The sequence below is a fragment of the Podarcis cretensis genome, assembly GCF_951804945.1.
Source record: "Podarcis cretensis genome assembly, chromosome: 5".
Taxonomy (NCBI): Eukaryota; Metazoa; Chordata; class Lepidosauria; order Squamata; family Lacertidae; genus Podarcis; species Podarcis cretensis.
Window position 1 is genome coordinate 76,560,185 of NC_137174.1, and position 144,179 is coordinate 76,704,363.

Here is a 144,179-nt window from a genome sequence, read left to right on the forward strand (position 1 = left end):
TCTTGTTTGCCACAACAACCCTGCTAGTTGGGTCAGTTTTGTTTTTCTCATAGGCCAACACACACACACATACACAGGATTCCTGCAGTCCAATCATAGAAAGTTTGGCCCTATGTATACATGCTTTGAATGGGAAGTAGGTCCCATTCAATTCAATGCGGCTAAATTCTAAGTAAGTGGCAGTAGGACTACACCTATCGTTTACTTCCAGGTGTGACTCGGATCGGGGCCTAAGATGCCACCCTTCTTCCCACAATATATCAAATAAATAAATGAAAACCACGAGCCCACCGGTCCCCCATGACATATTGAATATCATCTCATTCAAACATATTAAAATCCCACTCCCTAGGAACCCACTGAAGTAGGAGACTGGGGTATAAAGCATCTTGATTTAGTTTGAAAATAATCCCGAAGTGAAGAGAATAGGGAAAAAATAAAATAAACAACAGCAAATCAAATCTAAACAGGATCCAAGACATACACAAATCATATCTCTATATGAAATGAGTTGGGAGAACATAAGCAATCCATCAACTATGTATCTAGTATGTACATCAAGCATTTAAAAGGGGGGGGGGGAATACACTTGAAAATACACCGAGGTAAAACAAAATGAAAGATGAAACTTACCCCATGTGTCCATCAAAAACAAACACCACCAACCCCCACCCCGATTTCCTCCTTCCTCTTGCAGACACTTCCTGCTTCCTGGCCCTAGAGTCAATAAGAATTACTACAAGGAGGAGGACGGGGGGGGGGATATAAATAAAAATGCAGAGAGATATAGAGAGAGTGTGTGACTTGCTGCAAGTTTGGAAAAATAGTCATCAGAGCAGCTGGGGTCTCCAGGCAGGCTGCGTCTGTTTCTCTGAGATGGCCCAGGCCCCGGCCTCGCCCCGCCACCTGGGTCGTCTCATAAGCTGCAAAAAAAAAAAAAAAAAAAAGTTTGGGGAGCGAAGCGAGCCAGTGCAAAGTTGTTTCCAGTCGGGACACAATCAGTGTTTTGCTTGCTCCTTGGTGGCGCTGGGGGATTTTATTTTTTTTTAACACGCACCTCTCATTTCAGTTAACTTTTTAAAGATTAGAAAAAGGAGCTTTAGTTGGAGGGGGAGCTGTATGGGGTTTCTCTCTCTGTGTCTCTCTCTCTCTCCTCCCTTCCGGGAGACTTTCCTTGTTATTCATCTGTTTAGTCTCCTCCGCCGCACAAAAGACTATCAGCTGCGTTATGAAAAATGGTCTAAGCCTAGAGAATGTCACAGTGGTCGACTTATTATTTTAGCCTCCTTTAAAAAAAAAAAAAACTCGGGGAAAGTTTGCTTTTGATGAATTCAATAAGAGCGGGGCTTCAGCGGAAGAGATTTTAAGAGAAAATCATACAGCATGGGGCCACAGCTTAGAACAGCCAGATGGCCCGATAGGTAGACTCGGCTGACTCTGTTGCCACAGCCAAGAGATAGAATTACCAGACTTCAGCTTCTTAGCTCTCTCAGCCCCCCACCCTTCCAGCTCCTAATCTACCTTCACTGCCACTATGACTTGTTTGGGGGGGGGGGGCTTATATTCACATTACTATATAACATTTTCATATTTTATATATGGAAAAACCGTTATTGTTGTTGTTGCTGTTATTTCTTCCACGACTTTTGGGGGGCAGGACTTTAGGTTTATTTTCATGGGAGCGGTGGTGGTTTAAGGAAACAGGTTCAAAAGAGTCAATGGGTTATTGGAGAAAGGATAAATCCGATCCTTATTTTAATCTCGGGTTCCTTCTGACTTGTAAGGGAGCGGAGGGAAAATTGATGTAAGTTGGTCGAATTTTCTTTGTCAGTTATTTGTCCTCCCCAAACCTTTCCCTAGTTTTTGTATGGCTGTCTGGGGTAGGGTGGGGGGTGATTCAGACAGACAGGCAGGAATGGTTGGTGTTTTATTTAAGCCTCAAATCCCATGCCCACTTGTTTGGAAGCAAGTCCCGCTGCATTAGTAGCTAGGATTGTTTCAAAGTAAATAGGTGCAGGGCTGAACTACACGCCCCTATCCATATTTACCTGGAAGTCAAAGCGACTTGCCCCTCCCCCCCACAAGTAAATGAGCCTCGGATTGCAGCCTTAAACAAATCCAGACTAAGAAATCTAATTTATCCTAGGGAGCTGCAGATTCATGTAATGAAGTGAACTGTGGTCCCCGGAAGCTTATGCCTCGAGAAATCGGTCTGTCTTCAAGGTGCCACAAGATTCTTTGTCATTCACTCATTCAATGCATCCATTCTTTAGAAAGACATAGAAACACTCTTGTTTACTTTCACTGCTTTCCTCGCTTTTTTGTTTTTGTTTGGGCTGTTTAACTTCTGATCTCCCTTTTGTGCCCACTGAAGCGAAGGTCAGGAGAGACCCTTGCCCCCCGGGAGGACTTGTATCCACGGAGAGAAGTGGCCATCCCAGGGAATAAAGATCACCAGCCTCTCGCCCTCTCGAGGTGAGCTCGCTCCTTCTCCCAGTGACCGCCTTCTTGCTCGCTCCCGAAGTCACACTCCAGGCCAGTCTCCTCCGAGTCTCTTCGGAAACAAATGCCCTTCACCTTTGCCCTTGTCCCCTGGGAGGGGTGGGGAAGAATCCCAGGCTTCCCCGGGGGCTCGGCTAAAGGGCTGTCCCTCGTTTGGCTCCATCAACATTCAGCCATGGGGGAGGCAAGTAGCTCGACTGCACCCACCCACACGCGACCTCGAGGTCAAGGGCTAAAGTCTGCCTTGGTCAATTCAACTGCCTGGCAAGTTGGCCACCAAATGCATGCCATCAAGCGAGGAGGACCTTGAAGACAGCTCCTTGTGCCTCTGTAAAAACTAAATAAATAAAATAAATAAGTAGTGGCTAGACGCTGATCCTGATGCCTCGCGTCGCAAAAGGAGTAGCAAAGGTGTGGCACCGCTGAAAGGGACCTGAAGTTTAAATAGGATTCGCTGTTTCTCTTTCTCCCATCCTTTCTTCCCAGTCCCGTGTCCCTTGCATTGCGAACGATAAGGAATCTCATTCGTGTATGTGATTTATGCCATTCATTTATATTCTGTACACCCTGCTTTTAAAGGTAGTCCCTCTCAAAAAAAAAACTTGGGGGTACGATGGGCTACAGGTATAGATGTTTCCCGCCCCCCAAAGACTTTTGGGTAAAATGGGCTGCGCGCGCTGGTTGTCTTTGAGCAGCTAGCTTGCTTCTCAGCCTCAGTTTCCCAGCAGTAAAACGGACATTGTATTTACCTGTTTTTTACAGGGCTGTGGCTATGTAAACCAAATGATGTGAAATAACTTTAAGGCTGCAATCCTCCAGACACGTCCCTAGGAGGAAGTTCCAGTGAACTCAGTGGGGCTTACTTCTAACTAGGTAGCTATAGGACAGCACTGCAAAAGCATTTTATTGCATTGAAAATGATGCACTGAAATGGTTACTTCTTTTACAGCGGCAGGCTGTTAGTGCCAATCCCCCATTTATAGTTTTGCATTTGGCAAAAGTGCAGAGTTAAAACTCGGGGAGATCTTTCTTGCAGTATTCTCCCCTCCCCAAGTAGAATTATCACTATACTATACCATCAAGTCAGGTTTCTACCTCTCAGTCTCTCCTTTCCGTCCGTGAAATGGGAATAATACTGACAGTACCTCAAGGCACAAACTAATTGTCTCCTGTTTTGTATTTCAAGAGCGAAGAAGTAATAAGGAGCTGTTTTGAAATCCAAATTTTATTATACGCCATAGAGAGACAGATGATGGATAGATAGATATAGATATAGATGATAGATAATAAAATGTATCAGAAGCTTCAGGCAAAAACTGAGTAAATGAAAAATTCCCTCTTTACTGCTTACAGTGCTCTCATAAAGAATAAAATGTTGATAAACTTTACATAATCAAGTCTGCCTTCTCTTCCCTGTTTACTTAATCCAATGTTCTTCAGGAGTTGATATCCCCAGGATCAGAAACATAAGTTTGTCACAAACGCAGCACTTTTATCTCTGTGGGAGCACTGGTGGAGCTAAAAAGTCAATCTACAGTTCTTATGAGAGAGGGAGATGCTGATGATGTTTCTATATTGCTCGTGCAATTTGACAAATAGAGAAACTGAGACTGGGAAATAAGATGACAAATCCCTTCAGATTTTTGGAAGGTTTGCTACTGACACTAATAGGGAGGGATTTGCCCTTGGCTACCGTTCCTCTTTAAGAACTGGACCGATTGTAACACACTGGTCAACTCCAAGTTCTCATTGTTTGGAATAAGAGGTACTGGGGTCAGGCCTAGTTGGGAGTCGTGTGCTGTGTCCAGTAATTCTCTCCTGGACCCTCTCCTTCTTCTCCCATTGTTTAGAGTGGACGTGAAGGGGGGGGGGACTGAACATGCTCAAATGCTCCCTGGTTTTTGTTATTTCTTGGACGTGCCAGAATGACTACGAGAGTTGAGAAACGGGCTGATCTAGAGGGACCCCCAACACAAATTTTACCTTGATGAGTTCCTGCATCAGTTCTCCAGAACCCATGAATTATTGGCCTCTAATGAAGATGAGAGTAATAAGGCTCAGTAAAACAAACTTCCTATGACGACTGAGGATGTTTTTCACCTGCAAGTCGTCGCTTGAAGTCGCGGTTACAGGTGGTGACTCAAATGAGTTCACACTAATTTTGACACGCCACATGTGGATGTCCAGTTCACAAAAAATTGTTGCTACCCCTGATAGCTATGTTGCACGACTGAAATCCTGTCATTTCCCTCATGTATACATTATGTGGAAATGGATATGTTGAATATTATTCATTGGTTTGCATTCTGCTATACTGGGAAAAACATTTGAAAAAAGAGACAGTGTAAGCTATTGGTTAGAGTGTTGGACCTGGGAGGCCATGATTCAAACCCCCACTCAGCCATGAAACTCACTGGGTGACCTTGAGCTAGTCACAGCTCTCTCTATCAAACAACCTACCTCACAGGCTTGTTGTGACGAAAAACTGCGGAGGAACCATGTATGCCACCATAAGTTCCTTGACAGAAAGTTGGGATATGAATAGTAACAAATAAGTGATGCACGGTCTATATAAACATTGCATACCCACTATCTACTAATGTGCATAATTGATATACAACAAGAACTTTCCAAGTCCCACTTACTTCAACTGGAATACTTAAGTGTGGGCTTAAGGCTGCAACCCTCTACTCATTTACTTGGGTGTAAGTCGCACTGAACTCAGTGCAGCTTGGTAGATACTTATAGGATTGCCCCATGGATCTCGATCATTGAAATCAATAAGGCTTATGAGCTTAGCTTTGGTTGGATCGTGTTTAAGCTGCAATCTTGTGTCTACTTAGCTGGGAGTACACCCCATTCAGTGCTACTTACTTCTCAATTGAGATACACAGGAGTCTATACTGTTGAGGTACATAAAGTAAAAGTCTCTATATGCGTTCAGGTAAGTTACGGTATACAGGACGGTGCATGCTGGGGATATGTGCCATTTAATTGTTTATCCGTTTCCCCACCCACAAAATACGCTTCCTTTTGATTTCACACCAGCTTTCGATTTGATTTGTTTCTTTTCTCTTAGGCATTCAGGTGTAGCCACTGCCCAGAGTCTCAAAAGTCACGGAGTCGAAGTAGATCCGGGTCTCCTTGAAGTCACAACGGGACTTCGTTGGAGATATTCCACTATTTAAACAGGACTCTGAGTTGAGCTGCACGTCATCTAAAAGAACTTCACAAGCCATTTGCAATCTGGATCAATCAGGTATTTTGTGGCACCCAAAAATAAAATAAACTAAAATACACGGCACCGCGTGGACTCTGGCGTTTCTGTGCCCTGAAATTAGCCCTTTCGCAGAGTTTGTTTTAGTGTTAGGAAGAAGAAGAAGAACGAAACGAAAAAAAAGGAAAAGAACAAAATAACGAGCAAGTAATTCCCTCCCCCAATCCGTTGACGTACCAACGATTGAGAAAGGGTCTTATCCAGAGATAGTAGGGCAACACTTCTCCTACTTGCCGAGCTGCTGCCCTCAAAGCGTATGTCTCATTTCATTCCACATAAATAAATTACAGTACGTTGACTTTTCATCATAAGCGCCAGAGCAAGTTCTACACCTGCCCTCAATTGACGCGGACCATCGCGGGTCGGGCTGAAAACTGGCGAGTATTTGGGGCGGCAGGTTGATATACTAAACAGCAGTACATTATTCAAAGTCTTTAAAAGATGCCAATAAAAAGCAGGAAATATACCCCAGTATCCTCTTACGTGTATGTAAAACAGGTACTACTCCTGTTTCCCCCTGGATAATGGGAAGGTGGAATCTTAAATCAGAATCTAATCTGCAAGTTTGCCCTGTTTCTTGCTTTTTTCTATGTTAGAGACTTAATGCACTTTCCATCTTCCAGCGGCGTTTCTCTAGAATCTTTCCCCTGTCATTTTCCTTTAAAAAGAAAGAAAGAAAAACGAGGGATTTTATGGGTCGGGAATGAAGTAAGTGCTAACTTGTTTTACAACCTGTTGAGCATCTTTGTTCAGCAATCGCGGGGGTGCGGGTCCGAAAGATCCAAGAGGATAAATTTCATTTTCTATTCCACTAACTCCTTCTTGACTTGAATAATTTAAGTAAACGATCTGGGGTCAACAGTTAGCAGCAAACTTCAGCCCGGATAATTTAAAGCTGCCCAGCAGCTCAAGAACTCAAACCATTAAAATGTGGCAATAATATTTAGCTGCCACTGATTTCAGGGGCAAATCTATGTGCGGTTTTTGAACTGCGTTTGGATTATTAACCTAACTTTCACGGACTGAACTCCACAGAGTTTAAAAACCTAACGAGAATTCTGATAAATTGAACTGTTTGGGTTTAAAGCGATTTAATTCACATAAATCAGCAGGACTAACCTGGCTGTAATCCTAAACACATTTACTAGGGAGTGATCCCCATTGACCACTGTAGGATTTCCTTTAGAATGGCTCTGTGAGGATGCAGCCGTTTGCACAATTACTTGGGAGTAAATCACATTGAATTCAGAGCGGCTTACTTCTGGGTAAATATGCACTGGGGCTAGGGCTACGAATCGGTTAGGGCTAAGTAATTCCGTCTAACTTTTCTTGTGGAAGGAGCAGTCATCCACAAATCAAGACGTCTGAAATACAATAATTTATTCGAGGGACGGTTTGTTTGCAATTGTTCTTCTTTAATCACCAGCGTCATCATCATCTGCCCTTCCTTTCCTTTCACAGATCACACGACACAGGTTATGTTGTAAACCGCCCGGCGATCTTCCGATGAAAGGCGGTATAAATTATTATTATTATTATTATTATTATTATTATTATTATTATTATTATTATTATTAAATTAATAACGCGCCGTGCTAAAGGGGGTGGGGGGAGGGATCATGTGGGAGCTACAATCCAGTTAAATCGATGCCCTGCGACTAACTGGGACAGAAGTCCTAAATAAGTCTTGGGGGCGTTACGTTAGAGTCTGGAGAATATTTTTTGAGGGGTGTAAATAGATACAACTTAAACTAGTGGATCTTCCAGTTTGCTTAATATGAGATGTTATATCCTTTGAAATAATTGGACTTGCTGTCTGATCTTGGACAGGAGAACCCTAAAATTCGTTCTATTTATTCGTTCTATGTACTGTGTTTTAAGTCCTAAGCTCTTGCCTATTTTCACACCTCTGGTTTTATTGAATACGAACGCAGAATACATATACCTAAGCTGTCTAAACCTTCCAGCAATAAATAAGTCGTCGCCTTGGGAAGAACTCAAGTGGGTTATAAATCCAATCCATCAATCAATCAATCAATCATTAATTAATTAATTAATTAATTAATTAATACAAAACCCCTGGCTTGAACTTCTGTTTCTAAGGGAGAGGTATTTGGCGACGCACCCAACGGGTTAAAATAAATTTGCAGAGCAACGGTATGGATATTGTTCAGTATGGATACTGAAACTACAGCGCACACATTTACCCACTCCATACTTTCTTAAAGGCCATCGGGTTTTGTTTTATTTTACACCTGAAAGAAGTCCCCTTGTCCTGACCTGTGCGCCCAAGTGAAGGGTGCGAAGGGGGATTTCAAAGCGAGTTTATTGCAGGGCTTCCGCTGGGCACCTTGGCCTTCATAAGACCATGTGTTGCCTTTTAAGGACTTGAGAGACCAGCATCGCAGTTCAGCCGGGACCCTTGGGGAAGGCGTTGCGAGCCAACGTGTGGGATGTGGTCATGTCAACAGTCGATCTCAGATTTCTTGCGAAGGACTGCCCGGGGAATGAAAAATGCAAAGTTGGTAAAGCAATAGCTTTTATTGGGCTCAGCCTCTGTTGGTGTGAAAACGTCCAAAGCTTTCGAGCTTCAGAAAACGATTAAGCATAAGAGGAAAATGAGAAGACTTGCAAAGGGGAACGAGGAAAATGAAGGCTTGCAAATGAAACATTTCTCTCCCACCAACCAGTAGTTTCGATTCCGCCAATCTTCTCTCATTATGATTATTAACCTGTTGCCATATTATTTTACTGCTGTTATTTGGCATTCATACAGGGCTATCAGAGTGCATGGTGCGTTACAGGGTAGCCTGAAAAGTAGATCCCTGTCCCCGAGGCGCTTACAGTCTACAGGCTTCTTCGATTTTAATATACACCCGATACCTTTTAGCCGCTCGAAGCCCCCATTTAGTTGGAACACTTTAGCTTCAGTAGTGAATTGGAAGTAGGAAGGTGACCATCCTAAACACATTTAAGCAGAAGTGCCTGTTAGCAGAAATCAGTAGGAATGGGAACCAGAATGCAGTGGCGTAGCGTGGGGGGTGCAGGGGGGGCCGGCCGTACCGGGCGCAACATCTGGGGGTTAGGGTTAGGGGGCGCACATCCACGGGTTAGGGGGCGCAAATTACTTGCCTTGCCCCGGGTGCTGACAACCCACGCTACGCCGCTGCCAGAATGTGCACCAGATTTTGAATCGCAAGTTAAAATCCAGGCATACTCGGAGTGATGTTAACTGGAAGATGGTTGGAATGGCCAAGTGTGTTCAATGGGCTTAATTCCCAATGACTTCGCTGCAAGTGTGAAGTGGATTACCAACCAGCTTTTCAAGTCAAACGTCGTTGGCGGGTGATCAGCATTTACTAGAGTAGCTCGGAGCCCGATTCTTCACCTGAATTAGCATTACCCTGTGAAGTCCCTGGGACAGGAAGCGGAAGTGGTCGCCCAAGGCCTGCTGCTGAAGCCTTTGGATGGTTTGAGTTGGACGTTGGCAGTTCTGCCTTGTAGATTTGATCTTTTTTTCTTTCTTCTCCTTCCCTCCCTCCCTTTCTAGCAAATGTCAGTAGCTTGCAACTTTAGTGCTCTGCAGTTCATATTTCTTGCCCGAGGTCTATCACTAGCATTAATTGTCCCAATAAATTGAGATATAGTGTGCATAATGCAATGTAACAATATGGTTATATTCCACGTGTAGACTTAATTAAGCTATTTGCAGCCTGATGCTGCAAGCCAACGGGTGTGCAAGTGGATTAACAATGTACTGTTCTCCTATCCTCAGGATGGTGCATAATTACTTTACTGGCGGTACATATCAATTTTTGATGATTGCAGAACACATGCTCACTTTACCAACAAGCGCTTTAATAACTCTCCATTGTGTTTTTAAAAACCGTTGTTTGGAAATATTTGGAAGTCTCTGCAAACAATTTTATAGCTTCTTAGCGTGTACTTTAATGGCTCCAGCTTCATTCCCGATGTATATTTTATAAAGTGCAAAGGCTAACGCGTCGTCCGCCTCCCAGGCTGGGGATTTGGAGTTCCCTCCTGCCACTAACCCCTCCACCTCTGTCCCTTGGCCTGCCCTGCAGAGCCATCAGTTCAACTGGTGCAAGCTGGGCTGCTCCAGCTCTCCGATATGACACAAACGATGGCCAGGCAAGAAATGATATTCGGCTCTTCCCACCCCCACCCCGTCTCTTTTTCTCCCTCCCTCCCTTCCCCCCGCCCTTTCCATACCTTGAACTGGAATTAATAATTCAATGAGAAGAAGACAAAGAGCCTGCATCCACTCAGAGACTCTGCTGTCTCAGGTCACCTCGTTTTCCAAAGCCAAAAAATGCAATATATAGATATATTAAAAAATCGGCACGGATCTCCATAGTGTGCCCCAGAGCGCAAGGGATTGTGGGTGCCCTAGCTCGGCAGGGTTCCCGTGTCCCAGACCTCGCTTATGAAATTTACCAACAATTCAATTACTAAATTAACAAAACTCGATTACGCCACTGGGAGGAGGAAATATCCGACACCCCCAGAGTAGAGGACGGGCAGCCGAAGAATCTGCCTTGCCTACTGCTGTTTATCTGAGCACCGTACAATATGTGGCTGCATCTCAAAATCGCTGCATTCAGCGCTCTTGACATGGGCTGCAACGAGCTGGGGCAGTCAAACGTCCTGAATTGAGGCCTGCGGTACCCTCTCCTAGTATCTGTTCATATCTCAACATGAAAGGGCCCTGGTTCAGTGGTTTTAGAATCTGATTTGCATGCAGAAGGTACCAGGTTCAATATCCCGCATCTGCAGATAGGGCTTGGGGGAAAACACAATCAGTGTATTGACTGGGTTAGATAGAATAGATGAGTCAATGGTCAGACTCAGTAGAAGTCAACGTCATGTGTTCCTACAGAAAGTGAGAGAGAAGCTGCAGGTCAGAGACTACGCTAATATTGGGACCAACGATCTGATTCATTTCAACCTCCTTCCTTGGAGGCTTCTAAGCAGAGGTTGAATGACCATCTGTCATGGAATGGATGCTTCAGCTGAGTGTGGGATGTATTATTTATTATTAGAGCAGTCAAGTACAACATTTTCCTGTTGCCTAGAATGGACACACAGGGGAATGTGGGTCCAGACAGGGAGGACTTCCTGTCATACCTGCTCTGGAGCTTCCTCACCCTGTGTGTGACCAGGTAGATGGGCATGACTCTAGCTGACCAGATGAAATGGTTGGCTACACAACCATCTCTCTCTTGAACTCTTACTCTTGGACTCTCGGTCTCCTGACTCTTAACCAGCTCATGGCTTAACCTTCACAAGCAAAAAGTCTGAAACGTAGCTCAGACTTCTTTTCACTGTAACCACAAGATAAAGCCTTTAGTGCTGTGAACTAAATGTGAGCAAAACTTTATAATTACTTTTAAAGAAGACTGTGTTGTTGTGTTGATATTAGTAAGAGGGAAATAAAGGGGAAACTTACCAGGAACGATCCAGACTGGACAATCCAGACTGGATTAATTAATTAAAGGATTCTAAGGAACCATCAGCCTGCCAACCTAGCAGTTCGAAAGCACCTCCGGGTGCAAGTAGATAAATAGGGACCGCTTACCAGCGGGAAGGTAAACGGCGTTTCCGTGTGCGGCTCTGGCTCGCCAGATGCAGCTTTGTCACGCTGGCCACGTGACCCGGAAGTGTCTCCGGACAGCGCTGGCCCCTGGCCTCTTAAGTGAGATGGGCGCACAACCCCAGAGTCTGTCAAGACTGGCCCGTATGGGCAGGGGTACCTTTACCTTTACCTTTTAAGGAACCATCAACTTGCCTCCAATAAGCTGCAGTGGGAATCTGCTCTGCTGTTTACTCACTAGCGTGAGTGAGGAGGGATAATATCAAAACAATATATCCTCTCCTGACTTCCTTAACATTCGCACACTAAGAATCCTGCATTTCAGGAGTTTGGACTTGATGACCCTTGGGTCGCTTCCAACTCTATGGTTCCTCCCAAGTCATCTTCCTATGTTTCCGCAGAACAGTTGCAGTAATGCCAAAGCCGTCTTGAGAACCTGCTGGTGAGCTACAACGGTGCACACAGCTAGGTTGCCTGGACCCCACAGAACTTCTTAGAATGTAAGCTCCTAGGAGCAGGTTTACAACCTATGCCTTTGAAGCGTGGTTGGCTAAGGGCTTGGCCCGAAATCCTTCCTATCCTAGACGTTCAAGTGTACATGTTATGTGTTAATGAAGGTCCAACTCACAAGGGCGGAAGGGCCATTCCACCACTTTGGCTAAGCCGGATCATTAACATAAGGACAAGAGCTTGCTGGATCAGGCCAGTGGCCCATCTAGTCCAACATCCTTTGCTCACAGCGGCCAACCAGATGCCCATAGGAAACCCGCAAGCAGGATTCGACCACAAGTGTATTGTCTCCTCCTGCGGTTACCGGCTACTGATACTCACTAGATTCATTGTCTTGGTGACTTTTGGGTAATGTTGGGCATGCAGGAGGGCGGAGGCTAATAGTAGACAAGCTCATTGGTCAAGGCCCGGGTGAATCAGAAACTTGGGTCCATGATAACAGGGCTGCAGTGGTGAGGGTAATTTTAGACACTGGGTTTAGCTGTTTTACGGGCGCCCCCACTTTAGGTGACAAAGTGCATGACTTCACTTACTTCAAATATGCTATGTTTCTAAGCACCCACATCAGGAGGAGATTCAGTCAGACCAGGCGCCGTGCGGGTAAAATGGGCGTCGGCCTCCTATTGGCCCACGTGAAATGAATCAAGAGCTGCCTGCTCCATTTACCTTTACAACAAGGAGGTTCTTGAGATAAAATAAAATATTTCGGGTTATTGCTCCCCCCCCAAAAAATAAGGTTTCACTTTCCCCCCACCTCAGAATTTTATTTTATTTTTAAAAGAAAGCAGTAAAAAGAGTGCATTTGTTCTTGTACCTGAAGCAGGTGATGTTTATGTAGAGACATCTGAAATGACAGCAGGAGAGGAGGCCAAATCTAATCAAGCCTAATAAACCGTGCGAGTCGAAATGTCATTAAACCTGATCAAGATGAGTCTCCGAATCGCCGAAAAAGGTAAATGCCTTCATTAGGGTGATCTCTGAAGACTGTCGAACATTTCATTAATTTATAATTTATGATTGTTTGACAAATATTGAAAAGTATGTAAATATGAGCGGGGTAATGTCTTTTCTGCGGGAGATGAGGAAATGACCCAAACGGTGGATGTCTGCAAGATTACACACGAGGTCCCATCTATCTGCTCTCAAACTGTGCCTTCGCCTTTCCCCGCGACATATTGTGCGACTGACAAGTGAAATAGTGCAGATAAACCAATGGTTTAAAACGTAATAAAGACAACAGCTATTTGCATTTTTTACATTTTATTACAAAGGTAATTTACTATGACACATTTTCGGGATGTCATCTCTAGAAAACATTGCCAAGCAATTAGAGAAATGTATACAACACGGAGGAGCCCGGGGTGGGGGGGGGGAGAAGTCAGATAAAGGAGAATATTATGGATCATCAGAGGTTTTCTTTTCGTATCGTAACACTTGGATTGGGGGCGGGGGTTCGAGGAAGGGGACCAGTTCAGCGAGAACAGAGGCAAGACCTTAACACAGAGAGGGCATAATAAAGCAACTTGATTCCATGCGGAAGGAAGGTGGAATAACTTTCTGGGTGGTTTAAGAAGCCTGTCTAGATGTCTCCAGGGAACTCTGGTCAGAGGTGATGGCCAGGTCTATGGGTCGGGGTGAGCAACCTCCCGCCCAAGGACTCGCTCTGGCGCTGAGCCTATTCTCATGCAGGTGGCAAGGAAGAGAGTGGGGAGGGGAGAGAGAAAGGGGTGACAGAATGAGAGAGGGGAAAGAGGGCGCCTTGTCCACTCCTGGCTTTGGCCCTGCCCACTGCCCACTGCCCACTGCCCTGAAGAGACAGAAAAGGGTCGTGGGCCGGCTGGCAGTATGACTCAGGGACTCCATCACACGAGGAGAGGACCACGAGAGGGTGAGAGCGCAGCTGGAGTAAAAATTTAGAAAGCAGCCGATCTCAACAGCAACTTTTCTGCAAATGGGGCTGCGTCTTCGCAGCTCCAAGCTCTTCGAGTGTATCTGTGGCGTTGGCTTCTGGAATTGCTGTTTGTTTTACAGGAACGGTTGCTACCCCCAGGATATGGTGTCTTTACTTCTGTGAAGCCCGAGACTGCGAATGATTACTCGGAAACAAATCCCATTGTATCCAATGAAGCTTCCTCCCAAGGAAGGGTCTATAGGATTACCCTGGAGTTGCTAGCATGTGCCACTCCAATAAGTGTCAAAGGATGAAGTCTAGGGGTTCAGTTAAAGCGACCAGCGTTCAGCAACTAAATCTTAATATCCTTCATTTCTACCTCCGCCCACTTCGCATTTCCATTCTTTGCTTAGAATATATAGTAAAATCTCAGCCAGCCTATAAAAAGAGGTTTTATTACAGAATCTGTCCAGGTCTTTTAATCGTGCATGATTTAGACAGGGGGGAAATCTTGGAGGCCGCCAGCAGATCTTGTTCCCTACTGAGAGATAGAGTGTCAGAACCCCCTTTCTCCACATCTATTAAATCCCTCTCTCCCACTCTCCCTCTCCAAAATTTGTCACAAGTGGAATCCGATTTATTGGGGAGAGGGTGCGGTGTGGGCTGCCTTGAACCTCAAATCTGGTCTCAAGAGTTTAAAGTATCAACTACCCTTTCCACCGAGGCTAAAGGAACTCCTTTGACATGCCTCCAAGTTTATAAGGGCTTACTTCCAGGGAGGCGTGTGCTCATGTTAACACAACTGACGCCGTCTAAATTTAAGCTTTCGGAGAAAGATTACGGAAAATCCCGAGGAAATTGATATTTCAAATATTTTGTTCAGCAAGAGTTTGGTTTCCTTGCGGCGAATTCAGAAGGAGTTGACCCCTCCGTGCTCCCTCGTTCTAAGGTTTTGTGGCTTTCAGCTAACACGCGAATCCAAACTATATATCCGGAGTAAAATCCCACTGATTTCAGCGGGTCCTGCTTCCCAGTGGAACCTGCTTAGGGTGGCAGGCCTCAGGCTGACCTTAACCCAGTGCCTTCGCCGCTTTCGGCTGCTACGTGTTTAGATACCTGAGATGTTAAAACACATAACGTATGGAAAGGACATGCATGGGTTTACAAGCAGCTGTGTCACACAGGTACGCACTACAGGGAGAAATGTTTGACTGAAGCTCTTTTTTTAAAAAAAAAAAAAGTCTATTTGTCGACAAACTCGGGTATCCTTTTGCGTAACGTGTGAAGCGGCTCTTAGGATGGAGATTGATTTTTCTCTCCGGTCTGGTCCTCAGGGAAGATTGCCTTATACATCTTATGTGCAGAGGTCAAGACCCAAGAGCTTTTGACCAGCAAGGAATAAAGGGCATCTTGGGAAATGTGTCTCTCCTTGAAATATCCCTATTCCGCACCACCGCTCCAATTGTTAGTTTGCACTTATGGATGAGATTAGGGAGGCTGTGAGGTCCTTACTCCTCTTTCTGCAGCATCTCCTCAGCGAGTCTCCCTTTCCCCGCCTCGGTCCGCTTGCAGCGCGGGTCCACCACGTGCCGCCTAAGGTCAAGGGAAGGGCGTTTCCTGGCTGGTCGAGTCTGATGCACCGGCTGCAGGACTTGGAGACTGGACAACTGGGCGGTAATAAAGAAGAAACACTGTGACTCTGGGAGGGGGGAATCTGGACTGTGAACTGGCCAAAGAACTTGGGTAAATCCCAGAAAGAAATCCCCCACTCCTCTTGAACACCGCCCATCCATCCATCCATTTATTCACTCACTCACTCACTCATTCATTCCTGGCCACCGAGCTTGCGCAAGAGAATTTCCCACTGGGCGGCCGGTACCTTCCTCGGCCAGCAGAGTCCAAGTTCGCCCCTTCGAAGTGGCCGGCGCCTTTGGAGGTTTACCGGACGTGTCAGCCCCGCCGGGCCGGCCAATCGCTGGGTAACAAATGGCCACGGTGAAAAGACCACATTGTCCTCTGGGCGCAGCAATCCATAAGTGGCCCCGCTTCTGGCTGAATGGCCGGTGTTTTGATGACTTATAGTATATGCAAAAACAAACTTTCCCGCGGTGGCCTTTTTAAAAGGGGGTGGGGAGAATCCGTCATGCTTTCCTTTCCCAAACAGCCCCGATTATTTTAAAAAGAAAAGGAGGGGGGCGAAAGAACACCCCGAAATGATAAATCGCGTGGCAAAGCTAATGGCTGGAGGGCGCGTTTACCAATTCATAATCATTTATTCTTGGTGATGTATGACCCTTACTCTTAAATCTCAAAAGCTTCTATTTGAAGGTGTAAATAGCTTTTTTTTTCCCCCTTGCAGTAAACCTTCCTGCATTAGCAGTGATTGATCTCCTGTACAATTCGTCCCAGAGTGCTATTTTAGAGGGGGAACACTGGCTTTTGGAGATTAACTGGGGAGTCTGTTACATATTAATGAAGTTCGCAGATATACTAACGTTTTGGTAATTTAGTTATTTGTGTCTATCGCTTTCGCCGTTATTTTCTCTTAGACCCCCGCGGTTGTTATACATCGAATTAAAAAGTGGTCTTTTAGCATCATTTTTTTTTCTTCCAGTGGCAACTAAACGCCATTTAATGGGAAAAACAAATGTTGACATGCCTCTTTGAAGGAAGTGTATTTCCTGGCAAGACATCAAAGTGTTTTAAACTGTATTGGCGGGCGGGGGCGGGAAGCGGGCTGGGCGAGATCTTAGCTTTCTATTAGTCCAAGCCTACGGTAATGTCAGAAAGAAACCGCTTGGTGTTCCTAGAGGGGAGGGGAGGGAAGACGAAAGAGAAAGGTGGAGAGAGGGGAAGCTGGCTGGAGGTTTTTGCTGGATCCACGTATACCTGGGGATTTGAGTCATGTTAGGTCACCAACAGGCAGCGATGGCTGCTAGAATTCTGAAACCGCGAGTGCATGCCCCGAATTAGTGCATAGCAAAGGAAAGTAGTGCATGCAACGCGAGAAAGTTTGCCAATGCAACTGGCACATGTCAGAAACCGGAAGGAGGGATTCCTGGGATGAGAGGGTCAAGGCCGCCCATTTCATTACCAACAGCATTTTGAATCCCCGTTGATTTCAATGGTCATGAAATCTGGTGCCGCGGCTCTGGCTCTGTAATCGGTGAGAGCTAGAAGACGCTGAAGCTGAACCGCCAAGACACCTAGAAGAGGACCGCCGAGACAGGAGGTCTGCAGGAAGGGGAAGGAGAGTTCATGCTAACTCCCAGCAGCTTCTGTTGGATATGTTAAGGATTTGGGCGGAGTGGCTGAGTTTGAAGACCATTTGTTGCGTTCCGGGAATGATGGTCCAATAATAGCCAAGGTATATAGTCCTCAGTCCACCTGAGATCTATAATACATTTGGGTGAGTGGGAGTTAACCCTTCTCACTGCCTATGGTACAGAACATACCTCATTCCTGAGCTTTTGCAGGAAAGTCAATTGAAATGACCGACTTAGGCCTGTTCACACGTGCAAAGTGTGAAGGCATTCATTTTGCTGGGAAATATTTGTCTCACGCGACGACATTTGTATAGTTGAGGTCAGGGAGGCTCCCTCCCAGCCGAACTTCGGGGTGCCTATTGGAATCTTTAATAAAGAAAATCCAGCAGGCATTTTAATTGAAGTCTGATTTTATAGTTTTAACCGAGTTTTACATTTTCTGAATTGTAATTCATGCACACTGCTCACAGATGAACGTAGTTAAGCGGTATATAAATCATCTAATGAAACAAAATAAAGAGTCAAAGTGGCAGGACTGATTGCAGCTACGAGTTGAGCATCTCTACCGGTGAATCACCTGTGTTTGTTGCTGCCTAATGTGCGGGATGGCTCTTACCTGACGGGGGCGGTGTCATCTTGCAACAATCATAACCTGAGTTTATCTCAGCTGGAATGTCCAAGCCCTCTCATTTGAGAATGAGGACACGGTCGCAAGGAAGGCTCTGCTTCTGGAAGCTTATCCGTAGAGAATGTTGAGGAGGGGGCTGTAATAAGGACACCATGACTCCCTCTCCCACAGGAAGCTCAACCTCAGAGCACCCTTTTAAGATGGATCACTTAAAAGCGGAGAATGTCCCGTTTGTCTACCGAGAAATAAGAGAAGCATCTTTATATTAAGATTTTTCGGAATACAGACTTTTTTTGGGGGGGGGGGAAGCAACCAGTCTTCACTCCAAAAAACACATAATTGTTCCTCAGAGATGTTCAGAGAAAAATGTCCAGAGGTGCTGCTTCTTTTTAGATTCTATACATCCAGCCTGTTGTTGCTGTTATGGGATATGCCAACGACCTGTTTTGGCTTAGTCCCATTAACTTCCACCTCAAAGAGCAATCTTACACATGGCTCCTCGAAGGTAAACCCTGCTGTCTTCAATGGCGTTTACTCACGAGTGAGCGTGCTTAGAATGACAGCCTTAAGCAGGTCTTTTCTTATTCGCCTTTGACTATAGCTAATGTCCTCTCCTGATTTCCCACCCCACCCGCCTTGTCCCTCTGCTGTTTTATTGTTGGATTACGATTCTATTTGTATGGACAAATTTTAATTGTGCCCCGCTTCGGGAATCGATATGATTGAAAGGCGAGCTAAAAATAGACCTAAACAAACAAACAAACAAGACAAACATGGCTACGTTAAAGAATCAGAGCAACAGCCACTGCCTTGTTGCTGTCTGCTCAGATACCCAAACATAAACAAACAAACCTCGCCACTCCGATAGCGCTCACCCTGTTCAACCTAAGCTTCTGTATGTTTGTTTACTCCTTTCCGCTTGGTTCAAAGGGACTTACTTCCGGGTTAGTGTCCTTTGGGTTAGAGACTCGGAGTACAGTCCTGTCCATGTTTATTCAGAAGAACTAAGGCGCCTTGAGTTCCATGGGATTTGCTTTCACGTAAGTGCGATTAGGATTGCAAACCCAGTGACAAGGGTTGCGCCTGATTTGTGCTTTAAAAACAACAACGAGGTTTCCTGTTACACAGGATTCTTCAGCTACAGTTGATTGGGTGATTAAAATAAAAAAGCAAATAAAGTAAATAAAATATATTCTCATTGTTGATCCCCCAGTTGCTTTTTAGAAAGTCAGGCACTTCTTCTTCTTCTTCTTCTTCTTCTTCTTCTTCTTCTTCTTCTTCTTCTTCTTCTTATTGCTGTTGTTGTTATTAGTAGTAGTGATAATAGTAGTAGTAATAATAACAATAGCAGTAGTATTCTTACCCACCCTTCATCATAAGATTCCACCGAGGGTGGCAGCAGTGTAAAAGCCCACTATTGCTTGTGGCTGTGTATTCTGCGTATGTGTGCATGTGTGTACATGTACGCCTACATACACACCATATGTATACCCATTCCTCTGAGTCCTCGCCCGTCTCTAAGCAGTTGACTTTAATGCTCCGGGTTTTCTTCCTCCTGAAAAATGTGCGGGTCTTTTATTGTTTCTGTAGAACTATAGAAAAGGAACTGAGAGGAAATCCCCCCTCTCCTCAAAAACAAAACAAAACACTAAACAAAAACTCAACTTGACCAAGGGGAAATAGCTGGGGATTATTTGCTTGGGACTTCCAAACAGCCGGTGGAGGTGAATGACCTCCCATCACAACGTAACATATTTGCGTTTACTTTTTGTTTTTTGGTTTTTTCCCGCGGGCAGGGCAATGTATTCCCCCTTGAAGGAAAATGTGGTTTGGACACTTTTTCTTCTTTTATTTAAGAAGAGAGAGAGAGAGAGAGAGAATGAGACCTCAAAACGATGTTACAATGAAGAAGAAGAAAAAAAAACCGGACAAATTAGGAGCCATTTTCCCTGATCAAAGGCAAGCAAGCGAAAACGAGTCTGGGCATTCAGCGAGCTTGACTTATTCAGACAACTTCTTTGGAGAGCAGGGCCAACAAGCGTGTCTTCCATTGAAAAGGAGCCTCTATTCAGGATGCAGGTGCGAAGTGGTGCGGCGCATCGGGCACATTATGCGGAGGTTGTTGGAGATTAGTGCACAGCCTTAATAACTAAAGCGCTTGATTTACATTGGGAGGCGGGGGGGGGAGGAGAGAGAGAGAACTAAGACTCCTCATCCGTGAAAGCAAAATCATTGAACTCCGGATCATTTCGAGTGCTCCTGATATCCTAATACTTGGCATTGTTCTGTGGAAGAAGAAGAAGAAGAAGAAGAAGAAGAAGAAGAAGAAGAAGAAGAAGAAGAAGAAGAGGAAGAAGAGGAAGAAGAAGAAGAAGAAGAAGAAACTCTCAGAGCATTCCGGATTGATTCATTTACAGCCAATGAACTCTGCTCCGAACTGGGGCGGGAGGTGATGCGGGAGGTGGTTCTGGGACAGGAAATGAAAGGGAGAGAGAGGGAGGTTTTCCATTTGAATAAAGAAAGCCAACTCCAAAAGATCCCTTCCCTAAAAAAAAAAAAAGGACTCTCCCCGCCCCCCCACTATATTTGCATACAGTGCACCAAAGTCCAGTCGGTCTCTCCCCCACCCAGCCCCTGCCCCGCCTCTTTCTCCTCCTATTAATATTCCTTCCAAGAACCAAAGAACAAACTTTGCCTTTCTTCTTGCAAATACAATTAGTTGCAAAGACAAACTAGGGGGAGGAGGAAAAGAGAAATTGACCTCTGCCTACGCTAGATCGAGAAGCACGTGGGCTCGATTCAGTCACTCGCTCACGCGCACACACATTATGGAGTGAATCTGGATCTGACCGAGGGAATTCCAAAATCCTTCGTGGAGCGATCCAACTGTCACCGATGAAGTCAGCGTCAAGAGCCCCGCTGCCCTAGGCAGAGGGAGACACAAATCAGTTTGGGATGTGGGGCTTGCACCTTTTAGGTGGTGGGAGAGCAAATGAAATGGAACGACCCAAATCCTCTTGTTGGCAGCCCAAGTCTCGAATTGAAGGGCTTGGGATTTCAGCCTTTGACAGTTCATTTCTATAGCGGTCCCACCGATTTCAGCGGAATTTCTTACCTGCGAGGAACGAGTCCTAAGAATACCTACACATACTGGGTAGGTTTAGGTGAATTACTTCCAAATAAACATGTTAAGAATCGGGTTTAAGTTAAGCTGCACTTGGGTTTCTCCCACACTGAACTAAAAAGGGTTGACACCCACCTTGCACTAACATCCCACCTTTCTTCCAAGGAGCACGCGGTGGCGTAGATAGTTCTCCCTGCCCTCATTTGATCCTCGCAACAACCCTGTGAGGTAGGCTAGGCTGAGGGACAACGACTGGCCAGGGTCACCTAGGGAACTTCATGGCATGTGAGTGCCTTCCTCCTCTCCTCCAGACTCTTCGTAACCAGACTCGTCAGGAGTTAGAGGGCGGGGCTTCGGGTCAGGGGGCGTGACCAGGTGCGACACGTGATGCAGCTCCTTTGATGAAGAGATATAGCAGTGCCTAGAATGGAGACGCCCTGGGAATGCTCTTTAGTCCGCCTTCAACCCAGGCGAGGTAATGCCAGTCGAGTATCTGAAAGCCTTACAGTGCTTTCCAGCATATACCACCAGAACAACCCTCAGTTTCTTGCATTGGAGAAATAATGACCACTGCTTGAGGTCAGATTTGTTGATATTTTGGTGCGGCCCAAGCCTGCGCACGTCTATTTAAGAGCAAGTAGAGATGGGTTGAATTGGCTTCATTTCATTCCATGTTTATGCCACCCTTCCTTCAAGGATCTAGAGGAGAGAGGGGCGCACATATTTCTCCACTTGCCTCTTACTGTTTAACAACAACCCTGTGAGTTAGGCTAAGCAGAGAGGAGGTAACCAGTCCAAGATGGTGCAGGGAGCTTCACAACTGGGTATGGGTGGAGAATCTGAACCTGGGTTTTCTTGAGTTGTAGTCCAACAAGCAAACAAACTACACTATACTGACGGGAAGAGTGAAGTGGACATAGGATTGCAGCAGCGTCAGTGTGATGCAATAGTTTACTAGTTTACTCCCAAGTAAACGTCGTTGGACACAGCGGGATTTACGTTTCACTAAAAGTAGTTAGGATCACACTCTTAGAGGAGAGTGTTTAACTACAACTGGGCTTAACAATGAAAGCATCTGATAACTCTCCTTTTTTAGGACTGCAGTCCTAAATTAATAGGTTTAAATCCTATTTATTTAGCTTGTGGGCAACCTTCAGAGCAGACTTCAGGGGCGATCCTAGCCCCATTTACCTGGGAGCAAGTCCATTAACAACTTATGAGTGGACGTGGCTACGTTTGTGCTGTTAATCTGCTAAGGGCCTGTTTCAGAAACTTTATGTTTGAAAGTTGGAACATATAACTAAACACCAGCGATGCTTATTCCACAGCACCTCTTCCATCCTGGAACTGCCTTATGCCAGGATTCCATCCAAAGGAAACATTTTTCTCTCTTTTTTTTTTTTAAAAAAAAAGACAAATAATTAATGTTAGTGGCCATCGCTGATATCCACGTTGGCCACCCAATGTTAAGAGAATGTTAAGAGAGGAAGTAATTTCTTATAAACTACCTATCTATTATAATGGAAATATCTACGGCTTCCCTGCCTCCCACCCCTCAATTTAAGTAAGAATCTTATTGGCATTTCCATAAGTTCTCCACGAGTATAAAAGCCATATAATGGGAACAAGGTGAGAAAGCTGTTCAGCCTTGTTTCACCAAGAAAAGGTCGTAAGTCAGGCAATTGGTGTCTGACCTGTCAGGAGAAGGTATAAAGGCTTCTTTCATTCAGTCGCTCACAATTTTCTCAGCTCTCACAAAAGTGTTTTTATTATTCTGTTTTCTTACCTCGTCCCTTAATTAAAAAGCTGAATGATTAGAATAGCACCTGCATAATGTCTGGACCACGGCTGCATACTAATTCGAGAGGCTTTACATCTCGTAATTATAACATAAAATCAGAGATTGAATAAAACAGAAGGATTGTGCCCCTAAAGCCCTGCTAATCCCCTTTAAAAGAGTCTGCTGAAATAATTCAGAACACTTTCCGGAAGTTGGATTACCGACTCCCTTTTTAACTTTGCATAATGAAATGATATTTCACACTTAAAGGAGTGTCTGAATTTTTACAACTGTTTTCCCCCCTCTTAAATTGGACCGTTTCCTGGACGATTAAAAAAATAATCTGAGGTACTCCCTATCCCCAATCAAACGTTGTTGTTTTTCTTTTGTGTGCTTGTGTAACACCCACCCACACCCACACACCACCACCAACATTTTCAAGTTTAGGAAAATACAAGCAGTTGTAGTAGAGACCAGATTTATCAGGATGTTTAGCAGCAAAGCTAAAGCTATTGCTAAGGGAGAGAATAAAATTGTCACGGGCTACCTGGAGATATATTGTTCTAGCCATATCAATAAATAAATATGCTAAAGAGTGCTGTAATATCTTCAAACTCGACACTTGTGAATAGATACGGAGTCAATAAAACAATAGCACTATGTTGCATGGCTACATTTCCCCCCTCTTAAGTAGCTCAGTTGAGATTAATGTGATTGATTCAGAGAAGGTGGGTTGTGGGGTTGTTTTCGACGTTTCAGTGAAGAACAACTTCACCTAAGCCTTGAGGTAGTCAGTTTTAAAGAGGAATAATATAAAAGGTTGGCTTATTATGTGAAAGCATCTGAGAACTCTGCCACCATTCAGTCAGACGAGAGTAAGTGTATTTAAACCGACTGAGCCACACCGAAGGCCAATGAAACAGGTAATAAATGAAGCCCCTCGCTTAACTGGGCTGTGGATCGAGGTCCCCAACACTGCAAAACATACAGAGAGAAAAGGGACAAAAATATTGGGAGAGAATGTAGAAAGTCCTCACGGTTAAATAGAAATCTTTTTAAAAAATGTATATACGTAACTAAAAAGTGATCAGGTTTCTTTCAAGAAGGGAAGGAGACGTTGGATCATTCAACAATTTTCCAAATTTATGCATTGATCAAGAGGTTTCTTCCACTCCCATGTTTAGGAAACGTCACATGAAATATTTTGAATCCATTCCCCCCCCCCCAAGAACTTGCTAGAAATTTTGCACGTTCTGCAATCTTCATCGATTTATTTGCTCTTAAGAGGAAGAAAGATGTGCAGAAACAGTTTTAAAAAGTAAGCCTACCTTCTTCAAACTGCATTTTGAATGCTACTGACGTAGCAGTGGCGAAGGGATTCAGCCAAGGTTCAAAGGTTAATTTGCAAAAGAAGGAACTGCTCTTTCAATATATCATTCAGGATCTATCCGTGAAAATAAAACATTTATAATGATGCTGATAATTTTTACATTGTTTTCACACACTCTCTCTGTGTGTTTTTTAAAAAGAACTAATTACCACATACTATAGCTGCACAATTCTCGAACTTTCTTTAGTTCCTGAACATGCATAGAAAGAAAGGAAACATTTTGCCCCTTTGCAAAGGTTGCAGCAGTTCTTTTGAATAAACAAGTAAGAAGAAGGGAATAAAAAAATTCCGATGATGTATCATTTCTGCATCCTATCTCTATGGAATAGGGATTATATTATATCAAAATTCTTTTCTATCAAAAGAAGACTTACTCTTTGGTTAAGAGGTTGCATGAGGCTCAAAGGAAGAACGTGCTTTAAATAGGTGTGTGCCTGCCTCCAAGCATTTTCGCCTTCATTTGGAAATCACCATTCTCAGAAGGTAACCTAAAATAATGTGAGTGTAAGCAAATGAACATAGACCCAGATAACATGCTGGGATTTAAGTGAAACTGGGGATATTTCTGGTGCGCATGAGAAAAGTGGGGAGTGAAAGCAGGAGAGGACACTCGATCACCTTTAATTCCCTAATTTTACTCTGGTTTCTATTACTTCTTCCTTTGGTTATGACGCCAACAGCAGGACTGATGTACGTGGGAACGCCACGATGCTAAGTTCACGCGACTGTGTGCACCGGTTGTAGCGTGTATCTATCTGACCTGTAATACCCAGTCATCTCATTGGACCCACCCTTTGAGCACATTACATGAAATCCAGCCTAGGCTTGCCTCCCAAATTCTTATGTGTGTGTGCTTAGCGGTCAGTACCACTTAGAAAGTTAAGCGTTAAGGTTTCAAATCTCTCTGTTCTCATCGACATAATGGAATACTCTGGCTCTCAGAGTGCCTAGTCAGCATAGACGACATTGCCCCTCGTTTCCATTTGGTGTAGCTCGCTACTGGATGTGAATATACCGGGCTTGAAAATGCGTAAAACACAATCCACCGGAGGTGCCTCTTGTGCAAGCCCCATTGAATTGTATGGGAAGCAGGCAAGACGACGAGAGGGTACTCCTTCACTCCGTAGTGACACGACTATGGCCTGTGACCCATCAACCCCTGGTAGATTTCAAGAGTTGTTTCGAACAAAGATTTCAGGAGAGCAATTCATGGAAGTTATGTTGTATGCCTGCAAACGAACATGGCATTAATTTCTCTGGATCTCCACGTAACACACTATACATACATCGTTTCTTCGAACAGCGCAGGGAACATTTAGCACAAAGTCAACTTAAATCGTGGCTCTCAACCTCTAACCCCAAAGTGTCCATTGTGTTCCTCCTGGCAAAACTTTCATTTCTGAAATATTCCTGGTCCTTTACTCGGAAAGCGGAAATGTCTTTCCAGGAACTGGATCAAGACCCGAGGGCCAGCTTCCGCCTGATATTCCCTGACACTACCTTCGAATCTAACCGTCTCTACGCGAGAAGCCGGGCGGCGAGGGCGGATCATCACCACCCCCCGGGTCATATACTTCTAGAGAGAAGCGCGGGCCATTCGTTTTTATGGGCATTCAATTAAAGGAGGTTGCAAAGACCCCGAAGGTCCTTTCTTCTTCTGCCTGCCCCCCCCCCCAGACCCTCTCCCTTGTATAGTGTGCCTGGGCGGAAACGGGGCTCGGCCGTCCTGATTCATATTTCTAATCTTCATTTCCTAAAGATACAAATGGCCTTTTGTGAAATGAATGGTCTTTAATTAATGCGTCCGCACAATGCAGGGGCTTGCATGGGGATCGATGCTAGAAAGCAACAGGGGAGGAAGCCATCAGAAATGGATTGTCAGCATTAAAGGAAGAAAAAGGCAGCAGCGTCTATAGAAAGAGCAGGGAAGCCTGCCCACACGTCTCTCCCCATGTTGTCCGAGGGAACCTTCCATGTCTTGCTGACTACAGCCGAGTGTAATGATGATTACAGGGCTTCTGTCTGCGATTAGGGGCCATATAACTCTTGGCTTTAATAGTCACCGACTCTCCAGCGTTGGGTTGGGGTTAGGGGGCGTTGTTTTGTTTTGTTTTTGTCGTCGTGCTTCCTACTCGCCAACCTTGCCGTCTGTAGAACAACCCACATTCCCCTCACTTCCTTGAACTCCTTTCCCACGTTCCACTAACCTGGTCTTCCTCTACCCCACCTTGGTCATATAGTTCGGCTTCTCTGTAGATGCATAGTAACGGGCCGGTTGTGAAGAATGCAAGCAAGGAGTGTGAGGAACACAACTAAGGTGGGATAGAAGCTAGAGAGTAGAACAGGGGGACTTGCTTCCGAACACGCATAGGACTGGGCAGTCAACCAATCGCCCTGTCCCAGCTTTACTCAGATCTAAGCACCGTTTGTATAAGCACACCTTCTTTCCCAGCATAAAGGAAGTGCTACAGACGCTAGCCATCACACACATTGACTTGGGTGTGAGTCTCGCTGATTTTAGTGACCTGTCCTTCTTTAGTGAATGACAGTCCGATCCTATATATAGCTTGCTTGCTCCAACTGATTTCGACGGGACTTACTGTCGAGTGAGCGCGCATAGGATTCCGGTCTTGCACTGATAATATTTCCAAGCAGGAGAAAGGCAAATCAGCGACTTGCACAATGCGCATGTGCAGCAAAACGCAGTAGTAGGCATAGACAGCTAGCAGCGTTCGATAGATAGATATATACAGTTGTGGGAAGGCGGAGAAATTTGAGGGGACTCATTATGGACTATTCACATTGAAAAAGGGATTGATTACTATCTGCCAGTGAACTAACTTCTTAAAAACAAGACAATCCCACCCCCGCAGTTCTGGAAATATTTATAAAAACAAAACACTAGTGTAGTAGAAAGCAGATATTATTTTCCTGCGCCAAACCATTTCTTGGGCACCATAGCTTTCCAACCCTAACTTGAGAGAATCGTTTATCATTTTCAAGGGGCATTGTTGAAACCACAACGGATACTTGATTTTCAAAGAATCAGATGGAAGGGGGAGGAGAGAAGAGAGAAAAGTAAAGACGAATTTAATCACAAAGAAGCAAGTTTTATTTTTCTCATGGAGGGCTTTATTTTAAAAGTACAAATTATTTCTCCATAAGATTGAGTTTTCAGATAGCAATGATGTTTTCATCCAATATTCGTTTTTTTTATTTATTTAAAAATCCATAACATGTCCATAATATTCCAACAACAATAATTGCCATTACATCGCATTAGAAACCGACCCAAATTATACATGGTTGCTGCGTAGAATTGATTTTTCCTTTTGCTGTTTAGTGTACAAGTGATAGGAGGGGATTGTTAAAAAAAACCTTTCAGAAATAGCACGGTAGGGCGAAAAATAAAACATTTTAATTCATCTTTATAAAAAGAAGCACCGAAGCTTCGTAAATATTTAAAGATACAATAACACTACGCAGAATTTGTACAAATATCCTTTTCAAATAAAGAAACATTAAAACCCTGGGGGAAAACTGCATCTATTGGTAGATTGGAAACTGAATTTGGATTATAATCTTCCTTGTAAACGACACATGATTTTGAAATCAGTTTTTAAAAAAATGAGATACCCTTATCTACTGAAGTTCCTGTATTGAATCGTGAGGAATCATCCATTGTGTGTTTCCTTACCCATTCATCCTAGAAGATGTAACCTGAAATTTGGAAAGTACCTAGGAGAACGTCTCCCCCCCGGTTTTTTTAACCTATGCAGAAGTAAGTGATTTACATTTACTCCCGGGTAAATGTGTATCTGATTGCAGCCTTACAGCTCAATCCTCGTTTATCCGCAAGTCCCACTGTTTTCAATGGGGCTTACTCCCATGAAAGCGTCATTAGGAGTCATCCTTACTCCGCTATCTTTTCCCACACCCCCTTTTAAGAATGATACCAACGCCACGATTTTTCTCTCCCCATCCACACTCCGTTTTGCTGAAGTCTCAACTTTTGGAGATCTCAAAAACTTTCTCACTATTTTGTGACATTTTTGTTGGCCTAATAAAAGTATTGCCCTAATACTATGGTGTGGGTAGGTGGGAGTTGCGTTGCGTTTCTTCTTTTGTCTATATTTTTCATTCTGATTAAGGCAAGTGCTATTTAAACCTCAATCCTGAATAAATGCCTAAATTTAAGATGAATCTCACTTATTTCAAAGAAGCTTATTACTTCAGAAATTGTTTAGGACCACAGACTAGAGTTCCGCTGGAAACATTTCAAAACTAACCACGATACATAGAAGTCATTATTATTTATTTCACTAGGACTTATTTCACATATGGATTGGAACTGATGATGTACAATTGGTTTAAACGACAAATCCTTCTGCTAACTGAGGTATGGACTGGGTGTCTGCGAATTACACTTCCTAAGACGGCCTCCATAATGCAAGGCCCAGTATCTTCCAATAAACAGGCACCAGCTCTTCTTTCCTCAACCTCTGAGCCAACAAAAACTTACTGGGATCACTGCCAATAGTTTACACTCAGCACTTGGCTGCGACAAAAGAGGGCCCAACAACGATGCTACCATTTCATGGGGACCCAAAACTACCAGTGTGGCAGAAATGCTAAAGTGGTGAGCAGTGTATTCTCCAAGCCACTATCTCATTCCCAAAGACATCTATGGACTCTTGAGTTTGGTGTTGTTTTCTCCTCCCAATTGAGAGTACCAAGTTGCGGAGTGGGATGCTGTTACTTTTCTTTCCACTCGCTGACAATAAAACATTGAGACATATGGAAGCCATCGCTTTGAAGGCGTAACCATTTTAGTGCACTGCAGTAGAGAAACGTGCTTTTTAATAGGTAGTCTCAGCATTAACAGGAGCCGAGCCTGCAATAAAGGCATGTACGAGCTGTTGCATTCTTTATACTGGGATAATGGGAGGGTAGCGAGGTTCAGCAGCTACAGACTTCGTGTTCATGGATGGCGTTCGTAGGAAGTTGGGTTTTGTGCAAAGAACAAAGGCTTGGGCAGAATTCAAGCAAATGAGTTCGGAATAGAAGATCCAGTCGGGCAGTTCCTCTGGGGCTGAGAAGTTCGGAAAGCAGAAGGGATCCTCTCTCGCTCTCGTTCTCCACCCCCCTCTCGTTTCCCCCTCCCACCCTCCCCACCCTAGAGCTACACGCCCCCCTCGACCTACAGAGAGACAGACATAGGCAGACAGACGTAGGTAGATGTATGTATCTGATTGTATACTGGGACATTTTCTGTCTCCATCCCAACGTTATCTTTTAAGAAGTTTGGTTCCATCTCTTTAGAAACGGTCCCAGCTAACGGGGCAGAGGGAGTTTGACAGAGGGGAGAACAAATCGCTGACAAAGAACCTTTTTACGTTTCATCAGCGTTGTTAGGGCGACGAGGAGGAATTTCTCAGATAATAACTCCCACTTCAAAGATTTTTCAGCTCAATAGAAATTGGACCATCCTTTTTTATTCAGCCACAAGGGCTAGCACTAAAGACGACTCGACTGTTTGAATTTTTTTTTTTGTTCGGCGTGTTTATTTTTCCCCTATTCACTGGGGTACTTGGATAAAATAAACAAGAAGACAATTACTGGAACATGGACTTCTAACTTTCCCGGGACCATGGCCCATCGCCCGTGGCCTCAGACTTGGGAGTGTCAACTTCTGTAGCCCTGGAAGGCATTAAACCCTAATTTCTTGGGACATGGTTTTTGCCACACACCTAGGATCTAGTCCTTGTTTGTTTCCGTGAAAGAGTCAAGAAATTCAGAAGATTCCTCAGTCTTTGTTCTGGAAATGGCATCCCTTTCTATTTCAGTCTCTATCTTCAGCAGTGTGTGTGTGTGGATGTGACTGTGTGTGTTTACAAAGAAGGAAATAGTGTCAAAAAGCAACTTAAAGCCGCAGCATTCAGCAAGGAGCTAGACCCTAAGGAGGATGGAGTCAGACATAGAAATATCGAAATGTTATTTGCAAAGCAAAGATCAGCAAATGTATACATTTATGAATAAGAATATTGACACCAACCACTGTTTGGACCGTACTTGTAGGATGTCTTAGTTAAGGCTTGGGGCGTGGAGACAAGAGTTTTGTGAGCTCACTAGTAAACAAAACTGGTCCACTACTGACTTGCTCCTGAGCAGTCCTATTCTAGCCAGGTGGGCTGCTTTGAACAAAAGTGGGTCCTCTACTATTGAGTCCCAGCCCCAGATTTCCATGGTGCAAAATTTCACTCGGCACTGGTAGCTCTTATAAAACCGCCTCGCCCCCCCCCCGCCCGCCCCTACTTCTGTTTCTTAATCGCAGAGATCCAAGATGCTGCAACAAAAGTCCTCCTTAGAGAGTAAGCCAGCAAAGCAAGCCAAAGGGGACGAGATGGAGGAAGTCCATCTCTGAGGAAGAGCAGATTGAATGTATTAAGCTAGCATGAAACCAAAGGTCAGTGCAAATGTATCTTAATAGACTGTCTCGAATGGAGTGTGCCTCCTTTTCAAGGGCGCTTGCTATTGCTCTGCTCATTACCATAGCGATCCTAACGTGGCATGTTGATGCACCATAAAGCTCACACTTTCAACCCCCACCCTCCAACCAAAAAAAATAAAATAAAAATCAGAGCCTTTGAACAAGGCCGGGCTTGATTAGACCTTTCTCCTTTTCTTTTCCCTCCTTCAAACCCATTTCCTCGCCTTTAGAAAAGTCGCCATCAAATCCCAAAGGCCGTCTCTGATCATGGCCCAGAAGGAGAGAAACAAAAGTGAACTGGCGGACGGCGATTCAGGCGGCCCCCTTTTTCTTCCTGACATTATTATCCATTCTGATTATGGGCTGGAACAAGGACCCCCATTCGCGTGGGGGTTTTCTTGCCCCGGAAATTCGGAGGGAAAATATGCATACTCCACGTCCATCACGAACACAACATACAAGTGTGTGTGTGTGTGTGTGTGTGTGTGTGTGTGTGTGTGTGTGATGTGGTTTTGGCACTGTTGGGGTGTTTTCTGTTTTTATATATATATATACATCGGTGAGGATGGGAGAAAGAAACTGAGCCGCGAGGGGATGGGGAGAAAGAGAGAGAATCTGTTAGACCTAAATATTATGTCCTTCATGAAAAGACTGGACGGGCCCCAGACTTCGCTTTTCACTCTTTTTAAGTATGACTTGCCTATTGCTATAGAAATCTTAACTCACCATGAAGATTCACCGTTGCGAAGAAATACTTTCATTGTGAGAGACTGCTTTGATGTCTAAGGCATAAGATGCGGGGCTTTTCAGCTGCCTCTGTCTAGATTACCTTGAGAGCAACGGGATAGACATCTGTAACAAGCAAATGAAAAATTAAAGGTGATTAGCCTACACATCCAAAAACCGCTTCTGCAAAGAAAGAAATCAAGAAGAAAAGGGAGAGGGAGGAGGAGGGCCGAGGGACGGAGCCGGGAGGGGGCAACCCAACTCCAGACAAGGTGGAAGCATCTTTCGCAGATGGCCTCCATCCATCCATCTCTACCTTCTCATTTCCACGACGGCTCCACTAGATCAGAGGGAGTAAACGAGCAGCAGCAGTAGTGGCAACGAATATCTTGTTTTAATTTTTATCCCGAGAATCGGGACGGGATGGTTATTTCTTTGTTTGCTATGTTTCGTCCATTTAACTCGGCGATCTATTAAGGATCTCTCGCTGAGGCAGTGAGAAGGAATGGGGAACCAAGTCATGCACATTGTTCAAAAGGTAGATAGGTGATAGATGGATTGATACCCAGATAGGTAGACTTTCTTCTATTTATTTTATTTTTTAAATTTAATGTGAATGCCTGAATGACATCAACCGCTCCATCTTCAGACGTAAGTACCACGGTGTTCACACTTCACTGGGATGTCCCAATGAACTCAGTGGAACTTACTTCCGAGTAAATAAGCATATGGTCCTGCTGCACAAGGAAGATAGAGAGAAAGAAAGAGTTCAGAAATGTGGGAATGTTAAGGAAGGTAGGAGAGGATATATTGTTTTGATATTATCCCTCCTCACTCACGCTCAGAGCACATTCCCTTTGGAGCCACATTCCCCTGTGTGTCCATTCTAGGCAACAGGAAAATGTTGTACTTAACTGCTCTAGTAATAATACCTCCCACAAGAAACAATAAATTTCTGTTGGTGGTGGTGTGTGCATGGCTAACCCAAAGACTGGGCTGGACGTTTTGCTTCACTCTCCTTCACTGAACTGAAGGAAATGGCTTTGTAGAAGTGTTTTGGCTAAGATCTTAGAGCGCCTACAGACAAATGGGCCTTTCCATAGTTTAAAAATCGATTAGAATGAACCACGCCCCCTCCCTCATTCCTAAATATACTGCCTATAAATAAGTTTCATTGAAGTATATGGGTCTTACTACAAAGTGATGCGTTTAGGAGCTACAATCAGTAAATGAAATCCATATAATAATATTTCCACAAGCATCCCCCCCCGTCTGGGGAATTCGCTAGTGACAAGGACTCACATAGGGCTGATAAGAATCATATAGCTTTAAAGACCCCGACATATGTTCAAGATTTTAAAACCATTTTATTTTTACCTTTACAAAAAATAATAATTAATATTTCGAATTGTTATTTTACATAACTACTGTTGTGCGTTTGAAAACCAGACCACCACTGGGTTTACACCACGGGTTCAGAAAAAATCGACACGTCGTGGATCCTTTTGGACAATCCAAGCAACTCAACACAATTACGTCACTCATAACAACTCCCCCCCCCCTTCTCTCCAATTAACATGGATCTCACCTTCCATCCACTAAGGAATCACAAGAACTCACAATTCAACAGAAATAATGCGAGGGAGGGGGAAGAGAAAAGGAGAATATGTTTATGCATTTAAATCCATTACTAGTGTAAATTAAAATGTACCATAAATCATTAAGCCACCCTTGGGTCTGTTTTATTAGTGACAAGTGGGAAGAATATACTGGTGAAAAGGGGGCAGTAAAGAGATTCCCCCACCCCCCGAAAAAAAACGTCAACTGAACTGGTAAATTAATCAAAGTATTTAATTGATCGATTTGTTGTACAGTTCGGTAACAAATAATATATTTATAGATACTGATGTTCCTTTTTGGGAGAAAAAAAGCACACGCACACAGCCCCCCACCCCCGCCAAGAAACCCAATTAAAATCCAGACACTGGGCTAATAAAACTGTCCAAGAAAAAACACCATCACAAGATACCAGCACCGACGATCGCAGCTGTACAGCTAGAAATCCGTATTAAAACACTTTGGTTCATTGATACAAAAGGATGTTTCCATTCAAATCGAGGCCATTGTAAACGTATGGGAAGGAGTTGGTCCGCGGAGTCTGCCCTGGGAGGGTGTAAAATAAAAAGAAGAGCTCATGGAAAGAGGTGCGGGGAGGGGGAGGTGGCGGGAGGGGGGGTTGCTGTCCTCTGTGCCATAATAAATACAAAACGGGGGTGGGGGAGAGAGGGAGGAGGTTTGTCCACCCCCCCCCAGTGTATCTTCTCTCCGATAGCCTGTGCAGCATTTCTGATCGAAGGTGACTGACTGGGGGAAGAGGGAAGAGGCTGGGGAGGGGGAGGCCTGGGATCGATTTCCGCCCCTCCCCCAAGAACCGGGCCTTGCCGACCCGCCGTTCGTCCAGTGTGAGCCAAGGATCCACAGCACCCCGAAAAGAACAATGCAGTCTCGCCGCCGCCGGCGGGCCATCCTACCGTATTGACTTTAATAAGTGGGCCGGGGCTCGCAGTTCGTGTAAGCGGCCTCTCCCGGGTGAGGTGACGGAGAGTTACTGGGTGGAGTCGGGATGCCGCTGGCCCCTGAGCTCTGACACACGTACCATTCGCTCAGGTTGGCTGCCGCCTGGGTGGAGGAAGCCGCTGCGGGAGGCGGTGGCGGCGGCGGCGGCGGCTGAGGGGGCTCCCGGCCGCAGTCCGACGACGGCGACACCAGCGACGGGGTGGACGACTCGTAGCCCGAGCTGGGAGGTGGGGACTTGCAGTGGACTTTCATGTGCTTCCGCAAGGAGCTGGGGTGCGTGTAGGACTTGTCACAGCCTCTCACTTTGCAGTTGTAGGGCTTGTCGCTCGTGTGCACGTGGGAATGCTTCTTCCTGTCGCTGCTGTTGGCGAAGCGGCGCTCGCAGCCCTCGAACTCGCATTTGAAGGGCTTCTCGCCTGCAAGGAAAAGAGGGAATCCAGGGAGACTTTGCGTAAAGGACCAGGGTGGGGAAAGGTGCGGGTGTGCGTGTTTTATTGGGGTGGCGTGTCTGCAGGTCACAGGTTATTGAGCGATGAGCTCTGTGTCGCCCTCGCCCCACCTCGCTTTCCCAGCAGTGGCCGTGGAGCCAAACCCAGCAGAAGCGCCTAGCAGCACTGTATGTGAAGAGGATTACAAGGGTGTGAGGAGAGATCTCTAAAGCTGTGGGGTCTTCTGAAATGACAAAGGGGGGAAGCTTCGTGTGTGAGTTTGTGTGTTCATTTCTATCAATGCTTGCCTTCCAGTGGAAGGGTGGAAATGTTCCAGGCCTTGGATGAAGGGCCTGAGGCGAGGAGATGGGACAAGGCTTTCTCTTCCCTAGGCTCCTCTTTTCCTTACCGTGTCCGTATGGACACATATTTCCCATCTCACAAATGCCCCTCCAAGCTCTCTCACCTGACAACCCCTTTACTTCAGAGATGGCTACATAACCTAGGTTAGGATCTGAAACCCCAGAACCTACGGATTCGTGGCCTTGTGGTGCATAGCTTCTTACTAGTCTCGGGCACTCCCACATAAACAACTCCACATGCTGCAAGGCGCCTTCTTCTTGCGCGCGCACACAGAGTCGCACAAGAGCTCACATTTGACCTTGCCAATAGGCTTTGGAGGAAAGTGGGATTGCAAAGTAGGCTTTGGAGGAACCGATGAGCAAATATCAGCAGCCTGCTCATTAAAACCATCGTTTAGATACCACGGTTGAACCAGTGTTGCACAGGTTTAGAAATATATCTCTCTCTCTATCGTCTATCTATATCATCTATCTATCTATCTATCTATCTTCTATCTATCTATCTATCTATCTATCTATCTATCTTTCTATCTATCTTTCTATCTATCTTTCTATCTATCATCTCTATCTATCTATCTCTATCTATCTATCTATCTATCTATCTATCTATCTATCTATCATCTAATCTATCTATCTATCATCATTCTATATCTATCTATCTATCTATCTATCTATCTATCTATCTATCTATCTATCTATATCTATCTATCATCTATCATCTATCTATCTATCTCTATCATCTCTTTCACCTCTCTCAAATTCATATGGAAATAACTAAAATAATACATAAGTTAACCTAAAGGCAGTTCTGGTAGTTTCTGGAGAATAATCTACGATAGAGTATCTTTCCACTACATATCCTTGGTATAGATTAATAGAAGGATCTCAGTAGCATTCTGCTCGGAAAGCCAACGCCTTACTGAGTAGGCCAAGATTTCATTTCGCTATCAAGGAAAATCTGCAGAAACTAACAGACAGGGACATATTTAGCAGCGGAGAGAAAGAAAAACAACGACGCAGTCCATAGTGCATTGTCCATGGGAGAACTCATTGATCTGGCTAGATGATATGCATTGGAAACATATTAAACACCATATGCAGGATGAGATATTGGAAAGGTGAGGAGGGGTGAGAGACGGAAGGAAGCCAGATTCCCCAGGAAATCTACTGGAGATAGTCTGTACACCAAATGCTGCATGGGCGATTTTTCACCGATAAAGGAAAACACGTTGAAGCCACGTGCTTTGATGTCTCTACGGGGCACGGATGCCTTATTCTGAAAAACCAACAGACAGAGACGCTTGCGTACGAAAGTCGGGCAAAAATGATATAACGCATATTTGACAGGGATGGGAAATGAAGGTCAGGATACTATGTGTTTCTTAGAGGCAAATGTTGCCAAAATAGCAGGGTAAGTGCATATGTGTGTTAGTGTGTGTTTGTTTGTGTAGCATTTTTAAAACATGAGTTCCTTAATGAGGCCATGTTGTATATTCAGACTTCAGCACAAAACATTTTTTTTTAATTAAAAAAAGCTGTGTCTACTGAATATGCTAAGGCTAAAGCGTTCTTTAAGAAATGTTGGTGGGGAGCTAAGCAACTGCTACTCCTCCCCTACAAAAGCATTCTCTGTCGGTGTAATGATTCAGGGAAATCCGCCGTGCTGAACGGCTAGTTATTGCAAGGAGTAAAATATGGTTCCACATTTTAAAGAATATCGGTAGCAAATACCAATATTGGTTTCAGGCCTGCGAGAAAACGACGTTTTTAGCAGGCCAGGCATGACAAGTGAGGCTCCGTGTGTACCTGCATCGGAAGGTATTTACTCATTTTGCTTTGTTTTGGTATTTACTCGTAAGGTATTTACTCATTTTGCTTTGTTTTGGCGGGGAGAGAAAAGAAAAGGAAGGTCATCTGTATATTTTGACGGCTCTTTGAGTATTTTAATTATAGTTCCTTGTAAAGAAACAGTTTGACCTTCCGCTACTCAGCTGAAATAACAAATCACGAGGATTGGTGTAGCACAGGCAAGCAGTAAGTTAGGAGGCCCTGGGGAGAGGCCCCGTCATAAACCCAGCGATCGGGCGGAGTGAGTTACATCGTGGTATAAGACCGGTCTTGTTTCTCGCGAGCAGCAACAAAATAAATAAATAAATAAAAATGGCCAGCTTCTTTTACGCCCCCACCTTCCACACCTCGGCATCTTGGCAGAGGTAAATAAAAGCCCCGGCCACAAGAAATGATTGCATAAGGGGGCTCTTCCTTGTCGGCTGCAGCGCATTATCTGTGAATGGTTTCAGGCCTAGGGTTAATGTTAGAGTTCCGCGTTAAAAGGATAGGATTCCGTGCGCGTAAATATGCATCGGTCAAAAGGAAAGTGTGTTTGGGGGTGGAGAGAGGAGAGGAAGAGAGGAAGCGAGGACTGAGGATGGATGGGGGCAAGGGCGCGCACACACACACACACACACACACACACTGCAGCGAGTCGACACCGCCATTTTCTACCCACACTTGTAGCTCTCACAGGACTCGCTGTGGAGAGCAATACGTACAGCTTGGAGATTTTAGCATAATCCTCCCAACTCTGGGACTGGATTAAAGTATTTGCAAAATTCTCGAGGGGGAGGGGAGGAGGGATATTGAGCTTGCCAGCGCCAGCACTATAAATTACAAGTTAAAACATACCTCTCTTACTGCGGCCTAAACACCACCTTGGTCACAATTGTCCCTTGGCCACTTCTGATGGTAAGGAAGTGATTTTTGCTTTCCTTCTTTTGATACCTGTGTTACGTTATTGTGAATTAAGTTCGTCCTCCCTCCCTCTCTCTCATCTCCAGAAACCCATTCCTGTCTGCCCAGGCTCAGGGAAACGCAACGTCATTAATATTTGAGAAGGCAATTATTTTCTCGTTTAAATCTAGAACTGTCTTCATGAATAATTTGCAGGAAGTTCTATTGCCATTTCAGAAACATTTGGGTTTGAGAATTTAGGGCGGGGTGGGTCAATCGAAAACGCTGCATTGTAATAAGGCCTAAAGATTCCACCTCCACCTCTCCCTCTCTCCACCCCAAGCCTAGCCCACCACCACTGCAAAAATAAATTAATTAAGCAGGGAAGTTCAAGCGAAACGACTACATAATGTAGTACATTTTGAATGCTGAACTCCAAGCCCGCACCCTTCCCAGGCACTCAACTGGTTGCACTGATGTAGGTCAAATTTACCAAGAATCCGACCATTTTCTGCTTCATAGACTTCAAAGGAGAAGGCGGCTAAAGGGCAGTAAAAGTTTGTTTACTTAAGAAAAACACTGTAATTAAGGGATGAACTGTGCTCTTCAGTGCTTTCCTACCTAACACGAAGATGCCTTGGTGTCATTCGCATTATTAATATTTTAAATAAAATAAGTAACAAAATATTCTCCACCAAAAGCACAGCTTTATTTTAAACGTAGTTTTTGGAGGGGGGGAGGGGACTAACCTAACCGTACTACAGTTAAGGCTACGACATTTTAGAACTGCAGAAAGAGAGAGAGAGAGAGAGTCGTTGGGTTGTAAGGATATCTTACAATAGGATTATGTCGTTTTCCTGGGAGTTTATAAGGCTGTGGAGTGTGTATGCAAAAAAAACTGCACAGTGGAACGGATTTAATTTTCCAAAAGGGCTTATTTATTATCTTCTGGTGTGTGTGTGTGTGTGTGTGTGAGAGAGAGAGAGAGAGAGAGAGAGAGAGAGAGAGAAAGTCAGATAGGAAGGAGTGGAGTGAAGAAGGCAATAAAAAGCTAAGAAGACCGGCTGCTAAACTAACTCTACAACTTCACAGGCTGAATTTGGAAGTCTGAAAACTTTATACCGCTAGTTTCATTCATTCACCACAGATGCTTCTGTGAATTCCGAGGTCAAAGAGGGTGTTGGCAAGGTCTTCCCCTTCAAATAACTTTCCTTCCTGTGTTAACTAGAAATTGTTCCTATTTCTGACAAAATATTCCTTCATAATTCTGGCCAATGACCGTTCAAATGGAACAGGCTAGGTAGACAAAATTAACTCCAAACACACACCACTACTCCCCTCTTTCCTTCCCAGGTTCCAAAAGAGCACCTTCCCATATTTCAATCTCCGTAGCAGTTTAAGAAGGAAAAGGCTCTTACGAAGACTTGGGATGAAACATCGCAGGGTTCCTCGTACAAAACAAAAAGAGGGGACCTTGCAGCTGTGCTTTTCTCACAAGGAAGGCGGCAGAAGCAGCATCCCAGCAGCATCACTCAAAACTGCCTAGACAAGTTGCAACTTCCATTGTTCGCTCCTAATTTGCGAGCTTGCATCAAGATTGGATGCTTTTCCGTCTCTATAGGGCTTTTTAACTCTCCCCTCTCCAGGAAATCCCGATCTAAATCATGGAAGACCCTTCTTGCATAAGCACATACACATACACGTCAGCATTATGCATCCACACAAGCCTCAATTCTTCAAACGAAAGACAACAATCAAAACAAACTATTGATCCGGTCTTCATTGGCTAGTATTAATTCTATGTAAAATTATAGCGGGCGGGGGTGGGGTGGGGAGATCGCACATGCAGCAGATAGTTGAACAAAACACGAATGAAGAAAGACCTTTCCATACTGACCTGTGTGCGTCCTTTTGTGGATTTTGAGATTTTCCGAGCGAGCGAAGACTTTCCCGCATCCCGGGAAAGGACAAGGGAAAGGTTTCTCCCCCGTGTGGACTCGGATGTGGTTGACCAGTTTGTATTTGGCCTTGAAAGGCTTCCCTTCCCTGGGACACTCTTCCCAGAAGCAAATGTGGTTGGACTGCTCCGGCCCTCCAACGTGCTCCACGGTGACGTGAGTCACCAGCTCGTGCATGGTGCTGAAAGTTTTCGAGCATAATTTTTTGGGAGTCTGGTCCAGTTCGATCCACTTGCAGATGAGCTCCTGCTTGATGGGCTGCCTCATGTAGCGGAAGAAAGCCCCAGGGCCGTGGTGTGGAGCTAAATTCACGTTCAGGTTCATGCCACCGTAGCCGTGGAAGGAGGAAGCAGCAAAAGGATCTGTCCTGGAGACTGGTACTGGCGTGAAAGGTTCAGACCTGGCATACATTTCTCCAGGTAGCCCCAGCCTTATCTGTCCGTTTAGATGGCCACCTGGAGCTGCATGGGGATGTTGCTCATGGTGGAGTCCAGTAAAAAGCGAGGGAGTTCCGGCTTCTGAGTGGTGGTGGTGGTGGTGGAGGTGGTGGTGGTGGTGAGCATGGTGTCCGGGGTAGCTACCTGTTGTTGAGACAAACATTCCATGGTGAGAACCTGTAGCAGCAGAGTGTTGATAAGGGAGCCCTGGCATGACTGGGGCTGTCAGATCTCTGCGCAGGAAGAATTCCCTACCTGATGAAAGAGCATGACTTGGGTGAGGGACTGCGTAAGGGACTGTTGTTGACTGCGCTGGGCCAAATGCTCCTGCTGGACTGGGTACCACCTCGGCTTGGCCTGTCACAGGATGGTGGGGATGAGGCTGAGGGGCAGGGCTGAGCTTAAGGGCCGCTGAGTGATGAGGAGGATGAGAGTGGTGGCGGTGGTGATGATGATGATGATGGAGAGGATGGTGGTGGTGCCCCATGTGTTCTGACCGGAATGGACTCAGCCCGAGGCGGCTTTCTGCAGCGTACTCCCCAGGGTGCGTGGGAACCATGGAGTGGGGATGCCCGGCGAAGCCTGTCATGCTCTGAGGGGAGTGGTGATGGTGGCGGTGATGACGATGACGAGGAGCCCCTGCCAAGCCTAGTAACTTCAGCGCCGTGTTCCGTTTGGAGAGTGAAGCAGAGTCCATTACTGGGCTCCCCCAAAGCCTCCAAGCTCTCCTGGTTCTACTACAATTCTAAAAAGTCACCTGACGCCGAGGAGGGGGGAGCGAGGGAGAAAGAGGAAGAGGGAAAGAGCGGTGGAAAAACTTTTTTGAAAGTCCCCCGCCCCACCCGCAAAGAAAAAAAGGTTTTCCCCTCCCTCTCTCTTGGTCTGGACTATTTGGCTTTGTTTTGTTTTTGCTCCCTGCTCCCCCCCCTTCCCCTTTCTTTTCTCCCCCTCCTCTTCCATTATTTTGTGTGTGTGTGTTTTTCCTCCTTCCTTTTTTTTTTAATGCCTACGTGGAATCCCATACGCTTTGAGAAGCAGCAGCAGGACGCTGGGAGGCTACTGAATAGCGCTTCACAGACTAGGCTCCAACCCAGAGAGCTAAACAATCAGGGCGGTCGCTGATTGGCCGAAGCTGCCTGACCGAAGTCAGCGCTGACAGGTCCCCGCTGAAGTCTGAAAAGATTTAGGAAGGGGTAAAGGGGCGGGGAGGGAGGAAGAGGACTCGGGAAGCAGTGCGCCTGCGCTGCGTTTGTGGCTAATCTCCCCCCCCTCCAAAAGCTCCTTCCCTTTCTCCCCCTCCTCTTCCCCCTTTGCCCCCCTCCCTCTCTAGCCCTAACCAGTGCGCCGAGCTTGTCCGGTGTTTGCATTTACTCCCCGCATTTTGTTTTTATCTGCGTTTAACTGATTAAGGGCCGCTGGAACCGTCTTCCCCAGACGAAACGAGGGGTCCTCCGAGTCGTTTACGCGCTAATGAGCAGTGGTTGCCAAAGGAGGAACAAGGCCTTGAGCAAGCGGCGGCAGCAGCTCCTGGGAGCGCCTGGGAGGCGAGGCTGGCCGGCGGGTGGCTGTTGCTTTCTCCCCACCCCTTCCAAAGACGCTTTGGTTGTCCCCGATCATCTGCTTAGAAGAGCCAGGCGCTTGGAGGTATCCTGGGTGATCTCCTGACTCCTGCATGGCTTGGATCGTGGCTCAAGCCCCTTCTGCTTTCTGTTCTCCTGCTAACCATTTACTTTTACACACACACGTTCTTCTTCCACACCCAGCCCTGTCTCTCTTTCTCACTTAGCCTCATAATGAGCAGACGATTTAATGGAAAGCTCAGATCGGTGTCTGCTTCGGGGCGGACTGCCTGATTGGCCACCGAGCAGCTCATTGTGGACTAACCAAAGTGCAATTCTCAACACCCTTCCAGTTTCCTTCCTGCAAGAGCAACAACAAAGATGGAGAAGGGGCGGGAGGGAAGGAAGGTAGCACACATCACACAGGGACTTTCACAAAACTTCCGCTCTCGAGGGACAGGGGAGCGGCGGGGGGGGGGGGGGCAAACACGGCTAGGCCAAGCCACCGCAGAAATCAGCAGGGAAGGAGGTAGGGAGGAGAGAGACTGCCCGGAGAAGGTCTGCCGAGACGTAGCAAGCTCTCCTCCGTCCCCTTTCCCTGCCCTCACAATCGCCCAGATTATGAATGAATCCGAAAGACAGGACACGCGCGGGGCTTTCTGAGACCGCCTCATAAATTCCTTTGCCTACGACCCACCATTGTAGGAAGTAGAGAAGCGCGCAGGTTTGTTACCAAGCCTGTTTTGGGCCAGGAGCAAAAGTCTAGATTTTTTTTTTTAAGCAATACAGCGATGGTGGTGGACCCCAAACCCCGGACCAGGCAAGATGCTTTCGAGGGATCCAATCCTACACACACACAACCTCCACCCTCGCTTCCTAACCGCCAGCCCAACCGCGCCATCAATTTGACTGCTGATTATTTATAGCACAGACAAATCTCCGGGACTCCCGTCCCCAACAGAAATGGGCACAATGTGGAAGAGACAGGCTTTGCATACAGAAGTCGTCCTGGGAAGCGGAGCTGGGCAGCTAGGTATTTAGATTTCTGACACTTGTTGGCGGCCCAGAGAACCAGGCCTTTAAAACAACAACAACAAAGGCTAAAGCTCTGCCACATCTTTCATTTCCCACGATTACACGATATTTATGTAACCCTCCCTTTAAAAGTAATACAAAAAAGTAATACCTAATACCTGCAATTAACTGGCGCATATAACCCAATCCAAATGTTGCAAATCATTTCATCGTGTTGAATCCCTTTGCCTCTCCCTGTCAAACGCAATCGCCCACATTCATTTATAAGGAGCAATTAAAAGATCAAGTCAATTTAAAAAGCAACCTGTAGATTAGTAGATAAATCTATCGGACGTTATGAGGCTCACATTTGCTCATTGTCAAAAGGAAAATAAACCGATTGCAAGTGTACTGTATCCGTGATGAAAATACAAGTATAGGGTTTATTATTTTTACCCCCACCAAAAAAAAAAAGTCATTGAGAGCCCTTCCAATGAATGCTGGAACCCGATATTACTGAATTCAGGTAATTCTGTTCTCCTCCATTTAGTGGGATAATATCAAAATTCGGCCTTGAACTCTGGACCTAAACTCCTAAACGTAAAAGTTACTTTAAGTACACCCACTTTCTGCAGAAGGGCAGCTTTCAATTTTACTTAAAATCCAGTAAGAAACACGGCAATTTTGAGAATGTTTCCCCCCATTGAACAAGCAGCATTTTTTTACTTTTAAATGACATCCGGCGAAAAGAGCCCTTTATTTTTATTTCATTTTTAAAAACTGAACCATTTGGGCAAAAGTAAAATGCAAAATCAACACGTACTTTTAAAAATAATACTGTATTCTTTTCCGCTTTGTGTCCCGTGTTAATAGCAGCACAAGTGATGTCCTGAAACCGAAAGCCGCTCTTAAGTTACTTGTGGTAATGCCCTGAGTATTAGTGAGGTCAGTGTTATTAAAGATGCAATCACAACACTCACTTGAGAGTAATCCCAACTGAATTCAGTGGAAGTTCCGAGGAAACATGCATAGGATGGGCTTTAACTCATTTCAGATGCAAGACTATGTGATGAATTAAAAGTGCCCCCCCCCCCAAGGAAGTCACATATTAAAGGAGAATAACATCATTTCTCGGGATACAGAACTTCAGTTTCAAGAGTAAATATTTCTTTCTCTCATCATCCCAAAATTTACATCCTGTCATACAGTAAATAAACTATCTGAAGCCGCACTGAACACTTACAGCTTTTCCACCACTATCCCCTTCCCCCCAAAAATATTTGAACTTTTTGTTTTTATTTTTTAAAAGCAACGTTTAGCTATACTGTGAAAACAGTTGCCAGTCACTGCATTTTAGAAAAATCACCCCGGAGACAGACCTTAGCAAACATCAAAACAATTTCTTGGGATATTCTAAAGTTGCTAGCTAAATGTTGTTTTTGTATGCTTGGGAACAACAATTCCCGACTCAAGCAATTGCCAGTCAAATTTACGTAAAGCAGAAAATAGGAGCCTGCCTCCTATAAAATATTTTTGAATTGCTAAATCGTGGAATATTGCGTTCAAGATGTACGACATGCATAAATAATTATCTAAGAAGCATCTCATTACATTTTATACCATAGCGGGAGTTATATTCTTGTTTTTGACCATTTTTGTACAGATCACAATACTGAGGATAAAATAAAAGGCAGCTAAATCGGTATTTATTATTGTATGAATGTAACGCGCGCGCACACATTGATGCCCCGAGGACCTGAAAAGTTACACACGCTGTAATTAACTAGCTCTCCTTACGTAACATGTTTATGTAGACAACTTAACCCCCCCAGCAGTTCAAGACGACCTTCCCTTGCCAGTTTCTTTGCCCTAAGCCAAAAACATTTCGTATTTTCCCTTCCTCCTCCCTGACCATCTCCGAAGGAGATCACAGAAAGAAAGAAACGTTATCGGAAGCAGGACTCTGGAAGGCTGTTACTTACAAAGGTACTGAGAGTGTGACTTCCAAATAAAGCTGTTTTCCTCATCCCTCCTTACAACCACTTCACCTCTACACTCTTGACATCCTTCAGTCCTGACAGTCCTCAGTCAAGGGAGAAAACATCTGGAACAGTTTATCAATATATATATGTTACTATCGGTTGGCTTAGGCCATTCTAAAATATTGGCATGGCTTCTTGTCAAACGCTAATGGCTTTATCCGCTCTTACTTAAAACCCTGAGGTTCCTCACAGGGGTTTCCCCCCCTTGTTCCCCCCTCTGCTTGCATGAGTCCAATGGAAAAGAAATGGCCCATGGTGTCTCTCTCATTATATTAGGTGAAGTTAGTGCTCTCACTCCTAGCATTTGTTGTGTACCTTGGGAGACATATCTCTGTGCGTGTGTGTGTGTGTGTGTGTGTGCGCGCGCGCGCGCATAAAGGAGACAGAGCAGACAAGTGAGGGAGGGTGGTGATGCAGATGGAGCTGTACACATGACCAGAAGGCGGGGGAAACAGAACTAGGAGGGCCTGAACAAAGTTGCAGAGTTATCCAGGAGACTTGCGTCTGCGATGCAGCTCTTACCTGTCTAATGTGCACTTTTCTTTGTGGTTCCCTCAGTGTGTGCGCGCGCGCGCACGGTTCATTTAGTAGTTCATTTTGCCAGCAAAACATGTTCTATATATTGAGTAGATAAAGCGACCAGAAGAGCAGAAGAGCTCACCCTTCCACAAATAAACAAATCGGGATGGCAGGGACTCCCCGCCTTATATTTTAAAACTGTCATGGCCCTCATGGACACATTCCAATTCTAATATAAATACTGGAGCTGAGGAACTTGATGACAAGGAGAGCTGCGCTTTGCAAGAATAACGCCCAGCCCAGTTGTTAGCACGGCCACTAGCCAAAAGCAGAATCTAAACTCTCCAAAGGCAATAAGACTGTTTGGTTACTAGCTCCATTGGACTGCTGCTGCTGCTGCTGCTAATACTACTACTACTACTGCTGCTGCTGCTATTAGCTTCCCACCGGAGGACCGCAGCCGCATAAGGCGTGGAAGAGACAATTAGAAGTCCTTGCACGTTTGTCCACACAAAATGTTTTGCGGATCGCAGTTTCTCCCCCTACTGACTGCCCTGGACAATGCGGCCCAATTGTAAAGTATTGGCAAGATGCCCTTTACTCACAGAGCCCAGTTAAGTCACCTATTGAAACGACTGGGACTATGTAAGCGGGTTTCAATGAGATTGCTGCGGCTTAAGTGTCTTGTGAACTGGTTTGAGGATCCTAACAACTTGAACACCGTGGCCCAGTGGTTGTTTTTTTTTTTGGGGGGGGGGGAATCACAGACTTGCCCTGCCAGACAGTGGGTCGGAGAGAGATGAGTTTTGTTGAAGAAAAACCCTCTTATTACGCACACACAACCACATTGACAGCACCTACTAATAACCATTGAAAAGCTGAACAAATGACAATTGACTTCTTCCGTTTCAGGTTTTGCTTATCATAGCCTAGGAAATAAATGCATACCAGAAAGTAGGCAGCAAAGCAGCCATTCTGCCCTCTGTCTCCCACTGACACCAGCGACAATTATGTCTGCTTAAGTGTCGGCAGGATTGCCGCCCAATGGCGTGTTCTGTTGCTTCCAGTGACCTCAGCCACCAACTGGAAAAGATGTGGTTAAGATTTCTGCATAAGAGAAACCACAGTATTATTTCTGTAGGCTGGAGATTCAGCAGAAATCTGTTGTGGGAAGGAGATTTACACTTTCCCCCCAAAATACCTTCTCGATCAGTTCCAAGGATCAAAAGCCTAAGAGTCTGAGGTGCTTTTTTCACTCTAAACCCAGATATAATCACATTTGTAGTTTATATTATCTTTTATACGCTGGGAGTATTTTCTTTACCCCATCTCTTTAACATAGTTTATTAGGCTGTATCTGTTAGCAGAATCTGACCTTTAGCTTTTAGTTAAAACAGCCAGATTCTCTGGGCGACTGAGACCCCCAGAAACTTTTTTCGCGTTTTCTATGTCTGTCTCGCTGAAGGGTCATTGAATCAGTGTAGGGAAGTGGTGACCTTTCCGAAGAAGGTCTTCACTGCTTATGAAGAAGGAAAGTCTTGCGAATAAGGGATTTCTATGCAACTCTACCCCTTCCCACTTCAAAAATCGCCTGTAAACGCAAATCTTCAGGGTGCACTACGGACATTGTCGCCTTATTTCGAATAGCAGCGTAGGAATTCATAGGAAAAGGAACCGGCCCGATAAGAGGCTTCCTTAAGCTGAAATATACGGGTGCAAGACTTGTGTCGTGCACATGATTTCGAGGGAAACAATCCATTTAAAACCCAAGTTATCTGGGGGATTAACTGAGTTGTTGATGGGATGTAAGAGCATAATACAGGGGGAAGCCCGTGTTTCCTGATCACCTATTCAGCATTTAGGCAGCCGGGAGACTTAAGAAAAGGGAAGGAATTCACCAAAATCAAGAAGAGCCACGTGGAAGGATTGGCGAAGAATCGCCGCAAGATAATGATGAGAATTAAACGTGAACCCTCCCTTTTATTCAGGAATGTATTGGCTCAGAAAATATGACGGAAAATAAAGGAGAAATTCTGTATCTTTCCCCCCTTTTTATTATGCCCTGCTTTTTATTGCTGAAAACTAATGTCTATTTGGGCTAAGCTGCAGGAAAGGATGACAAAGCAGGTAATAGGTAGAAGGTAACGACCAGTTGTGAAGATGGGATGGCTTCAAATCCTCTTCCTTCCACCAGTTCAGAACTTGAATTACTGAAGATCAACCCAATCAAATGTTTATTTCAAATGGAATACTTAATCTAGTGCCTCAGATTAAGGTATTCCTGTCAGATAAGATGTCAATCAATGCCCTACTTAACTCCTCGCATGGTGGAAGTTGGGTAGCCACCACATTGTGGAAAGCTGGTATACCGGGTAACGATGATACATATCATGTAAACCCCATCGCCAAGATCAAAGCTTTCTTCTTTAATAGGATCCAATACATGTCAAACCTCATTCCAATCAAATTGCCCGTAAATTAATGCAAGATGAATATGTCATAGAATAATGTGACAATGCAATCACAGAGGGTCAGGGGTTGTTGTTTCAATGAGAGAGTTGTCAAATATTAATTCTAGAACCTCCAAATGAATAGGCAGAGAGCAGGATTAAGCACTTGCTGGTGGGACCTTGTGTGGCTGATTTGTGTTCATGCAAGCAAGTTAAACACTAGAGGGGAGGAATCATATATTGTCTTTGGGCTTTTTTTTTTAAAAAAGAAAGTCATATTTTAACTTACTTGACTGTCCCAGAAGGTTTCTGTAAAGTCGTTTTCTTTTCCTCATTACAAGGCGACCCTTGTGCCTTATTTTCTAACTTGGTTCCTGTTCAGGAGAGAAAAGTGGCAATATTTTTTAAAGTGTCTAGTTTATATGCAAGTGATAAATAATTGAAGAATGGCGTGAAATCTTTTTCTTTTCTTTTTAATACCCCCATCCCGAATAAAAACCTCAAATTGTTTTGGAACTCAAGTCTTTGTGTCGCCAAAATATGGCAGAAGTAAAGAAGGAGGGGAGGGGGAGAGATGGAAGAGGTGGAATATATTTACAATAAAACATTTCAAAACTTCGTGCATATATTACAGAACAACCCTAGGGCTGATTTAGAGGAAGAGATAGGACAGGAGATTTCCAGAATTCTGCTTTGATCTGACACATACCTCCTGGCTGAGCACTGAGAAGTGTTACCACCGACGACGCTGCATTGTTTATGGACTTTTCAGAGCGAATATTAAACTTTTCAGCGCTAATATCGTCGTGTTTGTTTGCAAGACTCTTCCAACCAAAGATGGGATGCTTTAAAGCTGCCGCTTTTGCACCGTCCAACTCTTACTTTCAAAGGAGAACCAATGGCCTGGCTGTGCCAAGAGAGGTGCTCTCAGTGCAGATACTAAGACTTAAGATGAGACTTCAAAAAGCAATAGATTCAGCCCTTGACTTAGTGCTAGTGGTCAATGTGAACAGTAAAGTAGGAATAATAGGAAGGAGTGACGATAACCCTTGTGCCAGTTGCAGAGGAAGTAAATGACCAAGTCTAAATATTGTTGCAGGAGCTCTTTCTGGATACAGTATATATTCCTGAAAGGGAGATAGGAAGGAGAGGAATATATACTTTATATAATTCCATAAGAACCAAATAATGCAAATATGTGAGCTCAAAGAGGGATTTCTTATAGCTTGTAGTTGTTGTTTTTATTTTTAAAAAACTATATTAGAAAGATTTCCAATGGGAGTGAAATAAATAAATAAATAAATACTCTTAAAATGCTCAATGAAGTTATTGAATCAAGGAGGGGCTTTATATGGGATATCCAAACTTGACACTTTTGAATCATTGTAAATTATTATGATGCTATTAATTATTTTTTATTCTGGAATACGTTTTAATTTTTAAAAATAAACAGATGTGGGGGGGGAGGCAGAGGCCAGATTTCCTCAAATACTATCAAGGTGGAGTGCAACGTCTCTGCACATCATATAAAATTTGGGGTTATTATTAACACCGAAGTAGTGTTCTGACCTGAAGAGGGGGAAAGATAGGATTTCCTGTTACTTTTTGGCTCGAAAAAAGGAGAGGAAATAGGTGCAAGGTCCATGAATGGGGAAAAAACCCTGGCATTATATACCTTAACCTCACTTATTAATACTTATTTTTTCCTAGTTCAAAGTTTGACACGCACTTCTCCCGAAATTTCAAAAGGGTTTAAGTTAGGGGGCACTGTAAACAGCGTCTGTTTACAGCCCGAACTCTGTCTTATGTATTCCATTCCAGAAGTGCATGAGATTATTTTATTGTGTGAGATGCACTTCTGAGATGAGATGGAACAAGCATGTGTATGTGTGCGTAGGGGTTGGTGCGCGTGTGTGTGTAGTATTTACATCCAGAAAGGCTGGACTTCTGCTGCAGGTCGGCTAGTCAACAGCCTCTATTTCCATACTAAAAACAATTTGGCAGCACTCAAATCATGGCCGGTAACCCGACTCTCCATGCAGCCAGCCATTCTAATAAACTTCCAGCAAATCTTTTACATATCCAGCTGACTCTTTGGAATATCATGCGGAATTTGGGGGTTCTTCTTATGAACTATTTCCATCCTCAAACGGCCTAGTTAAGGCAAGGGAAGCTGCAATGAATCCACCTCCCCAACGTATATTGTTTTAAAAGCATAACATATATTTTTCAACGCTCTGAGACTGAGCATACAAGGCTCAAGGTAATCCTAAATGTCTATTACTCTTATAGAGCAACTAAGAAGACACTTGGACAGATCTTGCCTTTCAAGAGCTAGACAAACTGTTTGCGGAGAGCATTAGAGCAACTCTATTCTTGGACGGAGGTTAGGAAATCAGGTTGAGCTAGTCGTTCGAAACGGAAGGGCGAACCAATGTGCACAGAGGCGGGCGCGCGCGGGCGCGCGGGCCCGCGGCTACACACTCGAGTCATTGTCCCGGATACGGTGGGCCCGGCACATGTTCCCGGTCGCAGGTCAGAGGTCAAGCTCCAGGGGTGTTTCCAAAGCCGGCCACTTCAAGAACTCAAGCCTTCAACACTTATCCAAACTGATTAACTACATGATCAACAGTAGCCAAGGAAATGCAACGGGCTTCACAGGTCTCGCCACTGCGAGAAATAGCCAGACCAGGATAGTGTGTGTGTGTGTGTGTGTGTGTGTCAGAGAGAGAGAGAGAGAGAGAGAGAGAGAGAATGGCGGGGGAGATGTGAGTTTCGTGGAAATCCTTCTCGATTCCCTTTAAGACTTGGATAGCCTAAAGCTCTGTCGCCCTCCTCCTTCTGATCCAGATTTTACAGATATTCTCTTTAAAGAATAAAATAAAAATGCAGCAAAATAAATCAGCGAAAGGGTTTGTGGTGGTTGCTATTTTTTTAAAAAAAACCATGCAGGTTGGTAGACATTTTTGCACGAATAAAAAAAAGAAACAACGAGTTAAATGATGCTGGAGTGGGGTGTTTGTGTGTAAGGGAGGTGGGAGTGTCACCCGATTACGGAAAGCTCCTGATCGAGATGGGAATGGAAGGTCCATTGTGAAAAGCTTACGAAGTCTTGGCTACTAGACCTTTAGCCACAGACATGGTTAACTCCTTCCTAACTGCGCAGGAGAGAGTGCCTGAAACAGAGAAACTGGTGCCGAGTTCTCAAGGGGGAGCAAGACCTGGGCTGACCAAGTCCCCGCCTCTCGGTTTCTCCCTGCACCTCGAGCCCAAAGCAGCGACTCAACTTCCACGGTTGGGAGGCTGGAGCAGAGGTGGACCGAGATAACCGCACTTCTCTAACGCTCGGCACCCTAGGGCATTGTCTGCTTAGGATACACACTCTGATGTTCCCCGCCCCCTGTTCCCTCTCTTCCGAGGCAACCGCATCTCTTTCGTTGCCCTATCTTTTCCCCGTCTGCCCTCCTGTAGTGGGCGTTCAGATATAGGGCGCTTGTCCCAGCGGCACCATGGGAAGCACCTTGATCACAAACGCCCCGATCCACTTGGCGGTGTGCACCTTCGGGTCGGGGAAGGGAAAGCCCTGCCCGCCTTTGGCGGTGGGGCCAGGTGCAGCTTTACCTCCCAGCAGTCTCCCGTGGAGGAAAGTCTCTGCCCACGTGCCTGAAAAGGTGCCAAACCACATCCGCAGAGTGTGTGCGAAGAGAGGGGGGCTCCTAAGGTTCATTCATGCACATAACAAGCCTCCTGAAGGTGAAAGGTTGCTCCAGCGCTTGGCCTGACTGTGGCAGAAGGGAAGCCGCATTTCCTAGCCCGCCCCGCGTCTCCCACCCTTGATCACCACTTCAGTCACTTACCCCACTCCACCTGTTGAAGCAGAGATCCCCTCATTTCTGCCTAGCATGTCAGAACTGACCAAAAAAAGAGAAGAAAGTCGAAAGACAGAGGGAGACGAGAGGAGAGGCTGGGGGGTGGGTGGGATAGAGGGGGTAGGGTGGGCAGCGGTTGGATCAAACAAAATCAAAACACCTCTTGGGCGACTTCATCGAGGCGGTCATCCTTCATTTCTTCTTTTCTTGCTTTCTGGGAGCAGCTGGGGATTGTATGGAGAGGCAGAAATGAACCTTCAGGATGATATTTTAATGGCTTATATGTCACGTTGGTGCATGTGGCTTTGAACTGGAGCAGCTTTCGTTTCCTGCAGAGAGCATGCCGCAAATCCCACTTGATAACTTCTGCAGCCCACAACACTTGCACACAGAGCGCGCGCAGACACACACACACACACACACACAAAAAAAATGGACTTTATATCTGAACATGTTCCCAACAGCAAACAAACAAACAAACTTTGGACTGTACCCTTCCACGGTTGTTGACTCTTGAGTGCTGCTCTGCATTTTGGAGAGGCGAATCTATTCCCTTTTGCTAACTTCAAGTATGTGTAGATTATTCTCTCTGGAACCAAACGTTCCTGAGATTCTTGCCCGTCGCTCTGGGATTAGGCATACTAGAGCGAAAGGGCGAAAGAGCAAGATCTCATTACATATACCAAGTCGAACACATGAAAACTCTTTATATTCCTTATCAAGGGAAGATGCTTCAGACCTGTTGCTTTAGGACCTTAGATGTGTGCTTGTATGTATGTGTGTATGTGTTTGTATGCGTCTGTGTACACACACACACACACACACACACACACACACACACAAACATTGTGTGTGTGCGTGCGTACGTTTGTGTGTGCAAGCCTTCTTTCATGCAAGCAGCATTACCTCCGCTATCGGTCAGAAACTATGAAGCCGTGCTAATAGAACTGCCCCGAATATCCTCCTTTATGCATTGAACCTACTCGGAAATTTGATATAATTTGGTATTACACTGCCGAATGGCAGTAAAAAGGTGGTTTTTGTTTTACTTAAACCAAACAGTGTGCCCCTCCCACATTTCACTGAAATATACAGCTCTGAAATAGGAAATATTTTTCGTGCACTTTTATCTGCCAAGGGAATTGATTCCTAATTCCTTTAACAGAAAACAGGATAAATCAGGTTGGGGAAAAGTCATAGCGAAGTCACATAAAGGCTGGACAAAGGTTCAAAACCCGAAGGGCTTTGACTTCTAGTTAACATTTATTAACATCCCTCTCCCTCTCCGTCTAACACACAGGCTCACATTTTCTGTATTGGGGTTGGGGATGGTCCAGGTTAAAATATCATTATTATGGTTTTTTAAAAAAACCAAAACTAAAAACACTGTTCTCAGCAAAACGCACCCTTTCTCAAAACTGCACGGGCATCACAGGGAATAACATACCCAAGTTGCTTTGCTTAATTGATTGAGTCACAAAGATTGTCTCTTTTTAAGTAACCATACTTCTACATCTCGACAATCATTTTAATATATAGTCAATGGGTCTTTGTAACAGGAACAAAGAGGAACTATCCGTAGTTTTTCAATAGACTTGAGTTGGGTAAAGGCAGGTTAATCGAGGGGTTGCATCTAGAAAACAAGCAAGTGTTGTATGTTTGCACTGAATCCAAATGTCTGCATTTTCCTAACTAAATCAAAGGGAGTGTTATTTCTTTTTCTGCTCACTCATCTGAAGGTAAGTAAATTTTCTCTGGCGATCACAAGCTTGGTCAGCAACAAAGGCGCCGCCTGCTTTTTCCACCGTCCTGGTGTGGCAAGTTGAGGAATTTCAATAAATGTGACAAGGGTGACTGATTTGTGAACTAGAAAAGGTTTGAGCGTCAGAAAATTTATATTGCTCCTATCTAGTGAGGATTTCAAATACATTATAAAACCCCAGGATCCAAAAGCTCCATGCAGCACAGAAGAGACAAAAGCAACTTTGGGGAAAAAAATACAGTCTTTTTTTTTTTACCTGAATGAAAGAGGTCGCGTAAAAAAGAAAGAAAGAAAAACAAGAAACAAAGTGCAGGGAGATACAATAACAACACTACACTACACACACACACACACACACACACAAACACACACAAACAAACACACAGGCAGAAAGTTAAGCGCTCTCACCCACCTGCCTTTTGATGGGTGCTAAAAAATAATTCAGAAAAAAACAAAGTGATGGAACGTTACAGCCGTTTCCCCACAGAAATCACGCCTGCTGTTTTAAAGCAAAATCTAATGTAACCAACACATGCGTTTTGGAGAGCATCTGAAAGAAAACAAGGAGGAAGCCCAAATGGAAAAGGAGCAAGTCACAAAAGGACTTCCCCTGGGCAACTCCTTCAAAAGTTGGGTTGTTCAAAGATCTCGATCTCCAGGAACCAAGCATCACCATCACAAGAAAGAAGGAAAAGATAAGCACAGGAATAACATCTACATCTTTCTCTATCTCCATAAAGCAGCTATAGAAAAGAGAGCTTTGGAATATTGTCGAGTCGAAATATATATCTATATCTATATATTATATATGTTTATGTATATAAAAAGTTGCTACTCCTGTACAAGCCTGTTTGTCAAAAGCGATGTCAATGCGCTTCACAATACCTGGGATTGATGAGCTGAGCTGGCCAATCAGGAGAGAAGGAAGGTTTTGCGCACCCTTAGTTGGAGAGGAAGGAGGGAGTTGCAAGCGAAAGTGGGAACCGCCAGGCACCAATGATCAGCGACGTCGGTCTTTACGTAGCTCCTCCTCCTTCTCCCATTCATCAAGGGGGGGACGGTGTCGTCTTTTCAATTCATTTATCTGCAGGAATGATTGCCGCTATCAGTCTCGCGTTCACCGCCCGGCTGAGGAGGTGAAAGTTTCTCCCCAGGAAGATAAACCGCAAAAGACAATATTGTGCATGATTTGCGCCGTTTTTTTTTTTTTAACAAAGCAGGGGGAAAAAAGGAAAGTGAAGGGGGAAAAAAGCCCAAGGAGGGGGAAAAGAGACGGAAGGGGGAAAAGAGTGCAAGAACTGGAAGAGAAGAGAAAATTGCTCGCTAGTCCGCTACATTCCTCTAGCCTCTTTTTTTAAATTAAAAAAAAAAACCCAGAACTGAAGGAAGTTTAATTTTTGTTTTGCTCCCCCCTCCCCCGTCTGAGCCTGTTTCCTCCTCTCTCTTCACCATTGTTATTCGCGAGCGGAGTCTTCTGAATCTTTTCCCTCCTTCCCATTGAACCCCCCTGAAAAAGTGCAGTCCGAGAGGCGAGAGAGGGGGCGATCGGTTTTTCTGTGCGCGCGCCGATGTCTTTTTTATTCTTATTCTCCAATTTTTGCAGCTTCTAGATTTCTTCCGCGGGCTCTGCCCACCCCTAAGCCCTCACCCACCCTCTCGTTTTGTGTGTGTGCGTGTGTGTGTTTTGGGTGCGCGGGTGCCGAAGGGGGAGTTCCTGATGTGGTCGCTTTAGTGGTGAACGTCGCGCGGACTTTTGCAAGAGAAAGAGAGAGAGAGGCTGCTTGGATTGGCGGCGGCGGCGGCGGCTCTCTTCCTCGTCGGCTGATCCGGCAGTTTGTTGGCTGCTGCTGCTGTTGTTGCTGCTACTGCTGCTTACCCCCACTTCTTCCACGTCCTTTCCCCCCCTTTCCTCCTTAATTTATATTTCCTTAAATCTTATTTCATTTTTGCATCACTTTTCCTCGGCGGTTGCTGCCGCAGCTGCCTGAGAGCCGGGAGAAGATGTTGCTGGATGCCGGACCGCAGTACCCCGCCATCGGAGTGACGACCTTCGGCTCCTCTCGCCACCACGCCACGGGCGACGTGACGGAGCGCGAGGTGGGACTGGGCATCAACCCTTTCGCCGACGCCGGGATGGGCGCCTTCAAGCTCAACCCCAGCAGCCACGAGCTGGCCTCGGCCGGCCAGACCGCCTTCACTTCGCAGGCCCCTGGCTACGCGGCCGCAGCGGCGCTGGGGCATCACCACCACCACCCGGGCCACGTCGGCTCGTACTCCAGCGCGGCCGCCTTCAACTCCACGCGGGACTTTCTCTTCCGCAACCGGGGCTTCGGCGAGGCGGCGGCGGCGGCCAGCGCCCAGCACAGCCTCTTCGCCTCGGCGGCCGGCAGCTTCGGCGGACCGCACGGGCACGGCGAGGCGGCGGGCCACCTCCTCTTCCCGGGCCTCCACGAGCAAGCCACCGGCCACGCGTCGCCCAACGTGGTCAACGGGCAGATGCGCCTGGGCTTCTCCGGAGACATGTACGGCCGGCCGGAGCAGTACGGCCAGGTGACCAGCCCGCGCTCCGAACATTACGCTTCGCCGCAGCTGCACGGCTACGGCCACATGAATATGAACATGGCAGCCCACCACGGGCCGGGGGCCTTCTTCCGCTACATGCGCCAGCCCATCAAGCAGGAGCTCATCTGCAAGTGGATCGAGCCCGAGCAGTTGGCCAACCCCAAAAAGTCCTGCAACAAAACTTTCAGCACCATGCACGAGCTGGTGACTCACGTCACCGTGGAGCACGTCGGCGGGCCCGAGCAGTCCAACCACATTTGCTTCTGGGAAGAGTGTCCCAGGGAAGGGAAGCCTTTCAAGGCCAAATACAAACTGGTCAACCACATCCGAGTCCACACGGGGGAGAAACCTTTCCCGTGCCCTTTCCCGGGATGCGGGAAAGTCTTCGCTCGCTCGGAAAATCTCAAGATCCACAAAAGGACGCACACAGGTACGTCTCCAAACCAACCGACCGGGCCGAGCCGCGCGTTGCCTGTTGAAGGGAACTCTCGCGCTTTCCAAGAAGGAGCCAGCTCAAAACAAATCAAAGGGGGGAGGGGGAGGGAGGGGGATTAGGGAAGAAATATAAGGGTGGGGGCTCCTTTCTTAAACAAATCCACACCAAGAGCCGGGTTCAGTTCAGCTGGTGAATTAATTGGCACTAGAAACCAAACATTGCTTTTCTTTTTATTTATTTTTTTAAGTGGGAAAAATCAAATGTACGGTAGGGCTCTAAATGTTTCAGGAAAGAAAGGGGAGATTACGTGTGGGGTGGAGGGGAAGAGATGGCAGCGATCTGAATTGTTAAAATTTATTGGTTTTAATTAATTGGTAGTCGAGGGCACTGACTGTCTTACAGTGAGAAATCCTGCTAAATATATGGCTACCTAACCTCAGCTTTCCTTGCTATCTATTTCTCACCCTCTGTAAATATTTAATTATGTGGGGCTATTGTAAGTAATCTGAGCTGTACGAGTTTATGTATTATTACAAGGAAACGTGGGGGTTGGGAGCGCTGAAATCACTCGCAAATCACCAGCTCCCTGTTCTAACATTTCTTGTGTTGTCTTTTCCTTCTCCCTCTCCTTTTGGAAAAAGAAATCCCACAACCTGTCGTGTGTTTATCTATTTTTTTTAAAAAAAATCTAAAGCTGGCGCTATTGTGATTTGAACAGTTTAATCAGAAGTGTGCAATGCACTGCAAGTTTAATAACTAATACTACTGTGCAGCCGAGGAAGGTTATGTGTACACTAAGTAATAAATAAGGAAAGGAAGGGAAGGTAAACAAACGCCAAATTTAGCCATAAAAGTGGCAACAAACCTTCCCCTCCTTCCAAAACTGTGTGCAAATGTACTCCTTTGCCAGGCGTTCATTTTCTGGTGAGATGCCACAGTTCGCTGTTTAAAAGAAAGATAAGAAAAATGGGGAAAGAAAACAGGCTTTGATTTAATTTACTCTTGTTCACTAAAGTGGGGGTTAGAATTGGCTGTAGGTGTTGCTCCATACTATAAAAATCTAGGTGCCAGATTTCCAATTAGGTCGACTTTGTTTGTTTTTGTAATAGGTGAAAAACCCTTTAAGTGTGAATTCGAGGGCTGTGACAGGCGCTTCGCCAACAGCAGCGATCGCAAAAAGCATATGCACGTCCACACTTCAGACAAACCTTATCTCTGCAAAATGTGCGATAAGTCCTACACGCACCCGAGCTCCCTCCGAAAACACATGAAGGTAAATGCTAGACGCAGTTTCCTCCCCCCCCTCCCCCAGCTTCTCTTTTCATTGGGATCTGCTTGGGCCGGGTGGCCTTCGCCTCTCTCCTTCCACCATCGACTTTGCACACCGCTATTTACTGGAGGAGGGGGAGGGAAATAAACATTTATTCCTTATAAACAGTAGTTTATACAGTAGTGACGCGACGTTCCGGACAGGAAACTGGGAAACTAGCCCGTATTGTTCTGTCACTCTGGAAAGGTTTATTAAAGGAGAAGTGATTACGTTGCTTAAAGGCGTGGAAAGTCTTCGTTTCTGGAGACCCGGGATTCCAGTCCTTTACGCTGTAAATTGTCTCACAATGGATCCCGGTTTGGGCTAGCCTGGGGTTGTGCATTGCTTCAGGGGGAGAATTTAAAGAAAAAGACTCGATGGGGAGTCTGAAGGGACACAGGCAGGCATAGAAACTCTGGGTTTCTTGTTCAAGCCTCCGCTAGGATATCGTTCTTCTTTTGTGTATCCCAGGGCCGTATTTATCTTGCATGGCAGTTCCCTGAAATTAGCTGAGAACAGGCGATCTCGGTGTATAGTTAAGTTAAGAGCTCGGCGTTTCTATGAGATCAGCCAACATCCTGATTAGCGATGCAGTATTTCAAACTTCACGCTTCCCCCGCGCCGCCACCCTCCCCCCACCGTGGCATTTAGAGTTCAATCTGTGAGCTCAGCTCCGTGATTTAGCATGTTGGGCAAGTAAACGGGCCAGATGCATACGTGCATATTGTTTGCATGGGTATAACAATATTTATATATTTATCTAGCCAGGGGTGGGTGTGTGGGTGTGCACCCAGCGATACACGTATATCTATGTGTGAATCCACACACACTTCAAGCATTTCCCTTTGTTATTCATTTCTGTTTTCTAGGTCCACGAATCGTCCTCCCAAGGGTCTCAGCCTTCTCCCGCTGCCAGTTCAGGCTATGAATCTTCAACCCCCCCAACAATCGTCTCTCCATCCACAGAAAACCAGACCACAAGCTCCTTATCCCCTTCATCTTCAGCAGTCCACCACACGTCCAGCCACAGCACGCTCACGTCAAATTTTAACGAATGGTACGTTTAAACAAACGAACAAACAAATGCAAATCCAACCTATTTAAAAGACTCCAAAAATTAATGAACACTTTGAAAATCGATCTTTTTGTGCGTTTTGATTTTTTTTTTAAATGCTGCCCATAGACCCAGGACCGAATCAAATCAAGAATTCTCTCTCTCTCTCTCTCTCTCTTTCTTTCTCTCTCTCTCTTTCTATCTATCTCCCTCTCTTCTTCAATTTCTGTTGTTTTGTTTTGGTTTTGTCGTGTTTGGGGCAAAGGCTTGGAAAGCAAATGGTTTTTTTCTAGAGTGCGTGAGAAGAGCAGGGTTATTGGGCCATCTTGCCGATGTGCAGGGCTTTTTAATGGAACCACTGACTGGAGTTCTTCAACTGCATGTCTCTTTGGGCAGCGCCTTGTTTTCTGTAAATACAGAAATACTAGCTTACAATGTACTGTTTGATTTTGTAAATAGTTATACCACAAGTTGAATAAGGGGATACGTGGAATTGTGGTCTTTGCATATATATGTGGGGGGAGGGGAATAGGGGAGGGGGATAGGGGAGGAGGTTGAAAAGTGGGGGGGGGGGAAGGAGGGAGGAGGTAGCAAATCATCTATTTGTACTGAATGGCAAGGATGTTCTAGTAAATGTGTACCAAAATGTGAATTACTTTGTATTATTACAGTCTAAACGTCGACCTAACAGAATATTATTGGTATTAATGTGCTTTTTCTTTTGTATAAAGTGCAAACATTTCGTCCCAAAGTCCAGTCTAAGTAGTGCAGTAAAATGTTGTTACACGTCCTGTCAAGAAATTCGTATAGTGCAAGCCTGGATCTGCGTGTCAAACTGTTACATTTGTTTATGTAAAGTGGTATTAAAAAAAAAGAAAAAGCTATAAACTATAACCTGTCCATTGCTTTTGGCAAATACAACCACATACTGTATATACTTCCTAATTTCCATATTTATCCGCATGTAAAGGTCCGGTTATACATGTTACAGATATTCAATATTTATGGCTAGAAGAATTGGTATGTACAATTTAGTTTACAGAACTGTTTGGTAACATTTCGTACCTTATTAAAGATTCTGAAATCCCATAATCCGTGGTAGGAATCCTTATTGACTAAGCCTGCTGCTCTGCTGCAACTTAGCTAGTTTTCAGGACAGTATACAGACTGGACCAAGAATCCTGCCCCATGACTTCCACTCCTTGTCCTACTGTACTACCATTATGTCATCACTAGACCAGCAACTTTGATATTAATGTGATAAATTGATGTGCCCCTGCTGGCATTTAGGGTAGGGTGTAATTAGTATTTATAGAAAACCCTATGAAACAAAAGTTTTTGGCTGCAATATAATTTAAATGACCATTGCTGACTCCTAATAATAACAATAACAACAACTACAGCAGAGTAGCAATAGAATGCATACGACCATGCAAATCTTGTCAGGGGGAAGAAAAAAGGATGAGGTGTTGCCACAATATCGTAAAATGGATTTGCTACAGTCGGTAATTGCGAAAATAATTCATATGTTTAAATTTGAGAAGCTTTTAGGTATCATTTAATCTGAGTCATTTGAAATCACAAGCAAAGTCATTTTTTATTCTTGCAAGGCCTTCTGCGATCCCCACCTCTTACCCCTAAAGCCACACCATTATATTATATTCCTCTGTTTAGATGCTCCGTTCTGTGTTTGCAGTTGGTCTATTTTTTTACTATAATTTTTGCCAGAGTTGTTCCTTACCACAGCAGCAAAATAAAACAAACCCAGAGAGGGTGGGTGGGAGTTTATGTAGTTTGATTATCTCTTTTATTTCCCCCCATTTACTTAAGAAATTCGTTCCATTGGCTGGCGGTGATACAGTAAATTTGTAAATGAGAAGACAATATATATTAAAAAAATCTAAATTACTTGTGCTTAATGACTGTGGCAGAACGCCTTTTTCTCTAAATCAGATTGTCTTTCTTGCAGTTTAGTTTGATAGATTTGCAAGCTGTGGTGCTTCCGTTAACTTAGCGACGCTTGTAGGAACCGCTCGGCTTTGTTCCTTGGTGTAGGTTGCATGATCGCCCCATTAAGCAGACAACATATCAACAGACAACACAGATCATGAGCTCTCTGTGTTTGGGATATTATGTCACAGAGTGAATTGCACCTGCTGACCTCTCTTGTAGGCCAAGATGGCATTTTAACAGCTTCTTTTAAAATATAGATATATAGATATTTAGAAGTTCAGCGAGTCAGCCGCAGCATCAACGGCGATGAGGATTTGGGGATAGTGAAGCTGGTTTGTATCCCCAAGTTATCTCAGTTCTTAATACGCATGTCTACTAGATACTCACTGTATTTATTGTCCTGGTATTTATTTATTATTTTGTGCAGGATTTTTGTAAACAGAGTCATGGGGGAAGGAGAAGCTTGTGTTTTGGTGTTTTGCTGGAATGTTTTACTTAAATCTACATAGGCCTCTCTGGACCCTTAGGAGATAGGATCTGGGCCGCGGAGGTGTGCTGCGATGTCTTATAGATCTTTTCAGTCGGAAAGAAACAGTTAAGAAATGGGAGAGCCTGTTTTGTGTTTTGTGTTTTTTTTAAACTTCACTTCCTAGAAAATGTTATTCTAATGAGAAGCTCATTTATCAGCTCTTCCAGTGCAAAGAGCGCCACCTTGCAGGGCCTACAGATACTGAAAGAAGTTCGAGAGAACCATAGAGGCTGAGGCACAACCCGGAGGAACTGCGGCCGAAAGACACGCTGGGTATTCATTTAACCCTAAAGAAATGCAATGATAAAGTTTAGTCGTCTTCAGACCGTTAGCCTTAGCGGGAAAGTAGCAGTTTCAGCGATTTAGTATGCGAGCCTAAATGGAAAAGGAAAGAAGATATAGGGCAATATACAATATTATCTTCCCTTACCCGCCCACCACCAGCATGATTGAAAGGAATCATCGGTTCATTTTTACAAAATCTAGAAGAATCTTAAAAGATAAATGCCATAGCTTCTTTGGGTGTAGATTTTATTATTCTTCTCCAGTGGTAGTTTGTTTTAGAAATATGTTTTATCTGAATGGATTGCCTGGCTACCAATACCGAGTATTCTGTCATTTTTAAATCAGACGATTTTGAACATCATTAAAACTAAGTTCTATCTATGCTTGAACTTGTATAGTAACACCCCCCCCGCCAAAAAAACCCCCATAGTAACCCCACGACCTATAAAATAACATGTTTCTTGGAATAACCAGTCAGCCACACATATTTGGTTACACAATTCAGCGATGGGCGCTAGAATGTTTTAAAAGTTTAATACTTTTAATTACAATATTGCATCTGTCTGGTTTTGAACAGATAAATAGACACGCACTATTTATATGTATGTGTGTGTTTATACACGCGCACACACTCACACTCACATATATATGGAGAGAGATCGTGGCTTCTTGTAAGAATGCTTAATTAACTCTTTTACTGAATAAATCAATACCTGGCGAAGATCATTTTTTAAAAAAAAAAAAAATACTTGACAAGAATGCTATTAAGAAGAGAGGTTGCATTAAATGGCCTTTTAAACTCCAACCCAGTCTCTCATTGTGCGGGTACTTTTAATGTCTGCTTCGTGAGATGTATATTTCATACTTTTCTTCATGGGCTATTAGGTATGGAAAGACGTGAACGCTGACTGAGAAATATGAATTGTTAGAGTCTATTTAGCAGAAACTCCAGACAATGCAGAAGCGGGCTTGTGGGGCATGGAGAGCCGCGCGTTTGGATTATTGAGGCAGCAGCCTGTAGCTCAGATGATGTTGTTTTATTCCCAGACTCCGCGTCATCTTCCAAAGGATGTAAGATTTCTGTACGCCAATGCGGAACCTTTGAAGACCACCCAGAAACACTGTCCAAAATGTGTGGATATGCTTATGTTCGTGCGGGTTTTATAGGCACACACACAAACCGCAGGTAGACTTCACTGGCTGCAATCCTGTGTACATTTACTTGGGAGTAACACCCATTTAACTTAGTATAATTTACAGACGAGTAAACACGCAATAGAAAAGATCATACTTTTATCATGCTTGCAGGCAGAAGCTGTCTGCAACCTGAAGTTTTCATAAATATTTACGTTTTAAACTATTTTCCCCCAATGCTATCAATCACCCTCCCATACTTTCTGTAAATAGAAAATAGGAGCCCGTACTTGCGAGATAGGGGATGTAATCAGAAGCAGACTTTGAAGTAAAAACCACTGTTGTCAATACGATTAACTTCTGAGTATACATGGTTCTGTTAAATCTTAAAATTAAGCTTTTTAAGAACGAGCTACATTCGGAATAAAGGGTAGTGCAAGATCACGTGGAATTTCGACAGTAGTAGAGTGGCCAATCTGTTGCATGCTTTACAACAATTCTCTCTTGTTGTTGTTTAAAAAAGAAATTTGCTTTGCTCGAGAGCATATTTATACCCCAATCCTAAATAATGCAGACTCTTGGTTTCCGCCTGACATTCCACTGAAACGATCAGAAAACGAAATTCCATTTTGAATTATTGATTTTTCAAGGAAATCTAACTGAAATTCCCATTTATTTCCCTGTAAAATTCAATTGAATCTACTTCCAAGTAACTGTTTAGGATAGGAGACTAAGGGCAGGAGAGGGAAGAGGCAAATGCGAGGGAAAGCTGGCCTACAATGTGAGCTCTCCAAGGGAGGCGGGATGGGAAAGCAGGGATGGAATAGTTCTAAATAATAAACTTGACGCATGATTTTCTTTGAAGTTAGTATGACAACCCCCCGAAAATCTATATGGGAAGATCTATATTTCTGGCAGAGGAGTGGTAGCTGGCGTCTTTTTGTCGAAAAAGGGAATACAGTTGTATTTAAAGGAACTGAGCGCAAGAAATGGACCGGCACTTTTACGCTATTTCTACTTCACGTACCTCCGTATAGCTACATTATCCATCTATACCCGCATTAGTGCCCTGTTCGGTGTATTTATTTACTTGGGTGTGTTTATGTAGCCTTTATGCGCACATTAATAGACCTAACCTGCTCGAATGATGTAAGAGAAAAAGATATTGAGCCATTCACCAGTTACAAAGAGTTAAAGAGAGTCAGATAACATTTTGGAGTAGAAAGCAAAATAAGGCTATGAAGGTTTTGATGGCGAGCTGTGGACAAAGGGTGTTTGCAGAAATTAGATTTTTTTTTTTAAATTTAAAGTAGGCAGAGGACAATTTATATATCACTCAGAAATCCTGACAAACCCACTTTTTTTTACACCTGCTGAGATTCCTTTACATGGGTTTTCGACAGGGCTTCCTAGTTATGGTTTCCCCTGTTTATATAAAACTTTTGTTTGGGAGCTAAAAATATACCAGATACATACATACCTGTTATATAATGTGCATCTAATGGACAACTAGGTGGCTTAGCTGTAAATTTCATGCATACTGGTTCAAATCACATATCCCTGCTTGTCTTGCATTTGGTAACTTCGCATTTTAATTAATTTTTATTTGGCTTTCCTCCCACATTGCCTTTGATGCTTTTTTGTGTGGTCTTACCGTAGTACACTCTCCCCCTCCCCCCTTTACTCTGTCTATCCACCACACACACACACACACACACACACTCCTCACTCTTAGACGTTTGCTAGTTACTCCACTTGTTAACTTAAGTGTGTGTACATGTATGATTATAAAGAGACCAATATAAAAAAATAAAAAAATGCTTACTTCTCTATTCATTTTAGAAAATAAATAGGATGTGCACACACACGTACACACACACATTATGCTTCTTGTGTACAATTGTAATATGCCCATTTCTTAATTTTATTGTGTATATCTAAATCTATCTTTTCAATCTGTTTCCTACACAGTACATAACACAGTACATAAGCACTAGATGGTCAGGATATAAATTTTTGTATAAAATAATAAACAAATAATAAACAATTCCAAAATAACAAGTCAATTCAATCTTTAAACCCACCCTTCCCCTTCTAGGTTCTGTAAGTCAGGCCTGCTTCATCCTCGATTAACAAGAAACAGGATCATGTGAAACCAGAGGGCTATTTTTACCGTGCAGCTGGAAGCTGTCATCAATTGGTAACATTTATTTCAGCCTTAGAATGATAGTACAAAATAGCATGAAGTTTCCAGATGACACCCCTATTGGAGGCAGTGTTTTTGAAGAATAATAAATCAAATTAACTACCCAATCATGCTGGCTTCTCCAAGATAATGTGTGTGTGTGTACACACGTTATCCTGGGAGAGTCTCTATTTATATATGTGTAGTGTGTGATAATCTCGCTTGCTAGGACACGATCCAGCAAAATAAAGCACTTTGAAGTCACATTTATTTCAGTGGGCGTATGAAGCAAGCAATGTGCTTAATATTGTTATGCATAACAATTATTTAAATATGGATTATACAAGACAGACGTATTCAAAGATATACCTGTGCTTGTTTTTGTTTGCGAATGTTCTTCTACGACCCATTTTATTTGACAATACTTTTAATGATATTTATTATGTGTCACCCAATTCGGTTATTTCTCATGTGCGTGCGTTTTAAACCGTTGCAATTAAAAAAGGCAAAGGGCAACGACAGAGAAATAGGGAGGGAAAAATAAATAAACAAATAAATAAATTGCATTAAACACACACATACACACATCCCCCGCCACACAAAAAAAACAAACAAACCCACTGTAAGGCCACGTGGTTTCTTTTCGATACTGCCTTTTTCACGAAAAGCGAATCTGGGAATTTGGAGATAGGTAACGTATTCTGCTTTGCTTTTTGTTAAGGAGAGTTCCTGGAAAACAAGAAAAGACCACGTTTTTAGAAGCTTCGCTGTGCTTTCTGGCTACATCCGGGCTGCCAGCGGTCTCTAAAAGAGTTTTCCAATGCCACACATGAAACAGGCTGCTCTCTTTAAGAACACACAACGCTTGGCGTTAGATGTAGACTCGACGCGCATGCGCCTTCCTCAAGCTCGGGCACAGCTTCCACGTGCTGTTGCATATTTATAACTCTCAGCACTTCCTAAACTGTCTAGAGAAGGTAACCACACAGAGCCTAAATCATCGGGAAACCGTTGGCGAGGCTCCCAAAATAGTTTGGTAGGGGAATATGCACATGTTTGTTTTCAGACATCTATGGTTTAAGCAAGATCGTAATACAACAAGGCACAGAAGGTTCATAAACCTTGACAGATAAACAACAAACATTGTAACACCCCCCCCACCCGGAAAAAAACCCGAGAGGCTCTATAAGGCGACGGCAGCAATAGCAGCAGCAGCAACAAGACCATTCTCAAGGAGTATTCTGTGATCGCAGCCACTCCATGAAAAATCATTTCACATCGGTTGAACCAGGAAGCCCTAGAGTTGCCACGCAGTACTGTTTCTGAAAGAAAACTTTATTTTTCACTCCCCTCACGACCCCATATATCCACATCACATAATGTTATCAAATGCATTTTATTCCACGGTTAGGTGGGCCCAACCACGCCTCTCGAATAGATCTTTCCTTAGGCCCCAGAGGTGGCTTTTTCGCTACAGAGTGAGACCCTAACGCTTAGCTCTGGCTTGTCTGTCAAATATTCTCCAGTCTGTCCCTCCTCCCTTTCTCCCAAGCCTCTACACGTCGGACGAGCACAACCTATCGCGTTGAATGAATCCTTTACTGGACTCCTCAGCACTAATAATTTTCAGATGAGATGTCTGCCTAGGCCAAAAGGTTTCTCTGGTCCTAGGTGCTGACCAGAGCACATTCTCTCCGCCATTCCATCTACACCGGGGCGTAATTTACTTCTAGATCTTGTCCTACTCTTTTGGAATTAAAAGATAAACAGCGTGAAACATGACTGGAATCTCGGACCTGGAAGTGCAGTGATTTCAGTTGGTCTAACTTTCTAGGTAAATGTGTCATTTACAACTATTTAACGTGTGTGTGTTTAAAATGAGAAGAGAGCCACCCTAATAGGCCAAGAGGGAGAAAAGCTGCATAAATAAAAGATGACTTTCTTTTTAAAAGAAGCTATTGTTTTCCAGCCCATTGTCATAATGAGGAAATCACGCACCAGGTACGCAGCAGTGACTGCTCGAGCTATGTTTAGCCAGCCTTACAACTCGGTCAAAGCTCTTGGATTTCACCCTTCAGCGTGCCATTAAAGTCTGTAAGAGGGCACTGACTTAATGCTTAGCGGTACTTAAGCCTCTCTGAGTTATAGGTGGGACTAAAGGCGTGTAAAATAGATGGCACCTCATACAAGGCAGGGGAACCTCACTCGGAGTCAGCTTTGTCTCTCCCCCCCCCTCCAATATAGACACACACACACACACACACATGAAATCACCAATTGTCGATGACAATTTCTTCTCATCCAGTTCCACCTCAAGGTGACATCAGGTTCAGACTAGAGACTCATTTACAAAGTTAGTGGCTGGGCTATTATGGGTGGAGTAAAAAGGCTACAGGAATAGTCTTTGACCACATCTCATTTGTGGACACTCTCTCTTCCTCCTCCCATATTTCTTGCCCCCTCCTCCCGTAATAAAGGATCTGCCATTACAGTATCAAGATTATTTCGCCCTAAAAACAGCAACAAAATAAACAAATCTCTTCGGCGTTCCATTTCAGACCCCTGACATCTAAGCACTGTATGTGACAAGTAAATATCTCTGAGCCTGCAAATAGAAATAAAGGCTTAAATCTACTGTCTCGACTCCAATATCATTTACAACCATTTGTTTACACCAGGTTGGAATTTAAAACTAGAGACTTTTTTTTAAAAAAATGTAGACTTCAACGACCGCAAATGTTTGTCGCAGTCCTACAACCCTGCGCCCACAGAGCATATTTTAGGCAGGATAACGTAAGAGATTTTGGTGACTTTTAAAAAGAGGATTGAAGCATAGAGAACCACACGCGCACACACCTTGATCACGTGTCCAGTCAATGTCTGTGTAAACAGATGGATTCGTTTTGTTCAAATCGTGGGTGGAGAAACCTCCGCCCCCACAACTGTTGATCATCTTCCTTTTTATCTTCCTTATTTAAGATCACTGCATTCTAAAAACACGGTTGTAAGGTTGCTTTGTTTACGCACACTAAATTAGCCTATTAATCTATACTTCATAGATCCAGTTAAACCCCGGTTTCTTCTTCCAAAATAAAGATGTTTAGATATTTTTTTTTCGGGGGGGGGGATATTAAAATGCAAGGGTAACAGAGAATAAAATGCAGAAACACAGAACAAGATCCATAGTTTGATGTTTAGACCCTTCCCATTCAAACTATCTAGCCTATTTTGGTACAGTATCTCTTTCTTTCTTTTGGCCAATAATTAACAAGCACCCCTCCAAAAAAACACCCCCTACACTAGCCTGGAGCTTTGTTTGAAAGCTGTTTTGTTTACAAAATAATATTTATTGTCAGGAGATTTCCCCCTCCCGCCACATCTCTTACCTCCGGAGCGTTTACACTTTTCGCTTAGCTGGAGGGAATGTGGAACTGAGATTTGGCCCTGGATATAATCTCCCCGTCTCTTTCCCTCTCCCTCTCTCTCCCTCTCCCTCTTTCTGTATAGATCTGGCACGGCTTTGCTCTCTTAACTCCCAGATCTTTGTTTCGGTGGTGGCGGCCAGAAAGAGCAAGAGAGCGCTGTGCTCTCAACTTCCCTCTGGCTTCCTTTAAAAACAACAACACACAAGTCCTCTTCCAACTTTTCCTCCAGTTATTCACTTTTCAACCCTACTGACAGCATTTGCCGAAAATCTACACTCCAGCTTTGGTAAGTGATGCGTTGCTCCATTGCAAAATGGCACTGCTCGGATAGCCTCTGCGCGCGCGTGTGTGTGTGACGTGTGGAAGAGAGAGAGAGAGAAAGAGTGAGAGAGAGTGAGTGTGTGTATGTTTTGTTTTGTTTGCGAGCAGCGTTGCCCAAGTACTTTCACATCAAACAGGACAGAGTTAAACTATTGTGGCGTTTGAAATCGCAACAGGAACAAGCATGATCACTATCTGTTGGCTCGGACAGACTTTATGGCACGAAAACTGAATCTGCCCAGCAACTTTTTGTTGCTGGTATTGTTTTTGCTGGAGCTACTTTGAGGAGATCGAGGCCATGACATTTACATTTTTTTAATACCAGGGCGTAATAACAAAGCTGTCACGGGGCTCTGAGATAATTCATTTAGGATTTAAGGGCAATTTAATATTATTATTAATGTTCTTAATATTAATCACACTAGCACACTAGTATTGTTGGAAATAATGCACCTAAATATCCTTTTGCAATTTAAATGATATCTGCATAGAGCGCTTTCCAGCCTCCTCCAAATACATGTTTTCACGTGAACTTAAACTGTTCTTATGAATGGCTTCTTAATGCGCCCATTCTATTAAATTGTAACTCGGAGTGACTGGAACTCACAGGTATTTAGAAAAGGTTTAATTTGAATTCCTCCTTAGTCCCCCCCCTTCCCTTCCCTTCCCTTCCCTTCCCTTTTTTTTTAAGGAAAGTGAACATAACTGCTGTGTAGAGTTGACCTTTCGTTGACACGACTTGGTAGGAGACAGTTTGCAAATGAGGACTGGATAAATTAGATACTAAAGTTAGCGGGGTTTAGATGGTACCCGGTGATAAATCCACTGGAATTAGCCAGAGAAGTAGTTAGCCCTCGAGGTCTGAAAGTTTAACAAAGTTCAAGGGAGTCTGAACGGCATCTCGAGAGAGCCCTGGAAATTACAATGGAAGAGAAGATGATTCCCTCGGGTGAAAAAGCACAGGCAGTAGCACTAGCGGCGGCGGCAGCAACAACAACAACAACAGCACCTTCAAGTTCATTGCACTTTCCGCTTCTCGAAAGCTTTGGCTTTGGTTGTTCTCACTTTTCTGTAGGAGTTATAACAATAGCGTGGGCGCAGTGATTTCAGTTCTTAGAAAACCCAGCGCCGAGCAAGCGTGTGAAACAGTATGCTAACAGTTGTGCTAACAAGTGGTGTTACTTTCTTAACGCTGGAAGTGTGAACGTATTGCATTCCTCAAAAACAGCGTCCTTAAAAAAAAAGTGGGTCTAAATAAAGAACTTCGCGGTTTATAAAATTGCACACCGAGTTTACTCGTGGATTCAAATGGATCTCTACCACAGGGAGGGGGAGGGACTTTGGCTTCCGGAACAAAGCAAAAGCTGCACAAACAAACAAACATAACAATAAAAGCCATTACTCTTCTTGCCCGCTCTCCCCTCCATTCTTCTTACTGTGTTTACACAGTTTAAAGGAGCTGGAGATCATCTCGCCCTTGAATGCTTGTTCGTGTTATTAAACTTTATATATTATAAGACCCTCATATCTTTGGGTAGGTCTTAGTATGTGCTTTGTTTTTTTTATAGCATTGGTGTTATATTAAAATCAAGCTGTTTGATTTGATACGGTAATACGAGACTTCCCACTGTCTGAAGGGCGAAGACGAGGTTCAATGCTAGAAAATGTCAATATAACTGCAGAGGACCGCCCCCCCCCCACTTCCCTTCGCACACCTGCCCCCGGCTCTGTTAACTTGTCAAAGGTTACTTAGTGAAGTCGTGCCACGTACTGACAACTTTTGCAATGGGCTAATGTCTGTAAGGCTACAATCCTATCGATACACACTTACCTGAGAGGAAGCCCCATTGAATACATTGGGACTTAATTCTGAGTATCACACAGCAATGCACTGTAAGTTGCTTTCGGTAGGAATGTTCCCCTCCCCTTCCGATCAACATTTGGTGTGTGTGTGTAGACATTTAACGGTTTTCTTGCCCACCTAATAGACTTTCACCTAGCACCCTAGAATGGCAGATTCCAGGAAGTCCACGTTTTTAACCATTTTAACTAGCTAAAGTCTTCCTGCGCCAGGCACACGTCAACGAAACTTACTTTTATGCAATTTTGAACAAGATCTCGTGCCAAACTTACTGTTTCTTGGAAACAGAAATAAATGATGTTGACTAGGTAAGAAGCAGCGGGCGATTTTGCATTCTCTAAGCTGGCAAATTGTCTATTGTTAGACAAATTCTGGGGTGACTGGTGTAGAAGTGAACAGCCCCCTCCACCAAATGAATTATCAACGAGATTCTGCTTCGGTTAAGTCCTTATCCTGGTCGGAAAGAGATTTCAGCTGTACATAGATAGATCTCAATATACCCGCCCCCCCCAAAAGGTCTTGGAGCCCATTTTTCCACACGCTTTTGGGGGAGACATTGCCAGTTAACCAAGCGTGCTGGGGAGCAAACCCCTTTCATAATAAATGCAATGATCAAGGAATGACTTTAGGCTAGAGGGATGGTGGATATCTGACAGAGAAGTGGAATCGCACTCAGGTCACATTCTTTGTAGTCAGGTTTGGGTAAAGTACCTGGCTTTCCATAGGATATATACAGTGCAATATATATGTCCATAAAACAGCAGATACGCATCTGTTATTGCCCCCAGTCTTAGACTATGCTGACAAGGTCATGGCAGTCTATGTGGAAGAACGGCATTTCGATGCTAAGTACATTAACGTAGTGCATTAGAGTGAAATCAAGGGGACTCGCGTCCAAGGAAGTGTACTTAAGAGAGGAGTATAAGACGTAGGAGTCTTAGTTGCAGCAGGTTTCCTTTAGTGGATGAAGCGCCCTCTCCGTCAAATATAAAGCAGGTCTGGCCCTGGAGGCTCTATCTTGAACACTCGTTTTGGCATATTGTCTAGCGTATAAGTAAATGCGGAGTAAAAGGACAGAGGTATTGGAAACATATATTAAGTTTGGCGAAAGAGTAAGCCTCAAATCACAAACTGCAACCTTTCTTGATTTAGTTCTGACCGCCCAACCTTTGTTAGCGCAGCTACCTGGGTGTAAATCGATCTGAAGTGCATAGGAATGACTACTCGATCCTAAACAGTATCTAAAGAAGCGTGATTGACCTCATTGGGGCACAGGTACCGATAAGTGCTTTTCGGACAGCAGCTGCAATCCCATAGCTAGATCACATCACCTGAAAGTATTCCAGTCCAAACTGAAGTCCACGAGACTGGAGTTCTCATTGAAGTCAGCTGAGAATGAGGCTCACGCGAAAGGTGTTTCCGGTGGATAGTGCCCAGCGTGTTTAGGATTCGGGTATAAACTGGTTCAAATCCAAGTATTGCAATGTATTTGCATTGGGAACAAGCTCAGATATCTGATTACATTGTTGATATTACAGAAATAATCTACCAATCCATATTCAGGAGGGAGAGGTGCCAATATCGCTGTGCGCGCCTTCAGACCTCCACGCACCCCACTACTTTCTTTCAGGTCGGATTTGAACTCTCTGAAATCAATTCAAATATATATTTAACATAAACGGGGTTTCTATAAACACAGTTTGGTCGGAATACAGTTTGGCTTGCTGGGGGAAACATCACCTTAGGATGATGTGCGTGTATATAGAGCACTTGTGTAGATATACCACATGTGTATAAATTCGCCACCAACAGCCATAACCCGGGGAGAAGATGGAAACAAACTGGGGGGGGGGGGGGAATCAGAATAGAAAAATAATGGCAGGTTTAAAAATTGTCTTAGCAGAACAACTCATCTAAAAGCGGAGTGGGTGGGTGTCTTCTGACAATATCCTGAAAACAGGCATATGTTGAAAATAAATTAGAATTGCTATCAGTTCTATTTCAATCCAGTTTTTATTGCAAGGCACCACATAAAAGCAGTTTGTAAACACTGTCTATACTATCTTCATCCTGCAGTCTGTCATTTTTAGACGGTTCTTTGTATCTGCAGAACATTTAGTTAATTAATCATGCTTGCGTTTTTCTTTTCTTGTCTGGAATCCACAGTTTAAGGAATGCGAAATGGTTCAGCGTAGCGCACGCTTTTAGACGACTGTTTACTGTCTACTGCTGTTATCTCTACTTTAGCATGCCGGCTGCAAGAGAGAACTACGACATACCTATATGTCTGGGCTAATGTAAAAAGGATAATTTTAGGAATGGGAAAATGAAAGATGGCCCATTCATGGAAAAAGGGCAACTCTTCTCCCCGTAGCTAATGCCAGATTTTCTACTGACTACTCCAAGAATACAGTATCACCTAAGTCCCATGGATTTCAGCATGATTTTCTTTCATATAACAAGGAAACCAAGATCGGTGTGCAAAGTTTTTATTTTATTTTATTTGGTAGACTCTTTAGCATCTTTCTGTTTCTTAGCCACCCCTGGGTTCTTTTTTTCGTTACTAAAGCCAGCTTGTTGGGGGGAGTCACTATGACGAGCCCCTCTTCCTCTTTAGCCTAGTGTTTGTGAATGAATTCCATTGTGTCTTTCTTAAAACGAAAATAAGTTGCTGTATGACGTAACTGTTTTGATGTAAAGTTTATGTAATCAGGAGGTGCAGAGGAGTCAACAGAACGTATTCTAAATTTGCACCTTTCTCATATAATTAGTTTTCTCCCTCTAACGGGAGTTTAACACCCCCCCCCCCCAATATCTTTAATTGTTGAACGTTCCTGGTTGCAAGTCATTGCAGCCAGAAAGGTTAGATGTATGATGGTGTGTTTTCAGAGACTTGAAAGGGGTTTCCCAATCCATGCACTCCATATTAAGTGGCTTGTGGATTGGGCTCACCCCTAGCAGCAAGAGACAGAAAATGTTTTCAAGGTATTAACTTGCTAATAGCCATGAGGTGTGATCGCTAGGCTGCATTCATCCATCTTTTCTCTGAATCATTTGAGAGGTTCCTGTTGTTTTATTGGGAACAGGATCAGACCTTAAACTGAAAGTGGGGAGGCAGTAAAATGATTGCACAGGTGCAGGCAGGGCTGCTTTTGATTATTATTAATTTTTGTATTGAGGACTTAATGTACCTGGTGGCACCAATTATTTTCTTGCAGTCACTAGCAAACATTTCATTTTAAAAATAAACATATTTGACTCCCCAAAAGACTGAGAAAGTAGAAAGTAAACACCTCCAACACCAGAATTCATCAGTTCTTTAAGGTAGAACCTTAACTAAATAAACACAACTGATTTCACTGTTTGAAAAACAATCATATATATATGTTTAGTCAGAAGCAAGTTTCACTGTGTTCAGTGGGATTTACTCACTTGTGAGCATGTTTAGGATTGTAGCCTTAGGGTTTTATAGGCCTGAAGGAGATCCTTAATAAGTACTATAAGTGTTAACATAATAAAAACGCCATCAAAATAATACCTGCATAATGACTAATATTTCTGTTAATTGCTTTAAAAATAATTTCTGACACTGTACTACAGAATCAAAAACAGGCTAATATCATTTTAGTACTATTATCTAATATTCAAAATACATGAAATAATTTTAATTCACTTACCCCCTTTTTAATGTTAACTTTATAACAGAGGGTGTCAACCCCCCCCCAAAGAATTATGCAGACCATAATTTTATGATTAAAATCTTCATGCAGAAAGAGTTCTTTTGAGTAGGATATCTATATCACAAATTCAAATACTGCAATTCATATGAAAATGCATTCCAAAATGTTATATGGGGCTTTAATCTATCATACCAGGCCAAATCATTCCTTGTTACTGAAAAATAAATCTCATTGACATAAACTGTATTCTCTCATATCAGAATTGCAATTATATTTAACCATTGAGATATTAGAACTCATATTAAAAGTCATACACACCATCATAAAGTTGCTTAATAGGAGATAAAGAGACCCTGGAATGAAAATATAAAAACAGAACCAAAATCCTAGTCTCAGAAAACACTGAAAATCTATCTGGCAACCATATGGAGTGTTTCACTCTCTTCCACACATCCTTTTGATTATCTTATCAATAAAGCCAGAACTCCCCCTACTTGCTTATTTAGATATATATCATTATCAACAGATTTTTTTTAAAAAAAAATAACCTCAAATTCATATTTGTGCATTTAAAATACACCTGTGGGCCACTAAGAAAACAAATACTTGGCATCAAGTATTTTTCTGAACAATTGACTCATATTCTGTAACAACTATGCCTTATCAGATAAGGAATATGATCCAACACAGAGTTAGGTCTTCGTTAAATATTCTTAAATCTGTGTTGGATTGTGACCAGAAAGAATAAGTACCTTAAAAAAACAACACCCCACCATCACTGCTACCATCATAATGCTATACTAATAAAATGTATTATATCATGGGGAATGAAATTGATGCCTTAGGAAAGCAATGCCAGAAAGCAAATGGAATAAACTCTATTCTTTATACCTGTGAATTTACTTGGCATTTCCTTATGTACTAGATGTATGTCTCTTTCTTTTTCTTCTTTTAAGTAAACAGCACAAAACACTAGCAAGAGGCTAATGTCAAACATTAACAAGCAAACCAATGTCAAATGCACACTTTATTTTGTAAATTAGTTATAAACAAGCAACAGTGATGTAGATGCTTCTAAGTTAACATGCCCAATATCAGGTCCCTTTGGGCAAAGATATGTTGTCATGAGCTATTTTCTTTGGTTATCTATTGATACATCATTTTAAAATATGTTATCAGTGCATGGTTCTTATTCAGATTGGGTTCTACAGTTATATGCATATAGTATTTTTGCCTGACAATACTGTATAAACATAAGGTGTTACACTGTATGTGCCAAAAATTCTTATTCTGTCATTAACAAAAAAGAAAATAACTGTATGTGTGTAATTTTTGTATTCTGTATAAATGCACTGTATATTTTATATTATCGACTCAGTATTTGACGGTCTTTTCATGTGTGTGTGTAGAATGTGCGATTTGTTTTCTTGTATTTTTGCAAAAAACACACCCTGTGCAGTGAAGTGAGAAAATGTGTTATTATTAAGGGACAGTGGGATACACACGTAGGAGAAAATTAAAGCCAGGTAGCAAGTGAAATTCCCACTATGATCTATGAGGGCTAGTATCTTTCCTTTTTTTTTTTATTCAGAAGAAAAATGATATCAGAGAGGAATGCCAACTCTAAACCCGACAGCAGATCCTATGCAGAATATTCGAGAGAAAGTGGGGAGAGGACAAACTAGTTTATAATGCAGCCTTATTGCAGGTATTTTCATGGAAGAGAAATGATCCATTTGTTTTTGCCTTTATCAGATTCAAAGCAAGCAGTTTGAATTCCCCCCAATATGTGTACTAAGTGCATAAAGTATTTTGAATAAATGCCATGCAGCTCTTTGGTAGCTTGCAATTACTGTAGCACTGGGACTGTGCTTTGTGTGTGACTATAAATCCTGCAAGCTAGCACTGTTATTTCTAACACACCATGCTGGATTTTATATAAGTCTGTAGGTTTTGTTCCAAGGAAAACAAAATAATGAAAGAATATAAATATTAGATACCATTGCTCCAGTGTATGGTGCTGTAAATCTCTGAAGGTTTACAAAGAGGCACTGACAACATGTTGTGCAGCTGCATGTAACACCATTTAATGGTCTGATTTGATGAACTAGTTTCTCAGCACCTCATTGACAATCACTGATCGTACACAAACAAGTTTTGGAATGTCCCATAGAGCTTTTCTAACACCCTTATTATTTGTTCACCCTAAAATAAATTCAAAAGCCCCAATCCTTTGCTGCTCTTAGCTCAGAGAACAATATTTTATGTGACTTCAAGGGGAGTTGTGTCTAAGAGGATGCTGTCTGTAGCACCTCTGTGCAATGTCTCCACTATTACCCCCCCAACAATTTAAAGGACAAGTTGACAGTACTCTTGGACTGTGTGAAAATAAGACACATTTCTACCAGGGCTAGCCATAAAACAAGACGTCTCCAACTCCCATAGTTCAACAGGTAATTTAGGCCACCTTGTCATAGGGCCAGTAAGAGCTGTTTCAATGCAATGCATTGTACATGCAATGCATTTGTGATAAGCAGAACACTGTACTGTACACTGAAAACATCAGGGCACTGGAATAGTATTACAGTATTACTATACAATCATATTAGATTGGCTCCAGAGTGGTTAAAAGGTTACAGCCATCCTCACTTTCAGCAAAGCCACTGCAGAAGCCCAAAGGCTTGCAGCCTATTTCTCTCACCCTATTATCATATTTTGTGCAGTTGCGTGACCTTAGCGGATGCACCCCAATTGGACTCTATGGCAGAAAGTATAGAAATGCAAATTAAAAATAATCATCATTATTTATAGGCACAAAAACAGGCAGTTTTTCAATTCTACCAAAACTGAGTTTCAGAGAAACAAATGATGGGGAAACATGCATGGATGAGGGAAAGAGAACAACTCTGTAAGTGTCCCGTGGTAGCTCAGATGACCGAGAATCACCTGAACCACTTTTACTGGAGCAAATAGTGGACACAAATGTGCTAGAAAGCTATGAGCCAGCACAGCTCCAGAGAGGTGAAACAACAGCATTATAGATATAGACCAAGGAGGGAACTTTGAAATGTAATAATAAGCACATACAAACATGATATATACATAACAAACACACACGTTTGCTTTTCCAGCATTAAGTTTGAACTCCTTCATTAAATTCTGATTCTCAAATTAGGCACAGGCAGTGAACTTTTTGATTGAACTGCATATGGCAACTTCGTATACTTCAATGAGGTTAATTCAACTTAAATAAAAAAAAATACATCATCTTTATTGTCTTGTGGATCACACTTTTATTTGGCTCTGTAACCTACCCTGTTCCCATGAACTCAGGGTGGTGCTGTAATTCTGAAGATGAAAAATGCAACAGAAATGTGTTGAAGCGGGTATTCTAATTTGCCCTGTACATGTTTATTGAATATCTTTTGTATGCACAGAATTCCACTTGTGCCTCTTCCTCTAACATGAGAGAGAATCTGCTTTATCATAAGGCAATGGTCGTGTGATGGAAAGTTTGTTCATAGATGTTCATAGGAGGAGGATAGCAGCAAGGCTTTTTATGATGGTACTCATAAGAAAGATCTATAAACACCACAAGAATGCAAGCACCTGAATTTGTGCTTAATTTTACATTGATTTCTTTGGTTTTTTTAAAAAAATATTTGTATACTATGCTACTTATAGTAATAAATTATTTGTATACATTAGATTACATTCAATATGACTAATTTCTCTTAAATTCTCAAAGTTCTCTTGTATAATTTGTGAATTGTACCATTGGGCTCTGAACAACCACAATGATTAGATGAAATTTCTGATATGGAGAAACATCATAGACGCCACAACTAATACGGTTTAACAGTCAAATAGCTAGATTTTCTGCTAGTTGCATATGTTAAAATTGTAATGAAATATGGAGTTCTCTGTGTGCACAGTAAATGTATGGCTGGGCTCCTTATATGTTATATTTATTAAAGAAAACAAGTGATAACACTGCAATATTTAAAAAGGTATGTAGGAAGAAAATAATAGTTTCTATCTTTTGAAAAAGCACCTTCTGAGAACATATGTGGGTTTAAAAACAGTTGAAAATTGAACATAAAAAACTCTCAAAGTATTGATGTGTGCTTAAATAGTACCATAAAAGGAATGGTTTGTTTTCAGTACCCAGAAATTGCACTTGTTTTACTGGAATAAAGTCAAATGAATGCTTGTATCTAAATTAGGATGAATGAATGGGTAGATAGGGCCACCAACAGGAGGGTACAGGGTGTATACATGTACCAGTCCTGAGCTAGCAGGGGCCTCAGATTCATAGCTTGAAGAAGAAGGAGATTATTAGTTGGACATTCTGAAGAAAGTTAGAGCACAAAACAGAGCGGCAGCTCTAAGGTTCACCACTTGGCAGGCAGCACCATTGCTAATGAGATCTAATCACTGTTTCCAAGCAATCAGAGGAACAAATGCTGACTGCTCTCACCCTGGGATGTGGGAGGTGCCCACTCCCAGAGCAGCAGCAAAAGCACGAGAGGCTCACGGTTGCCAGCCTGATGCTGGAGGATCCTGTGGTTAATGTTTGTTTAAGCACTTACTGTCATGTCCAGATTATTTTATTTACTCCCTAAGTGTGCTGCCTATACAAAATGAAACACAATCTACTGGCTTTGATATGTTTTACTCAAAAGTAACCCCTTGAAAGAGATCAGGCTTCTTTCCTACAAAGAAAAAAGGGCAATGTTGGACCCCTCCTCCCAGTTTTCCATGTGTCCCACTCAGCCACCATGGGTTCAGTTGTCATCACTGGGCTGTTATTTATTAATATGAGCACGCTTTTTTAAAAAAATGAACCAGAAAACAACTTACAGATGCAGCAAGTTAAAATTCCTATACACCGTACACAAATAAAGATGTAAAAATCACTTTGCTGTCCTTGATAAAAAGTATATCAAGGAAAACAAAATGATTTTCATATCGGTTTTGCTGAGAGTTGTGAAATTGCATATATTAGTTGCTTGTTGTATCTTGATTTAACTCCCAGGAGCTCAAGACTATGTCTCCCTCTTCCCCCTTTTATCTTCATAACAGTTCTTGGAGGTAGGCTAGGCTGAGAGTTGGTATTTCAGACATCAGAGCTGTGAAACCACACACACTTAGAGGTGTGTGGGTTGTTGTTGTTTGCTTGTTATTAATCAGGGTTGGCAAACATTTTTGGTTTTGTTTTCATTTTGGCATTTTGCTGTAAACATCAGGACTATGAAGTGCTGCAGTTAAAACAAAGGGGCAGCTATGAATCACATTATATACTTGTATCATGCATTTCCACTCAGGAGTGCAAGGTTATGTACATTATCTCTCCTCCCCGTCCCACTTTTATCTTTGTAATAGGATCCAAATAATAATAATAATAATAATAATAATAATAATAATAATAATGGCCTTGAGAGGTAGGCTAGCATTTTCAAATTTTGTTGGTGCCCTGTGTGAAACCAACATTTGGTGCCCCACCACCTTCCATTCTAAGTCATTGTTGTAGCACCCTCCTGTACTGCCCTCTCAGCTCAGCGCCCTGTGTGGGTGAACTGGCTATGCTCCCCTAAATCCACCTCTGAGACTAGGATAAATTAATACAGTGGTACCTCAGGTTACATACGCTTCAGGTTACATACACTTCAGGTTACAGATTCCACTAACCCAGAAATAGTGCTTCAGGTTAAGAACTTTGTTTCAGGATGAGAACAGAAATCGTGCTCTGGTGGTGCGGCAGCAGCAGGAGGCCCCATTAGCTAAAGTGGTTGTCAGGGACTCAGCGGGAGCGCAGGGAGGAGAGGAGATGGAGAGCGAGGGGGAGCAATCCGAGGGCAGCGTAGGAGAATATGACAGCAGCCCGAGAGATTCCATGAGCCTCTCCAGCGAATCGGAAGATTCACAGAAGGGGGCGCCGATGGGCAGGGCAAGGGGCGAGCCAAGGGGGACACCCCAGAAGCAAGGGGCCAGCGGGGACTCCCAGAGCAGCAGTTGGAAATCAGGACCAGCTTCCCCACCAGAGCGCAGTGGGGGGGAGGAGTCCCAGGTGTCAGAGCCCACATATGCACCACCAGCGAGAGAAGATGAGTCAGGGTTGACCACGCCTCCATCGGAGAGCGAGTTAACGGTCAAGAGGAAAGTTGCAGGCTGGGCGCGCGCGCCAAGTTCAAAGGTACAGGCGAGCGGTACAGAAGGTAGCCCGGATAGGGAACCAGGTCCTAAAGCCCGCCGGAAGGAGGGGCAAGAATCGTCAGGGTCAGCGTCAGAGGAGTCCAGGAAGGATGAGACCCTAGCGGGCAGGAGGGCCCAGAGGAGAAAGGAACTTAGGAAGAGGTGGAGCAAGGCGAGAGTCTTAAACTGGTGTGGAAGGGGAGGAGACTCAGACGGGACTTCGCCGGTCTAAGGTCGAGACGTAGAGCTGCGCGCTGCGGCTTTAAAATGGAAACTGAACCTCAATAAAGACTTTTGTACAAAACGACAGCCTAGCGTTGGTCCTCTGTGAGCTGGGACCTGGAGGCAGCTCTGACAGTGGTGCTTCAGGTTAAGAACAGTTTCAGGTTAAGTACAGACCTCCGGAACGAATTAAGTACTTACGGTAACCTGAGGTACCACTGTATATGTACATAAGCAATAGTTCTTGCTAATGTAAACATAAACGATGTACTGGGCCCAGGAAATCCTGCTGGTACCTTTGGATAGACAAATCGAAGCTATTTGTGTATAGAGGATCATGTAGCCCTCTTATAAAATTATGCAAAAAAGGTATATGTGTTTGAGAGAAGGCAAACTTTCAAAGCATCTCACAAGTGTGCAAATGACCAAATGATTGCACATAGACATGCTGAGGCTGCACATATATGAGAACAGTCTAAAAGATTACCCCAACCTCACCAGTAAGGAAGTGCTGGCCACAGCAGGCCTGTTAAGATTGTATGACTGCGGACTCTTAAGCTTGTCTGGGTTTTTCTTATGCATGTAAGCCTGTACTGTTTTTGTATCGTTTCAAAATCTACCAAATATCATATGCTGACAAGAGTCTTAAGGGAACAAATAGGATAAGAGGGAGCATTTTGTTCATTTTATGGAGCTACTTGTCATTGAAAGTGTTTTATGATTCTTATCTCAATCATTGTTCAACAACCTTGCACAGTAAATTATATTATTATTCCTAGATTTAGGACTTGGAGAACTGTGGCTGAAAAACAGTGGCATTTTCCATGTAAACGAATTGATTAAAGCTGCAATCCAAGACTCCCCCTTACACTGTGGGGGTTTGGCTTGAGTAGAGGCATCCCTCTGTCTGCTTCTGCTAGCTCAGCTGGCCTCCTGCTACTTGCAAAGCATGTGGGTGGCGTGCCAGTGCAAAAATTGTTGTAGCCCAGAAGAAGGCACTGAAAAGTGTTGTTCCAAGGCAGGCTTAGCAACTTCAGGATCCGCTGGATCCCAAGCCACTCTAACAGCCAGCACTGGCAAGAATAGCATCTGATCCAAGAAGAACCAGTATGCCAGTCTGTGAGATAACAAGCCTCATATAACCCACTTGCTGAAGTCTAATTAATGCATGAAGGGGTTAATGCTATAAAGCAAGCTGTCCTGTTAGCAATATGGCTTCCTATCACTTTGGGAAATAGGGTGTGAGGAGGTTTGAGCTGGTTGTTGCAGCTCAGCCACATAGCTCTCGCCAGCCACTCTTGTATATCAATAATTTAGGAACTTTTACCACTTCGTACCTAAGCTAATTTTTATTGCCTGTGCAACTTTTCTGACTGATTTATGGGAAAGCACATGAACCTGACCTTCAAAGAGTTTGTAAGTAAACCATTTTTTAACTTACCAAATGTGTGGTCATTTCCTATGTTGGGGGTATTGGGAAATTTTGGGATTCACTTGGAACGGCATCTTTTACAGTTCTAACAGCAAATATTTTCCCACACTTTACTTTGCTGAATATTGTGTGACTTTAAATCTCTCCTGCAGTTCTCTCCAAAGATTACTTGCCCCAAACTTGGCACCCAGGAATATTTGCATCAACACAGCCTAGAGATGGGTTAGGGATTGGGCCCAATCTGCATACCTACCCTTCCACCACAGTGGAAGTAACAGTCCCAAACATTCTTGCACTGTCTGGGATCATTCCCCCCATAGCACAGGATAGTTGTACACTACCCTGATATTTTATATGGTGGTATATGAATACTTAAATAAATAAATAAGCACATTTGAGTGATTAAGGAAACAATCCAAAGCAAAATCTGTTGGGATTTAGGGATCTGGCAGATTTCCAGCTGAACCAAGAGCATCCTGGCATAGCTGGGTTATTCCAGTAACTCTCCTTCCTAGCTGGAGATTCACCAATGTATTTCCCCCACCCCGGCTGAGCCTCAGGTGGCTGAGCTGAGCATGGCAGATCTTAAGCTAGTTTACGTCCCCCCAAAAGGTGTGTGGTGTGGCACACGCAGGACTGGAGAGGGAAGACTTCCGATGGATACTAATCTCGTTCAACTCAATCAAATGTTCCGGCATTAGTTAAGCTGGCAGAAAAGATGGAATGGCAACCACCCTAAAGAAAGATGGGAGTGAGCAACTCAATTTTTTTAAAGCTTAGATCAGGCCTAGGCAAACTCGGCCCTCCATAAATTTTGGGACTACTATTCCCACCATCCCTGACTACTGGTCCGGTTAGCTAGGGATGATGGGAGTTGTTGTCTCAAAACATCTAGAGGACCGCGTTTGGGGATGCCTGGCTTAGATTCTCCCAGTCAGGACACTTGAGATGTCTTCTATTATCTGTAAATGATATATTTCTTAATCAGCAGCAGCAAGGTATTTCAGTTATGTGAAAGGAGAACCTCTTATTCCTCACCCAAAGGATCAAAGTAAGGATGTGGCACCTTTGGAACAACACTGGAACTTTATTTACACTCAGTGAGGGTTACAGCTTAGTGCAGGCATATGCAAACTCTGGCCCTCCAGATGTTTGGGACTACAATTCCCATCATCCCTAGCTAACAGGACCAGTGGTCAGGGATGATGGGAATTGTAGTCCCAAACATCTGGAGGGCCAGAGTTTGCATATGCCTGGCTTAGTGGTTACTCTGTTAGGGCACAACACTTCATTTCAACCAAACACTCTTTACAAAGATAGCTAAGAACTTTTTCAAAATTCTACTTTAAAACGGTCTCTGAATAGTCAAATTCCTCCTAGAATAGCCATTGGACTTACACTGCCAGTAAAATGCTGTGAGACCCTTCTAGGATCATTACCCTCCCCTCATGGAAACAATCTGCCTAAAAAGGTAAAGGTAAAGGGACCCCTGACCATTAGGTCCAGTCGTGACTGACTCTGGGGTTGCGGCGCTCATCTTGCTTTATTGGCCGAGGGAGCCGGCGTACATGTGGCCAGCATGACTAAGCCGCTTCTGGCGAACCAGAGCAGCACACGGAAACACCGTTTACCTTCCCGCCAGAGCGGTACCTATTTATCTACTTGCACTTTGGCGTGCTTTCAAACTGCTAAGTGGGCAGGAGCAGGGACCAAGCAACGGGAACTCACCCCGCCGTGGGGATTCGAACTGCCGACCTTCTGATCGGCAAGTCCCAGGCTCTGTGGTTTAACCCACAGCGCCACCTGCATCCCTGCCTAGCTAACCCCTAATTCAGCCCTAGCCAATCTTACTGCTCAGCCAGCAGTAGCCTTGCTCCGGAACAGAGTTTGGATCTGGTGTACCTCACACCACCTTGTTTTACATTAGTTTCTTGTATACAAGATTGCTTCTTTCAATAGTTTTGATAGGACTTAAATGAGGAGGTAATTCAGAACTCTATAGAGAAGAAACACAGTGAATTGTGCCCAGAGGACTTTAGGAAGCCACAGTACATAATGAATTATTGGGTAATTATGCTTCTGATGGACCATCACTGGCACCAGTTGTAGCCTTTTAATAGTCTTGGGTTTCACATGCAAGACTTTGTAACAGTCAGCCCTTGAATATACAAAAGCACACATGAGGGATGCTAGATCTGAATCCAAAACATCTATGTGGGTCACCACTGCCACCAGACTTCCATATATTTGTATACCATCTATCTTTCCTCTTACAAAATCACACAAGGAAGGATATCTGGAAAGAAATTGATTTGCCTTGACCTGCGATGCCCGTTTCATAGCTGAGCAGGAATGTGAACCTGGGATTCTGATGAAGTCCAACATTGTGGAAAGCTTTCAAACAGCTTTTAAACAGAGTGCTTTTGAACTGCTACGTGGGCAGGAGCAGGGACCGAGCAACGGGAGCTCACTCAGTCATGGGGATTCGAACTGCCGACCTTCTGATCAGCAAGCCCTAGGCTCTGTGGTTTAGACCACAGCACCACCCGCATCCCCTTTTAATCAGAGCTAGATATGTGTAAACCCACTAAAGTAAATGTCCTTTTGTGTGGCTAACTCCCTGGTGGTGACAACTGGCCACTACCTCTGCTGCTATTATCATTTAGTAAGTGTTCAGACACTGAGTTGTATGCTTAACTTGATTTCAGTGAGTCTACTCTCAGTGCCACTAAATCAGTTTTAACACAAATTTACAAGTCAACCAACTTATTATTATTATTTATCTAAGTTGCTGTTCAAATTTTCAGTCTGATTAATGACTGGAAAACGCACACATAAATTTTAACAAAAGTTTCTACAATAATTTACTACAAAAAGTTACTCCAATAAACCTTAACATTTTATACACTTTAGGATTATAGGTTTGTTTCCCAAATGTTATACTTTTTAAAGTAATATTTAGTATTTCACTATTCAGTATTTAGTAACAGGTACTTGTACTTGCTGCTGTTAAAATTCTGCAGAGAGCATAAAACTTTTCTATGTATACTTTTATCTTCATTAAAGACAAACATCTCTTTAATTTTTTTTTAACTCACAAAAGAAGACTGAGAGGAAAATACAGTGATGGCTAACATTTCAGGTGCCACCAGTGAATTATTTTTACATAAACCTCAATTGAGTTAAATCATTTGGCAGACTATTCTTCTTGCATGATAGAGCATGTGTTGAGTTAAAAGACATTTTTACAAGGTAGTATGGAAACGGGGCTAATACGATCACAATTTTTCAGGTTCTGACCTTATTGCTGTTGTGCACTGAGCCTACAAATTGGACACTTGCAACCCTATTACATGAAAATAAATTGGAAATGACATTTTATTCAAGCAGATATATATGTGCCTCTTGATATTCTGAGGAAAGGGCATTTAACTTTTATTTACTGCTCTAGTAAAATGTAATTAAATAGCAACTATGTTGATATGTCAGGATAGGCAATGATACAATAGTCTCACTTACATGTCTGGGGTTGGTTCATCATTTTGCAGCTGAGTGAATCCTTCATGAAGTCAGTCAAAATCCATCCTGTAAAGCAGTACAAAACAAATCTACATATATCTTGGATTTTTGTTACGAGTATAATAAAACAGCTGATACTTCAGGCTTAAATATATTTGCTTGAAAGCAGTTCTTACAGATTTTAATGGAATGCATTTCAGGGGGAAAGGTGGAATAGCAGCTGCAGCAACAGCAGCAGCAACAACAGGGACAAATATTTACTCCTGATTCTATCAAGATAGAATCATAGGTAAAGGTAAAGGGACCCCTGACCATTAGGTCCAGTCACGGACGACTCTGGGGTTGCGGCGTTCATCTCGCTTTACTGGCCAAGGGAACCAGCATACAGCTTCCGGGTCATGTGGCCAGCATGACTAAGCCACTTCTGGCGAACCAGAGCAGCGCGCGGAAACGCCATTTACCTTCCCGCAGGAGCGGTAACTATTTATCTACTTGCACTTCATGCTTTCGAACTGCTAGGTTGGCAGGAGCTGGGACCGAGCAACAGGAGCTCACCCCATCGTGGGGATTCAAACCGCCGACCCAGATGTGATACAGGAGTCCATGAACAGGCTCTACCTCCATTTATTTGAAAGGATTTTGGCTTTTCAAAAGCCCTTTTTCTCCATACCATGCCATTTCTGTGCATTGCTTTTTAATTTTTTTTTAAAAGGTATATTAATTTTTGTAAACAACAACAAACCCAAGACAAATTTCAGTGACAATTACCCCTTTCAAACCGTTATTTGCCCCATGGGGCAAATAGCAGCTTCAGTGTGCATTTGATTTCAATTAGGAAAATGTCACATAGCAACATGGGAAGTTGCCTTATACCTGTTCAGACTATTGGTCTATCTAGCTCAGTACTGACCATACTGAATAGCATTGCCTTTCCAGGATTTCAGACAGGGTATCTCCCAGACCTACCTGGAGATGCTAGACCTGAGAACTTCTGTGCAACACAGATGCTTTACTTTCCTAGTCCACCAACAGTGGGGTCTACTTGGGACGCTTTGATGTTTAAAATATACCATAGGAAATCCTACTCATGATTGTCCCACATCACTGCTAGTCTGTCCATTACACACCAGAGACCTGTTGTTCTCGCTTTCTCCTGACCTACCAGTCCCAATGGGCATTAGTCACCACTGGATATACCTAAAAATTCTATACCTGCCTATCACCTAATTCTGTATACAGTGGTACCTCTGGTTACGTACTTAATTCTTTCCGGAGGTCCGTTCTTAACCTGAAACTGTTCTTAACCTGAAGCACCACTTTAGCTAATGGGGCCTCCCGCTGCTGCCGCACCGCTGCCACCGCACAATTTCTGTTCTCATCCTGAAGCAAAGTTCTTAACTCGAGATACTATTTCTGGGTTAGCAGAGTCTGTAACCTGAAGAGTCAGTAACTTGAAGTGTATGTAACCCGAGGTACCACTGTAATGTGGTTGATAGTCAATGTGACATACAGGCACAGGCCTTGATAACATATCCCCTCTTCTTTTTATCATAACACAAAGTAGCAATTGAACTTAGTGATGTTACTGAAATTCATATTTACCCAGTTCAGTTTACAAATGTGTCACAATGGTAACTCTTGGCTTCTATAAGAAGTAAGCACAATTTCCTAAGGAAATGTGTAAGATGCCACCATGTGAATGCGTCAGCATGATGATACATCGTGTCCTCCCTAGAAGAGGGCACGTGTTGCGGTGAGACCTGGAGGCTAACCTCCTGGTTGTAGGTGGGTCTATTGGATAGCCACAACACCCGATTGGTAGGTCCCTCATTGCTGGGTGTAATCTGGCGAATGGGGTGCAGTATACATGTTTCGAAGGACCTATTTAATCCCTTGCACGTGACCCAGAGATTCTCTTTCGGCTCGTGCAAATGGAACACTCACTTGTGTTACTGTTTTCTGGCAAGAGATTACACAGGGTAGCTTCTTTGCCTAACACATCCACCTGCTCCCTTCCTCACCAGGAATCTATAGTTATCATACTGGAGACAACAAACTTAATATTCAGGCCTCAGCTGTTCACTTTTCCCTCAGCTTTCTCTAGTTTTTGCCTCACAAGTCCTTCATCAATGAACTTTCTCAACTCCACACTATTTCTCCCAACTGACAGTTAGCTGTCTTTTCTTCACTGACTGGAACATCCAACCAATCAGAGCCTGTTGCTTCCCAGACCAATCAAAATGGATCCAAGCGACCCGGCCCTTCTGTCTATGAATACAAACTGCTGTTCTCGCTCTCTCTCTCCCCACTTTCAAACCTATCACCAAACAGCTCCTGCAAAAGCGACCTGCAACCTAATAGCAGCCCAAGGCCTCAGCTGTGACAGTTGACTGGGGCTGTGTCTAGCTAGCAACATCTGGAGAGCAACTGGCTCCCCATCACTGGTATCAGGAGAACTAATCCAGAGCCTCTGTTGCACACAGTCTGTAGGCAGAGCCAATATTGCTGGCCCATCATACTCTGCTCTTATTTACATCTGGCCCCTGTTGAAAGTTAGTTGTCAGCCAGATAGCTAGACAATCCAGTAAGTGAAATACTTAGTTTTAAGTATGCAGGAATATATAGCAAACCACAGTGAAAATGCAGTTACTCCAGAGTAAGTGGTGTGATTATTTTGAGTATGGAAGTAAGCCACAAACCATTCAAACCAGAAGTTTAGAATTCCACTTAAATGGGTGCATATTGTCCTGATAGATACAACTTAATATTGGTTTCTGTTTAAAATGGCAGGCTTCAGGCTTTTTAAATAAAAATAATAATCAGAAGCTGGGGGACAAGGCATTTTGCACAATCTTTTAAAAAGCAGTCCATTCATTGCTTCTTACTTTCTGGGTCTGAGACCTGACATTGAAAACAGGTTCAGAGACAGAGACTTGGACAGCCTTGGTTCAGATTAAAATTTTGGTCCAACAGACATTTGCAATGCAGTCCTATATGTGCATCCAAGGTATGTGGATACAGGATTACAGAGTTATGCAGAAGGAAATCAGGATCTACCACTGTCAATATGGAGCTGTACAAAGTCATAGCTCCCTGAAAAGTGTTCAGTCAGCTTGAAATTTGTTGCAATAATACTTTAAAAATGTTTAGACATGCATTGAAAACATCTTGGGTGTGCAGGCTCAATACAAGTTCAGGAACTTGAATTCTAAGTGTTACCAAATTTGCCTTAGCCAGTGATCCATATGTGTGCTATCAGCTTACCCAACTCCTTATTCTTGCTTATAGCTATTACTGAAAAGGGAGGAATCAAAATACCTTGTGGTGAGAAAAATTGTTGTATGAATTCTGCCAGGAAAATTAAGACCTGCAATTGCGCAGCATTCTCGCTATGGGGAAGATGGCGGGTCAGTGAGTTAGTGCACTTTAGCTTTCCTAAATGGGGAGGTAGCCTTGTGAGGATTTATCAGCTAAGCAGTTTTGGTCTTGGTTTATGGTGAGCAATGGAGACACCTGTCACAGGCTTCCATGAGAGGTGATTGTTAATGGAAGAGATAACCATGAGCTGATATTGCAGGTATGTAGTATGGATAAGCAACAGGTTGTAGTCAACTATGATGCCTCTACTGATGAAGACTTGGTGAAGGATTTAGACAATGAAGTGCAGATTTGCAGACAAACATACACCAAGGCAAAACTTGATGATAAACTGAGATAGGGACATGATATCCTTATTACAAGAATGTGTTAGTGTAATGTTTGGTTGGGATTTATTTATTTATTTTAAAACCCCCAGCTTCTGGTCATGTTCACGGATCAACATGTTCCCTTTCCTCCCCCTTTTTTGTAAGCTTCTCTGGGTAGCTATTTCAGAAGAACAGGCTATAAATACTAAACAACAATATTGTACCAGAGTCTGGATGTGTGTACCAAAATGACAAACTACATTGAAAAAGGATGGTGATGCGGTTTGGAAGACAAATTGACTCCAGCTCCTGTTGCAAAAAAACCCATTTAAACCAAACCTAACACCAGGGAGACAAATGCAATCCATATGTGGTGGCAGACTGCAGAATTGTGGGAAAGTTGCCAGCTGCCTTTGGGTCAGCTTCTAGGACTCAAGTTTGTAGGATATATAATGTGCAAGGCTGGACTACAACTGGGTAACTCAGCCTCACAAGTGACGACCGTTGCTCTGGTAGTAGCTTAGCACACTTTTGCTGGTTTATTTCGCTTTCCCACCCCTTCAGGAAAAGCAGTTGTGCTTTTACCTCATCGAAGCCAGATATATTCTGATTTTTCCACACAGAAATAGAGAGGAAGATGTTTTCCACCAGGTTGTCACTCTAATCTGTGAAGGGCTCCCATTCTCCTCACAGCTTAATTGCCCAAGGCATGGCCCAGACTTCACTGATGCCAGAGACAAAAGCTTCCCTGCTCCCAGTCCTGGTCTCTCTTTTACTTTTCCTACTGACAGATTGCAGCTTGAACTCACACTGTTTTAAAAAATGTAGCCTAACACTGACAACTGTTGGGCCCCTGGGCACTTTATTCCCAAAGTTCCAAGTGAAAAATTAAATAAGCATTTAGCTGGCATCTAAAGGCCAACTTACCAGCTTATCAAACAACAGATAGTTAATCAAACAAGACCATAAATGAATAGATAACAATAAAGAATTGAAAAATCAAAACAACAATTGCATTTTAAAGCATTCCATTTGATGTATTGTGTCTTGGAAACCCCTTTGGCATTAGATTCCACTCGGTGAAGAGTTCTAAGCAGTCTGAAACTCATGAAAACTCACTTTTTTGCACAGTTTATTGAATAGGACTTCCAAATGACCGGCCGATTGCCGAGGGTCCTGCAACCATCAACATATCTAATGTTGGAGGGTTATTCTGACCTTCACTTCAAATATAAAGAGGTTTGAGTTCCTCTGCATGATGGACTTCTGAGAGATGTTGAGAAGGTACATCTTCTCCATTAACCATAGCTCTATGGTGGGAAAGGCTGGACCTGCTGAGAGTCTTTCTGTCATGCAGATTTTAAAAGCACACAATTCCATTTCCTACCAGAATCTGGAAATTTCTCTTTCATTCTCATCCAATTTATATTTCACTTTTTCTACTCCCTCAACTACCAAAGTTCTCTTCTTAAAAGGAAATGGAATGTTTTTCAATGGTAGAGAGATTAGAGGTGAACCTTATTCTAAAACGAACACTGCTCTTGTTCTTTGGCTGCTGACAGGGTCGCTGTTCCATGCTTCAGTCTATCAGCGCTTATTCATGCAACAAATATGTAGGTCCTAAGGTGTTACGTGCTTGGGAAAATTTACCCTGAAAGGAAAAAGCTTCCTACATTCTGCCGAGAAATCAGGCCACCTAACAAAGCTATTTTTAGTGTGCTTGTTTTCCTTAAAGCAGTACATGTGGAAACACATTGTAGTGACTTTTTTGTGCATGACTTTGTTCAAAACAATTGTCAGGCACCCTTTCATTGAGGCGTTAGGTTTAGACAAAACCTTCCTCTAAGAATATGGTTGGTGTGCTGACATGCTGACATTTTGCACCTGACCCTTTTTAAAAATGCACTATTATGTTTGTGACAAAACCAAATCTTTCATCCTTTGTATGTATTTGTATATATGTGGCTTAATGCAATGGGGACCATTTTTCTTTCAGATCAATATATGTATACATTGAATGTCGAATAAATATGCCAATTGCCCCTGCTTTTTCTTTCCTTCCTCTAATACAATATTAAATACAGCAACATACAATTTGAAGGGAACCTTAGGATGATATTTCCTGAACTGCATAAGAATTCATTAAATTTAAATTATATCTGACAGATGTTCACATCTAATACCTCACTTACGATCTAGTAGTTGCCTTACTAAAGCTGTTGACGGAAAGATGATGGGACCGCTTAAACAATTTGCTTTTTCAGAAGTTCGTCAGGTGTTTTTACGTTGGGTGAAGGTCACACGCTAACATATATAACTTCCGTATTAAAAAGAACTTGTGGACATCCACTGAAGCTCAATGTTGGAAGATTTAGGACAGATAAACAAAAGTATTTTTTCATACAGTGCATAGCCAAACAATGAAACTTGCTTGCCCAGGAGGCAGTGATGGCCACGAACTTGGATGTCTTTCAAAGAGGATTAGACAAATTCATGGAGGAGGTTTTTGACAGCTGCTAACCATGATGGTTATGTTCTACCTCCACACCTGGAGGAAGTAAAGCTTCTGAATACCAGATGCTGGAAACCATGAGAGGAGAGAGTTCATGTTCTGTTCCCTGGTTTCCCACAGGCATCTGGGTGGCTACTGTGAGAACAGGATGCTGGGCTAGATGGGCCATTGTTCTGGTCAAGCAGGCTCTTCTTATGTTCTTATGTTTAACATGGAAGTAAAATATGGACTACCCTTCAAAGAGAAAACTGAAGAGTACAAAATGACTTGTTAAATACTGAAGTAGAGCAAAACCTGGGATGTCAAAATGGTGGTGTGAAACCACTTCTGGTGGTCTACCAGCCCTCTACCAAAATTGGGTGCCTTTTCTCTCTCAGACTTGGTGCCATTGCTAGAAGTTTTTCGAGGCACAGGAAACAGGAAGAAGCACTGCTGAGCTCTAAGATCTTCTGGCAATGGTGTCATGCGTTTTTCCAAGGAGAGTTTTCCTGCCCCTTGCATTGTGTGTTGGATGTGTTTCAATACCACAAAGTGATAAAACTGATTCTGTTCTTAAAATTGTGGTGCACAATGTGATTCCAAAGCTGTACTTTACCATCCTAGATGGAATGAGACTTTGTTAATGATTTCCATCAGCTCTCAGGTTAAAATATGAATACATCAGATAGTAAAAAACTAATTTACCTTAAAAAGCTCTATACTTTATTAACACATCATTGTGCATATTTGAAAGCTACAAGTAAGTGCTACATAGATAGATAGAATTCATTTTCATTGCCCATTGAATATGATGGAAATGGAATTTGTCAGGAGGTTGATTGATATCTAAAAGTGTTTTGTTTTCAGTGACTGGCACTGCTGAGTTACAACCATCTATCATCTAACAGGTAATTAGCCAGATTTCTCATCATGAGCCTTCAATCCTGCTGTTTTATTATTGAAATACCACAAATCTGTAAGCATCTGAATACAGATGGATTTTCTTGTCATGGACAAAGACATCACTTTGCAACACAGCTCTAATATGTTTGAGTATCAATGAATTCAATGAACTGTAAATTAAAAAAATTAATACATATACAATACAATACAGTACAATACAATACAATACAATAATATTTCTGTTTAAGAACTCAGCACTCTGTGCCCATCAAGGCCCAAGGGAAATGCATATTATGAAAGTTCTAATATTCCAATTTTGCTGTTGGAAACAGGCGATAAATAAATCTAACATGCCAATGGGTACAAACTGGAGATGATCACCTCTTTCCAATTTCTGCTTCATCTCTTGTGCCCTATTCATTGAAGAATGCTATGGACATAGTGTATCTTGATTTCAGTAAGCCTTTTGATAAAGTCCCCTATGATATACTTATGGAGAAGCTGGTAAAATATGGGCTGGATAAGGTAACTGTTAAGTGGATTTGTAGCTGGTTGACTGACCAAACCCAAAGAATTATCAATAATTGTTCCTCATATTGTGAAAAAAAGTGACAAGTGGGGTACCACAGGGTTCTGTCCTGGGCCCATTGTTGTTCAACATCTTTATGAATGACTTGAATGAAGGATCATCTAGGGGGTCTTAGTAGACCACAAGCTTCACATAAGTCAATAGTGTGATACAGCAGCTTCATTGAAAGTTTTTAAGTGGAGGTTGTATGGCCATCTATCACGGATGCTTGAGTTGTGATTCCTGCATTGCAGGGATTGGACTAGATGACCCTCGTGGTCCCTTCCTTCTGTACAATTCTATGGTTCTATGATTCTATACAATCTTTGGGATTTTCAAGAAATTGAAACTGCTACCCATAGCCAAAGGGTCATTTCCTATAATTCTTTTGAAAATGCTTCATAGATTCTCTAGAATCTCTTCTAAAAACATGGAACATTTCCAGGAAAATATGGATGTTATGGGGGGGGCAGGAAAAATCAGACTTTACAACATAACTATTTGAGAGACAGACCCATAAGTAGGATCCAACAGGAATCTTGAGTATCTTTGGAGAAGTTTCATGTACAACCTATTCCAGCAGAACTTTTATAGATCACTGCTTGTGCCCAGAATGCTGTTTTAGAACTCATTCCAAGACTTCAGTTGATGGTAACAGAATGTAATATATGCATTGCTCTTCCTGTATAAACATACACTCTGCTCACTAGTGGAGGAAGCCCTTCTCAGAATTTGATTCATAATGTTAAAAGAGCAAGGCATATATACAGGGATTTCAGTATTATGGCCACAATTTCCTTCTGTTCTTCCTTCCTTGCTTTTAGAGAACCATGCATGTTTGTTATTTTAATATTAATATTTCTGTGGATGTTTCAAGACACTTGATTTTAGTTATTCTGCTACTGCTGACTGTTTGCCTAGAGTGTTTTACTCTTGTTTCATGGTTTTCTGTTATGGTAATGTTCTGATATTCAGTTTTATTCAAAACATATTGAATTTACACAAAAGACAAATTTCTTACATTCATAGTAACAAATTAAGAAAGTAAGAAAGATTTCTTTGGCATATTAATACATGCTTAATCCTGAGAGAGAGCTCAGTTTTTTAGATAACAGCTTTTCCAGGACCTTTCTTTTAAGAATTTAATGAAACACATGCAAAAGGCCAGGGCTACTTTCAAGAAATATTTTCCTGGCCTCCAGTCACTTTCTCTATTTTTTTTAAAGTGCGGAATGGTGAGTGATTTTGTGTGTGTTTTTTACTTTTTGCTTCAGGTGCAAAAATGTTCAAGACCAACACCGCGTACATAAACAAATAATTTATTAATTACTAATGAAGGCTATCAGAAAGAAAACAGAAACAAGCCTTTAAGAAAATGAACTAGATGAACAGCTTGCACAATTAAATATTCCAAGTTTCAACTTTGCTCTCAATGGGTACTTGACAATGGAAAATTTGTTGTTTTTAGTACATCAGAGATAATGTTTGCAACAGGATGCAACTGTGTGAACAAATATTTGCAAAAGATTGTATTAATGTTCTTCTGCTTATAGGCAAATTGAAGTTATCCAGCTGCAAGTCTAACTCAGGGCTTTGGTATGCCAATAATGTGGGCAACTTCAAAAGGTCTAAAGGCCTTTTTTTTGCTGACTGCATTTAAAAGAACACACACAACAGGAAGTTTTAGAGAATACTGCCCCCCCTCATCTTTTTATAAAGTTGTAAGCCAAGCCAGGGCTAAACTCTTAATGAATCTTAAATGTATGGCATTTCCTCAAAACGTTCAGGGCTGAATGTAGGGAACTTTCAGTGCTTTCATGATATTGACTTGAAAGTGATAATTAAAAAGAGGGCCATTAGTTTACGAAGTTTTTTGTATATAATAAAATTATTTTACAAATAAACTATACCAAGACATTTTGCATGAACAGTAAAAGTCCAACACTTCCCAAAACAAAGGCAACATCTTAATACATTGCTGCATAATCCTAAGCATGTTTACTCAGAGGTAAGTCTTTTTTTCCATAGGACTTAATTCCTAGGAAATGGGTTTTAGATTTCAGTTTTATAATAAAATACTGTGAAACTCACAGTGTTCAACAGAGTATATTCCCAGGTAAATGCTTAGGCTTGTCAATAATATATTTTAGCATGCAATCCTATACTCACCTATCCGGAAGTAAGGCCCAGTGAAACTAATGGGGTTTATTTCTGAAGGGAAGCATAGGATTGCACTGTCATAATTTAAATGAATGAGCAGTAAATATTAATGATTTTTGTGTGGCTGTATTGCATTGCATTTTAATTGTGCATCACTCTGAGTGGGTTTTTCTCCCTTCAAGGTGACATAAATAAACAACAATTTCAATATACAACAAAACACAAAACCCTAAAATAAGAAGCAACAAAAATACGGAATAAATTCACCAAGTCTAATTGCACACAGGATTAGACGGGGAAAAAACCTACTCTGGACCAAGGTACCCCAAATTCTACACTGAGCCTTCAAAAATTACACAGATGTTCATTAAATCACATGTATTTTGTTTTGTGTAATGTTACAGTCCATTCTTGCAATCTTTAGCTCTTCTTATTTTGGGAGGGGTATTTTGACAATGATTGCTATGGCAGCAAACTAGGGGAGACAAAGATAGAAGAAGAAAGGTCTGTATTTATTGGGTTGTATGGGCTCCATTTTTGGAAACCAAGAGTGTACACTTGTTTCATTTTTAGTGAAAGGGGTCTAGTCCCAAAGCGGTACATTGTTGGTTTAATAGTTACTAGATCAGGACAAAGCATTATAGTTATATAATGTGTTTTAACAATCTCTGGAAGGCGCACGGGTCTTACTTCTAATGTTTTACATTAGGAAGCACTTAATTTCTGCCTGTCCTGGTCTGCACATGCTTTCACTTTTGCCCCCTTTTTGTTAGTTTGCTTTTGATCTAACTTTAGATTAGTAATTTCCTATTGGAAGGCATCTTAATTTTTTATTATTCTTGTCTGGAGAGTGCAAATGGAATATTTCTCTTCTGGGTTGCCCCAGTCTTCTTGTCCTCCTATTCACTCTTCAGCTGTGCCGAATCTAAAGACCAACACACACCCATGAGTGACCTGTTTCTTATTGTTTGCTTAGTACTGAAAGAACACTGAGTATGAATAATCAACAAAAGTAAGCCTGTACAGCCGTCAAGCACCCTGATTCCAGCTTTCCATGTGTGTGCCAATGAAGGCTGTCTGGGAATTTCTTCATGATGGCAGATGCATCAGATCAGAGAAGTTTCAGGACAAAAGAACTAGGAAGGGGGCCAAACATATGAGCAACCTCAGCTCTGTTGGCCAACCAGTTTGCTGACTTAGTAGTTCCACTTCTAGTAGACTCTTATAATATTGTAGGTAGTGTGGGGAAATGTACAAAGGAAATATAATGGTCTTAATGGGTCCTTAATCTATCAGAAACAAAAGGTGGAGAGATAATGCTTGGCATGCTCAAGCCTATTCAAAGCAATCAATTCAATCATTTCTAAATCTTTATTAAGATGTGGCTTCCACATTTGTTTGTTTTTTACATTTGTATACAGTGGTACCTTGGTTCTCAAATGCCTTGGTACTCAAATGCCTTAGTTCCCAAACGCAGAAAACCTGGAAGTAAGTGTTCCGGTTTTCGAACATTTTTCGAAAGCCAAAGATCCAATGCATCTGTTGGCTATTGTTTCCAGGGTGCCTGCACTAATTAGAAGCTGCACCTTGATTTTCAAACATTTTGGAAGACAAACGGACTTCTGGAATGGATTAAGCTTGGCACTTTTGTTTTTGCTATCTAGTTTGTGTTTTTGTTTTTGAGTTTTTGGTTTTAGTTACCATAATTTGTTTTTGTGACTGAGTAGAACCCAGTTCAGCTACTGATTGATTGATTGATTGTGTGACTGTGGAAATGGATAAAAGCCCCCTATCCAAACAATGACTATCATCAGTGCAGGTAAGAAAATAATTTAATTTTCATTTTTATCATCTACAATACTGTCTTATTTATTTTATACTACAGTAAATTGATTATTGCTTTCATTTTATGGATCAATAGTCTTGTTAGATAGTAAAATTCATGTTAAATTGCAGTTTTAGGGATTGTTTTTAAAAGACTGGAAAGGATTAATTTGCTCTGCATTACTTTCTATGGGAAAGCGCGCCTTGATTTTGGAACGCTTTGGTTTTGGAATGGACTTTCAGAATGGATTAAGTTTGAGAACCAAGGTACCACTGTACTGCCCTTCATCTGAACATCATAGGGTGGTTCACAACATAAAAATACAACATAAAAACACAAAATATAGAATAAAAAAGCAAAACAAACCAATAACCCCCTTCTCACAGACACATTTAAAAGTCCATAGAATATTAATCAGCCCAACACCTGGTTGAAGATAAATGTTTTTGCCTGGCACTGAAATATATGCAATGAAGGCGCCAGGCGAGCCTCCTTGGGGACAGCACTCCACAAACAGGGAGCTACCACAGGAAAGGTCCATTATCATGTTGCCACCCTCTGGACCACTTTTGGGAGAGGCCCTTGAAGAAGGGCCTCAGATGATGATTGCAGGGTCTGGGGAGGTTCTTATGGAAAGGCATTCCTTTAGATAGTGCAGTCCTGAGGCATTTAAGGTTTTATAAATCAAAACCAGCACATTGAATTGGGCCTGGAAACTAATGGGCAGCCAGTGCAGACAGGCCAGGATCAATTTAATATGCTGAAACTGTCTTGTCCTGGTGAGAAACCTGGTTGCCAAATTCTGCACCAGCTGGAGTTTCTGAACTCTCTTCAGAGGTAGCCCTACATATAATGAGTTGCAGTAATCTGAGAGGCTACCGGAGCATAGACAACAGAAGTTAGACTATCCCTGTCCAGATAGGGGCACAGCTAGGCCACCAACCAAAGCTGATGGAAGGCTCTTTGCATCACTAAGGCTACCTGAACCTCAAGAGACAGCAAAGGGTCCAGAAGCACCCCCAAGCTACGTACTCACTCTTTCAGAGGAAGTGGAACCCCATCAAGAGTAGGCAAACTCCCATCCATGCGGTCAAGGGAACTGCCCACTAACAGTGCCTCTGGACTGAGCTTCAGCTAGTTGGCTCTCATTCAGTCAATTATTAAAACAAGACATCCGCAGCACACCTGCAGATGTAAAGGAGAAGTGGAGCTGTGTGTCATCGACATATTGCTGGCAACGTATTCCAAACATCTGGACAACCCCACTCAGTGGTTTCATGTAGATGTTAAACAACATAGCGGATAAAACTGAACCCTGAGGAACTCCACATTGAAGGCACCATAGGGCTGAAGAGCACTCCCCAAGCACCACCCTCTGGAAACGGCCATCCAAGTAGGACTGGAACCACTAAAGCAGGGCCACCAACCCCTAACTCGGACAGCCACTCCAGAAAGATACCACAGTTAATGGTACTGAAAGCTGCTGAAAGGTTAAGGAGAATTAACAGGGACACATTCCCCCTGTCTCTCTCCCGACAGAGGTCATCATACAGGGCAGCCAAAGCAGTTTCCATACCCAAACCAGGCCTGAAACACAATTGAAATTGATCTAGAAAATCAGTTTCACTAAGGGATGTTTTATTTTCTGAAGCATGTAACACTCCTGAGTTTTGGAGTTAGGTGGAATGAAGGTGGGGTCTAGGATCTAGGAGGTGTGGAAGGGGAGGAAAAAGAGAGATTAATTGTTTTAAATTTAAGCTTCATCTCAAAGGAGCCCAGAGTGTCATATAAACAAATGACAAAATAAGATCTAAAAAAAATCTAAATACCCCCAATTCAGTTACAGGTGCAGACTAGGAAATGAAGAAAAGAGAGTTGCGTGTTGAGGTCCCCAATCCACCCCCCAAAATAACTCACAACGGACACGTAATTTTTGTTTAAGATTTTTGGCATGATTTTGGCCACAACTTTATTAAAATACAAACTGTGAGTGGTTGTTTAGGCATTGGTTAAGACTATCTGTCCCCCCGCCTGGGGACAGAACTGACTTCCGGGCACCACTGAAAGACAGTGCGGGGGAAAGCAAGTCGGGGAAGAATTGGAGCTGAGACACAGACCCTCAACTCTCACCCGTCTGCTCCCCGAAGGCTTGCCGGCCCTAGTCCCATTCCAGGGATTGGACGAAAAGATGGCAAGCCCCAGGATTCCTTTAACGGAATTCCCTTTCCGCAGCAACCATGGAGGGGCAGGCCCAGCCTATCCTGAACCCCTCCATGGAGGGGTAGGCCCAGCCTATCCTAAACCCCTCCTTCACCAGATTTATAACCAATGCCTAACCACAACCTTACAAGTTGTGACGATTTGCTACGCAGTAGGCAAAAACCACCCAGCCAGCCAATTTGCCAGGTGGAAAAATTCCTACCAGGCCCCTGCTCAAAGGCAGACGACCCCATGACAGGCATAGCAAGGTCAACGCAACAAACCCCTTATTCTAGGGCGGGTGGGCGGGTGATCCGTTGCACGCAGCAAAAGAGAAAGTACAAGGCTGCGTGCAGAGTATTTAAACCTTTTACCCCTCCCACCAAAATTGCAACATAACTTTTGCCCCAGCAACTCGGCAATCCAATCAATGCCCCCTGGCCATCTTGGATAACTTACCCAGCAACAAAGGGGTGGCTCAGTAGACCCCACCGCAACACGTGCTCTCCCTGAAGGAGAACACGCTTTATATATCATTTGATTTATCTTGGAACCTCAATGCTATCCTTAGTCTCTGGCTCTTGCAGATTACGCCTCTCTCCTACTTCTCCCTCTGGTCTTTTATTATTGAATCATTCTGTGCCCCCTAGAATCTACCCCCACCAGCAGGCTGCCTGCATTCTTTATACTTGACCTTTGCAATTACATAATTCACATAACACTTTCATTCTAGGCAACCACCAGGATGCTAAACATTTCTTTCTCGGTACAGCAAGTTTATGTTACGTGATGCTATATAATCAAATTCCTTTATCATATGGGTTACTGTGCTTTGTTTTGTTTCAAATAATTGCAGCTTCAACCTGGTTCCTGATATTGCATGTGCAGATGCAATTAAAGATTTTATATTTAAAAACGAAATGGAGCCTATTTTTGAATCTCAACAAAAATCCTTGCTCACAGAAAACTAGCAATGAAAGATCAGGGAAAGAGCCTTCTCTCCACCATGGGTTTCTCCTGATTGTGAATACAGTGGTACCTCGGGTTACATATGCTTCAGGTTACACACTCCACTAAGCCAGAAATAGCGCTTCAGGTTAAGAACTTTGCTTCAGAATAAGAACAGAAATCGGGCTCCAGCGGCGCGGCGGCAGCAGGAGGCCCCATTAGCTAAAGTGGTGCTTCAGGTTAAGAACAGTTTCAGGTTAAGAACGGACCTCTGGAACGAATTAAGTACTTAACCCGAGGTACCACTGTACTGCAACGAAAATAGAGAATGCTTCAAGGTGATATGCTGGTCTCTTACCAGGATCACAGGAGACACAGCCCACTAGCAAGACAAATGGTTGGGGGCTTTCTCCCTTAAAGGCTATTTATACCAATGCTAAACTAAGCATAACATTGCTGTTTAGCAGAGCTGCTTTCTTATGCAAGGACTGAGTCATGCACAATTATTACTTGTCCTGAAAGCCTCATATCAAGGAAGTTAGGTAATGCAGGTCAAACACAGGATGTCTTAACTAGCCCAGCATGTAATACTATCTCTGTGTGGCAGGACAAGGAGTGCAAATTGTATTTTGAGCAAGCATATTTCTTCAAGGCTTTAAGGAGCCATCTGACACTTTTGGAAAAATGAACTCTAGGATGAGGAGAGAAAATATCAGGCCAGTTTTATAAAATCCTTTATTGATTTCAGTGGTTCTGTGTAAATGACCAGTGAATTATCCCTAGTGATGATTTATTGAATACCACCACATTAACACATAGATATCTTTAACAAGTATACTGCTAGAGTAATCAGTTCAAAAAATAAATAATTGAGAAAGCAAGTGTTATTAGACGCCAAGGAAGCAACTCGTTTTGCACAGATTCCATTATTTTCAACAAAACTTCTGGAGGAGGCAGGAACCATACGATGACTACAGCATTCTTCTTCCCCATGAACAGGAGAATATTTCCATGCCATACTATCAACTGCTCTTGAAGTATGCTGTGACCAATTATAGAACCATATCCTTTAATATTTATAACAAACTTGACAGCTATTCTAAGTAGGATCTTGTATTCCTTATAAATTCCATGTCAACTAGTATTGAAAAAAAAGGTAAAGGGCCCCTGACAGTTAAGTCGAGTCATGAACGACTCTGGGGTTGTGGTGCTCATCTTGCTTTACTGGCTGAGGGCGCCAACATTTGTCCACAGACAGTTTTTCCAGGTCATGTGGCCAGCATGACTAAGCCGCTTCTGGACCAGAGCAGTGCACAGAACCAGAGCAGTGCACGGAAACGCCGTTTACCTTCCCGCCGGAGCAGTACCTATTTATCTACTTGCACTTTGACATGATTTTGAACTGCTAGGTTGGCAGGAGCTGGGACAGAACAACGGGAGCTCACCCTGTCATGGGGATTTGAACCACCAACCTTTCGATCGGCAAGCAAGCTCTAGGCTCAGAAGTTAAATTTTTACTGCTCTCCCTTCCCTTCCATTTTTTGGAATGCCTAACAGAGCAATCCAAAACCCCTGATCCACCATGCTGGAGGAGGGAAGGAGGAGGAGGGTCTGCCAGCAGGGAGCTCTGCTGGTTGTAGGGGAAGGCCCTGCTATTGAGGATGGCTGAAATGAGTCCATTCAAACAGTGCGCAGGCAGAAGCTACCACTAGCCTTATCCCTGCAGTGGTAATCAGCAGAACCGTCCCTCACCTGTGGCAAATGGAGCATTTTCAGTGTAGGGGAAGGGCAAAATTCAGCTAGCTCAGAACTGCAGCTTAAAGATTATTAGAATTGCCCAGAACAACTAGAGGGAAACGATTAAAAACTAATTAAAACAGTAAAAAAGTAAGTTTGATTTTTCCACTTGGTGTACAACTATAGTGGGATATATGTAAACCTTGGGACAACTTATATGATCAGTTCAACTGATAGATTAACCAGGAAGGCATAGATGTGGCTGGCAGCAATCTCCATTATTAAAATACCTGGAAAAAGAATGAATCATTCACCAAAATTGTTACCAGGAGTACTTCTTGCCCACCTTTGCTCATATAGAGAAAAAACATGGTTGAGTCCCTTGGGTGAACAATATGGTATGGATCTACCAATTGCCTATGTTTTGAATATTTTCTGAGAGTATTTGGTAGAGCCACAGTGGAAACAGGAAGCTGGCTGAGAAGGAGAATGATGAGCCTTGTTCTAGTCTCCAAGATCTAAAGTAAAAATAAAAATTAAGCTTCCATTGGTAGAAAATATGAAGGGCAATAAATGCAGCTTGACATGAAATATTGGCAGAGAAACTATTATTCATGGCCTATTTGTTAGCAGTAAAATATATGAGGGAAATTTGGAACTAAATAACCAGTGACAGATCTTGTGAGTTTGTGGAAAGTGTATCGCCTTCTCTGTTCACACTACAGAAAGGGACAGGTTTATCATAGAAGAATGGAAATGTGGCTTGGAACAGGAAGGCAAGTTGGAAACCAAGAACTGATTCACATAAGGCTTGGGTTTTACCACATCAGGAGTTACTTGTGAATTTGCATAGTTCATAAAGTGCAATGCGTTATAAAAGAGTAGCACATGAATATTACCCACTGTCAGAGAAATATATTCTGGGAGTAACATGATCATGGATGAGGCTTCATTTCATTTTTAATTTGTATACCACCTTTCTATATCACTGTATTCAGGGAAGCTTACAACCTAATGATCTGACAAAAATAATTATACAACAAATATCACATTGCAATCCTAGATCAATTGAAAATATAATTTCAAAAATCAACAAAATTCAGGAATCCATTCCACATATAGACAAGATAATATCAACAAAATATTAGCAAGGAAACAAAATAGCCCTCATCAGTTCCAACAAATTAAATAGTTCCAAACAACGTAACCAAAAAGGCAAAAACAAAATGGCAGAGCCCATGAAGAAAGAACAACTGAGCACCTAGATCTCATCTCTCCTTCCGTGTCCTGCGGACCTCACACACCAAAGCAGAACAGCAATACCACCCAGACCATTCACATCCTGAGAACTCGGCACCATCTACTCCATAGATTCCAGATCAAGATGGTTTTAAATTGGCACTGCAGATCTTGGTGCTGTAGCTGAACTTTCCCAGTCTCTTACTACAGTGAAAACATTTTAGTTTGTGTGTTATGGATTGTATATTTGTGGACATTTGTATGTTGTCTCCATATTTTGCTCTTACGTTTACTGTGACCAAACATATTGGTGTATATGCTTTGAGTTTTTATGGCTAATTTACTTATTTTTCTTTGATATGGAAATCCTTAACAAACAACTCTATAACCTCTTTCTCAAGTAACTCTCAAATGAATAAATATCTGAGGAGTGGGAAGGGTGAAGCATGAAAACTCAGCCTTCAGCCCCCAGGTATTTCCACTTCTGCTCTCCCTCTGATCCAGGTTACATACGCTTCAGGTTACATACGCTTCAGGTTACAGACTCCACTAACCCAGAAATAGTGCTTCAGGTTAAGAACTTTGCTTCAGGATGAGAACAGAAATCGTGCTCCAGCGGTGCAGTGGCAGCAGGAGGCCCCATTAGCTAAAGTGGTGCTTCAGGTTAAGAACAGTTTCAGGTTAAGAACACACCTCCAGAACGAATTAAGTACTTAACCCGAGGTACCACTGTATATTGCATGATGTTTTTCTATGTAAGCAGATGCGTTGCCTAACCATGCATGAGCAAAACCTGCAAAATATAATGTGCCATTGGCTCTCAGTCTCCCAACAAACTAACACCTTATTTGCCGGACCTGCACTGGCTGCCAATCAGCTACCAGGCCAAATTCAAGGTGTTAGTAATAGCATATAAGCTCAGGCTCAGGTTACTTGATACACCATATTGTCCCATATATTGCCAGTAGCTCACAGTGGTTTAAGGGAGAGGTTCTCCTGAAGGTGCGAAAGAGCTCAGAAGGCCTCTATGCAGTGAAAGCAGAGTGACAACCTTTGTTCTGTGCAATAGGATTTCTATTAAGATATGTCAGGCACCCACTACCTGCACTTTCATAGACTCCTAGAATTTGTAGAATTGGAAGCGACCACAAGGGTCATCTAGTTCAACCCCCTGCAATACAGGAATATTTTGCCCAATGTGGGGCTCCAACCCACAACCCTGGTCCCAGAACAATTGAACACTTGCAAAGCAGGTAAAATTTTCGTTATCCTCTTTTGCTTTGCTTTGCCACTGCTCCCTCCTGAAGGGAAAAGAGAGATGGACCCACTCACCACTGATTTGTAACAGCTGTCCTTGACAACAGACTTCTGGGTGGGAGGTTAAATGGGAAAATTAGTTGGTTCAGTGCAAATGATTTCTGGATTAGGGCAAGGCTGAAGTTTTGTTTATTTGCTACTGAGTGGGTCAGAGTATTGCTTTGTTTATTGTTAACATTGTTTGATACTATTTATACGGTTGATATGTCCCCCCATGGATATTATGTTACATGAAATATTAAGGTATTATATGACCCCCCCCCCCCGGTATTATGTATTGTATATTTTTCTTTGCTGTAAATTGCTTGGAGACCTTTGGGTGGCAAGCGACTAATAAGTTTAAATAAATATTTGTTGTTGTTGTTCAAACCAGCTCCCAGCTGAATTAAGAGGTCTCTACCATGAGTGTTTTTAAAACTGTTTCTTAGCTTTTTACCTTATATTTTCAATATCGCCTTGAGACATATATGTGCAAGGCAATTAATGAATAACAGTAGCAATAGTACAATTCTATTTTTCATGTTTGGAAATGTTTTAAACTGTTTTTCAAATGTTTATTTTATTTTTAATTCATATGGGTCCCCCCCCGATATGCTTGCCACCCTGGCCTCCTTTGAAAGGAATGGTAGAACATAAAATTAAGAGAGAAACTCTATACAGGTCTATACAGAATAAGGCCCATTGTTTTAAAGGGGTCTTACTCCCAGGTAAATTGGTATATCATTACATCGTAACAGCACAAACCTGCCTATGAATATTTGGAAGTAAGTGTGTTTAGAACTGCAGCTGGAGACTTCCACTCAGAACTGGGGTTTTAGCTTCTTTGTGAATTTTCACTTTCTGTACAGAACATATTGCCTAGTTTCTAGACTGAAGCCCAAGGAAGATAATTAAGGCATTCATACTTTGGAACAGAGTAATACAGGAAAGGGGTAAAAATCAATCAATCAATGGTATGTCAATAGAGTAAAATTCTTAGATGGTGAATGACTCTATAAACATAATTCAACATTCAAAAAATAAATCTTTCCAAAGGAACTTACTGTTGCCGTTCATGGCTACAGCTTTAAGGAAATGTGAAACAGTGACATGTGGCACTGAAGATTTCCTACTACATTTAACAGCAATGCATGTGTGTGTTATATGACATCCTTTCATAAATCCTAAATTTACACAGTATGCTAATGCTTGATTCCATAATTTCTTTTTAGAGTGATTATACCCTGCTGCTATGAGCAAAGGCATACTAAAATCAGTTTTCTATGCTTTTCCAACAATGAAATGGAAGCCAGCACACCACATAACCAATACTTACCATATGTTAGAAGATAATCCAGTAGGCTTCAGTCGCTGATATGATTTGCTTAAATAAAAATCCCCCGTTTTTAAAGCAGTAACAACATTCTACATTTTATATATATATTATTCCTTCAGCAAGCTGCTAGAGAAATGCTACTATTAGACAGAAAAATGATTTCCCACCCTGTACTGGTTTACTTTTATTGCACTTGCTATGACATAATTCTAGCTAAGATGTTAGGAGTGGAAATGAGCATTTAAACCATTCATTGAAATTAATAAAAGCTCACATATTTTATTCACCACAACAAAATACATGACACAAAACAGCCACAAGATTGACCTGGTATATTGCAAGTCATGTAAAGCAATTAAGCAGAGTGTGATCTTTATGCAGTTAAAATTATAAAGAATTGCATATTTCATGGTAAGGAAATGAACATGTGATACATTGTCCATAATGTTGCCAATTCATTATTATACACATTGCACACTGAAGTTAGTTGGGTTCTGACATGGAGCCTAAGTTCATCAGATGCACCCAGTTTGTGCATCCAATGAACTCATTTTGCTGGATGCTAAAAATGTTTTTATTTTTATAAGCATTCAAGAGTGAAGATGACAGAAAGATAGATGGATAGATAGATTGAACCTTACTTGTGCTGAGTAGCATATCAAATGACTGAGTGAATGCAAGTGTGTGTATGTCTCATCTACTCAAAATGTATGGACATTTCATAATTTGCATCACCTTCCCATTTATTGCCCATCAGTTGTTATTGTCCTTGATTTCTTTATGTACGAGGAATTATATTAACAATTGGTTGGAATGTGTGACCCAGAAAATGTCACACCACGTGACTTATAGTGCAATTCCTTCCAAGTTCATTCAAAAGTAAGCCCCACTGTGTTCTGTGGGGCTTACCCTGGGGCACTACTAATGCAGCTTAAAATTAGTAATGCAGATCACAAATGCCTGATCCATGTGTTGGTGCTTCTTCAGGGTGATAGACAGCTCATGAGTAGGTCTATGCCATCTGTACCTATATCATCATGTCAAAGACTAAATTCTGGCAGACCTCTGTGCTAACCTTTACTAGAGTTATATGCAGCTGGGACTGAACACTGTTTGGGAAAACTCCTAGTGCTGGAAGCTTGCCAAATACTCCTATTATATTCAACAATATCATTCAATAGACTACCAATGGCCCAAATCAGTAACTCAAATTTTAGCTGTTTTATCAAACAGAATAATTTGATTATGTAGCTATAGTATCATAGATCATGACTCAAGAAACTTCAATGCTAGTTGAGTTTATACAGAATGTTTTTTTTTTGTTTTTATTCTACTTTTTTTTGAATACAGGGGAGGAGAGTGTAAAACTTAGAATAATATATTAAATATGAAGTGCAAACCAAAAGGTTACATTATGCATGCTCAAGGGCTTTGCATGCCAGAAGACTTCTCACATTCCCCCCGCCCCCTTGGGACATCAGAAACCCTTCCTCGCACCACCACATCGTATACCACAAAACTGCTTTTGAAACTACTATGGTTTACTAGGTAACATTGGCATACTGAAATAAAAAAAAATCCACATGCTTCTAGGAAGTCAAATATGAACTACATGGATTGCATCCTTTGTGTCCTTCATCAACATTGGGTATTTTGAGAATATAAGTAGAACCATGGAATTGTAGACTTGGAAGGGATCACGAGGTAAATCTAGTTCAACCCCTTGCAATGCAGGAATCCTTTTGCTCAGTGTGGGGATTAAACCCACAACCCTGAGATCAAGAAATGGGACAAAGTCCCATCTCGTCTAGTATCCTGTTCTCATATTGGCCAACCAGATGTCCATGAGATGACCCAAAGCAGGAAATGAGCACAACATCACTTTCTCCACCTGAAATTCCAAGCAAATGGAATTCAGAGGCATGCTGTCTCGGACAGAGGAGGTAGAACAAGCAAAACTAGCATGGCTAGGAGCCACTGACAAATACAAACCTTAATGTATCTGTCTAATCTTCTTTTAAAGCTACCAAGTTGGTGGTCCTCACTACCAGTTGTGGCACCAAATTCTACGGTTTAATTATGTGTTGTGTGAAGAAATACTTTATTATGTATGTCCTGAATCTTCCAACATTTCACTTTATTGGATGCCCCTGAGTTCTGGTATGAGAGATGGGAAAAAAGTCTTTTCCATCCAGTTTCTGCACAAAATGCATAGTTTCATATACAGTGGTACCTTGGTTTAAAATCAGCTTAGTTTATGAACAACTTGGATTAAGAATGTTGGAAACCCGGAAGTAGGTGTTTTGGTTTGTGAACTTTGCCTTGGAAGCAGAACATGTTCCGCTTCCTGTTGAGTGTGTTCCATTTGTAAATTGAGTCCCCTGCTGCTATGGGAAAGCACGCCTTGGTTTAAGAATGCTTTGGTTTAAGAATGGACTTCTGGAATGGATTTAGTTTGTAAACCAAGGTACCACTGTACCTCTATCAGGTCCCCTTTACTCTCCTTTTTTCTAAACTAAAAAAATGCAAATGTTGTAACCTTTTCTGCAAAGGGTTGTTGCTCCAAACTCCTGATCATTTTGGTTGCCCTTTTCAAACTTCACAGTGACATTTTTGTGGTGAGGTGTTGAGAACTGTATACGGTATTCCAAGAGCTGTCCCACCATAGATTTACATAACAGCATTACAATATTCACAGTTTTATTTTCAGTTCCTTTCCTAATGTTTCATAGCATGGAATTTGCTTCTTTCACAGCCTGCCACATCCTGGGTCAACATCTTCATCAAGCCATTCACTGCAACCCAAGGTCTTGTTTTTGGCCAGTCACCACCATTTTAGACCACATGAGTGTCTAAGTGAAATTTAGATTTCTTGCCCCAACATGCATCACTTATACTTGTTTACACTGAGTTTCATTTGCCATTTTACCACACATTCACTCATTTTGCCGAGTTCAGATCCTTTTTTTTTTTTGTTTTAACCATTCTGAACAATGTGGCACCATCCCCAAACTTGGATACCTCACTGTTCACCCCTCACTCTGGATCATTTATGATTTAGTTAAAAAACACAGGTTCCAATACCAGCCCTTGAAGCACTCCACTTTCTACATCCTTCTGTTGGGAGAATTGCCTATATATTGTTGCTCTCTTGTTCCTGTTTCTTAACCAGCTAATGGTTCACAAAAGGATTTCTTCCATGGCTGCTAAGTTTACTCAGGAGTCTTTGGTGAGGTATTTTGTATGACTAGGTAAAGGTAAAGGGACCCCTGACAATTAGGTCCAGTTGTGGCAGACTCTGGGGTTGCGGAACTCATCTCACTTTATTGGCTGAGGGAGCCGGTGTACAGCTTCCGGGTCATGTGGCCAGCATGACCAAGCTGCTTCTGGCGAACCAGAGCAGCGCACGGAAACACCGTTTACCTTCCTGCCAGAGCGGTACCTATTTATCTACTTGCACTTTGGTGTGCTTTCAAACTGCTAGGTGGGCAGGAGCAAGGACCGAGCAATGGGAGCTCACCCCGTTGCAGAGATTCAAACCGCCGACCTTCTGATCGGCAAGTCCCAGGCTCTGTGGTTTAACCCACAGTGCCACCCGCGTCCCTTGTAGGACTAGCAGGCAAGATATTTGTTTTCCCACCCCAATAAAGTCAAATTTGACTGGGGGGCCATAGCAGGAGTGAACACAGCCCTCTCACCCATCAGCTCATGTTACCCAGTGATACCAGCTGTTTGACAGGTGAGTGTGGTTTGGGGAAAGTTGGCCTTGTGGACCAACTTGAACCTTGGTGCACCCAGAAAATTCAGGGAAATCACATATTTCACATATTGAAATATGTGAAGTGGAATTGCATTGCTATATTTGCACTTTGTATAAAAAATTACCATCATATTTGTTATTCTGCTCAACCTATGACAAAAAAGGGCAAATTTCCTATAAATGGAAGCAAAGACACTTTGAAGTTGTGTTGGACACTTTTATGAAGAAGCCTAGAAAGATAATAGAGATGCAGTTGACCTCCCCAAGGCACTTGAGGCACCTATGCAGGTAAAATGACCTCATTTTAGCATACTAGGGGGGACCAGGGCCGGATTTAGGTTTGATGAGGCCCTAAGCTACTGAAGGTAATGGGGCGCTTTATATGTCCAGCCGTCCTTTGTCAACAACAAATTGTCGCTGTTTGTTGTGTTGAATATATGCTATATGGTAATTTATGGACCTCATAGGTATCTAAAGCCATTTGCACATAACAAAATAGGTATTTTATCAAAGTAATTGTTGAACTGAAATACAGTTAAGAAGTATATTGATAGTGAAATACAATTAAAAAGAAGTACGGTAGAGTAATAGTGAAATACAATTAAGAAGAAATATATTAATAGTGAAATAATTATTAAGCTGCAACTGTATGTAGGTTTTATTTTATTTGTTTATCTTATATTTTGGAAATGTACATTCATTTTTTTCCCCTTAAAATTTTTTGGGAGCCCCCAAGAGTGTGGGGCCCTAAGCTATAGCTTTTTTAGTTTATACGTAAATCCGGCACGTGGGGTGGGAACCACCTTGAACCAACCAAAACCAAGAATTTCACTATGATTACTCCAACTCCCATCAACTCCAGCCAGTATGGCCAATATTCCAGAAAATGGGAGTTGTAGTCTGAAAATCTGAAGGGCGGCCACCCATTTTTCAGCCCTACCATACAGAACCATGTCTCACTAGAAACAGTTCAACAGTTATTATCTAACCTCTGTCATAAAAATATTTTTAAAGTGTCCAGAAGGATTCTTCAATTGTTCAGGAGACTGTATATTTGAGCACAGGGATCTTTTACATGAGGCACTCAACTCATTTTAATGCAGTACATGTGCAATGAAATGGTTATGTACATCTTCACTGAAACAAATGGGTTGGGGTTCACACTGGGCTTCACATGACCATAAACACAGTGAACATAGCAAGCATAAATCACTATTGAGTTCCATATCTTGAAATATAAATGCAGGTACAATACAGAGTAGACCATTTTCCACCCTAAATGTTAATGTTAAGAGGTAAACTGTCTGGCCAACTTTACCAACTTCCTTTTTACAGGCATGCTGAGGATATAATTTAAAATTGCAAATACATTTGTGACATATAAATGTCACAAAATTACATATCATCTAGATGTCAGAGAGTGGGAGGACTAATGACTTCCTAAAGAGAATCCAAGCAAAATATATTAAAAGAGCGAGAAAATTAAATACAAAACATATGAAATGTGGTACACATTTGATGTCATAATCACAATATTTAAAGAACATAAATCCAGATTTATGACCATTACTTCAGTGCAGGAAATAAATATGTATTCTGTTAAAAATAGATTGAAATGTGACCCTGTGTCATTAATAGTCTGCATTGTTTTATTTTTTGTGAAAATGTGGGGCAAAAGGGTTCAAAAGCAGGGTTTAGCTGAAGCTGTTTAGCTGCACATATTCAGGGCCTGCCCTACCATTAGAGACAGAGTGAGTCAACTGCCTCAGGCCAGTGTTTAAGGGCAGCAGCAGCAGCAGCCCCTGACTAATCCTCCCGAGCTCTTAGTCATTCCCATCTGCTTCCACATGTGTCCTGCTGCTCTGGGTGTATGGAAGTATTGAAAGAGTACTGAAGCAAGAGTTAACTGCTTCAAGTTGACTTTTGTAAATGGAATTATGAAGGAGTGTCATCTCCTTTCTCATTCTCCTCAGGTAGCAAAATGGATTGAGCTACCCCTGTACATACAGCGGCGTAGCGTGGGTTGTCAGCACCTGGGGCAAGGCAAGTAATTTGCGCCCCCTAACCCAGGGCAAGGCAAGTAATTTGCGCCCCTAACCCCTAAACTGCCACCGCTGCCAGCTTCTTCTTGCTGCTGCCTGGGCTGGTGTATTTACAGTAAGGTAGCCACGGCGGCGGTGGTGGGTCCGTGTCAGGTGATCTGAGGCGAGTTGCCGCTGATGCTGCTGCCCAAACGACGCCGCTTGCCCGGAGGAGGAGGGCAGAGAGGTGAGGAAAATGCAACATGGCCCAGCAGCTGCAGCAGCAGCAGCGGCGGCGGGGCTGTGAGGAGGGGCTGCCTGGTGCGCCCTTTGCGGCCCTGATGCGCGGGGACCGCGGCGAGCGCTGAGGGCCGCTGCCTGACGGACGCCTGCAGCCCGGACGCGCGCACAGCTCGTCGGTTCCGTGAGACATGGGGCTCTGCTACAGCCTACGCCCGAGGCTCTTCGGCAACTCCGGAGGCGGTGAGCGCGCCCCCCCCAGATGTTGCGCCCGGTGCGGCCGGCCCCCCTGCACCCCCATGCTACGCCACTGTGTACGTAGGATGAGAATGACGAAGATGCCACCATGTTCATTCAGTTAGTACCTAACTAGTGTTGGGACTAAGGTTGTTGAGCTCTTTGTTTTACCCAAAGTTTTTGAGCTTTTTTTTTTTTTTTGCAAATTCGCAAAAAAGAGAGAGAGGTTTTGGGGCTATTTCCAGTTTTTGGTCCTTCAAGGGGAGTAAGAATGCTTTTGTTTTGTTTATTTTATTAATTTATTTGGAATATTTAGACACCATTCATTATGTAAGTACTTTTGACAGGATACAATAACAGTATAATTAAAGCATGTTGAATTTTTCAGCCGTCAAAGTCCAAAATTGAGGGGTGCTAAAGATTTGTAATATGACTTGGGATTCAAAATATATTTTGGTTAAATTAATATAATTCAGTTTGGCTTGGTAAGCAAAATGTGTGTAAAATTACATAGAAATGATAAAAAGATTGCCAAGTACTTGCAGTAATAATAATAATAATAATAATAATAATAATAATAATAATAATTTGGCATTACCTGACATTTTCAGAAAGTAAAATCCAATTTCTTTGGTTTACCAAACAGTTTATGTGTTTCTTAATCAAATATAGTTAATCAAATATAGCTTAATCAAACCAAGCTAAATGTTGTCCAATCACAAAATAATAGCAGATTTGAATTCCTCACACCCCAAAGCATATTTTAAGACCCATCACTGAATTTTTTGGGGTAAGAATTAAGTTTCACCCCCTAAAATGACATTCCCCAAGCATACAATACAAATGCAATGAAACAGTATGTAATAAAATAAAAACCTGTAACAATAGGCATCAAGAACCAGTCAATAAAAAAAATACTCATCTTACACCCAAACTGTAGCAGCATTGCAAAGGCCATTCTGGAGCACAGTAGTACCTCGGGTTACAGACACTTCAGGTTACAGACGCTTCAAGTTACAGACTCCGCTAACCCAGAAAAAGTACCTCAGGTTAAGAACTTTGCTTTAGTATGCAACAACGGTGGTGAGAGTCTTAATAGCACAAGGATGAAAGAATGAGGAAACCCCGACTAAAGAACTATGGCAAGAGAAACTGATGGACTACGCAGAATTGGCAAAATTGACCCATAAACTATGGGACAAGGATAACTGTGACTTTAAAGATGAATGGGAACCTTTTACAAAGTACTTAAAGAAGCAACAAAGTGAACTGGACTCCTTGGCAGGCTTTGAATAAGCACTAACAAACCTTTTATTGACAATAACCAGTCAATTTTGTAACATGCAGAGAATAGCATCTGTAGAGAAACCAGAGATTGGAGCAGAGGGAAGTCAGGGGGAGGGGAGGGGAGGGTGGGTCATTTTATGCGGGGGGAGGGGAAAAATGGGGGGCGGAATTAAGGATGATATGTTTTAAGATAATATGTTTTGTTCAAATTCCTAATAAAAATATATATATATTTTTTAAAAAGAACTTTGCTTTAGGATGAGAACAGAAATCGTGCTCTGGCGGTGCAGCGACAGCGGGAGGCCCCATTAGCTAAACTATTAAGAACAGTTTCAGGTTAAGAATGGACCTCCAGAACGAATTAAGTTCTTAACCAGAGGTACCACTGTATGTAAATGATAAAGTAAGCCCCAAATACCCCCCTCTCATAATAATAACACAGGAAGAAAATAGATTTACTATGTAACCTTCATTTATTCTTTATATTACTTGAGGTCCTTAAAAAACTTTAAAAGTATTGAAGAGACAATCCAGTCATCTAAGAAACTGAAATACACTGTGCTGTGTTGTCTACACTTGATTTGACATGTCTCGAACACATGATTGCCATTGTTGCACTTAAACGATGGCAGTCGGTGGGTGTTCTAATCATTACTGGATAGTTTATTTTTCACATTGCTGCTCTACTGCTCCCTTCACTATAGCTAAATGGATCAGTTAAGATTAAATTAGTTAACATAATGGTAATCAAAAAATTGTTCTGACCTTTGGCAGATGAACAACAATGTGCGACCTTGAAGCTTTAAGAGGAAAGAAGCTCGGGAAACCTTTCAAGATTACAAAACAACAACAACAACAAAAGGATGGCAGCTCTTTATGAAGAAAGGAAGCCAAACACCCAGTAATGTAAAAATCTTGTATTAAGAAAATGATGTAAAGTGAATAACTACAATAGGCATATCTCCCGTTAGACATTTTTAGGCTTATATACTATTTAAAAAGGCAACGTAATTAGGACTTATTAGAAGTTGCTAATGTTCCTTGAGTTTTAAATAGCCAAAGAACAATGCATTTATCTGCCTTTCTTTTCAAACCAGATCAAAATGCTCCACTTGACTGTATTATAACATTTGTGGAAAGGAAGCAGTGTTAGCATAAGATCCAAAGCTCGACAGGGCTGTGTTCTGTACATGCAGTTCAAGGCATGCAGGTACCACCTATAAAATGCCCTACTTGCACAGCGGCAAATCTCTCCACTAAGTCTCAGTTCTAGTGATGTATGGAAGTGAGAGCTGGACCATAAAGAAGGGTGATCGCTGAAGAATTGATGCTTTTGAATTATGGTGCTGGAGGAGACTCTTGAGAGTCCCATGGGCTGCAAGAAGATTCAGCCAGGACACTGAGATCCAGCGCCGAGGGCCTTCTGGCGGTTTCCTCATTGTGAGAAGTGAGGTTACAGGGAACCAGACAGAGGGCCTTCTCAGTAGTGGTGCCCACCCTGTGGAACACCCTCTCTTCAGATGTGAAGGAAATAAGCATCTATCCTGTCTTTAAAAGACATCTGAAGGCAGCCCTGTTCAGGGAAGTTTTTAATATTTAATGCTGTACTGTTTTTAACACTTGATTGGGAGCTGCCCAGAGTGCCTGGGGAAACTCAGCCAGATGGGCGGGGTATAAATAATAAATTATTATTATTATTGTTATTATTATTATTATTATTATTATTATTATTATTAACCAATCCATTCTGAAGCAAATCAGCCCTGAGTGCTCACTGGAAGGACAGATCGTGAAGCTGAGGCTCCAATGCTTTGGCCACCTCATGAGAAGAGAAGACTCCCTGGAAAAGACCCTGATGTTGGGAAAGATGGAGGGCTCAAGGAGAAGGGGATGACAGAGGACAAGATGGTTGGACAGTGTTCTCGAAGCTACAAGCATGAGTTTGACCAAACTGTGGGAGGCAGTGGAAGACAGGAGTGTTTGGCATGCTCTGGTCCATGGGGTCACGAAGAGTTGGACACGACTAAACGACTAAACAACAACAAGAAGTCTCAGTTCATACCAGAGAAGTCAACCACACTGATCAAGAGCTCTACATGCAGTCCAAAATGCACGTGAAATCTCTACGTGTTACTTGCCCACATTCACTACAAGAAAAGCCGCAGGTCTGGACCAACAAGGAATGCAATTGCATGCACTGAAATCAGCAGAGAAGCCTATGCAAGAGAACTCTGTGTGCATATAAAATTCTCCACACTTAAGAGGTTGTTGGGTTTGAGCTATAGCTACTGTCACATACACACACGAACTATTCAGTCACGGCAAGCATTTTATGGACTGCAATATTTTGCATACACCTGAAAGTAAAATCAGACCGACTCTCTGAAACGGATGGGCTTTCATGTCCTTCCATGGTTACAAACTGGTTTAAAAACATAAATATTTATTTTCATTGATATATCAGTTCCTTTCATATCATGCAGACCTATGGAATTTTTGCTCAAGGTTTCTCTTCTTCAGCCACTTAATAATATTGAAACAAAAAGAACTGCACCTAACTTATTAATAATCAGCTCGCCAAATTAGTTGACACCAAGAAATACATCACAAAAGACCATGATAATGATGGTATTTTGGTAAGAATGCTTATTCTTCAGACTGTGTTAGAACAAACTGCCCTGCAAAGATGGGACACTGTAGATTAATCTAAAAGCCTTATTTTTGTCTTTTCATCAGGGTCAGTTGTTTTGATAGGATGCTCTCTTCAGCTTTCCTCCCCTCTATCAACAACACTATGTTTATAGTTAAAATAGCTGTAGGAAGAAGTAATGTCAAAAATGTCCACAATGATCTTTAAGGTCATTGTAATTTCAACAAATCTGCTATTGAACTGGAGGGAATCTTAAGGTTTAATGAAGGATTAAAGTCTTTTTGACTTAAGAAAAGGAATCAGTTTATTTGCAGGGGCATTTTCGCCGCACATCACTTTTCCAGCTCTTTCTGGAATTTGCTTTCACAGAAGTCAGCGAAAAGAACCGAAATGGAGTTCAGTAAAAATAGGGCCGTTATATTGCCTTTTATTTGGATATATTGGTGTTAATGTATAACCATAGAGATTGTGCATGACTTTTACTAATTAGATCACCTCAACTATTCATCTGACAATGTTTGAGTTTATATTTGACTCTGCAGATATAATAGCATTGAAGTATATTTCCCCCTATCACTTTCCTAGCCTCATTTTGTGCTACAACTGCTACTAAGAAAGCTCTCTTCCTAGCCCAGCCATTAGGCAGAGTGAGACACCTGCCACAGAAGCTAGGGGACAGGGAATGGTGACAAGATGGTGGAGGGCAGAGCTCTGTGGGTCATGTGAGCTGCCCTGCATTCCCTAAGCTAACCTGCTGCCCTCAAATGTGGAGGTGTTGATCTTGACATGTGTGCTGAAGTAAGAGCTAACCGTCAGTCTGGTTGGCTTTTGTCACTGGAATGGGAAGAGACACTGCCTTGTTATCTGCCTGAGGCAGCATAATGTTTTGGACTGACCCACCTAAATATAGAAGACAAGGGGTCCTTGTGGAGGGGTTCAGATAAAGAGCAAAGGCTTCCAAAATAAAGGACTGACTTAGGGAGATCATGTGCTCTATTAGATATGAATACGTACATTTATTAGGGACGCAGGTGGCGCTGTGGGTTAAAGCCTCAGCGCCTAGGGCTTGCCGATCGAAAGGTCGGCGGTTCGAATCCCTGCGGCGGGGTGCGCTCCCGCTGCTCGGTCCCAGCGCCTGCCAACCTAGCAGTTCGAAAGCACCTCCGGGTGCAAGTAGATAAATAGGGACCGCTTACCAGCGGGAAGGTAAACGGCGTTTCCGTGTGTGGCTCTGGCTCGCCAGAGCAGCGATGTCACGCTGGCCACGTGACCTGGAAGTGTCTCCGGACAGCGCTGGCCCCTGGCCTCTTAAGTGAGATGGGCGCACAACCCCAGAGTCTGTCAAGACTGGCCCGTACAGGCAGGGGTACCTTTACTTTTACCTTTACGTACATTTATTGACGTTAGGAAAGTGCCGTCGTCGTGCTCCTTTAGATGCCTGTTCGAAACTCTTTTGTTTTGGTAAGCATATCCAGAAACATGATTTTGCTCTAATGCTTCTTAAATTTCTTTCAGATGTTTTATAGCGTTTAAATGTTTTCAACAGTTTTCAACATTTCTGTTTTATTTTCAACGTTTTAAGTATTTTTTGTTACGGAAGGGTTTGCCACCACTTTGGGAGGTATGGTGGGATATAAATTTAAATAAACAGTACATTTACATCTTTCATACTTGTTAAGTTTAAAAAAAAAATCCAAAAGAAGAGAGATATTCATTTGTTGCAGCTGGGAAACATCTTTCGCTTAGAAGCAGAAGTATGTGCAAACCTTTTGCCAAACCTTGTTTAACATTTGGTATGGGCATATGGGGCCAGATAAAACTGAATTCAGCCGACAAGACTGTCACTTGGCCATCTCACAAATATCTTGTGAATTAATGCTTCACCTTCAAATCACACCAATCTTTTTTTCCTATTTATCTATGTTTGCTTTTCTGACTAGCTAGTTATCATTCATACTGATTTTCCCTTTTGCAGTTCCAGGCAGTCTTGGTACAGAGGCGAAAAAAACCCAGTCTTGATATGTTTTCATTGGCAAATTACTGATTCGTGAAATCAGTTTTCAGGAGCTTCTAAAAAATGTATGGGTTCTGAGAATATGATAGTTTAGCCATTCAAGATTTTGTACACTGGTAATTCTAGAAACTCGAAAACTGACAACAGACATATGGGAAATGCTTAAAACTGGTTGTTATTATCAGAATATGAAACACAATAAGCCACTAGAGAGATTCATATGAATTTATGAATGGCTACAGTGAAGAAAAACCAGAACAATACAGTCATGACAGTAAGTACTGTCATATGTGTCTGCTCAGCACTTCCAAACCTTAGTGGCAAGGGCAACACATGGTTTGAAAACTGCAGAGAAAAATAGTGCTTGACTCTGCTGGAATAAATATTCTAAGGAATGCTCATTTGCAGCGCAATTGCCACTCTGATAATTTGGACCTCCAGCACCAAAGATGGACCCCCAAATCAGGGCCATAGTTTGTGAGGAGGGGGAAAAGGGGCATGGATCCCCAGCCGCATGATTTTTAGGGTGCACGAGCCAGGCACCCCCCATGCAGGGATCCTCGTTTTGCCCCGCCTGCTGCTGGGGGTCTCTGAGCCCCAAAGCCCGGCCCAGCCTTGCCTTGCCACTGCATCCCCAGCCCCCTCACTGAATGGCCACCTGGCCAGCATGGGGGCGGGATTTGCCTGCCAAGGGCCGCAATCGCTGGTCAGGCTCCTCCCTACATGGGTGGGCAGGGGTGCAGCGCAGCCCCAATTGGTTGTGGTGGCCAGGGCTGAGGCTGGCACATAGGCTCTGTGAACTCTCCGTGCCCCAAGTGTGCATGCTCAGCAGTGCTGGTGGTGAGGGCTGGCCTGTTGTGGTGGATTCTGTTGGCCCTGCGTGCCTTGCCCCCACCCTGTGAGAACCAAAAAAACAAACAAAAGGACACAACACCTCTGTCCCAAACTTCAGATCTGCTCCTGCAGAGGGACTGCAACCCCATCCAGTACAAGCAGCTGACTTATATCCCAGTCCTGGAACTGCTCACCCTCAAAGCCTCTACAGGGCAGAGATGTTTTGCTGCTGTAGGCAATGTGTCCCTATGCAGCCCTTGTCCCAACATGGTTGCTGCCCTCACATCTGGTCCCCTCTGCCTCTCTGCCCCTGCTATCAGCCCTGTCACCTCAACTGAACCCTTCCCTGTGGTGGCCTCCATGCTGCCACCATGAAACAGTGGCAGCGGCGATGGCAACTGTGTGGTGGCAGCGTTGCACTGGCAAGGATGGGGAGGGGGTTGTATCTGAGACCCTAAGTAAGTTGCATCGTCTCCCCTCATGTATGGACTCCCCTTAGGCCTCTGACTTAATAATCAAGCATTGCCTCCTTCCCTCCCTCTGTTAGTGGATGCTTCCCACGGGAGTAAGAGTACAATAAGCATATACAGTGGTACCTCGGTTCTCAAACCTCTCAGTTGTGGAACATTTCAGAACCCGAACACTGAAAACCCGGAAGTAAATGCTTACATTTTTGAACGCACCTCAGAAGTCGAATGGCTTCCGCTGCATGTTTTTCGATTTTCTCGATTGCATTTGCAGCCTACGCTTTGTGTTTTCAAATGTTTCAGAAGTCAAACAGTCTTCCAGAACGGATTACGTCCGAGAACCGAGGTACCACTGTATTATCTAAACCAGGGGCAAGAAACCTCAGGCTCAGGGAGTAAATATGCTCCCCACAACCTCTGACTTACTAAGATTTACTTATTACCAGTTTATTGGCCCTCATCAAGCCCACCACTGTATCCAAACCCTGTACTAAGCTTTCCACAATCATACTTGATTAAGATGTAACAGACAAAGTGAACTAGTGTCATCTGCATACTGATGATACTGTGCCCCAAATGCATAATGACCACATCCAATGACTTCATATAGATATTAAACAACAATGGGGATAAGATGGCACACTGTGGTGTACACAGTACAACTGCCAACTATTTAGCTTAGTTGAGTCAAGTGTACAGGGTCTAAAAATACCTCAGTGGTGTTTCCAAACTAGGCCTACAACTTCCAGAAATGCACAGTCAGAAGACATAACCGAGCACGTACAGATTCTCCATTTTACCATTTAAAGAGTTTACACACAAAGACATATACCATACATTTGTGCCTAAACATGTGATTTGCCAAAGAGGTTGCAGGAGTGGTGTAAATGGCACTCCCTTTCTCAAAGCTGAAGCAGAGACACTATAAAAGGAACATATGAATGCCTTCAATGAATATGCCAGAATCATTCTGAAAAGTATTTAAATGCTTTAGAGTAATTGAAAATTGTGTCTGATCCCTCCTGTTTTCCAATAATTTGCATGTGTTTAAAACAACAACAACAGTGAAACAGGTTAAATTTAAAGATTATGTGTTTATGTTGGTATTTGCTTGTGAGAGACTGTGAGAGAAGGGAGCGAGGAGAAAGAGAGACAAATATGTCAGTTGTCTTCTGGACCATCATTGTGTTCACATTCTTTGAATAAGTTCACACAATGCCATTTGAATAAAGCCAGAACAAATTCTACTTGAGAACTGCATGGAACAAATGTGGAACAAAGGGGCCATGTTATACTCTTTAGTGACAGAACAATGGCCTTGTTACTGTTTGATCTGTTCCTTGCAGTTGATTTCCTTCTTTGCCCAAAGGAGCAAGTTATATTGCAGTTCAAAGCTATGTTCATTTGCTTGAACCTTGACACCCCTTTTCGACAGATTTAAACAGTTAATAAAGGAATCAGCTTTTGTCTTCTAAATACTAGACTCTACCAATATTTATCTTAGGAACAAAAGACGCTTTTCCTAGAGATGCATGAATTGCTTTGGGACATATGCAGAATCTTGAGCATTGTTAAAAATTGTAACTTCAGGCAAGTATACCACAGATTTTGAACCAAGACTCATTTACAGAGCATGAAAAGCTCATTGTTAAATGTGCATATTACGTTTGTGGTTTTGTGCAATATTGCAATCTAGAATGTGCCTAAACAGTGGAACTTGCTGAAACAAAAGTGAACCTAAAATTCAAAGGGATGGACAGTGCAAATCCATAGTGATCTCAGCTAACATAGCTTTCAGCTATAATATTAATTGGAGGAGTAATTCACAATTCTAATGGATTACATTGAAAATACAAACAGAATATTCTATCTGCAATTGTCTTACCAATGTCAGTAGCCTTGATGTTTTTTATACAGAGATGGATTGAAAAACCTCTTTTGCTGTCGTTATTGTTGTTAACAACTATTTTATTTCACCTTACCTAATCCTATTAAGAGTGTTAAGAGATCCATGGTAGCATACAATATCGAGAGTACAGTAAACATACACTAATTTTAAAATGTTTAAAATGCAGAAGTCCCTAAGAATTATGGGTCTCATTCAAATTAAAATAGATTATAATAATTAGCTAATATTTTTGTAAAAATAATAATTAATAAGAGCTAAAAAGTACCTTGAGTTTGACCAAACTGCAGGAGGCAGTGAAAGACAGGAGTGCCTGGTGTGCTCTGGTCCATGGGGTCACGAAGAGTCGGACATGACTAAACAACTAAACAACAACAACAACAAAAAGTACCTGTCTTTCATTGCTGGCCAGATTAGAGCAAGTCAGAATTTCTAGCATTGTGGACACTGCAGAGAGAATGCCTTGTGTTCTTTGCTCATCACGCTAATATAAACCATTGCTGAGTCTTAATGTGCAAACGTTCTGGTTCCCAATGAGTTTGCAGTCACTTTACTCCTCCCTGGGCCTTTTAAATCAGCATGACACAGTAGCTAAGCCAAAGTTTGGGTTAGCATGACATGCAAACCTGTAGCTCAGTTTTGTCCTATGCTATAGGTTCTCATTAAAAAGTCATGGTTATGGTTGGGAGAGCATAACCATGATGCTGGGTTCGGACAACAAGCTAAGCTAAGATTTACACCCACCCACCATAAGATTTAACAAAGCAGGTGTGAACTCCTCACCAGGAACCAGTATGTTCTTAATAAGCCATACTCTGGTTTACTGTGACATGTGAACCAGGCTACTAAGTTAAATGTACAACCTGAGAACTGCCATCAGCACACACATTTTTGATGTATTTATTAGACACTTTTGGCAAGTTGCTGTTTTCTAGCCTCTCTTGGCAAAAGAGAGAGAATAAGAGTAGCCTGCAACATAGGATAAACAGACTACAACAATACGTTGTGCACTTTATAGCTGCCGTCCTATGTACTCTTTCTTGTTAATAAGGCTAATTAAATTCAGAAAGGCTTCCTGCATAACCACCATTTCTATGTACACGTACTTAGAAATATTAGATGGGTTGTAAACATGCTATAAAGTGTATAAAACTAGACTCTGAAAACATTCAGTTTTATGTCTCAGTATTCCATCCAGTCTTAATTTCTGAGGAGAGACACAGGTATGGTGTCTGGAATGCTATTGTGAGATCTACTTTTGCCTCCCAAATATAACCAAGTGTCTGATTTTTATCCATGAATATTAAACATTGTTGTTGTTTTTTTAAAAAAAATTTATTGGGTATATTCATGGTCATTATAAGTGGAATACAGTATACTTTTTAAATATATCTAAACATATAGCATTAATTCTGCTTAGTGGGAATAACTACAGTATATCCCATTTAGAAATTAAATCAGGAGTCCTAAAATTTTATAATTTTGTATCATGAACTTCCCTTCAGGGCTTTCCAGATGATTTTTTTATGTGCAATAAAAGTGGAATTGTTGCTTTGTAGTCCAAAGGTCTTTCCCCAAGCTAACACATCTGTTGTGGAGTAATAACATGATCCCAGTGTTCAAGTGGCAATATTTTGTCATTGGGAAAATGGGATTTCCTCGCAGTTAGCACATTATTTGAGTTCCCCATGTAGTGTTATTGTTAGACCATTACAAGTACCTATTGACCAATGACGATAACATCACTTGTGATGACGGACATACATTAGGCCATATTTTTTTTTTTAATATATAGAAATTTTTTTTGATAGAGTTACTAACTTGGTAGATCAAGAGAATGCTATGAAATGTAAAGTTCTGCATTTAGACAGCAACAATCTTATGTACAAATACAGGATGGATGACACTCAGCTCTACAGCAGTGCATGTGGAAACATCTGGAGGATTTAGTAGACCTTGAGCTAAACAGGAGTCCAACATGCTGGCTTGAAACACCAGCCAATTCTAGGTTGCCTCAACAGAAGTATAGTGCCCAGAATGTGTGAAGTAATTGTATGTCTTGCTCTGTTCTGCTTTTGCCTGATCTCACCTGAAGGGCTGTGTCCCGGATTGGGCCCCACAGTTTAAGAAGGATATCAACAAACTGGAACATATTCAGAGGAAGATGACAACTATAGTGAGAGGCTGAGAAATCTATGAGGAAAGGCTGAAGGAAATGGGCATGTTCATCCTGAAGAAGAGACAACTAAGAGGCAATGTGAAAGCCATCTTCAAATATTTTAAACGGCTGTCATATAGATGATGGAACTCATTTGTTTTCTGTTGTGCCAGAGTATAGGACCCAGTGCTTTTTTCCCTTAAAAACATGTTTAGGGGTACTCTCATTTTCCTACTCATATTGAAATGCTGCCCCTCAATGAGGCCAAACTTAGATTCACAAAGTGTTTAGGGGTATGTGTACCCCTGCGTCCCCCCAGAAGAAAAGCACTGATAGGACCTAACAAGATAAAGGCTTTTAGGACATTAAAAAGAACTTTCTGATGGTACAAGCTATTTGAGAATGGAGCAGGCTGTCCCAGAAGGAGCCAGATGGTGATTTGGTGAAGGTTTGAAGCAGCTTCTGGATGGCCAAATATTAGAGCTGCTGTAGTCGTGGATTTCCCGTCTCAGCAAGGGGTTGATCTTTGAGATCCCCTCCGACTCTATGACCCTACAGTTCTACGTGTACTTCCCTGATTCAATCAAGGCTAGTAAAACCTAACATGAGAGAAGCTCATAACTCTCCACAGCAGTGCTCCATCCATTCTTGGGATGCTAGCTTTATAACAAGAAAACTTTAGATTCAGTGCTATGCAGTAATCCAAGCAGAGGGCTAGAACTGAGAGTAAGCTAAGCACAAAGTAGGCTGAACAGTTTTTTTTTGGAAAAATTATATATGTGGGAGCCATTTGGGGTAGACAATGAAGTTGATTTAAAACTAGCCAAGTGGCAACTGCAGCTTTTACATGTGTGATGACTACATAAACTTGTTTGCTCTAGGAATCTAGCAGTGACATCTGTATATGGAAAAACACAAAGCTGCAAGCCCAAAGCATATATTTAGCCTGTATCTACAAAACTTGCAGAAGAGCATTAAATCAGCAAAATGAAAAGCAACCAACAACCAGACAAGAAACATAAAATGTGCTGGCTACTCTAAGGCACAGCTACAGTAATTATTTCAGTCTTTTGCTTACGGGTATACCAACTGTTTACAATTTACTGTTTGGCAAAGCTGGGTGTTCTCATTTTCCCTCCTGGTTCAGGAGTCAAAAACATATGTTACCTTTCGTAATGAACTCGTCTAAGATTTGAAGCTATCCATATTCATGTCACAAGAAATGTTTACGCGAGAGCAAAATGCTTGGATATCCAAATAAATCAGAAACATCTCAAAGTTTATATTTCCTTATGCTTCCTCGGCATAGTAAAGCAGAGAAATGTAGTTTAATTAAAAACAAAAACAAAAAAGCCTTTTCAAAAATCATTGCACTCTCAAAGTAATGCAAGCTAATGTGTAGTTTCGCCATCCTCTAAAGATTTATTGCCTATCAATAGATACAAGGAAATGTAATATAATCATATACTGTACACACCTTGCATATTTTCCATCTTCTCTGCATAAATTATATATTCATTTTCATAATTATACTCTTATTTCTAGTTTTAACATAAGCTGCTATTAACTCCTGGGTGCCTATAAAAATATTACTGTATTATATACCTATGCAAGTAATGCTTGAAATCTTTTTTTAAAAAGGAATCTATTTATTTAGATTATGGCTAGATTGATTTTCAACCTACCCATGACCTACTATAATGGCCATCTGTGTAAATGGTTACTACTGGAAAAAGTCCCAATTTACAGCAAGCTGGTACTGAGCAGGATTCAGTGTTTGGCATGTAATTTTTGAGCATTTGCTGTGCCACGTCAGAGCAAAATTGAAGGTATGTTGGGGAATGAGCTTGCCTGGCTAGCCGTAGCTGTGCTTTCCCCATAGCTAATGGTTGCCCAAGAACAATATTACTACAATGGTACCTTGGTTGTCAAACAGCTTGGCTCCCGAACAAACTGGCTCCCGAACGCCGCAAATCCAGAAGTGAGTGTTCTGGTTTGTGAACATTTTTTGGAAGCTGAACGACCGACGTGGCTTCTGATTGAGTGCAGGAAGCTCCCACACTCAATAGGAAGCTGCACTTTGGTTTTTGAACTGTTCAGAGAGTTGAATGGATTCCCAGAACAGATTAAATTCAACAACCAAGGTACCACTGTATATAGCTTCAATAGGAATTGTTGACAGACTACCAATTTTTCAAATATTAGATGTTTTATACACTTGTGGCAATGCAGTCAATACAAGGAGCTGCACCCACACAGTGCCCTTGCCCAAATACAAGGACCTTAGACCCAACATGAATCATTCACTAACTGAAGACCCCAACCCCAGTGCTGCTCTTCCTTCTACTTGCTGTCACCTGTGCTCTCAAGGTGAATGAGCCGAAGCAGCTTTCACTTGCATTGCCCTCTAAGGGAGAGCCATGGAGAAAAGTTGGCTCACTCCAAAAAGACGACTCAAGGGAAGCAGCAACAACAAAGAGAAGGCAGGTGAGGCTATTGATGGAGATGCCCCTTGAAAGCCACCTTGCCCAAACCCAAAAATGTCAGTGATTCAGGGAGGTGAGGTGACTATTCTTTTTCATAACAGTACACTGCACTGAAACCAGTGGAACTTGCTTCTAAACTGATGAATTTAGGACCAAGCACATGTCATAACGTGGAGGGAAGTGTCTAGGAGATGCAGTCAAGTAGTCAGAAGTTTGCTATCTACATCATGGATAATGTTGTTGATGTCTTGTTTTAGTTACCAAGATGCCTCTAGTTAGACTGTGCTTTCCAGCCACTCTGTATAGAGACTTGTTGTTTACCAGGGCTCTATTCCACAGGGTCATCTGTTGATTTTGTTACTTCATTTATCAGCCAAAGATCCTCATGCATCTCTGTCTGCTCAGCATGTCCTGTGAACTCTCTAATATTCCATATATTCTAAATGTCTAGGATATTATAATACTCTGTACATTCCATTGCCATGAACATTGCATAATGTCTTCTAGATTGTGGCATGGTTGGAGATGAAAGGTTACATTATGTATTTGCCATGCAATCCCAGATATTTCTTCCAGATATTTATGCTACAATTTATGCTTGAAGTAGAATTGCTGTACTGTGGCTTTTTGAAGCACCTTAAGGCAGAATTTGCCAATCTGAAGCCTTTGCTGGAGCTGGTGGGAGTTGTAGGTTAAAATCATTGGACAGCAGCAAATTAGCAGAGGCTGGTGTAAGGTGTCATGGACTTTGAAGACACTCAAACTCAGAACGCAAGGGAGAAAAGTGCTAAGAGGAAGGCACGATTGGCAAATCCACACCTTGATCAACTCCCACCTGGGAACCAATGTCCCCACTGTGGAAGGATGTGTGGGTCCAGAATTGGCCTCCTTATGGATTCATTGTTAAAACCGTGTTTATGGAAGACAATCTTACTCAGCTACGAGTGATCGCCAAAGAAGAAGATGGGTTAAAAGGGGTTACACCCTTACTATGTTTCAGTCCTGCTGTTATTGATCTAGCATGCACAATTGGCAGATTCATTCAGCGCAGGATAGGACTTCTACCTCTATAAGAGCTTCCAAAAAAAATTGTAAGTTGGAAGGGGTCATGAGGGTCACCACCTGCCACCCAACCTCTGCTTCAAAACTTCCAATGAAGGAGAGTCCACAACCTCCTGAGAGAGTCTGTTCCACTGACAAACAGCTCTTACCACCAGAAAGTTCTTCCTGATGTTCAGTTGGAATCTCCTTTCTTGTAACTTGTGTATACTCTCAATCTGCCTTCCATGCTGCCGGCCATAGAGTAGTGCAGGAGTGAAAATTTCAGAAAATGCAATTTCGTCCTGCTGCACTCATTATTATAAGAAAAGCTGCTCCTGATGAAAATTATCTGTTATATCCAACTATTCAGAATTCTCGAGTCCCATACAAAATCCAGAAGCCCAACAGCATAGTGCATTCCTTCTCTCTTAGTCAGGTTAAACCTAATGGTGGAAATATAAACTAACATAACATAACGTAATTAAAATAGGAGAAAATCTGTTTTTATTTCCTCAACTTGGAGGCACTGTTCCCACTTTTCAAGTTTTGTTCCTTTGGACTCTCTGTACAATATTGATGAGTAAAGCTGGTGGAATTCTGCAACAAGCAAATCCCTGGGTCAACTTATATTATTAAGCAGCAGCAACATCTTGCTAAAAGTGATTGGGTGAAATGGTGCTGTCAGCATGGTTTGCTAATGCATATCACATGTATCTAATGCCTTGGGCCCATCTGTCCTCACTGGATTTATGGATTTTACTCAGGCTTTACTGCGAAAGGAGAGGAATGAGTGGGGGAAGGGGCTGTTGCAGTGTTGGTATGCGGCAACATTGTTTTACTCTTTCCCACTGCGAGACACCTCATGCTTGGACGGGTGCAATTCACGGAGCTGGCCGCTGGTGAGAATGGAAGGCTTTTGGGTTGAAACAACCACATTCTTGCCAATGAGTCATTTCATGACCCAGAGCACACAGGAGAGCCAAAGTCTTTTGCACACATCCAGAAAAAGGGCATTGGTGACAAACTTCACCTGTAAATACTGTATATATGGCAGCTGTTTTAAGCCTATATATGGTGGTGGTGGAATGCAGAGGTGGCAGTAGCCATATTGCTATGTAGCAGGTACAGAGCTATATAGTATTGCCTGCAGAGTCAGCATGTTAGGGTACAAAACTACCAGCCAAGCATCCTAGAATTCCTTCTATGACTCTGAGGTGTTGGACTCCCAGCAATCCACAGGCAAATACTTGCTTCCATGCATACTCCTCTCAATCTACCTAATAAATGGATATGAATAGTTTTAAATCAGCACCTTATTTTATGATGTGGACAGTTGGCCAGTCTTGCAATACTGGATGTTGTCTAATTTTGCCGTCCTTTGATGTGCGGTGAAGCCTAAGTGGAAGGCACGCACCAGAGTCATTGTACCCCAGCTGCCTTTAGATTCTGTTTGTGGCAATAGGTCTTAACCTTATCACAGTTCTTTTAATGATTTTTTTTTTCTGTTTAATTTAACTGCAAATCATATTAGCAGAGTTTTGACTGCTATGTCGGAGAGCTTAAAAACCGAAGTTATTTCAAAAGCTAAGAATGTGTCAAGTCTGTCATGTTTAGTCAATATGATCCATTCAAGTGTAGAGCTGTCAGAGAGGACAACACTGGCTGGTGCTTAATCTGTTCACTTCTGAAGAGGAGTAAAAAAACACACAACGGACTTGCAGGTTTTTGATCTATCATGGTTACAGTTAAATAACCAATTTGTGGATTTGTTAAGGGTACTAAGGAAGGCGCAGAGGTCTACAATAGAGAAAATGCATAGTACCACAGTATATTATGCAGTTCAGGGATTGCCAGCGTGGTGCCCATGGGCTCAGCTACACCCTGAGGTCTTCCTCTGGCACACATAGAACCTCTGAGGCTCCCCACCTTGCCGTCCTCTTGGTCATGGGATGGTGAAAAGTGCATAGATGTGAAGGAGAAAATTGGAAAAGTACTGTTATCTCTTTCCTACTTCTTCTTTCATCCTTATGCCCTTATGTCCATTCTTAACCTGAAACTGTTCTTAACCTGAAGCACCACTTTAGCTAATGGGGCCTCCCACTGCCACCACGCCGCCGCGTGATTTCTGTTCTCTTCCTGAAACAAAGTTCTTAACCTGAGGTACTATTTCTGGGTTAGCGGAGTCTGTAACCTGAAGCGTCTGTATTTCTACTGGCTCTGACTTTCAGTCAGATCCCTTGGAAAGGTCAAGTATGAGTAAATGAGCTTCCTCTCTTTCTGTGTCCAGATGTGCCCACATGCCTAAAAAGGTTAGCATACCTTGCTTTAGTAGTCAGTGATGCCATCAGCAGGGCTGGCCCACCCATGAGGCAAGGTGAGGCAGCTGCCTTGGGTGGCAGGATCTACAGGGGCAGCAGATCTGGTCTCCAAGGAATACACCACCTGCTGCTGCTGCTGCTGCTGCAGTGGCTGAATCGGCTGCATCCTTGGCAGCCCTCCTCCAATGCTGCCTCTACGGTGCCTTCTTAGTGAATAGGAGGCTCTGCTGATGTCCTTCCACTCTTGTTCCTGATGTAGATAATCATTCACTACTCCTTCCCTGGTGGGAGCGTACCATTTTGTGGTTTGCCTCAGGTGCCCTTGTCATCAGGACAGGACTTTGGGGCATTAGGCTAGGGCCCTCCTCGGCAAAATGAAAAAACACAGTACTGAATTACCATAAAAAGGTAAAGGTACCCCTGCCCGTACGGGCCAGTCTTGACAGACTCTGGGGTTGGTGCGCCCATCTCACTTAAGAGGCCAGGGGCCAGCGCTGTCCGGAGACACTTCCGGGTCACGTGGCCAGCGTGACATCGCTGCTCTGGCCAGAGCCAGAGCCGCACACGGAAACACCGTTTACCTTCCCGCTGGTAAGCGGTCCCTATTTATCTACTTGCGCCCGGAGGTGCTTTCGAACTGCTAGGTTGGCAGGCGCTGGGACCGAGCAGCGGGAGCGCACCCCGCCGCAGGGATTCGAACCGCCGACCTTTCGATCGGCAAGCCCTAGGCGCTGAGGCTTTAACCCACAGCGCCACCTGCGTCCCTACTGAATGCTTTGAAGTAATTGAAGCAAAACAATAGAAATGTGGCGTTAGAGGGTGTCCTGGGGGGTGGTCATCTAGTCCAACAACACCCTGCAATGCAGGAATCTCAGTTATATCATACATGACAAACGGGTATCCAACCTCTGCTTAAAAACCTCCAAGGAAGGAGAGTCCACACTGTGATAAAGATTGGCTGCATTGGCACATCATGACAAGACAGGGTTCCTGGTTTATTGTGGTTTATTGTGCCGAAGCAGCACATGGATCATATGGCCCAATCGCTCAGGCTTTGGTCCCCCATCCTTATTCTTATTCTTATTCAAATTTGTATACCACCATTCATCCGAAGATCACAGGGCAGTTAACAACATTAAAATACAAAAACAAAACACAAAATACACAACACAAAAAAACAAAACAATTAACCCCCCCTCCCACAGACACACTTAAAAGGCCATAGAATGGCTCAGGGGGTCACATAACTTCCCTGACATGAGTGGAAGAAACAAGCCTAGAGAAATATGACAGTGACTACTTGATATTCCCTTTATTATCAGGCAAATGCTAGGTGCTATAGACGAGACAGAAGGGATTTGATATCTGTGCATTGCATGAGGCAGAGTTAGCCAATGTGATATCCTCCAGATGAGGTTGGACTCCCATATCCATCACACTCAGCCAGTGTGGTCAGTGGTCAGGGATGAGGACAATTGTAGTCCAACAACATTTAGAGGGCCCCACCATGCTAACTGACTCTGGTCTATAGCACTCCTAAAGTCAGTGGCGTAGCATGGGCGCAAGGGGGGCTGTGACCCCGGTTGCAAAATTCAGAGGGGATGCAATGCAGGGACCAATTTCCACAGGGATTCCCACCTTGGCAAAAGCGGTGGAGCAGTCCAGGCCCATGGTGAGTGGGTGCATCGGAGGAAGGGGGGCAAGGGGTGACCCCAGCACAGCCTAACCTGGCACTGTTTTCTGTGGGCATCAGGAGGATTTGCCCACCAAAGGCTGTGTCGGTCAGCCAGGCTTTCTCCTGCATGGGCGCAGCCACACTTAGCTCTGGTGGATGGCGTTCTGGTAGCATCAGCGGCTTGCTCACCCTGGTCTCTGGCAATCCATGCTATGCCTCTGCCTACAGTCACTGCATGTCTGGTCTATAGTTCAATGCCAAGATAGGTAGATATGAGATAAGTGATTGACGAATGCATCAATTTCGAATGCATCAAACCTGTTCAAATGCAATGGAACGAATTTGATACCACCATAATGGGTCTAATTACAGGTGGAGATGAATCAGCATACAGGGGGGAGATTCAAAAAGTATTTACATGTGCTTAGAGAATAACCTGCACCTAAATATTAGCAAGACAAAGGAGATGGTGTTGGACTTTCGAGGAAGAGAGGGGAACTAGCCCCGTTGTATATCTCGTGTGTGTGTGTGTGTGTGTGTGTGTGTGTGTGTGTGTGTAGAGGAAGGCCCAACAGAGACTCTATTTTCTCAGGGTCCTGCGAAAAAACAAGGTTAAACAGCAATTGATGACCTCCTTCTACCAGTCCACAATAGAAAGTGTCCTCTCATATTGTATCACAGTGTGGTACGTTGACAGCCACGGACAGAAAGACTTTACAGAGGGAGGCGAACACAGCACATGATATCATGGGCTGTGTTCTGAACCCACTAGATGACATAGCAAGGGATCGTTGCCTTAGGCGAGTGAGAAAAATTCTCAGGGACGATTCACACCCTGGCCAGCACCTCTTTAATTTTCTACCCTTGGGCAGGAGATATAGAAGTATAATCAGTTGTACCAACAGTTTCTATCTGTGGGCTGTTAGGCTGGTGAATGGAAAATAACATAGTGCAACTGACATAAAGGGTTGGTGTGTTGTGCAATGAGATTGCGTGTTGGGGGGGGAACTTGGTTAATTTTATTGTACACAGGTTGTACATTGACAATAAAGGCATTATTATTATTATTATTATTATTATTATTATTATTATTATTAGTGGGCCACCCAGTTTGCTTGTTCTTCCTGAAAACAGTGTACACATCATCACCACCTATTTCTAATTTGCCTGATGATGTAGGGCATTCATTTCCCTATTTTACAGACAGAGACATGAAGCTGAAGTTGACTTGTCTAGCAGCCAGGAGGTCATCTGCTGCATGTGGTGGACTTTTGTGTTTCACTCAGTTTGAGTCTGCTCTGGCCTGCATACTATATCAGACTTTAATGGGACAGGTGCCAAAGTAAGAGTATGCCCTAGAGTTCCCTGTGACAGGGCAGTCCCACAACTGAAATTATAACCTGAAATAACTGACAGCAAAAAATCTCTTACTTTGCATGTATTCTCTCTGCTGACCTTCACCGACTGTGACTTTGCCTGACCAGAACTGCAGCCTTCCCAGGACATAGGATGCAAGATGGTGTGTGACAGCACCAACCTAGATATTTGTGAACATGCTGCAGTTAAGGGGGAGTGGGGAGAACCACAAGAGATCTTTAAACGCAACTGTGGAGAAATGGCAACAAATAAATAACCAATCAATCAACCTTGCTAAAAGTTATAAAGCTGATGGAAGTATAGCTCTAGTTCAGGGGTCAGCAAACTTTTTCAGCAAAGGGCCGGTCCACTGTCCCTCAGACCTTGTGGGAGGCCGGACTATATTTTGAAAAGAAAATATGAACACATTCCTATGCCCCACAAATAACCCAGAGATGCATTTTAAATAAAAGCACACATTCTACTCATGTAAAAACATGCTGATTCCCAGACCGTCTGTGGACCAGATTTAGAAGGCGATTGGGCCGGATCCGGCCCCTGGGCCTTAGTTTGCCTACCCATGCTCTAGTTAATGTAAAGCTACTTCCGCCTTAGGAGGAGGTGGAGTTGCGGGCACTCACAACCCCTTCACGTGCGCAGGGGTGTGGTCAGCCCTGTGTGATTGGGGGGGGGGGGATTCCTGGCTGCGTCACTGCCCAGGCAACCAATCTGATTGCTCTGGGGGTGTGGCCTGCTTGATTTTTTTTTTAAAAAAAATATTTATTAAAGTTTTTCACAACAAATCCAAATCAAAAACAATACACCAAAAATAACAATCAAAAACAACACAACAAAAACAACAAAAACGAAAAAGAAAAAATTATTACTTGCTTACTATCTTTATAACCCTCTTTCCTGACTTCCTCACATCTCATTTTTCTGTGTTCCCCTTTACACAAATCAGTTTTAGCAATTTCCTACCCTCTTTCCAGTCTTATTCAATATTGTACATTTCAACCTATTATGCATTTATTTTCCTTCTCTTTTAAGAAATTTTTTTTTATCGCATGTTCTTTATGGTTTGACTTAATCCTTTGTATCATTTGTTTAGTCACGACATAATAGTACTCTGGTCTTACCCCTTCTTTTCCACATCATTTTTGCGAATTTCTTTTTACCAAACCCCTAATGCCCTATTATTTTTATATCCCACATCATTTTAACATTCAAACATTTTACAATGTTTTTGAAGATATTCTTTAAACTTCTTCCAATCCTCTTCCACCGATTCTTCTCCCCGGTCTCGGATTCTGCCAGTCATTTCTGCCAATTCCATGTAGTCAATCACTTGCATCTGCCATTCTTCCAAGTTGGGCAAATCTTGTGTCTTCCAATACTTTGCGATAAGTATTCTTGCTGCAGCTGTTGCGTACATAAAGAATGTTCTGTCTTTCTTTGGCACCAATTGGCCGACCATGCCCAAAAGGAGGGCCTCTGGTTTCTTGGAAAAGGTATATTTGAATACCTTTTTTAATTCATTATATATCATTTCCCAGAAAGCCTTAACCTTTGGGCAGGTCCACCAAAGGTGAAAGAATGTTCCTTCAATTTCTTTACACTTCCAGCATTTATTATCGGGCAGGTGATAAATTTTTGCAAGCTTGACTGGGGTCATGTACCACCTATATATCATTTTCATAATATTTTCTCTTAAGGCATTACATACCGTAAACTTCATATCAGTGGTCCACAACTTTTCCCACTCAGAAAACATAATGTTATGACCAATGTCCTGTGCACATTTGATTAAATGTGGCCTGCTTGATTTTAGCAGGACGCTGCTGGCATCACTTTTCGCGCTTCCAGCTGCTCCGGTTTTCCCACCTTCCCGCCCTTTAGGTTTTTTCATCTCTCTCTTTTTTAAATTTTATTGACTATTTTCACATAACAAATTATTTCAACAATTGTATTTCCCCCCCCATTTCCCCCCCTCCCACCCCCACATATTCCCCCTACCTCCCCCTACTACTTCCCTCAGTTCCTCTTTCTGGTTTATTAACATATATTGTTCTCTGCATATTATAAAAATCTCTAAGTTATCCATCTATTATGTTAACAAATAAATTTGTGTATGTTTATTCAAAACTTCCAAGGAGGCCACCTCATTTTGTTGTTTTTTTAAGTACTTTGTAAAAGGTTCCTATTCCTCTTTAAAGTCACAGTTGTCCTCATCACGTAGTTTTTTCATCTCTTGACCTTGCTATGGACTTTGGTTGGTCGCCGTCGTACGGCCTGGTAGGACTTTTTCCATGGCCAATTTGCACCAGCCACTTGGCTTTCGCCTAAAGATAAAGGTAAAGGGACCCCTGACCATTAGGTCCAGTCGTGGGTGACTCTGGGGTTGCGGCACTCATCTCGCTTTATTGGCCGAGAGAGCTGGCGTACAGCTTCCGGGTCACATGGCCAGCATGACTAAGCCGCTTCTGGCGAACCAAAGCAGCACATGGAAACACCGTTTACCTCCCCGCTGGAGTGGTACCTATTTATCTACTTGCACTTTGACGTGCTTTCGAATTGCTAGGTTGGCAGGAGCAGGGACCAAGCAATGGGAGCTCACCCCATCGCGGGGATTCGAACCGCCCACCTTCTTATCGGCAAGTCCTAGGCTCTGTGGTTTAACCCACAGTGCCACCTGTGTCCCTGGCTTTCACCTACCTCGTAGCAAATTGTCCCAACTTTGTAAGGTTTGGTGGTTAGGCACTGGAATATTTCTGGAGAAGAGAAGAGGGGAGGTAGCGCCATCACCTTCCCCACACATTGAAGGGTATTCCGTTAAAGGATTCTGGGGGCCAGGCCCTGTCTGAAGCCTGGGGAGGCTAGGGCCTAAGGCACAACCCCTATCGGTGGCCCTGGGGGAGCTCCTAGTTGATGTGCATCAGCAGGACTCCCCCTACTGGTGGTTAACCCTTCCCGGACTCCGCGCAGACGGGCGGGAGTCAGATATAGTTGGTTAGGTCCAATGCCTAAGCCAGTACTGCTTACAATCTGTAACCAATAAAGTTGTGGCCTTTTTTAGCCAATTAACCTAAAATATACCTGAAGGAGCGTCTCCACCCCCATCGTTCTGCCTGGACACTGAGGTCCAGTGCCAAGGGCCTTCTGGTAGTTCCTCATTGCGAGAAGCAAAGCTACAGGGAACCAGGCAGAGGGCCTTCTCAGTAGTGGCGCCCACCCTGTGGAACGCCCTCCCATCAGATGTCAAAGAGATAAACAACTACCTGACATTCAGAATACATCTTAGGGGAAGTTCAGGGAAGTTTTTAATGTGTGACATTTTAGTATTTTTGGTCTTTGTGGAAGCCGCCCAGAGTGGCTGGGGAAACTCAGCCAGATGGGCGGGGTACAAATAATAAATTATTATTATATTGTTATCAAGTGTCTTTATTGGCCCTGTTTAGGGAAGTTTTTAAGGTCTGATGCTGTATTGCTTTAAATATTCAGTTGGAAGCCGCCCAAAGTGGCTGGGGAAACCCAGTCAGATGGGTGGGGTATTATTATTATTATTAATAATAATACCTTGGGGGGGGGTCAGGACCTTGCCACGCAACTACCCAAATACCTTGCACTTCTGCTTACAATTCCTGCTGCAGCATCTTTACGGCTGTTACAATATGCAAGTTCTGTTAGTTATGGCAGATTGATACATATATCCTAATGACAGCTTGAGTCAGTGGGAATTTTGACTGAGTAATTGCTAAAGGTGTGAGCCAATGGTTCATGCTCATTACTGTTTTCATTAGAATTCCCCATTACAAACTTTAAAAGATACATTATTTGTCTTTATCTTCATGCTACGCCCACCCCCCCACCCCACCCCCCTTTTGCATTGCAGAATACAATCTGGGAAAATGCATGTGCAATCTTAATTGTTGGACTTTGTTTATCCCATGGAGAAACCAATACAGCACTTACAGTAATTAAGATATTTTTTCTGGTCTTCTCATTTTGTTAATGATATCTTATTGAAGGCTGTGCAGTAATTACTGCCCACCGAGGTACACGCTCTGAAGCAAACTAATGGCCAATGACCAATAATGATTACATCAGTAATTATCTGTTATGAAGTATAAGCAAACAGCAAAAAAGTCTGAAATTAAAACCAGTGTGTTTGAAGCTAAAATTACTCATCTTATTAAACAATACTAAAATTATATTTGCAATTCATTGGAAAAATATACAGTAAGCTGCTTTCCTCAACTGAATACTAATGTTCTAGTTGTTTTCCAATTATATTTCCAAAAATATTTTTTTTCAACCCACTGCCTAAGGAACAATTGAAAACTGTAAGTGTCATTTTTTCAGTGGTGATTCTGTTTTTAATGTAGTGGGGGATTCTGGGTAAACCCTTTAAAATGCATGTTTAAATACTTGTGTCCCAAACTGTACATTTTGTTGTCTTATTAATACATCTTAAGAATATAACATTATATTCCCCACCCCAAAAGTAAATGGAAAACCTTTCCCAAGCGCAGGGCGAGACTGAAGTAAATAGAAGCATTTTGCAAGGAAATACATTCCTGTCTGCAGTATTTGACAAAACATTTGTAGCTTTTAGTCCCCAAGAAATTAAATATATAAGGAGTTGCATAAGCAAAATAAAGACAACCACTCTATTTCTGTTGTTGTAAATGCACTATAGGGGATTTTTAAAAATTTCCAATATATTCAGACATGTTATTTTCTACCTTTTAATAACCAACAGCACTGGCATGAAAAAAAAGTATTGGATTAATAATGAAATATTCTGTGTATTCCTTTTCAGCCATGTGCCTGATTTTGACCTCATGCAAACTGTTGTTGAACATTAGCAGCACTTGAAAATAATAATAATAATAATAATAATAATAATAATAATAATAATAGAAATAATAATAAATCTTTGGACCTTAGGACTGGTATACACAGACATCAGAATGATGTGGCAACATGGCAGGAGTCTGAGGTGGTAGAATGAACTGTTCCATTTCAGACTTCAGGAGGAGGGAGGGATCACATTTTCAATACTTTGCTACATAAAAGTAATAATGAAAAAAACACACCTTCCAAACAGAAAATTAGCACAGCAGAAAGCAGGCAGGATTGGAACATCTTTGTTTGTTTGTTTTTAAATGCAGAAAGGGTTTCATGCCAGGGCGTTCAGAATAAACTTACATAAACTGGAGTACATAAACTAGTACACTCCATTATTCCACCTCATAATTTAATTGCTTTGTTTTGCTGAAAGTGTAAAGCAGGCCTAAGCCTGTGCAGGTTACTTGCTTATCCCTGGTATACATTTCAGTCAGTAGGCGATTCTGGGCTCAGTTGTATCTGGATGGAGTTGGAGATTTCTGTGTCTGCTTTGCACTTGCTGGAGAGAGAGAATTACCGTATTTTTCGCCCCATAGGACGCACTTTTTCCCCTCCAAAAATGAAGGGGAAACGTGTGTGCGTCCTATGGGGTGAATGCAGGCTTTCGCTGAAGCCTGGAGAGCGAGAGGCATCGGTGCACACCGACCCCTCTCGCTCTCCAGGCTTCAGGAAGCTATCCGCAAGCCTTGCAAGCCCGGCGGGAGTTCCTGCGGGCTCACAAGGCTTGGGGGCAGCAGCCTGCAGTCCCGGCGAGTGTCTGCAAGCGATGCGCGCTAGGCGGGAGGTCCCGCCTAGCGCGTAAGGCTTGGGGCGGCAGCCTGCCGCCCGAAGCACGCAGAGCCCTCTGGAGGGCGCCCCGTGCTTCGGGTGAGTGTCCACAAGCCTGGCGTGCCCGGCGGGAGGTCCTTCCAGGCGCGCAAGGCTTGGGGCGGCAGCCTGCAGCCCGAAGCACGCAGATCCCTCCTGAGGGCTCCCCGTGCTTCAGGCGAGTGTCCGCAAGACTTGCGTGCCCGGCAGGAGGTCACGCCAGGCGCGCGAGGCTTGGGGCGGCAGCCTGCAGCCCGAAGCACGCAGAGCCCTCCGGAGGGTGCCCCGTGCTTCAGGCAGGTGTGCACAAGGCTTGGGGCGGCAGCCGCGGCAGGGGGGGGAATAATTTTTTTTTATTCATTCCCCCCCCCCCCCAAAAAAAACCCGAGGTGCGTCCCATAGGCCGGTGTGCCCTATAGGACGAAAAATACGGTAAGTTCTTGTCTAGCTTCCTAGAAGGTGCATCCAGTAGAGGGGGACAGGCTTCCCCAAATATTTTCAATGAACGGGCTGGGCCCCTTCAAAGTTCTGTGGCATCCATGCACGCATGCTGCGGGGCATGCTTACATCATGCACACAAACCGCCAGGCATCTGCATGACACATAAGCATGGCCCGTGGCACGTTTGTGTCGTGCACGCACATCCCACAGCATGCTGATGCACACGATGCAGGGGCATGCGGATGTCATGTGCGCATGCTGGGGGGTGGGCGTGCTAACACCATGCACACATGCCTTGGGGCCAGGGCCAGATTTGGGTTTGATGAGGCCCTAAGCTACTGAAGGTAATGGAGCCCTTTATATTTCCATCTGTCCTTTGTCAACAACAAATTGTTGCTTTCTTTGTGTTGATTGTATGCTATACGGTAATTTATGGACCTGATAGGTATCTGAAGACATTTGCACATGCAGAATGTAGGCACCCTATATATGGAAATGAGCAAACTGGTGATATTTTAGGGAGCAGGCTAGCAGGCTGGGCCCATTACTTACATCATAGGAGCCTACACAACACAAACACTGTTGCTGTATGTAGGTTTTATTTTATTTGTTTTTTATCTTATATTTTGGAAATGTATGTCCAGTTTTTCCCCCTTTAATTTTTTTTGGGGCCCCCAAGAGTGTGGGGCTCTAAGCTATAACTTGTTTAGCTTATATGTAAATCCGGCACTGCTTGGGGCATGCACACAAGGCATGCTGAACTGCATGCTTCCTAACATGTCCTGCACAGAATGGATCTGGAAGGCCTGTTGGATGAGGCAACTACAGTGGTACCTCGCAAGACGAATGCCTCGAAAGACGAAAAACTTGCAAAACGAAAGAGTTTTTTGTTTTTTGAGTTGCTTCGCAAGACGGATTTCCCTATGGGCTTGCTTCGCAAGACGGAAACGTCTTGCAAGTTTCTTTCCTTTGTCTTGCAAGTTTGTTTCCTTTTTCTTAAAACCGTGCATTCACTTCGAGGAGCAACTCATAGCACGCGGTGTGGTAGCCTTTTTTGAGGTTTTTGAAGACTTTGGTGATTTTTGAAGCTTTTCCAAAGTCTGTGCTTCGCAAGACGAAAAAATCGCAAGATGAAAAAACTCGCGGAACGAATTAATTTCGTCTTGCGAGGCACCACTGTATGCTTTTTGAATACAGTGGTACCTCGGGTTACAGATGCTTCAGGTTACAGACGCTTCAGGTTACAGACACCGCTAACCCAGAAATAGTACCTCAGGTTAAGAACTTTGCTTCAGGATGAGAACAAAAATCGTGTTCCGGCAGCGCAGCGTGGCGGGAGGCCCCATTAGCTAAAGTGGTGCTTCAGGTTAAGAACAGTTTCAGGTTAAGAACGGACCTCCAGAACGAATTAAGTTCTTAACCCGAGGTACCACTGTAGTGGGAAGTTTGAAACCAGTCTCTCTTAAGGTTACAGTGTTGCATGCAGTTAGGGCTACTTTAATCCCATTGAAGCCTATACAGTACATTGATTTAGAACGATGGTGTCCAAACTTTTTTTCAAAGAAGGCCAAATTTGATGAAGTGAAGGAAATAAACTGCCATGGGGCCAAATTATACCGACCGGCGGGTTACTTCTGGGTTTTGGCGGTTGCGCATGCACAGAAGCACTAAATCGCACTTTACGCACGCAGACATGGGTGGGTTGCAGACATGCATCCCGCATGGATTACGTTCACAACCTGAGCCTCCACTGTATGTATGTGTGTTCATGCAGGTTTTCAGCTTATCATGTCAGAGTCCTGCGCCAGGGGGTGCCAACCGTTTTGGGCTAGTGGGCACATTTGGCGTTCTGAGACAGTGCCATGGGTGCCAGTCAAAAAAACAGCTGCCCTGGGATGTGTGCCATCACACAAAATGGCAGCTGCATCTGAAACTGCAGTAAAAAGAGACAGGGACACAAAATGGTGCAGCCATGTCCCCCTCCATGGGGAAAAGGCACCAACACCGCCTACCACTTTGTTTGCTGCTCACAGAGAGAAGCATTTTGCGCATCTCTTAGAGGATGGTGAGGTGGATGGATGTCCAGTCCTTGCATCCAATAAAATGTGGGCATATTTAACAGGGTGGGAGTGTTCAGTGTAGTTGAGGCTAAGCAAGTGTAAATGCGAACTGAGCAGGAAGAGCAAACATCTCTTGTGTGTTGTGCATTGCTGAGGGTATATTTACTGAGACTTTTGTGGTGCCATGAGAGGTACTGGCAGGTGCACTGGTACCTGTAAACACTGGATTGTTGACTCCTATGGTGTCTCCTATGGTGTCTCTGCTTTGGTTCTATTCTGTAATACAGGAATAGGAAACCCTTGGTTCTCCATGTGTTGTTGGACTACAATCCCCAAACCTGCATTGCATATGGCAGGGGTAGGCAACCTAAGGCCCGTGGGCCAGATGCAGCCCAGTTGCCTTCTCAATCCAGCCCACGGATGGTCCGGGAATCAGCGTGTTTTTACATGAGTAGAATGTGTCTTTTTATATAAAATGCATCTCTGGGTTATTTGTGGGGCATAGGAATTCGTTCATTCCCCCCCCCCACTCCAAAATATAGTCCGGCCCACTACATGGTCTGAGGGATGGTGGACTGGCCCACAGCTGAAAAAGGTTGCTGACCTCTGGCATATGGTCTGAATAGATGGGAAATGGAGTGCAACAATATCTGGAGGGCCTCAGGTTCTAATGCATTTAGACAACCCTCTGTGTCCAACCTGGGGATGCGGGTGGCGCTGTGGGTTAAACCACAGAGCCTAGGACTTGCCGATCAGAAGGTCAGCAGTTCAAATCCCTGCAATGGGGTGAGCTCCCATTGCTTGGTCCCTGCTCCTGCCAACCTAGCAATTCGAAAGCACGTCAAAGTGCAAGTAGATAAATAGGTACTGCTTCAGGGGGAAGGTAATCGGCGTTTCCATGCACTGCTCTGGTTCGCCAGAAGTGGCTTAGTCATGCTGGCCACATGACCCGGAAGCTGTACGCCGGCTCCCTCGGCCAATAAAGCGAGATGAGCGCCACAACCCCAGAGTCGGCCACGACTAGACCTAATGGTCAGGGGTCCCTTTACCTTGCTGTGTCCAACCTGCTTCTTCAATAAGTTCATAAAAGTTTAGGAAGGCCAGCAAGTATGGAGAATGAAAACAGCCTGCAGAGTTGTGGCTGATATTGATCATCCTAGTGAAAATAGCAATATTTGTGGAAGAGATTTACATTGGGAATGCAGTGTGGAAGGGTTAACTCCCCACTCCCCAATCTGGATCATGCACCTAGGACTGCTTACTTTTAAAAAAACAAGCACACGCTCAATTGCTAATTGTCTGAGGATCATTGTGCATGTTATGCTAGGGCTTTGAAAAACTTGTAGGAAATGCTTTGGCTGTAAAAGGAACGGCTTGGCTGCCTTCACCTTAAATCTCCCTCTGTAAGGAACATTCTGCACTCATTGTCACTGCCGTAAGTCTCAAGCCACACAACTGAAGTCAGTTCTCCAAATGGAGTTATAAATCTGAAGCAATTGAGAGCAAAATCTGACACAAATTTAAACCCGGTGTAATGTGTTTGTGCCTTTATATCTGGCAGCAAATTTGGCCCTATATATTTTATTCCTAATTCTCACCTTAAATCAGTTTCAAAGGCTCAGCTGAATAAGATATGCCTCTGTAAAGTGTGTTTTAAATTAGGAGCTGGTGAAATACTGTGCTTTTGATTCCAGGATGAAATGTATATCCCCCTTGGAAAAAAATGTGTTTCCATTGGCTGTTCCCCCCCCTCCTCACCCCCCACCCTTGTCAAGAAACCAGGATCCAGAGAAGGGAAGAGCTGAAACAAAAACCTCTTTTTAGTTCATCCTCCAAATTTCTTCTGGGTGCAGAGAGGTGGTTTAAAAGGGCAGGTTCTATTAGGCCCAAGTATTTCTTTCGGGTGGGGAAGGAGTTTGGTTGCTTTAGGAAAGAAAAAGAAAGAAAGAAAGAAAGAAAAAACAAGGCTTCCAACTGGTTTTAATTTTATTTGTAATGTTCATGGGAACCAGCCACACATGCTTGGCTGAACTCAGGACTCAGATTTTTGGCAGGTTTTTTTATGAGCCCATCTTGGCAGGCTTTCAAGATGTCCAGATTGCTCACATTATATTTGAATAAGCACGACTCACTAGTTTAATCTGAATTGCCTGGTACACCTCTCATTAGTGCTAGTTAAGATGGGAAAATCATAACAGCACAAAGTGTTGCCGTCGGAGTTTGGCGGGTCTTGCCTGTAAATCTGCAATATAAAGAACTTTTAGGACCTTTCTGCGTGAACATTTAGTGTGTAAATTTATATTACTGCTACCATGGAAGCAATAAAAAATAAATAAATATCCTAACCTCACTGGCTTGAAAACTATCACAGTAGCTGTGTATCTCTTTGTTGGTGTGGCTGTTTTAATCCCACAAAAAACCTGTATGTAGACGTAGAAGTCCAATGGGATGTAAGTGATGCATGTGTGTGTGTGCGCGCGCGCGCACGCATGAAGGATTTCAACCTGTCATCTGTCTGGCTTACCACTGTATCATTCAATATGAAGACATTTAAAATCCACGGAAATCAGTATCACAGCCTGTGTGCAAAATCTGGAATACCACTGTTAACTAATGCTTTGTCCATCTGAGGAAAACAAAGCAAAATCTCCAGCAGCAAACCTGCTTCCCCAAGTCTGGTGTGGTAGCGTCCTATTATCACATCTGGACTACTGTTGTCAGCATATTGGCCTAGCTAGCCAACCATTAACTATTTCCCTTGTAATGATGGGACAGAATCAATAACTATGGCAACCTCCAGACGGCTGCTTCCCCACGGCTGATTTAGCACTGTAGTGTTACACCAGAATTAGGGCGGGAAGGGGGGGGGCGTGTTTTACATAGCAAGGAAGATGTGCCAAGTAATGCAAGAGTTTGTGCTACTGATTCTCTGGACTGTGCCATCCGTACTGGTCCTGCTAGCTCCCCCAACCCTCTGCCATTTGGACTGATGGTGTCCATCACAGGAATCAGCCTTGCCCTCATCTGGCTTGTGGGTATCAGCTGTGCTGAATCTGTGAGCCAGACACTCTGAAAGTTCTCTGTATGGAAGCATCCACTACACTCCAGCTTAGCATTTCTGATTATGCAAATTGCACCTGCTACCTTGATTATATGTAAATAGCATCAGGGGTTGTGTTATTCAGGTGTTAACAGATTTGCATGGTAAAGGTTTCGATAATAATTTGCATTTGCACATATGCCGTGCAATCCTATGCATTGTTACTCAGAAGCAAGCCCCATTGCTTTCAATAGGGCTTACGCTCAGGAAAGTGTGCAAAAGAGAAAATCCAGTGTATAGCAGCCAGTTTCTGTTTCTCTACCTGTAAAATTAGAAAAATAATAGAATACTATATTCTAAAAGGAGCCACGTTATGTCCCCAAGGTCAACTGAACTTGCAAGGCCAAAGCAAAATTACAGCTCAGCACCTCTACCTCTTGAAAATCATTGCAGGTTCCTTGCATATTAATTAAGATAACATTGCCAAGTCTCCTCTGCTAGGTAGCTTAGAACATGGATTTTGCAAGCAAACCTTGGAAAAATTAGATTGGAGCTAGGTAACTGGCCAGGTTTAGCCAAGTTTTTTGACTGACTCCTATTAAGCGCCTTAATAGTCTATTTGTCAGCAAGCCAACAAGAGATGTGAATTGCATTGGTTCTATAATCAGTGTAGAAAATATTTCAATCAACGTTTTAGCCTTAAAGTGCAATAATACAATGGAGTCAGGCCTGGAGACAGCAATTCTGTGGTTTGGGGAGGTAAGGTCGTATGTAATCATTGCAGAACAGCCAGGCCATAAATACTGTAAATGGCTGAAATGTTAATTTGTGATTTAAAAACAATCTGAGAGTCACAGAGAGAACTGCCAAATGAAGCTGGAACATGTTTATAAGAGAATATAGTTCAGGACTACACTGCTATTGGAAAGCCAGTGTTTAAAAGTCCATGATTAGGCTTGCCCCTTTCGTATGGCAACTGGCACTCTCTAATAAGTACGATGGGCTGGAAAAACATGGAATTTGAATACATTGCCAGTAAATGGAAGTCCAAGTGGCAGGGGTGTAGGAAGGGGTG

The 144,179-nt window shown here is 43.0% G+C and overlaps 2 protein-coding genes and 2 long non-coding RNA genes across 11 annotated transcripts in view; 1 reads left to right on the plus strand and 3 right to left on the minus strand.

Annotated features, from left to right (window-relative positions):
* Window positions 1-1,156, minus strand: part of LOC307217223 — a 239,041-nt gene extending 237,885 nt beyond the window's left edge. For all 3 annotated transcript variants that reach the window (XR_013839452.1, XR_013839453.1, XR_013839454.1), the window contains exon 1: window positions 634-1,156. This is a non-coding gene — a long non-coding RNA (uncharacterized lncRNA). The remainder of the gene's footprint in view (window positions 1-633) is intronic.
* A 28,367-nt stretch (window positions 1,157-29,523) lies between these two features.
* Window positions 29,524-40,593, minus strand: ZIC4 (Zic family member 4). Of its 6 annotated transcripts, none has more exons than XR_013839379.1 (4): window positions 39,193-40,593; window positions 33,730-34,191; window positions 31,199-31,324; window positions 29,524-29,938 (listed from the first exon to the last, which is right to left on the minus strand). XR_013839379.1 is itself a non-coding variant. In XM_079977994.1 (4 exons), exons 1-4 carry the CDS (start codon window positions 40,385-40,387, stop codon window positions 33,217-33,219), a joined length of 1,566 nt encoding a protein of 521 aa, XP_079834120.1. In that variant the 5' UTR covers window positions 40,388-40,592; the 3' UTR covers window positions 31,334-33,216. The 6 variants fall into 6 exon arrangements, 5 of the variants coding, with proteins under 5 accessions (XP_079834118.1, XP_079834121.1, XP_079834120.1 ...); XM_079977994.1 differs by lacking the exons at window positions 29,524-29,938; window positions 31,199-31,324 and adding an exon at window positions 31,334-33,361 and having other exon boundaries at window positions 33,855-34,191; window positions 39,193-39,834; window positions 39,946-40,592; XM_079977992.1 differs by lacking the exon at window positions 29,524-29,938 and having other exon boundaries at window positions 30,300-31,324.
* A 13,251-nt stretch (window positions 40,594-53,844) lies between these two features.
* LOC307217067 (zinc finger protein ZIC 1) lies at window positions 53,845-59,358 on the plus strand. The gene is made up of 3 exons (XM_079978118.1): window positions 53,845-55,897; window positions 57,013-57,176; window positions 58,082-59,358. The coding sequence occupies exons 1-3, from the start codon at window positions 54,907-54,909 to the stop codon at window positions 58,277-58,279; spliced, it is 1,353 nt and encodes a 450-aa protein (XP_079834244.1). The 5' UTR covers window positions 53,845-54,906; the 3' UTR covers window positions 58,280-59,358.
* A 5,288-nt stretch (window positions 59,359-64,646) lies between these two features.
* Window positions 64,647-87,171, minus strand: LOC307217253. Its single transcript, XR_013839491.1, has 3 exons — window positions 86,952-87,171; window positions 85,008-85,073; window positions 64,647-65,081 (listed from the first exon to the last, which is right to left on the minus strand). It is a non-coding gene; the product is annotated as an uncharacterized lncRNA (long non-coding RNA).
* Window positions 87,172-144,179: the final 57,008 nt, after the last annotated feature.

Coding starts and splice junctions, on each gene's coding strand:
- ZIC4 (XM_079977991.1), bottom strand. CDS start 40,387: ATGGACTCTGCTTCACTCTCCAAACGGAACACGGCGCTGAAGTTACTA. Junction 34,192..39,192: donor CCACAAAAGGACGCACACAG/GTCAGTATGGAA, acceptor TTTTCCTTGCAG/GCGAGAAGCCCTTCAAATGC. Junction 33,362..33,854: donor GCAGCCAACCTGAGCGAATG/GTACGTGTGTCA, acceptor ACACCCTCCCAG/GGCAGACTCCGCGGACCAAC.
- LOC307217067 (XM_079978118.1), top strand. CDS start 54,907: ATGTTGCTGGATGCCGGACCGCAGTACCCCGCCATCGGAGTGACGACC. Junction 55,898..57,012: donor CCACAAAAGGACGCACACAG/GTACGTCTCCAA, acceptor TTTTTGTAATAG/GTGAAAAACCCTTTAAGTGT. Junction 57,177..58,081: donor CCCTCCGAAAACACATGAAG/GTAAATGCTAGA, acceptor TCTGTTTTCTAG/GTCCACGAATCGTCCTCCCA.